The sequence below is a fragment of the Salvia miltiorrhiza genome, chromosome 1 (assembly GCF_028751815.1).
Source record: "Salvia miltiorrhiza cultivar Shanhuang (shh) chromosome 1, IMPLAD_Smil_shh, whole genome shotgun sequence".
NCBI lineage: Eukaryota > Viridiplantae > Streptophyta > Magnoliopsida > Lamiales > Lamiaceae > Salvia > Salvia miltiorrhiza.
The window spans coordinates 16,341,713-16,471,987 of record NC_080387.1 but is presented as its reverse complement, the minus strand read 5'-3'; the positions used below and the strand labels follow the sequence as shown (position 1 = coordinate 16,471,987).

The following is a 130,275-nucleotide window of genomic DNA, read 5'->3' as shown; positions in this document are numbered from 1 at the left end:
TTAAAATAAAATATTTTGAGTTAAACTCTTAATTAAAGAATTCTTTTCAAATGGCTTATTAATATGGTTTATTTGAAAAGGATTAAATTATTTTAAGTATGAGAAAGCATGATCTATGATGATATAATTTGTCTATGTGATACTATATGATTTGTTTTTAAATGACAGAATATTTGACTTGATGGCGTGAGTAGAACGAGTTATGATTGATGCGCATGTTGATGTTCAAATAAATAATTTCGAACCTAAATGTTAGTTATGTGATAAATGTTTTGAGTTTAATGTTTTGAATGAGACATGATTAATATGGATGCTAGAACCCTAAAATCATTAAAGGAGATAGTTTAGTTTAGAGACCTATCTTCCTTTCTTTCACGACTTCTTCTCGAACTTATCGATTCTTCGTCAATAAAGGTCCAGACGGGAAGTGATAGCTAAAGAGGGAAGTAACTCTACGCCCGTTGTGGGAACGAATAAGGTGGGCTTTCTTAAACACGTATAAAGAGATCCCCTGCATGCAGGCCTCTTATACGAAATGAGATGAATGACACGATATAATTGTTAAATTTCGATTTTATGAAAATGATCAAATGATGAATGGTTCTTTATGAAATGAAATGAAATGAAGGGAATTATTATATGAAGGATGTTATATTAAAGTTATTGCATTGCCAAATTTTTTGATGTTTTGGTATGTTATCTATCTGCTTGAGATGAAGAATTCGGTCATATGCTAGTGTAGATACTAGTAAGGATTTGTGTACACTGAGGTGGTCGTGAGTCATCGAGCGGGTTGGCCGATCACAGTGCTGCAGAGGGAGGCCTCCCTGTCAGTACTTGATGTTATAACAGATATGATACATACTTGATGAGAAAAGTCTGCGCAGACAACTTTGAGGAAATGAAAATGAGTTTAGCTAATACAGGGCCTTTCTACAAATTCCTTGTATTATGCTTATGAAATGGCAATGACAATATTTATAGCTTTATAAGAATGGGATGTTTGACATGTGTTCACTGAGTGCTTTTGTACTCAGCCCTGCATATGTTTTCTAAATGTGCAGGTTGAGCCGATGTGGTGATGGTGCTGCAATGAGCGGAGTCTTCAGGGTTGTTAATAAACGAAGTTAACCTGTCTAGAATATGTCTTCATACATATGTCTAGCTACTTTCCGCTGCAAAATAGTTATGATGTTGTAGTATGTTATGTCATACTTTGAGTCTTAAGAGAATGGTTTCATATGATGTACAACTGGATTAATGATATTAATTAAGTTTTTATGTTGTCTTTCATATTAATTAAGTTTTTATGTTGTCTTTCATAGACTGTTTAAGTGAGTATTATTGAGTAAATACGACAAGTTTTCTTAAGTTGAGTAAGATTTACGTTTCCAAATAACGCCCCTTTCTTCTCCTGATTCTTTAACCCCATCCCTAGTCGTAGATCACTCGGCTTAACTATCCTTAGTTAAGGCGGGCTGCGACATTATCATAGCAAAACAAACACTTAGAGGGAATTGCCTTCTCTGAAATGGAACCTACCTAATAGGAAATTTTGAGAAATTAGATGGACTCATCATCATTCTAGCTATAAGAAACTTCTAGCCCACATTTTTTTCTAAAATTTGTTTGTCTTTAATTACGCGTTCCCTAAGTTGAGTTATTATCAGCCTAGTGCTATTGCATAGATAAAAAATACACTTGATCGCTTCTTTATATTGAAATAATATTCATTTAATCAGAATAAAGATAATTTGAATTAATTATGTATGCTAATATAATTTATTAAATTATATATTAAGATTAAGAGTAAAATACATGTAATCTCATATTCTTAGTTAACTTGAGAACTTGACACGTATTCTAAAGTTGAGATGAAATTATGATGGCATACACGATGTAATGCCAACTTCCCTTATGGGTCATAGAGACTACCTGTTCAAACTTCGAAGTCATCTCCTAAAACAACCACCAAACATTCAAAAAGTTTTTTAGTCTTATCGGAAGATCTCATAATATCCTTTAAACTTTTCTTGAGCGCTTCAAAGTAGTATCTGACTATCTGTGAGGACTCCACTTAAATCATTATTTGGGTTGATATATATTCAACTATAAATAAAATCTTTTATCATATAAGGTATCAATATTATATAATTTGTTTAAGTATGCACATTAAGTTGTCTGTAACATATATGATGGAATGAAGTTGGAATTATAGTAATTTAGTTCATTAACAAACTAATGTGTGATATAACTCTAAATTAAATTTTACATGACATGATATCTCACCTTTAAATAATCACACATATAGATATAAATATCAACCGGTCTCTTATTTTATCAAAGATATATAGTTACTTTTTTTTAAAAAAAAAATTGTTACAACCAAAAAAATGAAAAAACTCACTCACACTCTAGCTCCTAAGGTGACTAAAGATATATAGTTACTATATATATAGATATTTGAAAGCTTGAAAATTAAAATTAATTATACACCTTTTTATAGATGAAATATAAGAATACTTTATTTGTTAAAGAACGTATGTTAAATAGAATTTTAATTAAATTTTATTTGTGAGATATAATAGTTTTTAGATATGGAAATTGATAATAGTAGATATAAATTCATCTTTATTATGTGATTTTTTTTAGTTATATTTTTTTACTATGCAATATTAGATTAAGTGATCGGTCATAATATAAGTTCATTTAAAAAAAAAAATTAAAGAACCCTGTTGGTGATTCATTAGTGACCTCTATTCCCTCCGTTGGGATAGAGGCCGATTTTCGCAAAATTGGATTACGGATTTTGTGAAGAACGCTTTACATAATATAAGTCTCTATATAGCCATATTTATTTATTTTTAGAGTTATGTTTTAGATATAAAAATAGATTAAATTTTAGAAAAAAAAAATAAGAATGATGAGAATTGAGAAAAAATTAAAATGGAGTAATTATACGACGCCACGTATGATAATAATATAAATAATCAATGTGTTAAAAAATTCCAAAGTTTTACTTTTATCTTTGATGCATTTATTTACCCACCAAATCTTTAAATTTACATCCATTCTGTTTATCTCTAATCAAATGACAATAACACCTTTTGAATTGCAGAGATGCATTTGGTTTCCATGAAATACGATATTTATTTCTTAAAAACCACAGAATATCAGACTCTAGCAACAGGGGAAAGAGGAGGATTTGAGGCATATTTTGCAGTAACCTCCACCTGAGCTCTGTTGATGATTTTCGACACGCTGTTTTCGGTTTCTCCAACCACTCTTGACGATAACAACACCGATCTGCCGCTGTGCGCAACTGCTATGGCAATGGAGAATGCTTGTATCATTTTGAGCGATGAATCAAACTCGATTGAGAAGATCCCTTCCTCAAATGGCGACAAGACGAACATTGGCCGTTCACCTACTTCCTGTGTAGAGCCAACAATGTTAACATCAGATGACCAAAAGAACTTTTACTTGAAATTGAATCACAAGTAAATACAATTGGGCATGCAGATTTACCTGAGAGAAAAGCTTCACAGCAGTTGACTGGTGGGATTTGATTGAGTTGAATCTCTGATTGCTGCCAGCAAGAACTGTTAACTGACAGCCCAAATCCCAGCCTCCGCAGTCGCATGATCCACCCGATTTCCATCTTTTGATCAGCGGTGAAGGTTCTCCTTTGCTAGGCACCCCGTGATGACCACCGGGAAGGATAACTGTTGTGCTAAAAGGGCCATCACTTCCAGATTCATTCCCTTCGTCATCTCGTGAACTTGAACGTTCTATGCCTCGTTGAAATGGCTCTTTCAAGCCTCTCGTTGATTGGTTTAACTGTCCACAAGCCCTTTCTGGATACTTTACCACAACAGCAGCAAGCTCATCGCATGGCAAACAGTCTGCTGTCCGATCTGCCTCTCGTGACCCCACAGCCGACAAAACAAACTCCCTTCCACTAGATTTATCATGTCTTTTCCCAGTTGAATCAGTGTCCACAATGTCAGAGACCTTCATCTGTGCGACAATGTTTGATACAATACTTTGGTTATTGTCTTTGCTTCCTTGGTTGATCCACTGAGCATGTTTTTTCTTAGTGTCACTGAAAGAGAAAAATGTATAGATCCATCCGCGCATATGCTCCTTCGAACTTAATTCTTTAACCGTTGCTGCTAAAATATCACGGCAATTATCAACTGTAAATTTGAATAGCGGAAGACCATTCGTTGTTACAGCTATTTGCAGGAGAGCTTGCATTGATGATGTTCCATTCTTCTGCGTATGATGTGATCTACCAATATGATCCTTTCTGAAGCACTTTAAATCAACTGTACTTTTAACAGAAAGCAAAGCTCGAGATTCTGTTGTTTGGCCACTGGACGACTTCAAGCTCCTCTCTCTTGCTGATGGATTTCTCTCGGATGATCGAGCAAACTCGCGAGATTCGACACCCTTTGGCTTCAATAATGGGTCAAGTAGCCTTCTCAGGGGACTAGATCTGGCTCTGCTAGTAGCATTTGATTTGCCACCAGCTGAATAATTTGAGCAAGCTGAAGTAGAAGTTGCCTTTGAATCAGGTAGGATATCCAAAACTTGTGTCGGTATATCTGACGAGTTTGAGTTGGAACTCTTGCCAAAGGTGAATCTTCGAGTTGGTGACGGATTCCTGACCTTGGTCGATTCCAAGCCATCCACTTTCATCTGGATAATTTCGTCTTGAGCTAAGTTTCTTGGCTTTGAGACCGAGTTCTTCTTTTCCAGATTCCTCCTTCTAGCAGGACTAATTGACACACTTTGAGTAAACGGGATTGTATGTTCTTCACCAGACTGGGAGTCGAGACGCCTTACTTCTTTGAAAGATTTCTCAACTTGTGAGTCCCTTGTCTTGCCATGTTCATTGAACATGGAGTAGAAATGGTTATCATCAGATCTTAAATTATTATGAGAGACCTTCGCATCAGGTCCTCCATCAAAGTGATTTTCTTCAAGCAATCGGCTTTTGTCGCTTTCAGATGAATCAGATTGATGGCATGCAGCAAAATGTCCATGTCCTGGATCATTTGTTGACTTGGGGACTCTTGTTTTGCATCTTTCAGAGGAATCAAGAGCGTTAATGCCAGAACTGCGAACCTGCTCTTTGGCTTTCGAAGCTTCGCCTTTGCGAAGGGTTCCATTCCCTTTAAAACCAGATACGATGCTATCAGTTTCAGAAGGCCGCGACCTTAGCTTAGTAACTTTCTGCAGGGACGGGTCTAGGCGTCTGCTATCTTTTTGCCAGTTCGCCCTGTCCAGATTAGAAGACTGAGTTGCTTGCAACAAATCCTGCTGCACCCTTAAGAGATTATTTGAGTCATTCCTGTGCTTGGGGAGTGTTTCTCCACCCCCAGCAAGAAGTTCCAAGGCACTTGAACGGCATCCAGTTGAAGTTGAGGGACGATTTAGTTTCCGATGATGATGAGACATAGTGTTCTTGCTGCTAGGACGGGATGATGACGCTTTGGAGGAGACAAATGATGAAGAGGTACTACTGGAAGGTGAAGGCTCGACATTTATACCCAAGATATCAGCATTGCTATGTTGCCACTTCTCTAGTTGGCCCCAATCAAGGACCCCAATGTTGAAAAGTTTCTCCGGATTTTCTCCTCTCTCCAAATAACTAGGTAAACATGACATGTACCTAACAACTTCTTCACTTTTGCACAACTTTCTTTCGTCGTGTTGCTTCTGATGAAACCCTTTAGATTTTTCTGCATCCTTCACAGCTCGTGGATGTAAATCATTCTCATATTCCTCCAAGTTCAAAATGGACCCCAGTTTCTTCCTCTGTTTCGGTTGGGTTGACAAACCGATATTTAATTTACTCGCTTTTGTGTCATATGACTCCTCACCACCATTTGAATGAAACCCCATCTTGCTAGTAACATGCATTAATGCATATGTTTTTGGAGACTTATGGACGCCATAAACTTGGTTGAACCAATTTCATCATCTGTCGAGAAAAAGTAAACCCCTAAATTATTTATTGAAGAAAAAATTAAACAAAAATAGCCAGAAATGACCGTAAGCACATCCACTCCAGCAGTAAATCTATATAAAGAATGGACACATACCTATAACGTACAGTGCATTGGTATTTTATCAGATAAATATCGTAAATAGAAGTTAGTCTCTGAGGTTAAAATGCCAAATTAACTTATTGGTAAGTTTCTGCACAAATTTAAATATTACTAGTCACAAATTAAAGAACCATGACTCCTTTATTTCGCAAACCCTAACTCTTCAACATTCATGGTATTTGGAGATGAGGAATGGAAGTTGAAGTGAAAATCAACTGACAAATGTTACTCAGCACATCATTAAAAACCATGAATGCATATGCATTATCAACGCGCATAAAACAACTATGCTTACAGGTGCGAGCATTTGGAGCACCTTCGAGCTCCAAAGCTCGCCACATTGCCTGTGGCGTCAACAGGGATCAACATGATCAATGGGACAACTCGACTTTCCCAATGAACGATAACAGTTTTTTTTTTCCTTTTCAGTTATGTTTACAGCACATAATTTGGAAATAATTGAATTCCACGAACCAGATTCTTTGCATACAATGAAAAAACTACTGGTAAACAGGGGCATACCTCTCTCAGCAACGCGATAGCATCCATTCCTTAGCCTAGTGAAGCACTGTCAACAAGCAGCTACACCAAACTTCTCTTCCACAGACCAAACTGATCTGTGACGATTTCCTTACAGTTTGGCAGAGGGGAGAGACGCCACAGCTCCAAATGACTGTTGGGATCAGAGCCCCTTCTTCTGACCATGAGCAGACCCTATCGACCTACACGAACCATAGAGATCATACAAATCATAAACAAGAGATGGGCCAGTTCCGTTCGTTTCAAAAACCAACATCAAGCAACGATTAACTAGTTAACTCTAAATTTGCACATCTTGCCAAATCATTTTACATATAAAACAGCGAGAAGACAGCTCAGGCACGTAGAAAAGGGTTTTAAAGAAGAAAGAATCCAAAATGATGACTGAAAGTGGTCCTAAGTACTCACAAAGTCACAAGACTGACGAACACTGAGGATAAGGGTAAACTGTCTCGCTCCTTCAAGTATTAGATTTACATTTTTTTTTCAAATCCAGAAAATCCACAATTCCCAATTTCAAAAAAAATTGACAGTCGTGTTGACATTGGTTGAGATAAAAGTAAAATCAGAGAGGGCTAAAAGCGCTAAAAAAAGCTCTTTTTTTTTTTTTTTTTGCTTTAATCCGCTCCAGACCACCCCCCTTTAATTTTTTTTTATCCCTACCAACTGGCCAACCCACACAGGCACAAATTCAAATAAATTAAACAAGAGAGATCACACCTTCTGCATCTACACGTAATTGGAGGGTGGGTTCAAAAACCACATCAGTGAACTAGATTTGCTTGACAAACAGAAATCAAATTTCTTAACGTAGCGCCAAATGAACAGGAAATGCCACCGAACAGAAATAATAAACAAACGGCGATAATCACAATGTGTTTAACTGGCCACATTCTCCAAAATTAAACAAAATTCGCAATCATAGTTGATCCTTTTCGGAAAAGTAAAGGTGGCATACCCGAGTTTGCAACAAAAGTAGAAGCTGTCGGTGGGAAAAGGAGCGCAGCAAATCAGAGATGGAAAAGGGCGGAATCCGATGATCCAAAGACGGAACTGATAGCGGCTTTTCCAAGTGAATAATGCAGAATCAAAGAGAGAAAACAATGAACAAGTTGGATTCACATTCGGATTCGAAAAGAATGTGGTGGTTTTTCTAGGTCTGGAGATGGATGAGATCGGACGGCTGAGAATGGAGGAGTAAAACGCGGGAGGTCACATCCGGCGGGGTCCGCACCTCTCAGAGTAGCTTTCTGCAAATGTTACTTTATTATTGCAATTATTATTACTATTATTATACCAATATTGCAAAAGCAGACTCACCGCTTTCATAATCATCTCACTCATTCTATTCTTATTATTTTGCACCAAAATCCAGATTTTCACTTGCTTTTACAAAAAAATATTGATTTAAAAAATCAAACATTTTCTATTCTTATTATTTTGCACCAAACTCCAGATTTTCACTTGCTTTTACAAAAAAAAATATTGATTTAAAAAATCAAACATGTTCACTTGGAGACTCTTCTTGCGGCGGTCAACATGATATGTATATAATTATTTGAATTCTTTCCAACAACCCCAATTTTATGTGATGAATGATTTCATACTCTTTAGCTAGCTTTTGGAGCATACCTCTATTTGGGTCGAGAAGTGAACGTCGTAGCTTTTAACTGTTACTCGTATTTCTAGTATTATTCCATTTAATTAATATATAATCATTTACTGCCTAAAAGAAAATGTGATGAATGATTTCATACCTTAGAATTATATACAAATATATTTTTATTTTTTGATAATATAATTTAAATAGATGCAATTTGTATACTGCAGTGGAAATACTAAAAATAAAATAAAACACCATTTAAGAAAAACATTTCGTATTTTCCATAAACTAAAGAGTGGATTTTGAAAATAGCCACTTTAGAATTATAAATTTAAAAATTAGCCACTAAAAAAAAAAAAAAAAAAATTATCCGCAAATTCACAACCAGTCGAATTCACAAATAATATTAATTTTAGTTGTGACTTCAAGGTTTTAAACTCGAATTCACAACTGAATAGCTAGTGTTGGTTGTAAATTCGAGTTTTAAAGTTTGAATTCACAACTAGAAATAGTGTTAGTCGTGAATTCAAGTTTTAAAGTTTGAATTCACAACTAGAAATATTGTTAGTCGTGAATTCAAGGTTTTAAAACTCGAATTCACAACTAACACTAATAATTCAATTGTGAATTCATCAAACTGGTTGTGAATTCTAGTTTTAGAACTCGAATTCACAACCAACACAATTTATTGTGAACCAACACTAACTATTCAATTATGAATTCATCGAGTTGGTTGTAAATTCTAGTTTTAGTTGTGAATTCAAAAACATTAACATCATAAAACCCCTCATTCAAACAAAAACGATTTCCCAGGGCTAGGTCTTAAAATTACAATCTTGGTCGGTGCAAATACTATCTGATTTTCGATCAGAACTAATCAAATGAAAGGGAAGAATTTTTGACATCTATTTATTATATGAAAACACAATTTGTGGCAAAATTGTAATTAAAGAATCAATCAAATGGTATTTATAAAATTCAACAAATCCCATATATTTTCTCTCTCCTCTCTCCTCTCTTTCATCATACACATTCTTCAATTTTCTATACTCCCCCCCCCCCTCTCATGTTCTCTTTTTCATATTTTTATGATTTTTTTTTAAAATCAAATTTTATTTATAAAAAATATTCTATATATATCTTAAATTAAAGACAAATGCAAGATCTTTGATTTGGTATCAAATAATTATTCAACTCTTTTATTAGCATTCTAATAAATTCTAATACTCCCTCCGTCCACGAAATGAGTACCCATATTTCCTTTTTCGTCCGTCCACAAAATGAGTACCCATTTCCCTTTTTGGCAAGTGTACCCCACACATCTCTTTAATTAATACACTCAAAAAGTGGGACCCTTAAACTATTTACACTACACTCCATACATTTCTTAAAACTCGTGCCGTCCACAAATGTGTACTCATTTCGTGGACGGAGGGAGTAATATAATTTACTTTCCTACTTATCAATTGAAGCTTTTATAATAAGATGACATAGGTAATGAGCTAACTTAGAAAAAATAATTTTATGCATGATTAGCTTATGTTTTAAAAATATATATTGTGATGTGAAAATTCTTTTTTTATTATTTATTCATTTATTGTAATTTGAATTATGTGTTTATTTTATAATTTTAGGGAAGAAAATAAAGTTTTCCATCAAATAGATGGAAAATTAAAAACGATACTTTTCAAAATTATAAAATAAAATTAAGGAACTTTACTGAGTAATTGATGTAGATTATTTTAGTTTTTAAGAAAAAATAATTTTACATTTACTTATATTCTAACTATATTTAATATTTATTTTTTATTTATTTGATACATCATTTAATTTATTTATTTTTGATAAATTAACATGATTAAATAAAGAAATTTAAAGGCCGCGCCACAGTGAGCTCGAACCCAAGACTTTCGGTTTTAGACATTAACCCCTAATCGTTTAACCGATACATACACTATATTAGAAAGAATACAAAGATTCCTTCATCCCATCTAAAAAATACTAGTACCTTTTCTTTCCACAATTACGAGATGCAGACTCACAAACAGATCCTTTGGTTCCATTAGATTGTCAAAGGATTCTATTCTCTTAGAATAATCATAACAGAACTTCGTCTCTTCGTTGAGTTCATTTCTGGAAGAAGAAGAGCTCAGTCATCGATTCACCTCCGGAAGAAGAGGAAGACGTCGGCCGCGGAAGCCCGAAAGCTCATCATCTGAAGCCTCCAACAAGTAATTTTGAAACACTAGAAATCCCTTTTCATTATTTTTGATATCGCATGGTGGATCATTTTCTCCACTCCCAGTATAATTAATTATCATAATTAATGCTAATTTTTAGAAAATAATTTATTCTTCACTCACAATATAATAATTATATTTATTAAAACTCGTATCATCCCTTTTTAGGATTATTTTTTGTGGACGTAGACTAGGTCGCATGGCACAAAGGATATTCATACTATTAAACTTGTACTATACATATATACATACAAGTATTCAACTTTTTTAGTTTTTCATTTTTTAGAGTAAGCAAAGATTCTTATAAATGAAGTACAGATAAATAAAATTGAAACCTATAGTTGCTCAAGTAATTCCTTTGGTCTGGATAGTCGCGGAAAGGAGCGGAATCTTTTTGAGTTCATTTTCTTTTCAGATTTTGAGAGAGATTAGATGAATGGGTTTGGGATTAGGTAGTGTAGTTGTCTAATTTATTGTCTTTATATTATGTTTTTGCGTATATGGACTAAATTTAAAAATATATAGTACGTTTCTGGTTCACAAAACCCAAATAACTAAACCCAAATCGATGCATCTTTTTAATCTTTTTTTATTGAAACCACGTAAGATGTTAATGCCTCTTATAATTTTATGCAAAAAAGTTAATGAACTAAAAGTAATACTCGTAAAAGATAGTGTACAATATTATAACCGATAGTTCCGTTGGATTTGGAGTCCGACAACGACGGGAATTTGACTTTCTTGCCGACGACAACGACGGGAATTTGAATTAATATAAGTAGTATTATTTGAGTTGAATACGAATTTTCAATTTGGGTTATGGCTGTAGGGCTGGATTTGTCAAATTTATTGTCTTTATTTGATATTTAGTTTTCCTTTAGTCCAAGCTAATCCAAAACAAAGGTATAGGTGCATTTGTACGCGTTTGTTTGTAAGCTAACAAGAGTTGGGGATAGTAAATGGTTTGGTTCGATTAAAATCAAATTGAATTTTTCGTTAACACCAATTGAAATATTTCAAACTAAATCATACTATAATTCTTCTATTTTTAAATATAAGATATATGAATTGAATATATTACAAAATCTTCTCAATAATTTGCAAACTAACAACTAATATAAAATGAATCAAATCCAAATAAAATAAAATTGCAATCCACATCTAGATGACATTTGAATTTAAAATCTCTTTATTAAGAATGATCTTTTAGAAACTCAACTTTGTCACTTGAAAAAAAAATCATCGGTTCAAATTCATGTGCTCATAACAACATTACCTCTTCTTCTATATGTATATGAATTCCGTTATAAAAAATGATAAGTTTCATTTATGAATACTTTCACTCCAATTTATGTCTTTCTTCTTTTTATTGGTTTTGGTTTAATGAGGTAATAAACGAATATTTATTTGAGGTCGTATGGGAATGTTACACGAATTTGAAACTTCAATTATATTCTTACATTCTCAATTTAAATATGGGCAAATTGCATGAAAATACTTCACTTTATACCAAAATCTGATTTTTTGACAATTTTTTTAATTGTGGCAAAATTTTCAACGAGCTTGCAATTTGTTGCAATGTTCGTTCGGAGAAATTTTTCGGCCAAATCAAATCTGAGTTGGCAGCCGAAATGCCAACATGGCATTAGAAATGCCAAATCACACCCATACACCCCCTCCCACGTCACCCTCCCCTTCCCACGTCACTATTCTCTCTTCCCCTTCCCCCTCCCCCTCTTCCCCTTTCTCCAGATCTGCTCTGCCCAGACCCACCCTCCCCCCTCCCTCTTCCCGTCGCCTCTCCCTCTTTCTCCAGATCCGCCCAGAGCCACCCTCCCCCTCCCCCTCCCCCTCTTCTCGTCGCCTTACCTCTTTCTCCAGATCTGCCCAGACCCACCCTCCCCCCCTCTTCTCGTCGCCTTACCCATTTTCTCCAGATCCGCCCAGACCCACCCTCCCCATATTCTCGTCGCCTTACCCCCTTTCTCCAAATCCGTCCAGACCCACCCTCCCCCTCCAGCTGTCCGCCCACTGAAGGAACGCCGCTGGTCTCTCTCTCTCTTGTTGACAGCACACACACACATCACCCACTGAAGGAACGCCGCCGTCGACAGCAGTAGCTTCGTCAGCCGCCGCCACCGCCGTCTGAATCCGCTGCTGCCGCTTCATGTCGACGGGTCGGCCTCCCCACTGAAGGAGCACCGCCGCCGTCCACAACAGGAGCTTCGGCAGCCACTGCCTCCCTGAAACCACCTATCTCCTCCCTCTGCTCTTAAATTCCGGCGATGCAACCTATACTTCGATACTCACAAAAGTAAGGACCCACAAGTTCATAGCAAAATCGTAGTTCAAAATTCAGTTTCTGTATGTAATAGGATTTCATTTGTTCATGAGTTTTCTTTTGTATGAAAGCATAGCACAAGTTATAATATTTGTTCTTAGTTCTCTGTGTATATCTAACATGGTGTTCTTAGTTCTTAGTTCTTAGTTTTCTTTTGTGTTCTTGCAATCTTTCTGAAGCTTTTGATGGGAAGAGGGGGAGGGAGGGTGGGTCTGGGCGGATCTGGAGAAAAGGGGAGAGGCGACGGGAGAGGGAGAGGGGGAGGATGGGTCTGGGCAGATCTGGAGAAAGGGGGAGGTGGAGGGGGAAGAGTGACGTAGAAGGGGGAGGGTGAAGTGGGAGGGGGTGTATGGGTGTGATTTGGCATTTTTAATGCCATGTTGGCATTTCGGCTGCCAACTAGATTTGATTTGGCCGGAAAATTTCTCCGGACGGACACTGCAACAAATTGCAAGCTCGTTGAAAATTTTGCCACAATTAAAAAGATTGTCAAAAAATCAGATTTTGGTTTAAAATGAGGTATTTTCATACAATTTGCCCTTTAAATAAAGATTGTTATCCCTTTCTAATGTATTTATAATACTCTCTGAGATCCTCAAATTAGTATTTGTTTGAGAATGACAGGAATTCTAATAAAGTAGTTAAGTGTGTTTTGAGTGTAATAAAAATTTCATTTTTATGAGTGTTAAAAGTAATCAAAATGGAATAATTAAGGACCTCATATTTTATAGGATTGTGTGAAGTATTTTTATTAAATATAAAAAGAACTAGTATTAAATTGGGAAACACGTTAAAACAAAATATAAATACTAAAGAGGTGGACTTACGTGAGCGCATTCTTGGGCGCGCATTCTGTGAGCGCGGATTACATTATATGCAACGTGAATGAAAACAATACAATTAGTGTTCCTAGCTTAGTTGGTTAGGCACTTATTCATTGATTGATAGGTCCTATGTTCGAAACTCACTGGGAGCATTTCCATTATTTTGCTTCTCCTTTTTACCAAAACTCTTCTAATCACATCAAAAAGTATAATTTTTACATATTAATGGTGTCATTTACCAAGAAAAATAGTATCATTTAGATATATTAAAAGTGTCCTTTAGATATAAATATAGTGTCTTCTTCTTTTTTCATTTTCGTTTCAATTTTTTAATTATTATTTTTTTATTTTATTTCTATAGTTTCTTTCTTTTAAGTATATAGTTTCTTTCTTTTCACTTGTAGTTTCTTTCTTTTATAAGTTTCTATAGTTTCTTTCTTTTAAGTATGTAGTTTCTTTCTTCATTTAACATTTTTCTCACTTTTTTGACATATATATACGTATTTTTTCTCTTTCTTTTTGTTTTTTCAATTTTAAATTTTATATATATATATATATATATATAGGGTGCGGTTATAGTGAGAACCACAATTATCGTGAGAACATAAGAACCAATAAAATTACTGCATCTACTATACAAATTAATGCATCCGCTATTAAATTTAATGCATCCGAAAAAAATAATTTTTTTGCTCCCTTCAGGATTCGAACCCAGCACCTGCATCCATCCACCAAGATGATGCATCCACCGTAGATCTTGATGATCGAATGGCTTAAAATGGTTCTCCATTCTTATTTTATTAGTGGTTCTTATTTGAACCTCTCCCTATATATATATATATATATATATATATATAGTTTTTAACTTTTTTCTCAGTTTTTCATTTTATTTCTATAATTTCTTTATTTTATCATTTCATTTCTATAGTTTCTTTATTTTTTTTCTATAGTTTCTTTCTTTTAAATATATAGTTTCTTTCTTTTTACTTGTAGTTTCTTTCTTCTATATAAGTTTCTATAGTTTCTTTCTTTTAAGTATGTAGTTTTTTTTTTCTTTTAATACTTGTAGTTTCTTTCTTTTAAGTATATAGTATATAAATGACACTACAAGATTTCAAATGACACTACGACATTTCAAATGACACTACGACCTTTTAAATGACACTACAAGATTTCAAATGACACTATGATATTTCAAATGATACTATGACATTTCAAATGACACTATGATATTTCAAATGACACTATAACATTTCAAATGACACTATGACATTTAAATGACACTACGATATTTCAAATGACACTGTGACCTTTTAAATGACACTACAAGATTTCAAAATGACATTTCAAAAGACACTACGAGATTTCAAATGACACTATGACATTCCGAATGACATTACAAACTTTCAAATGACACTACGATATTTCAAATGACACTATGACCTTTTAAATGATACTACAAGATTTCAAATGACACTATGATATTTCAAATGACACTACAAGATTTTAAATGACACTATGACATTTTAAATGACATTATGACAATTCAAATGACACTACGAGATTTCAAATGACACTACGAGATTTCAAATGACACTATGACATTTCAAATGACACTACGAGATTTCAAATGACATTTCAAAAGACACTACGAGATTTCAAATGACACTGTGACATTCCGAATGACATTACAAACTTTCAAATGACACTACGATATTTCAAATGACACTATGACCTTTTAAATGATACTACAATATTTCAAATGACACTATGATATTTCAAATGACACTACAAGATTTTAAATGACACTATGACATTTTAAATGACATTATGACAATTCAAATGACACTACGAGATTTCAAATGACACTACGAGATTTCAAATGACACTATGACATTTCAAATGACACTACGAGATTTCAAATGACATTTCAAAAGACACTACGAGATTTCAAATGACACTATGACATTCCGAATGACATTACAAACTTTCAAATGACACTACGATATTTCAAATGACACTATGACCTTTTAAATGATACTACAAGATTTCAAATGACACTATGATATTTCAAATGACACTACAAGATTTCAAATGACACTATGACATTTTAAATGACATTATGACAATTCAAATGACACTACGAGATTTCAAATGACACTATGGCATTTCAAATGACACTACGAGATTTCAAATGACATTTCAAAAGACACTACGAGATTTTAAATGACACTATGATATTCCGAATGACATTACAAACTTTCGAATGACACTACGATATTTCAAATGACACTATGATATTTCAAATGACACTACAAGATTTCAAATGACACTATGACATTTCAAATGAAACTTCAACAATTGAAATGACAGTACAAGACTTCAAATGACACTATAACAATTCAAAATGAGATTACAAGATTTCAAAACGACACTATGTGTCATTCTAAATCTTAAAGTGTCATTTCAAATATCATTTAAAATGTTATAGTGTCAATTTCAAAATCACATAGTGTCAATTCAATGTATTAATATTGTGACTTGACAAGTAGTGTCATTTATATTTATGAATAGTGTCAATTATATAAAGTGTCATTTACAATATTATAATGTCAATTATTATAAGTAGTTTCATTTGTATATCCGAATAGTTTCAACTATTAAATGTATCATTTACAAGGTTATAATGTCAATTATTACAAGTAGTGTCATTTATATTTTCGAATAGTATAAATTATAGGAATTGTCATTTGCAAAGTTATAGTGTTGATTCGATATATTAATAGTGTCACTTAACAAGTAACATAGTTTCATTTTGAATAAATGATTGTGTCATTCTTACAAGTAGTGTCATTTAAAAAGCACATAATGTTAATTCGATGTATTAATAGTGTAATTCATAAGTAGTGTTATCCATTTATCCAAACAATGTCATTTATGAAATAGATAGTATCTTTTACTAAGAAAAATTGTGTCATTTAAATATATTAAAAATGTCATTTACTAAGAAAAGTAGTGTCTATGTATAGAATTTCTCAAACAGTCTCAAAAAAAGTTGAGTTTTACAACAAATTCTACAGCAGCAGCCTCAAATTGATCAAGTCAAATAATTTCCTACAAGACTCATATCAAGATCCTCAGTTTGATGGTCTCTGGCATGCAGCAAACAACTGCCAGCTAATGAAAGCCATCACCACTGAAGTGAACAGCTCGAAACCTACCACCTTTGGGAAGTGCCACCCCAAGCCAAGTTTCAGATAACTGCAACAAACCATTTGAATTACTCAAAAAACGTCAACACTGGATCACACATTAAATGATGCGTTTTCTGGAATAGACAACACGAAAAACATATCTTGAAGTGCAGTAACACACCTTGTAATTGATGGCATTGTCGCCACTATTCCTGCGCAAGCATATATTATAGGATTCAACGTCTTGGGCTTGTTTTTCCTGAGCCACATTAGAGAGCCTAATGCAGCTAGTGATATACTCAGCACCTGAAACACAACCACCCAAATAGTTTCTTTTACTAAAAAAAGTAGTGTCATTTGTAATATAAATATATAGTATCATTTATTAGTGTAGATAGTTTCTTTTACTAAAAAAAGTAGTGTCATTTGTAATATAAATATATAGTATCATTTATTAGTGTAGATAGTTTCTTTTACTAAAAAAAATAGTGTGCATGTGTGCAATCGAGAGAGAGAGCTGGGGAAAAGGATGACAACTTGTCAGGACTCAGCGGCAGGTGTGGTGGTGGTGAGTAGCGACGACGACTTACAGGAATTGGGGGGAGGATTTAGGGATTTCATTTTAGAAATTGGAGATTATTTTGGGTTCAGTAGAATCAAAATCTTCAGAGGAGACGGAAAGATACCCGGTTCACTTTGTTCAACCCGACCCAGACCCGCGCGCATTCTGTGAGCGCACGGTTTGAACGGCGCGTATATAAGTTTTTGTGAATACTAAATCATGGGATGATGGGAGTATATTTAATAACTACGAAACTTTAAAATGCAAAGGTAGTTTATCCAACTTTTCTCAGACATAATTTTGAAGTACACAAAAATAATCTTAGGCTCTGGTTCGAAATATTCGTGGGCACCTCAGTTAATAAAACACATAACTTTGAAACTAACTTTTTTGATATGGTTTAAAAGTGGAATTATGAGGTTTAGATACATGTACAACATAAAGAGAAAACTATCATAGTAACATATATGCAAATATAAATTCAAGTGTAAAATTATGAATATATCGACTGTGATCCATGATTCCATATCAACGAGGATCATCACCACTGCACATGAACACAACAATACATATATTGATAAATAAAGCTCTTGGCACTCATCTAATTATTCTTCCATACATATAGTTTTAAAATAAAGCTGCGTGGAACAAGATATCGATGAAATACCATAGTAAAAATAAATAAAAATTAGGGACAAAATGATATAAGGGTGGGATTTTAAAGTACCCACTTTGATAATATGTCTATGGAAACTACCCACCCATTTAATATGTCTATGGAAAATACCCAAAGTACAATTGATGTTGATAGGTAGGCATTGAATTTTGCAAAAGTTCTTACACCTTTCTTACACAAGTACAATTATGTAAGATAGGTAGTTAAGAATTGTTCAAAATCTGAGAAAATGACATTAATTGCTAACTCATGTCACTTTCATGTACTGTAGGTTTGAAAAATTTGACAAAATAGGCTACGTTTGTGCGTTATAAAATATCAATACGCAGGAAAAAAGTTTCAAATTTAGGTATATTGTGAACAAAAAATATTCTAAAGCCAATGGAGTAAAAAGCCTCCCATAAACCCTTGCCGCCTGCATAAGCCGCGAGGTATTTTCACGCGCGGCTTTTGCAGGAGGCTAGGGTTTATGGGAGGCTTTTTTTTTGTTCACAATATACATAAATATTATTTTTTTTGCCTTCGTATTGATATTTTATAACATATGTATCGTTATTTTTATAAATTTTAAGTTTCATTTTTTTATAGTACACATAGATGTGAAGCATGAGAGAGAGTGAATCTGCCAAAATTTGTATTATAGTGGGGGTAATAATACTCAATTTATCTATGATTTGATTGCACATAAAATAATTGAATTACACATAAAATTATAGAATTGCACATAAAATAATAGGAAATTATCAATTAAAAATATCCAACCTCATATATTCTGAACCAATATAATGTTATCTAGCTAAAAATGTAATAAGCCTCCCAAAAACTATTAGCCGGCGTCACTAGCCTCGTGTAAATTCACCGGAGGCTAGTGATTCCGGCGAACGATTTTTGGGAGGCTTGTTGGTCTGCTAGGTAGGAAATATTTTTTAGTTTCACAATATATATTATTTTGTAATTTTTCGCATTGTCACGAATGTTTCATCGTAACATACATATCCTTATTTTGTATTTGTATTTTTTTTTTGTTAATTTTTCAGGAAAATAGTACATGTTGACATGAAATGTAAGAGAATGTGACTCTGCAAAAGGTTGGATGGTAGTGAGGCTTTAATGCTCACTTTATGCATGCATTCCATTACACATGAAATAATAGGTTGAATTGTACTAAATGAACAATACATTTCACGTGAATTTGTACTAAGGAATCTAATATTAGTCCTTATAAAGGCTGCATGTGTGAATGAGAAAACATAAATTCAAATACTCATAGATTTTCGTGAGTTTAGAGAAGAAATTGAAGAATAGATCCCTAAAGATTTGAGAAGTGGTTTTTTGCGAGAGGTGGTGCAATTTGTGTTGAATTTCTGCCTCAAAAGGTGATTATCTCATATTTTTCGTATAAATTATCGTTTTCATGTTTGATTGTATGTTGGTTTTAATGAAAATAGCATGTTTTACATTATATTCATGGTGATTATCTCATATTCTTCCTATTTATGTATATTGTGAAAAAAAAATATTCTAAAGCCAAATGAGTAACAAGCCTCCCATAAACCCTAGCCTCCTGCATAAGCCGCGGGTTATTTTTACGTGCGGCTTTTGCAAGAGGCTAGGGTTCATGGGAGGCTTGTTACTCTGTTGTCTTTGTAATTTTATTTTTGTTCACAATATACATAAATATTTTTTTTTTGCCTTCGTATTGATATTTTATAACATATGTATCGTTATTTTTACATTATATTTATGAAATAAGTTATTATTTTAATAATAAAAGTATTTTATGAAGATATTAAACAAGTCTAGTCACACACGTAGAGCATGCAAGGGTACGGTTGGCGATGAGTAGATGAATTTCCTATTGTATTTAGTTTATGTTGATGTTATTAAGTACGATAAATGTTATTCATTTGGATTAAAAATACCTTATTACACCTTTATTATGTGTAAGACATGGAATTAATATGAATTAACCAACAAGCCTCCCAAAAATGATAGTACTTAAGAACAAGCCTTTGTCTTTTTTGGTTCACGGCTTGTGCCGAAGGACCTTCATTTATGGGAGGCTTGTTGGTTAATTCATATTAATTACATGTTTTATATAGGATTCAATCGATACCGAAGTGAAAAATAATATTACAGATATTCACACTTATTGGATTAATTGATATGTTCATAAAGGATAATAATAAATGGTTTTCTTTTGGATCAGCAATTGCAACATATGTAAGGGAACATAAAAACTCTAAAACTTGAACAAGCCTCCCAAAAAGTTGAGTGCACGAGCAAAAGCCGTTCATAATTTTACGGGCGGCTAGTGATCGCGAACACAAATGTTTGGGAGGCTTGTTGGAGTTTTGGAGTTTTTATGATGTTTTAGAAGTTTTTCAACTCTCAGATTTTACAAATTGCAAATAGAAATTAGACTTCTATAGTTATGACCACCATTGACATGTCATGACAACTATGAGTTGTAATTATGACTGAGAAATTTGACAAACATATAATGTTTAGTACAAAAGTTGAGTACATGACATAATATAACTTAAGAAGCCTTTGTCATGCATAAAACTGAAAAATAAGCTGAAAAAACCCACAAGCCTCCCAACAATGATATGCCGGCGCTAAAAGCCTTTGACGTTTTGGTCAACGGCTTATGCCTCCGGACCTTCATTTTTGGGAGGCTTGTTGGTGTTTTGAGCTTATTTTTCAGTTTTATGTAAGATGCAATTGATAAAAAAAGTGAAATGAAATATTGAATTACAGATATTCAAATATCATGCAACTAGGATTGTTTTTTCATAAAATAGTCATAAAAATGTCAAAACTACATAATCAACTATCTAATGGTACGCAAAACTCGTAGATGCTACTGCCTATCTTGCGCCTATAGTCAGTGGCATGTTGATCGCCCCACGTAATGCTCGGCGACCCTGAAATCAAATGCTCCACAGACATGCACGCATAGACACCAGAGCTGCACTGGTCAGGCTGGTGAAACACTTCAGTCATATCGGCGTAGCGGATGTTCAATTTACGCCAGCTGAGGTTCTCTATTGGGTTATGGACAATCCTCGTCCTCTCAAACCAGTAAGCCACGTCAAGCAGCCTACTAAAAAGGCATTGCAGCGGCTTCAGTTGGATCAGCTGGGTCCGGCGCGGTTGCGCCAACGTTTTGAACCACTGAGCGTCGAAGACGTCACAGTTACCCGTGAGCATATCCACTCTACAGGTAATGAAACGATCGTCTATCAATATAGGCATAATGACATGCACATGCAAATACAATTGGTTAACACTTCATTGATCAACAGCTTCGAAAGCATTTATAATGTAGGCATATATGAGTACCTGTGTGGCATCCATCCAATCATTTTGAGTCGACGAGGTTCGTTGGCCATACACTGCATACAAGCGGTTGGGGTGCGGGAGCCAGTTACGATAAGGCATGTCACTTTCCAAAATCCTTGTTTCTTTCTTATCGGGGAACATTGCACGAGCAGCATCCATGAGGATCTTGAATTCCTTTTTCAAATATATCTGTTTTAAAAAAAAAACCATTATATTAATGGAATATTTGATTGTAAGCGCAGAATAATTAATGCTTACGAAGAATTCTGTATCCAATATGACAGTGGTCCTGTCATCAATCCCATCTATCAAGTCAGCATGCGCCATCAACCTATGCCTCAACGTCATCATGTACATATCAACAACCTGCACATATTTTAATATTAGTATTAAGTAAAAAAAATGATTAAATGTAAAAACTGCTTCAGAAAATAACCAACCTCAGTCGTGAGGTCAATCGTCGGGTTTTGCATCCTGTGGGCGTGAGATTCTTCTTTCAAAACCCGTGAATTACAAAAGCCGTGAATTCCTCTTGTACTCATTAGGTCAAATTCTTGTTTGCAAAACCCGTGAGCTTGAGCCGTCCAATCTATCTCAAAAGGCGTACATTTATCTTTTTTTGGTTCCAATGTGGATTACTACAAATCAATGTGGATTCCTCTTGTTTATTTGTTGTGAATTATTTCCAGTATATATATCCGTGAATTATTTTGGGTCATTTTAATTATTTATATAAATATCATCATTTTGGGTCTTTCATATGTATTTTTTCAGAAAATATATATATAAAATAAATAAATACGAAATGAGGGCACGTTTGTGGGTTATAAAACATTAATAAAAATGCTAAAAAATTCAAATTTAGGTATATTGTGAACAAATTGTTTTTTCTAAAGCCAATGGAGTAACAAGCCTCCCATAAACCCTAGCCGCCTGCATAAGCCGCGGGGTATTTTAACGCACGGCTTTTGCAGGCGGCTTGGGTTTATGGGAGGCTTGTTACTCCGTTGGCTTTAGAATATTTTTTTGTTCACAATATACCTAAATTTGAATTTTTTTAGTATTTGTATTAATGTTTTATAACCCACAAACGTGCCCTAATTTCGTATTTGTTATATATATATATAGGGTGTGGTTCTAGAGAGAACTACATTATTTGTGAGAACGGGAGAACCATCAAATCTAATGCATCCACTGTAAAAATTAATGCATTCGCTGTTAAAATTAATGCACTAAAAAAAAAAATGCTCCCTTCAGGATTCGAACCCAGGATCTGCATTCATCCAACAAGATGATGCATCCACCGTAGATCTTGATGATCGAATGGCTGAAAATGGTTCTCCGGTCTTCTTTTATTTATGGTTCTTTCTTGAACCTCTCCCCTATATATATATATATTCGATTATATCTATTTAATTATTTATATAAATATCATCATTTTGGATCACTCATATGTATTTTTTTAGAAAATATATATATATAAAAAATAAATACGAAATGAGGGCACGTTTGTGGGTTATAAAACATTAATAAAAATTCTAAAAAATTCAAATTTAGGTATATTGTCAACTAAAAAAATATTCTAAAGTCAATGGAGTAACAAGCCTCCCATAAACCCTAGCCTCCTACAAAAGCCGCGCGTGAAAATACCCCGAGGCTTATGCAGGCGGCTAGGGTTTATGGGAGGCTTGTTACTCCATTGACTTTAAAATATTTTTTGTTCACAATATACATAAATAGGAAATTTTTTGCCTGCTTATTGATATTTTATAACGCACAAACGTAGCCTATTTTTTCAAATTTTTCAAACCTACAGTGCATGAAAGTGACGTGAGTTAGCAATTAATGTCATTTTCTCAGATTTTGAACAATTCTTAACTACCTATCTTACACATTTTCTTACACAATTGTACTTGTGTAAGAAAGGTGTAAGAACTTTTGCAAAATTCAATGCCTACCTATCAACATCAATTGTACTTTGAGTATTTTCCATAGACATATTATATGGGTGGGTAGTTTCCATAGACATATTATCAAAGTGGGTAGATTCATATATTTAGACATGATATAAAGGTGATCTCCTGTACACTCTGGTTGCACCTTGATCCATTTTTTCTTGAAATGACATTAACACTATTTTGTTTTACAAATAACATTATTTCAAAAATAACACTAACACTATTTTATTTTACAAATGACACTATTTCGAAACTGACACTAACACTATATTGAAATGACACTAACACTATATCGAAATGACATTAACACTTGACAATCGGGTAGGATAGTCCAGTTAGGTTAGATTTGGGTCATGATCTGGATCGGGTATGACCCGGGTGTACCGTATACCCAAGTGTACAGGAGATTTTGTGAATGATATATACCCATTCTAAAAGATAAAATTTTTTAAAAAAATACACATTTTTTTACGAAATATATAAAGTATACTTATTTAAGTTTTTTTCACTCTTATGTTGAACATTAATGTATTTTGCACTGATGCTCGACTCGCAATCGACAAATGTCTAGCATTAATTAGTTTATTTTTTAAAAATACTTGACTACACATGCTCGATTGCTCGACTCGCAATAATTGAGCATGTCTAGCATTGGTGTGTTTACAACTAATGCCCGACTCACATAGATCGAACATTAATGTATTTATTAAAAATACACTAATGTTCAATACACTCGACTCGCAATGATCAAGCATGTCAGCATATGCATTTACCACTTATTCTCGACATGCATTGATTGAACATGTCAAGTAAAGTTTGTGATTTCAACAAATTTTGTGATTTAAATAAGGATAATTTTATTCTTCATAATTTAATTTCTTTTATAATAAATATTTTTTTTAACCATTAATCCTAAAAATCACCTTTTGTCTATTATTAAGGCATCCGCTATGAAAGAAGTAAATCGTGGAATATTCAAGACATATTAAATGGGTGAAACCCTCATAATGTGGCCCCTACTAACGTAAACATGGAAGGACAACTCCCTCTTTAATGAAAGTATTAAATGTTGCTATTTCATCTTAGAATCTAATACGTATATAACTTTATTGAAATCCAGAAAAAATAAAATAAATTTTGTGATCCACATTTATACACGAGATTCTAACGTGTTGAATCAGAACTTGATACTGAAATTTTGGTTTAAGAGAATTTTCAAAAATAGTTGAAAGGCCAATATAGTTTTTTCACATGCCAAATCATTTTCAGGAGCATCAAAAATTCAGCATAAGTTGATAATTAATAATATTTTATTATTCAATAATTAATGTAGAGAACAATGTTATTTGGGAGTGTAGAAAATAAATGACGATAAATGGAAAAAGATGCAGAACCGATGCGAGATTAAATCTCTCTCCGTAAGGCAAAATTACTTTCGCTCTGTGCTCGCGGATCTACAGTAATTGCCCCCATGATACAACGGTTTGGGGATGATAGATGAGTCCTTAGCACTAGGAGATCGCTATCCGGTCGAACGACTTGATACTCGGAACTAAGTATGTAAACTAATCTAATATGACAAGTTGATTATCTGAATTCGTTGGTGTGTTTAATCTCATTCTGGAGGGCCCTATTTATAGTGTTCCAGGGGTTTCCTTGAACGGACGTGACTTTTCAGTCCAAAGAGGTGCACCCTTCTTGTTCAAAGAGATGTGTCTCTTCTGTTCGAAGGGGTGTACTGTGTGGGCAAACATGTGGTCCGAACCAGCGTGCCTCTTCGGTCCTTAACCGCTGCTACGTAGGTTTGGGCAAACAGGTGGTCCGAACCATCGTGTCTCTTCGGTTCTTAACCGCCGCCACGTGCACTGTTTCGGCAAACAGGTGGTCCGAACAGTGGCTATCTTTGGGTATTAATTACTCATTCAATTCTTTTTAGATTTGAACAAGTAAATATACCAAATTAATCTACTCAACATGTTGATTCCAAAAATACTTTTTAATTCCATTAATTACAAAGTAATTATGACATTAAATAAGCTATTTATTCCAACAAACAAAACATATATCATTTTCTCTGCAAAGAATCACCTGTTAAATATTTCACATTAATAAAGATACTACGAAATTATTGAAGTTGATGTGAAAAACAATTAACTGAAGTTGATGTGCAAAAACAATGAATGTACATAGCATAAGGATTTTTTTCCAATATTAAGGCCTTCAACCCATTGAACTCACCTCTCATATTTGAAGTTCCATCATATCCTTGACCCCTCAGTTTTGATAGTGATAAACCATGTTTCACAAATAAAGCACTAAGAGCATCTTTAAGAGAATGTGAACAAGTGTCAACAACATGCACAATGCCAATAAATCTTTCAATTACACATCCTTTATCATTCACATATCTTAAAACTACCCTCATTTGCTCTTTCAATGATACATCCCGAGCCTCATCAACCAATATAGTAAACACTTTGTCCCCAATATCATTAATTATAGCAAGTGTAACCTCTGAAGCACAAGCACGTGCTAAATCTTTCTGAATTTTTGGGGAAGTCATTTGACAATTACCAGGAGCATTTGAACCCAAAACTTTGGAAACAACATCATTATGATCACTATACCAATGAAGCAACTCAAGAAAATTACCTCGATTTGAAGCAACTAAAATCACTACATCAGAATTTCAATTTTTATATTTCTATCTAGTATCTACCTCTCTCGGTGTCTCTGATACAAATTCAGGGGATGTGGCGCGACGGCCGACGGTGATGGACCCGGTGGTGCGATGGCCGACGGTGGTGGCGCGAGCGGCAGGTGGTGGTGGCGCAAGGCTGGCGCCGCGGCACCTGTTTCAGCACAGGCAGAGGCTTCGTATGATAGAAAGGGTTTGGGGGTTTATTCTAAATTTCGTTTGGGGGTTTATTCTAATTTTCGTTTATATATATATATATATATATATATATATATATATATAAATTCAAAATTCGGGGGGGGGGGGGCTCTAGCCCCCCTGGCTCCGTCCCTGGATGTGGCGCGACGGTCGACGGTGATGGACCCGGTGGTGCGACGGCCGACGGTGGTGGCGCGAGCGGCAGGTGGTGGTGGCGCAAGGCTGGCGCCGCGGCACCTGTTTCAGCACAGGCAGAGGCTTCGTATGATAGAAAGGGTTTGGGGGTTTATTCTAAATTTCGTTTGGGGGTTTATTCTAATTTTCGTTTATATATATATATATATATATATATATATATATATATATAGGGAACGGTTATTTAATAAACCACCCTTATTTTAAGAATTACGAACCAGTAAAAATGCATGAATTTTATGTATAACACGCATGAATAAACTGTATAAAGGTACGAATTGCGAAAAATAATTTTTTGCTACCTTTGGGATTCGAACTCAGGACCATGAATTTATCCAACAAGGTGATGAATCAACCGTAGATCTTGATGATCTAAGGGCTGAAAATGGTTCCTAATTTATATTTTAAGAAGCGTTCTTATTTTAGTCTTCCCCTATATATATATATATATATATATATATATATATATATATATATATTCAAAATTTGGGGGGGGGGCTCTAGCCCCCCCTAGCCCCCCTGGTTCCGTCCCTGCTTTTCCAATGTTTATATTGCATACATGATGTTGTTGACTATATTGATTACACATAGTTTTAGTTAAATGATGTTTTTTAAAATTATATTTATGTTCTACCATATCTTAAGAAATGTTAAATGGATTATCAATTTTATACATTGAAAATGAGGTATTTGAAAAACGAGTAAAAAATGGCCCTTATAGTAATGTTAAAGGAACTACAGTTAATATTAAAGTTGTGCAGTTTAATCGCAAGTATGAAAGATCATCATGTGCAACCAGTAAAAAGGGGCCCTTTTTTCTTTTCACCCAGGGCCCTCGTAATGTCAGGGCCAGCCCTGCTGCCAAGTTCCAGATTTCCTGTGATATACCGCCCCTTTGCTTTCTATTAATCATAGTGGGAGCACTGGGTGCAGCCGAGCTTCATGAGGGAGTATACCCTAGCCTTGGATCCGAATTTCCCAATCATTTTCTGCATCATAAATACAGAATGACTACAAGAGGCTGTCCACACCGAGGGAGGGAAGGAAGGGAGAACACAATTTAAAATAGAAAGATAGCACTTGTTCTTTTTCCTTGGGGATTCCGTATGGCCTTGCCACTGGATTGATGATTTTGATTTTGGATCCTCCTAATAGTTGTGGTGACACCATTCCATTCCAGATGTGCCCGGACTTGTTCCGACGGAAAAAATTCATTCAAACATCGGTAAATATCACACTGAATATCATATACAATCTTTTTTGTTTCAAATTTTTCATTTTCTAAAATCAATTTGTTTCGTGCAAACCAAGGATGGTTAACCGTCATTGCCAAAGCAAGGGGTTTCGCTTTTTGATAAATTTTTCTTTTGTGTGAGGTGTTTGATTGCACTCGAGATTGTAGACATTAGTTCTTTGACGTGTAGCCAATCCCTAATGCTATCCATGATCTTTTTTGTACCTGCACATTGAAAGAAAAGGTCATACAAATTGCAGATTACGCAAGGTTTTGGGACTCCATCCAATCTATCTACTGTTTTTAATCTGCCTTGAAGTGCAAGCCATAAGTCATTTTGGATTATGTTTTGTTGTTATTATTATTATTAATAGTAGAATGAGAAAGATACATTTTGGACCTCAGAGACTCTTAAGTCATATTTATACAAAATGTGCTTATCATTCACTTGTATTATAAAAAGAAAACCAACCTATTCTTATCTATCTACAAGTTTAACTGTGCTATCTTTGATAACAAATTGTATAACCTGTTCACCAAGTGTCCATGATGTAATCTTGAGAGTAGTTGTATTTCTGTAACAAACTCTTTTTCACCCTCAAGTGATCCCACGTGATATCAACAACAGCACCTCTCTATGAACCTTTCCATAACCGACTAGAGATATCAAAATTATTGCCATTTCAGTGAAATCCTCCCCACCATCGATTTCGATAGAGCTCCTTCATTGATACTGCAATAGAATATTTTACACATCTATACTATATTAAAACAACAGTTTTCAATTAGAAATTGATTTCAAATCAATTTCAATGGCAATTTTGTGATTTCTTCCAAATATAATGACTTATTGTATATATTCAAAAATTAAGTAACTAACTCAATTGAAATTGCATAACCCATAATTTTTAAAAAAATGCACACCCCACGTTTAAAAAAAAAATTGCATAACCCAGGTTTATAATTCCATAATGAATTATATGTTTATATGTGTATATATACACAATTTATAAGGCATTGGTTATAAATAATTTATAAATTTATATTTATATAATAATTTATAATATATTAAGAAGATCATTTTCAATTTCAAATTGATTTCAAAATTAATAAATGGCACTTTTGTAGTTATAAAAAATTGAAGTTTTATTTGTACAATATAATTTTTTCTTTGTGTTCTTATTTTTTAATATTATTTCTTTCTAAAATTGTGAAATTAAAATTATTTATAAAATATATCAAATTAAATATCATGATAAGAGCATTAATTTGATATATTTTATGTAAATATTTGATTTAAAATGAAGAGTTATATTTATTTAAAGATTGATGATTTTTAAAAATTCTCTCTCATCTCTCCTCTTTTTTTTGAATAAATCTATTTTTTCTATTTTATTCTTTTTACTTATTATTTATGCCTTTTCACAATATCAATTTTTATTATTGTGAATTTTTCTTTATTTTTTTATTTTTTTAATATTCAACTCAAATATATTAAGTGAAAAATATTTTTTTTTCTTATATTTATAAATAGAATAATTGAGTTGGTATCAATTTATATATATAAAAATATAAAAACATTTTCCGTGCATTGCACGGGGTGAAAATGCTAGTAAGACATTAAATATAAGTCGTGAAATAATTAAGTACTGCTCCAATTAAAGCTCAGACTCCATAATTAAGGACAAATGTGGATTCTAACTTGGATAATGCAATCATTTACATAACAAAACCTTAGAAAATGGACTTTCTTGATTGTTTAAAGCATACAATTAAAACTATCTTCAGATTTGATGCATTTTTGAGAATACTAACACTTATATATATATAGAGGAGCGTTCCAATGAGACCCTCTATTTTCGTTGAGACCCGAGATATGATCTTGTGCATTTATTTCATCAATCCTATGACTGATATTGTTCATCAATCCTATGACTGATATTGTATCTAGAGGGAGAATTTTTTTTCTCAGGGTTCGAATCCTGGAGGGAACGAAATATTTAAAATTTCGTTATTCATCAGTATATACTGCATTGTTCATTGGTATATATTGCCTTGTTCATCAGTTTATATGTCTTATTCATTACTAATTTTTTAAATTTTGTTATTAATCAATATATACTACATTGTGGCCCTTGTTCATCAGTATATATATATATATATATATATATATATATATATATATATATATATATAGGGAAGGGCTAAAATAAGAGCATTTCTTAAGATATAAAATAAGAATCATTTTCAGCCCTTAGATTATCAAGATCTACGGTTGATTCGTAATCCTGTTGGATGGATTTATGGTTCTGAGTTCGAATCCCAAAGGTAGCAAAAATTTATTTTTCATAATTTATACCTTTATGCAGCGAATTCATACGTGTTCTACATAAAATTCATACATTAAAAATTGCTCTTATTTCTTATTTTAAGATGTGCTCTCACGGTAGCCCACCCATATATATATATATATATATATATATATATATATATATAGGGGCGCGCTCCAGTGAGACCCCTTATTTTTCGCGAAACACTAGGACAATGAATAAGACACATAATACTAATGAACAAAACGTATTCCTAATGAACAAGATGTATATACTGATGAAAAACAAAATTTTAAAAATTGTTAATGAATAAGACATATATACTGATGAACAAGATAATATATATTGATGAACAATGCAGTATATACAATGAATAACAAAATTTAAAATATTCTGCTCCCTCCAGGATTCGAACCCTGCGAAAAAAATTCTCCCTCCAGATACAATATCAGCCATAGGATTGATAAAATAAACGCACCAGATCGTGCCTTAGATCTCATTAAAATTAGGGGGTCTCATTGGAGCGCCCCCCCTATATATATATATAGGGGGCCGCTCCAATGAGACCCCCTAATTTTAGTGAGATCTAGGGCACGATCTGGTGTGTTTATTTTATCAATCCTATGGTTGATATTGTATCTGGAGGGTGATTTTTTTTCACAGGGTTCGAATCCTGGAGGGAGCAGAATATTTTTAATTTTGTTATTCATCAGTATATACTGCATTGTTCATTAGTATATACGGCCCTGTTCATCAGTATATATGTCTTATTCATTACGAATTTTTTAAATTTTATTTTTCATCAGTATATACATCTTGTTCATTAGATATACGTTTTGTTCATTAGTATTATATGTCTTATTCATTGTACTCATGTTACACGAAAAATAGGGGGTCTCACTGGAGCGCGCCCCTATATATATATATATATATATATATATATATATATATATATAGGGGGTCGCTCCAGTGACACCCCCTAATTTTAGTAAGATATAAGGCACGATCTAGTGCGTTTATTTCATCAATCTTATGGTTGATATTGTATTTGAAAGGTGATTTTTTTTTCGCAGGGTTTGAATCCTGGAGGGAGCAATATATTTTAAATTTTGTTATTCATCAGTATATACTGCATTGTTCATCAGTATATATTGTCTTGTTCATCAGTATATATATCTTATTCATTACCAATTTTTTAAATTTTATTTTTTCATCAGTATATACATCTTGTTCGTTAGATATACGTCTTGTTCATTAGTATTATATGTCTTATTCATTGTCCTCATGTTATATATATATATATATATATATATATATATATATATATATATATATATATATATATATATATGTTGGGGTCTCACTGGAGTGCGCCATATATATAGGGGCGGTTATTCAATAAACCACCCTTATTTTAAGAATTACGAACCAGCAAAAATGCATGAATTTTATGTATAACACGCATGAATAAACTGTATAAAGGCATGAATTGCGAAAAATAATTTTTTTCTACCTTTGGGATTCGAACTCAGGACCATGAATTTATCCAACAAGATGATGAATCAACCGTAGATCTTGATGATCTAAGGGCTGAAAATGGTTCCTAATTTATATTTTAAGAAGCGTTCTTATTTTAGCCTTCCCCTATATATATATATGTTGGGGTCCCGGAGGGTTGACTGACAGGTGTAGGGGGGAGTGGGGAGAAATACACCTGTAGGCTATTTTTCGTTAATCAAAACAAACTCAACCAGATTTCTCTTGGAAATAAGTTGTAGACTGATACTGAAAAGTCTTCAGTAATTTGACATCGGTCAAGCACTGGGCTTAACTGATATTCACGTAAAACTTCATGCTATAGTTTGTAAAATATAGTAGAGTTATTAGTCACTCTGACTATCAGTTGAGTCGTCAGTATGATTAATAACTCAGCAGCGGAAATTAAGCTTAATGCGAATAGCCGTTAGAAAAGGTTTGTCACTTGTAAAATCCTTAGTTACACTTTTCAGTTAGTCCCGTTCAGTTGAAAACAATTTAAGCACAAATAAGGGAATAACTGAAAGCAGATAAAGAACACAAGGATTTTTACGTGGTTCGAAAACAACTTTCCTACATTCACGGCCAGATGATTAGTCTGACAAACACTCTGGGCTAATGCTTAAAGGTGCACATCAAACCCACCAATCCACTCTGAATTTGATTTTTCACTTAGCATGCCCTGACACTCTCATGTCCAATCAGCGTCTTGCTAAGGACTTTGGAGACAGAACCCTTGATCTGAACTCCCTATTGGCTTTCTAGGTGCCAAGGTAACCGAACTGTTAAGTTTTCTGGTACTAATTGATGAATAAATATGAAAGTAACGCATATTTAAGTTCTGACAAAACATGCACTTTAGATGAAATTTATAATGTTCTAAACGATGTACACACACCTGAATTTTTGAATAGTTTGAAACGTTTAGGAATGCCCAATCACGATATAAATGTGAAGGTCGGAACATCGGTCATGCTATTAAGGAACATTGACCATTTTCAAGAATTGTGCAATGGAACAAATTTGGTGATTACAAGACTTGGTAACCACGTATTGGAGGCTAAAATATTGACCGGTACTAAATCTAGTAAAAAAATGTTGATTTTTAGAATGTATCTGAGTCCATCAGATCCACGACTTCCATTCAAGTTTGAACGGAAATAATTTCCCCTTATTGTTACGTATGCCATGACAATCAACAAGAGTCAAGGACAATCTCTGTTATACGTGAGACTTTTCCTCAAAAAAATTAGTATTCCTTCATAGTCAACTTTACGTTGATGTTTCAAGAGTAAGAAGTCGGTGGAATGGCTTGAATATTTTAGCATGTGATAATATAACAATAACATATTAAGTACAATGAATGTTGTCTACAACGAAGTTTTTCTTTTTTTGAGGAAAACATAAATTTTTTTCACAACTTATAGATCTACTAATTTATATTATCATGCTTTATTTAATTTTAAAATTGTCAACTTTACATTATGATTATTATTATTATTATTATTATTATTATTATTATTATTATTATTATTATTATTATTATTATTATTATTATTATTGCACCCCTATTTCCAATAGTACTTAAAAAAATTAATTCCTTTAGTTCATTAAAGATTATGTGTTTTTTTTCAATGTAACACAATAACTTTTATTTATTATTTTAATACAATACAGTGTTAATAATTATATAATGAATTAACGTTATAAAAAAACTACAACAATTTATCCCCGTGCGTATGCACTGGTGGAATACTAGTCACCAATAAAAAGGGCTACCTCTTCAAAAAAAAAAAGGTCACAAATAACATACATCTCATTCGAGCAGCAAATAAAATATTTTCTTTAGAAGGCAGTCGAACACTTCAAATAAACTTATAGTAAATTCTAAACAGAGATTATTGTCGAAAAATACCTATAATTTACCAATTTTCTAGTTTATAACATATCCCCGTCGGACGAAGACGGCGAAGTATCATCGAACCATTTCGCTATTTTTTGGTGGTGGAGAAAGAAATGAAGAAGAAATAGAGAGAAAGAGTGAAAAGGGTGAATGAAATGGGAGAAATGGGGGGAGGGGGGTTTATATAGGAACAAAAAGGGAAGATTTTTTTTTTCAAAAAAAATGGTCAAAAAAGCTGTTGGAAAAAGGAAAGAAAGAAAGAAAAAATCCGACTGGAAAGAATAGTTAGTTTCAAATTTTTTTAATTAGGCGCGTGCATTGCCATTTATTTCGGCCTTCGCGTCTTACTCAAAAGAACGAGTAAGACTCGAGTCTCCTCCTCCTCACATCGGCTTACTCGATGATCCCCTTACTTGAGTAAGCCCCATCGAGTAAGGGGAAGTGGATGCTCTAATGAACATTTTATATATTAGTTATTCCAAAATAGTGCAGCCAACCCGCCACAGTTGCTTCAATTTCCACCGTATTAGTGAGGACTTAAGAAAAGAAATCTTGAGCGAAGCCCATGAGAAACCCTATATAGCCCATCCAGGAAGCACTAAGATGTATAGAGATCTAATTTTTTTTTTTGGTGGGAAGGTATGAAGAAAGACATCGCCTTGTTCGTTGAACTATGTTTAGCGTGTCAACAAGTGAAAGTGGGAGCATATCAATTATCAACCCTTACCTATACTCGACCATCAAGTATGTTGCAACCCTTACCTATACCCGAGTGAAAGTGGGAGCATATCATGATGAATTTCGTAATAGAATTACCAAAAATTATTCAAGAGAATACTGCAATATGAGTTAGGGGGTTTTGAGTGAAGAGGTGGAAAGCGATGGAAATAATGACCACGACAGTGGTGGTCGACCGGCGCTGCATGTGGAGCGGGGTCGTGCGCAGAGAATAGAGGAGAGTGAAAGAGGGTTGAGCGAGATGGAGTGCACAAAATTGATTTTTTTTTTAAAATATATATGTTGGACTCGGATCCGGGTTTGAGGATCCGAGCCTACCATGCGATCAGTGTTTGTACAAAAAGATTTTGTGGCATCTATATCTATATTCTACAAAAACTAACCAACCTATATAACCCACACCGCAAGTTTTGAGTAATGCGGTCCAATATATTTCATGGATTTATATTCTGGAATGAGAAATGTTTTTCCTCCATCTAAGAAGAAAAAATTTACGCATAAATCATGGATTTATCCTTTGAATAGACACACATCAATGATTTACCTTGGAACTGTTGGAATGATAATGCTCAATATACCCAAATCCACAATACGTAGAGAATCCAACAGTGATTAAAAAGAACAGAAAAGAGTACCAAACGAAGAGGAAAGCAATCTATTCACCAACCACTTTGATAATTAAATTTATGGGGTAACTAGTTGAGAACAATATGCAGTTGCACTTATGCTAGCAAGAATGTGCAAATCGCATCATATGATAGAAAAACCAGAATGATCACTAACACCACCAAAACAGGATTGGACGCTAGATATCAACGCGGTCGATGATCAAAAAACTAGATTGACTGCCATTGATCTTCAATACAGAATCTAACATAATGCTATATAACTATCAAAAGTCGACGAGAACTAAGTTTACTACACTTGCACCTGGGATAAACCGGCCTTATGAGTTGCTTCTACATCTTCTCATGGCAAGATTACTCACGCAAACTGGTTCCAACAAACAAATTGAAAATGGTCACGCAGTTTCCATTTCTTGATTTGGGACGCTTGCTTCCTGTTTTGGCGCACTTTCTTCTATTCTTTTTGACATGGGGATATATCTCCAACAGCGCTTGTGGACACCGCTAATTTTCTTCGGGGCATCTGCAGCTGGCGTGCCTGCAATAGTCAAACCTATTTAGATTTGTCAACATACAGATGTTCATTCTATGTAAGAGCTGTAGCATAGAACAATAAAAGAAACATCAAGACGGATAGCATTGCCACTTAGTTTACTGCTAAAAAGTAATTATTTTAGGTACCACACATCTAGTCATCTACATTCTTGAATTCTTGAATATCAATCTGGATGACTGGGTAATCCTTTGGACACACTCGTTACTAGAAAATCAGATTTAATGCCTAAGGCAATTTTGGGCCAGTTGGCCTGTCTATACTTTAGCAGGTTGATGCTTCCAGCCCGGACTCTGACAAGTATTTACAGACACCTGCAGAGATACTTGATTTTGCTAGCGTAGTTGATGACTTAAAAATACAGGTTGATGCAGCCCAAACCAATAGGCAATAGCTCAAAGGAGGACTTTTTCTGGTGGACTGGAAGTGAAAATTCAATTCCTTTATGTGGATTTAATCCATTCATCTCATATAAAATCCCTCAATCCAAGGACAACCCCTAGAATATTTATGCTACACCAAGGATAGAGTTTTGGTGTTGAACATTTCTGTTGCAGGATTCTAAAGGTAAATATGTTTCTCCTGTCCAAATAGAGAAGATAACTCTTGTTCAAATGCTCCATATAATTCATCCGAATATCAATGGATGCTCACGAAATCAAAAGACCCCTATCTAAAGAAAAATACAAAATGCAATATGTTCAATTAGGCAGTAAGATTGGTTCATACATTTATAAAATCCTATACAAAATTAACAGTACATCTCCGGACCAAATTTGACATCTTCTGTAAAAAAAAAAAAAAAAAAAGAAGAGCTTCTCTCTCTCGTCACCTAAAGGTTGCAACTACAGTCCAATACATTTATCATACACAATGTGAATGAATGAAAATTCAACAACTGGAAAAAGCTAAATCAAATCTACAACACCATCCAAACAAACGTAAAGCATACACATATTGTCCCAATTATTTATATAGAAAACAATTACCATTTTTGTGAGCAATCCCCCAAGCTTTCCCATGCCTTCCATCCTGCAAAATTCATCAGTGAAAGCAAATCCTCACAAACATACTCCAAAAACTTCACACAACAGTAGAATGAGCTAAAGGTAGGAGGAGGAGAAATCGGTAAGAAGTAAGCAGTGATTACTTTGTATAGATTGATTTTGGTAATCTCGTAAGAGACCTCGGCCCAGTGAGTTTTAGCCATGTGATAGCCAATGCCCCAATTGGGCAGAAACTGGGCCACCTCAAATAGGTTCTTCTTCTTCTTACGCTTCGGCTTCTTGGGTCCGTCGCCCGCCGCCGTGTCCGCGGCGGAGCTGGTGGTGGCGCTAAGACCGCGCAAGAAGGCGAATGATGTTCTGAAGAGGTCAGAAGATTTTCCTATGGTAATGGTGGCCCGTTTAGCAATGAGAGAAGTCGCCATTTTCGCGCTTTGCTGCTTCTCCTTTCTCACTAACCCTATCAATTTTGCTCTCTCGCGCAGATCACTCCTCTTCTCTTTAACAATTTTTATACTATCAGTTAGTAAATCACTAATCCTTTTCACACTTCGTGACTATAATCTATAATATATATATTAAAAATATAATTTATAATTTAAAATCAATTTCAAACAAATTTTGAAATTAAATGATAATTTTTATGGTTATAATAAAATTAAAGAATTATTTATGACATATATCTATTCTTTTTATTTTCTTTTTCTTTATACTCTTATTTTTTATTTTATTCTTTTTAAAATTGGTGAAATTCACCTAAATATAAAATATTTAATATGCATATCAAATTAAAGATCACGATAAGAGCTCAAATTTGATATATTTTAGAGTCAATGTTTGAAAATATTCACTTTATTATAGTAAAAATAAAAATTTATCTACTCAAATAAAAAACTTAAAAATTAGCTACTCCCTCCGTCCTATTATTCATTACACGTATTCCATTTTGAGTTGTCCCAACCTACATGACATGTTCCTATTTTGGAAAATAATAAGGGGTTACTTAAAGCTTAATTAATTCCTAATTAACTGCCTAAATAAAATAAACCTTAACTATTTTGCATCTCTTTCTCTCTCTCGATACTTCCATCTCTCCATCTTTGAATTTCCTTCTTCTTCATCCCTCTATCTCTAAACCCTAGCGCCGCCTACCGTCGGCTCAACGGCCTCTCTTCTTGCCCACCATCCGCCTCCCTTCTCTCTTCAAAGTTCTCACCCACCATCCGCGTCGCCTGCTCCACCTATGTTGTCGCCTCCACTGCCCTCACCACCCACGTCGTCGTCGGCTCCACCCACGCCATCGAAACCCTTGAGTTTAGCGCAGGTCTCTAGAACGGCGGTGCGATTCCTGCCTCTACCGCCTCTGAGTTTAGCGCCGCCGTCCGCTCCACCTCCACCGTCACCAACTTCACCGTCTCCTAGGGCTCGTACCAACGGCGCGGCAGCTCCACAGACTTCATCCTACATTAGATTTGATTTTTTTGTTCATGGATTTAGGGATTTGTGGATTTGGTGATTTGGGATGTCTTTGAAATCAATTTTCCTGGTGATTTGATTTTCTGGTTTTCTAGTTCATGTCTAAGGCTGGGAATCGGGTCGAGATCGGGTACCCTACCCGAAAAAAATCGGGTACCCGATCCCGAATAAGGCCAAAACCCTATACCCGATCTCGAACCCGAAAAAAAATCGGGTACCCTAATACCCGAGTCGGGTATTCGGGTACTAAATTACCCGGTCAAAATTGCATCTTTCAAGCCAAACTGTGAAAATCAGGTATTTTCGGGTATTAGGGTACCCGAATTACCCGATTTGGCTTAATCGGGTAATAGGGTATCCTAATACCCGAAAATACCCTATTTTTTTAATAAAAAAATTTGAAAATAATTTTAAAATATATATTATTAAAATTTCGGGCAGGACTATTGGACTAGGGTTTGAAAACTTGAAAGTTGTGATTCAAACTTAATTTCAACTTTTATTTTTAATTAAATTAATTAAATAATTTTAAAATACATATATTAAAATTGCGGGTATTCGGGTATACCCGATACCCAATTTTTTGCACCCTAAACTACCCGATCCAGAATCCGACCCTGAATTTTTCGGGTATAGGGTACCCGATACCCGATTTTTTCGGGTCGCATAATCGGGTACCCTATACCCGAACCCTATCTTCCCATCCCTATTCATGTCTTCAAAATTAGTTTTGCAGAATTGATTTTGCTGGTGAATTGGTTCTGGTATGTCTACAAAATCGATTTTGTAGAATTGATTTTGCTGGTGAATTGGTTTTGGGATATCTTCAAAATCAATTTTGCTGGTGAATCGATTTTGCATAAATCGATTTCATTTTCCAAACGAGAGTCGGAGAGAGAGATGGATAGAGGGAAGAGGGAAGGGAGAGAGAGGACAGGGGGAACAGAGAGGGGCCAACGAGGCGGCGCTCGCCGTTGGCGACGCTGCCGTGTACCGGTCCGGCGAGAAAGAGGCCGAGAGAAAGGGAGTGTGTGTGAGTGTGTGACTGCATGTGTGTTAATTAAAATAACACTAAATATCTAATTCCCTTAATTTTACTCTTCTTAATCTCCGTGCCGAACAGTAACGTCCCATAAATAATGGGACGGAGATAGTATTTTTTTGTGCAAAAATATAAATTTATTCCTAACATTAATCCATTTCTTTCTTTCTCGCACTTCTCTATCTTCAATCATGTCGAGTCAAATTCGCAAATTCAAATTCTATGATGTAAGATTCTCTCACGTTGTTTGCTCCCTCGCCAAATACATTCTTCAACAACTCAACCAACTTTAATCACCAGCTCCAAATGCCTTAGAATCGAGCTCAAAAGATCCAATCCGAAGTCATTCAATTTGTCGCGGTTTATGCGTTATTAATTAACTCATATCAATGCAGAGTGAATATATCACGCAGAAGTTATCACAGAGATTAAGAGACGAGAAGGCCTTTTCAAATAAGAAGTTATCACGCAAAATGGATTATTGTTATAGAATTGTGTTAGAGAAGGATCAAGTTTTATCAGCGATTTAGAGAATTTTTTAGATGAGAATTGCAAATTTGAGTAATTTTTTAATTAGAGCAAAAAATGAGATGAGTTTGTGTTGTTAATATTCTTGAATTCACAACTGAATTGGGAATCTTGTGGAATATCCTAATCCTTGTTTTGATGATACCAAAATTCATAGGTCGTATTTGTAATAGACTAGAATTGTTTTGAACTCAAGTGTTAGAGTTCGGTTCTAGTTTAGCTTGCGGTGTCGAAGACTGAAGACTGAAGACTGAAGACTGAAGACTGCAGATACCAACTGAAGTATCAGTTGAAGAATCAGTTAGGAACTGATTACTTAATGCGCGCAATAGACTGATACTAAAGTCAAGTATCAGTTGAACATTCCTCCTAGGACTGATCTTCCAACGTTCAGAGGAAGCCACGTACTCACAAAGTACAGCCGCATTAAATGCAGAGATCTTAGGATCTTATCTCTGCAGAGGTCATTCCTATCTGGTGGTTACTTTTCAGAGACGTCACATCTCCTGTCCATCAAGAGAGCCGTTTCCACCCAGACAAGGAACCTCGAAGATTGAAGCCTCAGCCTAAATTCGAATTGCTCTCCAATGGAAGAAATCTTGATGACGTTCTACGCCAACGGATCTATTCAAGAGTTCTCCTACAAATAGCGCTCGAGGATCATTTCAACCTTTACCGATTCAACGACATAAGCTGAAGCTCTGCCGAAATTGCTACTCAGCCTAAAGCTTAACCGCCCCAAAGCTTGAATCGAAGAAGAGAATTCCAAAGCCAAAATCAGTCACTGCTGATTACATATATTCTCTTAGACCTTAGGCGAACCCCTGTTTACCCAGAAGCCAAAGGTCAAACTTGCTTCAAAGAACTTGTTCTTTGTAGCATAGTTGGCACTCGTTCAAACCTCCCCCCAAAAAAGTGTTTGAGTGATTCGGAGTTCAAGAAGGTACTCTGACTCTGAGTGAGAAGTCTTAGCACGGGTTGTGCTGAGCAGAGAAATCCGACGCGAGTGAAGCGTGGGTACTGAAGAAGGGTTTTCTTCAGTGGTACGGTTGTGTGCACCCGGCAAGCACACGATTTAGTTTGCAGTGCACCTTGTGGAGGATGAATCCAACAATCACGGAAATGACGTCAGTCACGTCAGGATCGACGGGCACTAGCAACCTGAGACCACAAATAACGTTAGAGCCCTCCGAAGAGCACCGGTGGGGGTGTCGATGGAAGGGCCTCCGACGCTCAAGTCAGTAAATAATAATAATAAAAATCGTATCGAAAGTAATGGAAAGTAAATGAAATAGGGAATCGGATCGATTTGGTAGATGGAGGTGAAGGTGATTGAGCAATTAGCGAGGGCCGTTGGGTCGTCCCGGTTGATCTGATCACCGGAGAACCTAAGACTGGGAGCGTGGAGGCAGAAGAGTGCTAGAGAATGTGTTGGAATGGGAATGATCGTAAGTATCAGTCTGAGTGTTAATGACGGCCTCCCTTTATTGTGTTAATGAAGTAGTATATATAGGTATGGGCCTGACGGCTAGGGTTTTGCTGGCACGTCCCCTTAAACCCTGGTCGTTCCGATATTTGGGGGATCGTATCCCTGACCTCGTTCCTTTCTTTCTCTCCAAGTCGCTGCCCTTCTAGGGTTTGTTGGAATGTTCTTTGAAACCCTAGCGGCTCCGAATTTTTAGGAAATGATCTTCCGCGACTTTCGTTTGACCTAGTCACCTACGTTTGACTAGGTTTTCGTAAGCGTATATTCAGTTTGTTTGTTTTCGTGTTGAGACGTTTACTATGGTGCCGCTGCCAGGGCAGAGGGGTCACGCCTTTGCCCGAGCAGAGAGATCATGCCGCTGTCAGAGCAGAGGGATCGCTCCTCTGCCAGAGCAGAGGAATCGCTGATTCCTCTGGCGAGGACTTCGCTGATTTCTCTGGCGAGGCGCCAGAGGAATCGCGGCGAGCAGGGAAGTCGCCCCGAGCAGAGGAATCACGGCGAGCAGGGAAGTCGCCCCGAGCAGAGGAATCGCGGCGAGCAGGAAAGTCGCCCCGAGCAGAGGAGTCGCGGCGAGCAGGGAGGTCGCCCCGAGCAGAGAATTCGCTGATCCCTCTGGCGAGGGTTTCGCTGACTCCTCTGGCGAGGACTTCGCTGATTCCTTTGGCGAGGCGCCAGAGGAATCGCGGCAAGCAGGGAGGTCGCCCCGAGCAGAGGAATCGCGGCGAGCAGGGAAGTCGCCCCGAGCAGAGAATTCGCTAGTCCCTCTAGCGAGGGTTCCGCTGACTTCTGGTCAGTCGGATTTTATCCACTACAGTTTGTCCCCCACTCCATAGTTGGAATTTTTTAACTATGGAGTGCAATTTAACTTGTATAGAGTACGCATAGTGAGCAGGGCGTTGCCCTTTTCTTTGATTCCCGGCAGTTCGCATGAAATAGATGAGCCGGAAAAATGTGGTATTAAATGGTCGGGGTGACATAACACTGGGCGTCCTAGAACCGCGACACTTTTCAAGGCCCAAAATGTATCCAATGGCGCTGGATGTTACGGTGGCGATGAATCATAAATGAATAGATATAAAAATAAATCGGTGAATTGTTGTTGAACCGCGAATTGTACCTAGTGTTTGATTGGAAAGGTGATAGAGGGTAATTGGATTGTTGAGAGCACGAGAGTAAATTGCTGTAGTGTTGCAAGCAAAGATAGTGTAGGTTTCAGATTACGCGTTCATGGCTATTTATAAACCCATGCTGGTTTTGAGATAGTAAATTCGTTGCTAAAACATGCGCCTCGCATGATCGAAGGCATAAGAGTAAATTTTCCCCTAGGCAGGAGATTTCCCCGCTCTTTTGGTGATTTTTCCGGCGAAGGCCGTTTCTCTGACACGAGCCATTCTTATGGCAAGTGCGATTTCTCTGGCGAGAGTCATTTCTCTGGCGAAGTCATTTCTCTGGCGAAGCCATTTCTCTGGCGAAGGCCATTTCTCTGGCAAGAGCCATTTCTCTGGCGAGTGTGATTTCTCTGGCAAAGCGAAAATTTTTCAATTTGGGAGAGGCGCACTTTGCGCTGACGGACACGATGGGTTTTTACCTTAGGTTCGAAAAACGGGCTTGTGCCTTGTATAAGTAAGTTCTTCCCCCCATTTAGACTTAGTTGTTGAAACTTAAGTCTAAATTCAGGACGTTCGGGGTGGGACAGGCTTGCGTCTTTTAGATGAAGTTTTCTTACGGGCTTGCGTCTTTTAAATGAAGTTTTCTTCCGGGCTTGCGTCTTTTAAATGAAGTTTTCTTCCGGGCTTGCGTCTTTTAAATGAAGTTTTCTTCCCCCCATTTAGACTTAGTTGTTGAAACTTAAGTCTAAATTCAAGAAGTTCGGAGTGAGATGGGCGTGAGCCTTTGACATAAAATTTTATCCCCCCCATTTAGACTTAGTTGATAAACTTAAGGCTAAATCCAAGGTGGTCGGGGCGAGATGGGGCTTGCGCCTTATATGTGAAAATTGTTCCCCCCTGGGTGTTTAGGGGAGGTGGGGGGGGGAGGGGGAGGCTGCGCTCCTTAGAGCTGCCTACATACCCAATTAAGGGATCAAGCCCGAATGTAGTTCTGACCTGCATGCAAAGGTCAGTAATTGTAGTAGATGATATGGGTCTCGGAAGACCTTATTGAAATAAAGTAAAATTTGTAGAGTTTAGGATCAAGCGTGGTATTGCTTGAGATGTAGGGCGTTCCAACTGTTGTTGATTTCACGTCCGTCTGTCGATCGTAACTTGTATGCTCCACGTCCAACCACTTTGGTGATCAGATACGGTCCTTCCCAATTCGGGGCTAATTTACCCGCACTTGTTTCCTTGGTGTTCTGGAACACTTTTCGCAACACCCAATCGCCCGGCTTAAATGTACGAGTGCGGATATATTTGTTGTAGTGTCTGGCGATGCTTTGTTGGTAGGAAGCTAGTCTGATGTTTGCTTTGTTCCGTTTCTCGTCGAGGAGATCTAATTCGTGGCACATGGCCTCTTGATTCCCGTCGTCTGTCGTGAGATCATGTCTAGCGGTGGGTACTTCGCTTTCTGTTGGGATTACTGCCTCCATCCCATAGGCGAGGGAGAATGGTGTTTCCCCTGTTGCTGTTCTTGTAGTTGTTTGGTAGGACCATAGCACGCCTGGTAACTCATCTGCCCACCTTCCCTTGGCCTTCTCTAGTCGTTTCTTCAAGGTGTTCATGATGGTTTTGTTGGAGGATTCCGCTTGCCCGTTGGCTTGGGGGTACCTTGGCGTTGAGAAGCTTAGCTTGATGTTCCAAAACTTGCAAAAATCTTGAAAGTCTGCGCTTATGAATTGGGACCCGTTGTCCGTGACGATCTCCTTGGGCACCCCATACCGGCAGATCACGTTCTTCCATATGAACCCCTTGACTTCTTTGTCACGAACTTGGTGGAAAGATTCTGCTTCTATCCATTTGCTGAAATAATCGGTCACTGCCAACATGTATACCTTCTGCCCGGGTGCGGTTGGCAGTTTGCCTACAATATCCATCCCCCATTTCATGAATGGCCATGGTGAAGTGATAGCGGTCAGGGGCTCCGGGGGCAGGTGTGATACTTGGGCAAATCGTTGACATTTGTCGCACTTTCTAGCATAATCAGCTGCGTCAGTTTTCATGGTGGGCCAATAGTAACCGCTGGTTAAAGCGCGGTGTGCGAGGCTTCTTCCTCCTGAGTGATTGCTACATTCACCTTCATGTAGCTCGGACAAGACGTATCTTGCTTCTACAGGGTTAATGCATTTCAAGTATGGACCGGTAAATGAACGTTTATACAGTTTACCTCGGATGATGCAGAACCGTGCGGCCTGAGCTTTAATTCGACGTGCGTCATTCCGATCATCTGGGAGTATTTCTCTTTCGAGATATTCCATTATTGGGGTCATCCACGTTTGTCCGACTGATATTGCAGTCACGTGTTCCTCGGCCTCGTCTCTTTATATTGCTGGATATTGAAGGCAAGTGATCGTTATTGTTTTAGGTTGTGCGATCTGAATTGCTGACCCCAGATTGGCCAAGGCATCAGCGTGGCCATTTTCCACCCTCGGCACTTGATTGATGGTAAACTCTTCAAAGCCCGATTGGAGTTCTTTCGTCTTGCCCAAGTAAGCCGTCATTTTCGCATCTTTGGCTTGAAATATACCCTGCATCTGGTTAACTACAAGTTGAGAATCACTAAATACGTTAATGCGTTTTACCCCAATTTCTTTAGCTAGTCCGAGTCCAGCTATCATGGCTTCATATTCAGCCTCATTGTTGGTGGTTTTGAAATCACATCGGATTGACCGCTCAATGTTGTCTCCTCGTGGTGATGAGAGCACGATTCCAAGTCCGCTCCCTCGTACGTTGCTGGATCCATCAACATATAGTTTCCAAGTTCCCGTTTGGTCTGGTTCTTCCGTCAGACAGCATAACTCTTTGTCGTCCTGTATAGTAAGGTTAGGTGCAAAGTCGACAACAAAATTGGCTAATACCTGAGATTTAAGTGCGGTCCGTGGTTTATATGTGATGTCGTATTCGCTCAATTCCACTGCCCATTTTGTCAGTCGGCCGGATAGTTCCGGCTTATGGAGTATGGCCTTTAAGGGGTAAGTCGTGGCGACTACGACCGGATGGCATTGGAAGTATGGACGTAACTTTCTCGCTGCATGGACCAGTGCGAGGGCCAGCTTCTCTAGCTGGCTGTATCGGGTCTCTGCATCAAGTAGTGACTTGCTCACGTAGTAGATTGGTGGCTGCTTTTCCTCTTCCTCTCTGACCAACACGGCGCTGACAGCTGTATCAGAGACGGACAGATAGACCAACAAGGTCTCGTGGTCTTTCGGTTTTGCGAGTAAGGGTGGGCTAGTCAAGTATTGCTTGAGCTGCTTTAGCGCTTTCTCACATTCTTCTGTCCACTCAAATCTTCTTGACTTCCTCAAGGTGTTGAAGAAGAGGTGGCATTTTTCGGATGATCTTGAGATAAAGCGGCTTAATGCGGCTATCCTTCCTGTCAATTTCTGAACGTCCTTCACGCACGTGGGAGAGGGGATTCCCTGGATTGACTCAATCTGAGCCGGGTTTGCCTCTATTCCTCGCTGAGTAACCATGTAACCTAAGAATTTCCCTGCATTGACACCAAAGGAGCATTTAGTAGGATTTAGCTTCATATTGTATTTTCTAAGAATTTCAAACGTCTCCCTCAAGTGATCAATGTGGTCCTTCGCGTGGATGGACTTGACCAACATGTCGTCGATGTAGACTTCCATTGTCTGCCCCAACAAACTTGCAAACATCCGATTGACCAGGCGCTGATAGGTTGCTCCCGCGTTCTTCAACCTGAATGGCATATACTTGTAGCAAGATAATGCTACGTTGGTCATGAAGGCCGTCTTCTCCTCGTCGTCAGGGTGCATCCGTATCTGATGATATCCCGAATATGCGTCCATGAAACTCATCAGTTCATGGCCTGCTGTCGCATCCACTAGCATGTCGATGTGTGGCAGTGGGAACGAGTCTTTCGGGCACGCCTTGTTGAGGTCAGTGAAGTCGATGCAGACCCGCCATTTGTCGTTCTTTTTCTTAACCACCACCACATTTGCGAGCCATTCGGGATAGTGGACCTCTCGAATGAGTCCATTCTTGAGGAGCTTCGTGACTTCATCATTAACTACTTGGTTCCTCTCTGGTGCAAACTTTCTACGTTTCTGTTTCCTCGGTGGGTAGCCCGGGGTGACCTGTAACCTGTGAACAATAATATTAGGGTCAATCCCTGTCATGTCCTCGTGGGACCAAGCGAAACAGTCGTAGTAATCAGATAGGAAATTGATAAGTTTATCTCTGAGCTCTGGTTCGAGTTGTGCTCCAATCCGAACTTTGTGGTCCGGAAAGCTCGCATTAATTCGAATTTCATCTATCTCCACCATCTCCTCCTCGATCAGGCTGCGTGGTCTCTTCGATCGATTTCTCTGCTCTACAGACTCTGACTTCTCTGCTCTGCAGATTTCGATTTCTCTGCTCTGGCACCTCACTAATTTAGACTTTCTCTCTGGCACCTCGGTGACTTCGCTGCGCTGGCCTTTGATGATTTCGATGCTCTGGCTGCTTCGACTCATCTGCTCTGGCAGCTCGCCGACTTCGCTGCTCTGGCCGTTGTCGACTTCGCTGCTCTGGCTTTTGTCGATTTCGCTGCTCTGGCAGCTTCGACTTCTCTGCTCTGGCAGCTCGCCGACTTCGCTGCTCTGGCCGTTGTCGACTTCGCTGCTCTGGCCTTTGTCGATTCCGCTGCTCTGGCAGCTTCGACTTCTCTGCAGCTCCGTGTGCTGACTTATGTCTTGAGTGCACCGCAAGGTATGATGTGGGTGTTCCAGTTCTCTGATAACACTCATGTTTCCATGGTTTTAGTGTTCATATGATGTCAATTTTATAGGAAACTGAGTGTTGGATGATTGTTTTATGCTTAATTTGCTTTATCTTTTGAAACATGATTCTTACTCGAACTTTGAAGGAAATTTCAGGTTTATTGAGTTCGAATTTAGAAAACTTATCTGAAATAGAAGTTATAGATCGTCTCGATACACGTTCGCGAGCGCAAACGGATCATAAATCGGAGTTCGGACGAGAAAGTTATGAGCAAAACAAGAAAGTCGCGCGCAGCAGCGAAACAGCGGCGACCCCGCGGCGACCGGGCGGCGACCGCCGCCCGAAGAAGGATTTTTGGGAAGGAGCCGGCGACCGGGCGGCGACTGCCGGGCAGCCCGCCGAGTTTTCGGCGCCAGCGGCGTCCGCGCGGTGAGCGCCGTCCGATCGCCGCCAGACCGTCGCGCCTCCGTATTTTTGCGTTTTTTATGCGTTTTTCAAGTCCTTTTCGAGCTCAAACTCTGTATTTTACCCTGGTACTATAAATAGGTCTTCTTTTGACCTATTTTGGGTTCCCTTTTCAATCCCAATCTTTAGTTTTTCAGTTTTATAGCTTTAGATTTTTATTGCTTTCTAGTTTTTATTGCTTGGATTGGATTTCCACAAGATTGAAGATTCAAGCTGCTACAATCGTTCTACTTTCGGTTTTATATAATTTAGTTTTTATAATTGCATTCTTCTTAATTATGTTTATGCTTTCTTTTGCTATGTCTGGCTAGTTTCCTTTAGCTGATTCTAGGGTTTGTAAATAGTTGATTGAATTTATGTGATTTATTTGTTAGTACCTATTTACCTTCCAGTTTATGATTCATAATTCCTGGTGCTTAATTTCTTGTGAATTATCTGATCAATAGTTTGCATGTTTAGCTATTCGGTTTGAGACCTAGCGGAGATAACTGTTTAGCGGATTCAGGAATGTATGATATGATTTTAACCTTGAGACCTAGCGGAGATAGGTGGATCATAGGGAGCTATTCTTAGGAGCTATTGGGAGTTAGTAGATTTTCTTGAGACCTAACGGAGATAGATAATTTACTAATCTACGATCGTTGCTGCTCTAGCGAGAGTGATTGATTAATTAAGTGATCTCTCATCATAGCTGGATTAAACTGGTACATAGGATTAATAGATTAATTGCATAGATTTAGTTAATTAATTTACTACCCTAGGATCAGTTGTCTTTTAATATTCGAATTTTCCTACGTGTTTTTAATTATTGTTAATTGCGTTTTAGTATAAGTTAATTAAACCTTCCTGCTTTCGTTTACCTGCATACTGTGAGAGTCTGTTTAGGAAATAGCTAAAGTAGTTTCGTTGTGTCAGTCCCTGTGGATACGATACTTGGTTACCAATTTGTGCTACAATTGCACCGTGTTAGTTGCGGTAATTTGTTGCTAATAAAATAGTGATCATTCTCCCATGTGCTTTGAATGGGGCGGGGCTTCTTGCTGTAATTGCTTAAGGATGGGTTTTTCGCCTTCATAGTGGTTTGGTAGCACGCCCTGGAGTCCTTCTGCTCTCCCTTGATCTCCTTAACTCCCCACTTGGTTGGGAATCGTATGACTTGATGATAGGTAGATGGTACTGCTTCCATTTCGTGGATCCATGGACGGCCTAGGATGACGTTGTATGCTGACGGGGCGTCTACCACGAGAAACCTAGTGGAAAGGTTGACTCCCTCTGCGTAAATGGGAAGATCGATCTCCCCTACAGTAGGCCACTGAAGCCAACGAGTACGGCCGCTTTCTTGATTAGTTTGGACTCGTCCAAACCCATCTCCCTGTATGCATTGAAAAAAAAAATATTGGCAGAGCTACCATTGTCTATTAGCACACGCTTTGTTAAACAGTTAGCAATATAAATGGAAATAACTAAAGCATCATGATGAGGGTGTAGAAGCTTGTCTGATTCGGATGTTGCAAAGCTGATTGTTAAGGTTGGATCCGTTGGTCCAGCTTTGCCGGAAGGCGGAGCCACTGTTTTGCTTGATCTAGCCTGTCTGACGTGTCTCTTGGCGGCTGAGTGGGTGATTCCGCTGACTTTGGAGCCTTCGGATATCACATTCACAGTTCTCTCATGATGTGGCGGGTCTGGTGGGCTGTCGTCTCTGTGTTTCTCTTGTCTTTCCCTTCCTTGTTGTAGGGTAAGCTTGTCCTTTTCGGTTAGGTAATCGGTGAGGTGGCCTTGATTTAGTAGGTGGGCCACTTCCAATCTGAGGGCGATGCAATCCTCTGTCCGATGCCCATGGTCTGCATGGAACTCACACCACTTGGACCTGTCCCTCTGGTCAGCTGGGGCCATCATCCTTTCTGGCCATTTGACTTTGTTGCCTAAATTTTTTAGAGCTAAGACCGCCTCGGCTGGCGAGATAGATAAGTTGTACTACGGTATCTTGGCCCTTTCACGTGGTCGCGTTTCGTAAGGCTGGTCATACTGTCTCCTTCTGTATTCTTGTCGTGGAGATGGGTAAGGCTCAGACCGCCTATCATTTGTCCTCCTATCAACCCTGGAGTCTCTTCTAGAGTTTCTGCTTGGTGAAGATCGGTGGTGGCTGTATTGATCTTCCTCCCATTTGATTTGTGCCCATGCCTTGGCAAGGACGTCCTCCATGGTTCTACAAGGGTATTTGGTGAGGTCTTTGTAGAGGTCTGAGTCGGGTAGAAGACCCTTTCGGAAGGCGGTGACCGTTGTTTGGATGTTACAATTGGTGATGGACACCTTTTCTTTGTTGAATCGGCTGATATAGCCTCGAAGAGACTCGCCACGCTGTTGCACCACGACGTAAAGATCCTCCGAAATCTTCTCAAGTTTCCTGCTACTAGCATATTGCTGCACAAATATATTTGTTAGTTGAGCAAAACTTGAAATAGAATAATTTGGAAGGTTAGTGTACCACTGGAGGGCCGGTGCTGTCAGACTAGAACCGAACCCCTTACACATGCAGGCCTGCCTCAATTCTCGAGGAATTGCGGCAGTGAACATCCTTTGTTTGTACTGAGCGATGTGGTCGGTTGGATCCGTCGTGCCGTCGAACATTTGCATGCTCGGAAAGCTAAACTTGATGGGCATTTCCACCAAGACAATTTCATCCACAAATGGTGAGTCGGCATAGCAGTTCTCTGAACTTTTGTGGATGGGTGCCGGGATACCGGGAATTCGCTGGATCAAGGCCTCCATTTCCGCCAGCTTTCTCGCCAATTCTCCATCTTTGATTGCGTATGGGCCGGTTGTGGCTGGTTGAGTGAATTCATTGGTGAACAGCTGGTCTTGGGTGAACTCCCTTGGACCGTGTCCGTCAGGCTGTTGGTTAACCTGGGTTGGCGGCGCGGCTGTTTGATTTGGCCCTAGTATGGTAGGTTATGCGCCTCCAACGGCGGCATTGCTCATTGTTACGCCCGGTGTGGTGAAGATGGTTCGAGCATGTTGTCCTCCGGTGATGGTCGTTCCATCTTGTCGAGGAGTTCCTGACGTTCTGGCGTCCGGGTTGGGTTGCCCATGTTCGCGCATTTGCTCCAACGCGGATGTTGTCATGTTAATACCTGCATTCAAAGTCACACGACCAGTGTCAGTCTGGTTACCAACCACATTACGGTTTCTTACCGAAGATGACGGATCCGTCCCGAGGTGGTTGGATCCGTCCCTGCCAGTGATCGGTGTATCTCCCAGAGGCTGCATGGAAGATACTTGGGCTCGGAAGCCAAGAGGTTCGATGATTTCGATAGGCTCCATAGCCTCGAGACGGTCGTACAAGTTGGCATTCTCCCTTTCCAACTTTTTGTACCTCTTCCGCTCCTGATTCATCTGTTCAGTCAGGGCGGCGATCTGGGCGGCTAGGTCAGCCTGAGCATTCCCGTAGGGAGCGTCGGGAGTTTCAGATCCGTCACGATCGTCAGACATGATCGATGCTCGTAGAAATTTGTGGAAAGTGCGTTGATTCGCTTGATTGCTAGGGCCCCACGGTGGGCGCCAAATTGTGGAGGATGAATCCAACAATCACGGAAATGACGTCAGTCACGTCAGGATCGACGGGCACTAGCAACTTGAGACCACAAATAACGTTAGAGCCCTCCGAAGAGCACCGGTGGGGGTGTCGATGGAAGGGCCTCCGACGCTCAAGTCAGTAAATAATAATAATAAAAATTGTATCGAAAGTAATGGAAAGTAAATGAAATAGGGAATCAGATCGATTTGGTAGATGGAGGTGAAGGTGATTGAGCAATTAGCGAGGGCCGTTGGGTCGTCCCGGTTGATCTGATCACCGGAGAACCTAAGGCTGGGAGCGTGGAGGCAGAAGAGTGCTAGAGAATGTGTTGGAATGGGAATGATCGTAAGTATCAGTCTGAGTGTTAATGACGGCCTCCCTTTATTGTGTTAATGAAGTAGTATATATAGGTATGGGCCTGACGGCTAGGGTTTTGCTGGCACGTCTCCTTAAACCCTGATCGTTCCGATATTTGGGAGATCGTATCCCTGACCTCGTTCCTTTCTTTCTCTCCAAGTCGTTGCCCTTCTAGGGTTTGTTGGAATGTTCTTTGAAACCCTAGCGGCTCCAAATTTTTAGGAAATGATCTTCCGCGACTTTCGTTTGACCTAGTCACCCACGTTTGACTAGGTTTTCGTAAGCGTATAATTCAGTTTGTTTCATTTCGTGTTGAGATGTTTACTATGGTGCCGCTGCCAGGGCAGAGGGGTCACACCTTTGCCCGAGTAGAGAAATCATGCCGCTGTCAGAGCAGAGGGATCGCTCCTCTGCCAGAGCAGAGGAATCACTGATTCCTCTGGCGAGGACTTCGCTGATTCCTCTGGCGAGGCGCCAGAGGAATCGCAGTGAGCAGGGAAGTCGCCCCGAGCAGAGGAATCGCGGCGAGCAGGGAAGTCGCCCCGAGCAGAGAATTCGCTAGTCCCTCTAGCGAGGGTTCCGCTGACTTCTGGTCAGTCGGATTTTATCCACTACACACCTGTTAAGCACTTGCGGAGTGGATTGTTGGTCTGATCAACTGACCGTTGATGTAGGAAAGGGTTTTTCCGAACCACGTAAAAGTCTCTGTGTTATTTACAGCTTTCAGTTTTACTTTCTTACTTGTGTTATTTCAATTGATAAACTGAACATTGATTAACTGCAAAGAGAAACCTAAAGACCAACAACGTGCTCTACTGAGGCTATTACGAAACTAAGTTTAATTTCCGCTGCGTATGATATTAGTCTGACTGATCTATCTTGTGATAATCAGGAAGTGTGTTATCATCTCTGTTTTAGCAAACCCGACTGAAGCCTTTTATTTGCATCAGTTAAGTTCCAGTAACTTAACTGATAACTCTTTACTGAAGAGCTTTCAGTATCAGTCGTCAACCCTGTTTGGTCAAAACTGTTTTCAGTAAAACAGGAGTCTGTGTTTGCATGTAAAGTTTCGTTTTGATCTCTGACTGAGATCCCTCTGATTGAGGAAGTTGTAAAAATAGCCCATAGGTGTATTCCCCCCATACACCTATTCGAGACCCTCATGACCTAACAATTGGTATCAGAGCAGGTTGTTCGCAAGAACACTCTGTGTCTGACTAGGTTCTAATTGAACTAGATCATTTTTCTTAAAGGTCTCAAAAAAGTTCTCTTTTTGTTTTGTGCCTGCTATCTGTTCTATCTGTTTTTATCTGTTCTCTCTTTTTTTATAGAGACTAACCACATCAGATTATCTTCTCTACCTATGTTTAGTATTGAAAAATACGACATATGGAAGTTTCGGCTTGAAAGCTTCCTCACCGCCCAACATTGCTGAATGTGGGAAGTCATCACCAGCGGACCAATCATCATCACCGAAACCATCAAACGGATTCCTGTTGATCCACAACAAGATCCTTACGATGAGGTCCAGCACAAGCAAAAGGCAGACTTCACCACCGAAGAAAGGAAGCAAGATGAGCTTGACAACCTCGCCAAAAGCATCATCTCCGGCACAGTTCCCGACAAGCATGTCATGAAGATCATCAAGTGCGGAACTGCAAAGGAGATGTGGGACATTCTGGAAAGAATGTGCGTAGGTTCCGAGGAAATCAAGGAGAATAAGCTATCCATAGCTTGCCAGAAGTTCGACTCCTTCCTCATGCTCAAGAATGAATATGTCGAGGAAATGGAACTTAGATTCAATCAAATCTTGAATGAAGTTCAATCCATTTCTAAAGACAAATACACTCAACGAGAAATCAACCTGAAGATTCTTCGAGTACTGCCACGAGGAGAATGGCAGATCTACTCAGTCGCTCATCAGCATAAGCCAGGATTCAGTCAGCTCCCGACAAACAAGCTTTTCTCTGATCTCATGGCAAATGAGTTCGACCTTCTAAGAAATCTTGGAAACAAGAAGGCTGGAGGATCAGACGAAAATGGTCCATCAACCTCGAGAGGAGTTGCACTGAAAGCCTCAACAAGAGAAGGCAAGAAGCAGATCAAGGAACCAACGAAACTCAACCCTGAGGACTTCTTCAGTCAATATGCTTTGTTGACTGAAAGATTCAACAAAATGGAGTCCAAGTTCCGGAAGTACAGAAGGTTCTACAAGCAGCGCTACAAAGGAAAAGAAACAGAAAGCAACTCCAGACATTCCACAGATCGAAGCGGAGAAAGGAAGTCAGCCGCTTACGACATCAAAGACATGGAATGCTTTGGATGTAGAAAGAAAAGGCACTTTTGAAATGAATGCCCTGATCTGACTCAAGCTGAGCGCAGAGAGCTGAGAGCTAAGAAAGATCGTAGCTTTTCAAAGAAGAAAGCGATGGTTGCTGATGATGCTGATTCTTCCAAAGACACATCAGAATCATCCGACTTCGATAGTTCCAGCTCAGAAGATGAGAGCCGAGCCCTGATGGCCAATGAATCTGAAAGCGTGGCTGACAACAGCTACGACAATGGAATGAATGGCTCAGAGGTAATCTCTCACTCAAAAACTCCTTATACTGATAACTTCCTGATGCTTTCAGGAGACCACTCAGAATCTGGAGAAAGCTCATCCGATGAAACTGACGAGTTTGATCAACTCATGACTGATCACTGTCAGTTGAGGAAAATGTTCGAAGATCTCCTCAAGCAGAATCAGAAAATGGACAAGGAGATCAATGATGAACGAGCTAGGAATCAGACAATCATCTACTTTCCGGATGAAATTTGTCTTGATCAGCTAATCATGGAGAACAGCCGACTGGAAGAAAAGCTCAGAATCTCCAACTCAAAATGTGAGAGGGCATCTCATGAGATCAAGAGGCTCAATCATAAGCTGGAAGAAACAGTCAAGAACTGCATGATGCAGTCTCCCATGATGAGCAACTTTCCATCGAAAGGTCTTGTTAAAAGCATTGGAGGAAAGGTTGCAGCTGACAAAGGAAAGAAGATCATGATCATTACAAAGGACGATCCTTCTGAAATCACAACATCAGAAGAATCAAGAGATCATGATATGGATGAAGTTCGCAAACGCAAACTGATGGCAAGATCAAATGTTCCACCTCCACGGAGCTACAGACGAGCAAAGGAGGTCCCTAACCAGATCATCCTACTGAGAAGACTGGAAAGCAGATTTCAGTCAAAGATCGGGGAAGGAACATCAGGAATCAAGAAGAATCTTCCTCACCAGTCCAGAAGGAAGAAAGCCATATCAGTCAGAGACTGACATCAGTTCAGTTTCAGAAGGAACAACATCCATGGAGACCAAACAATGATGAGTCCAGTCGAGCCAAGCGACATCCACGACGACAAGCAACTGGACATCAAATGACTCATGTCACACGACATCAGTCAAGTCTCCATCAGTCTACAAAGACTTGAGTATCTCAAGGAAGATACTTCGCCGAACAAAGAAGACCCAACCACTCATCAGACAGAATTGCTACAAGAGTGAGGCCTTCAAAGGAAATTCTCAACAGAAGAATGCTCGTGTGCCAACTGAAGTGCCAACTGAAGCGCCAACAACGTCAATCAGAAGATCAACAAAGCGCAAGAGATCAACCAGACCAATTCTGAAACAGATATGGGTTCCAAAGGGAACTCGAGCTAACATCGAAGGACCCAAATCTTGATTGGGTGCCTGAAGCAATTCTTCCTTGCAGGTCAATGTCAGGAAATACAAAAAGAAGGAAGAAGTTAAAGCTTCAATCAGAATATGGTATCTGGATAGTGGCTGCTCGAAGTACATGACGGGCTACAAAGAATATCTATCTCAGTATGTTGAGAAAGCTGGATCCAAAGTTGCATTCGGAGACAACTCAATCGGAGAAACAAAAGGATACGGTGTGCTCAACATGGGTAACGCCAGTATCAGTAATGTTAGCTTTGTTTCTGGTCTTAAGCATAATCTGTTGTCTGTGAGTCAATTTTGTGACAGCGGTTTCACAGTGAAGATCAAGAAGGATGAATTCACTGTTAGAAACAATCAAAAGAAGGTGGTTCTGAAAGGATTCAGACAAGGAAGTCTCTAAGTCGTTTCATGGGAAGACAGCCCACCAGAAACATGCCTCATCAGCAAAAGCAGCTCGGAGCTCAACTGGCTGTGGTACAAGAGACTCAACCATCTCAACTTCAAGACGATCAACATGCTTGCTAAACATCAACTCGTAGAAGGTCTGCCTTCTATTGTGTTCCAGAAGAAGCAAGAATGTGAAGCATGCCAAAGAGAAAAGTAGACGCGAATGTCATTCAAGTCAAAGTCAGGACACTCCTCTGAAAGAATTCTGCATCTGCTTCACATGGATCTATTTGACCCTATCTCTCCAAGAAGCTACAACGGTAGGAAGTACACCTTAGTAGTTGTGGATGATTATTCACGATATACTTGGGTTATCTTTCTCTTCAAGAAGAATGAGACGCTGGAGGAACTGCCAAAGCTGCTGAGAAGACTGAGCGTTGAAAAAGAAGTCAGCATCATCAGCATCAGATCAGATCGTGGGACTGAGTTCCTCAATACTGTCATTGGTGAGTATTGTGATGAACAAGGAATCAGTCATCAAACTTCTGCAGCAAGAACTCCACAGCAGAACGGAGTTGCAGAAAGAAGAAATCGGTCTTTGAAGGAAGCAGTAAGGACGATGCTAGCCGAGTCAAAACTCCTCTTGAAGTTTTGGACCGAAGCAGTCAACAACGTATGCTACACGCAGAATCGCTCCTCCCTCACTCAGAGACATGGAAAAACTCCATACAAACTATGGAAGAACTGAAAGCCATCGATTGCCTACTTTCATGCTTTCGGTTCTAAGTGTTTCATCCACAACAATGAAAATAAGAGGTTAAATACTTTTGATAGCAAGGCTGATCCAGGAGTATTTCTTGGATATTTTGGAACAGAACGATCAAGCAAAGCCTATCGAGTGTTTAATTCTCAAACTCTTTGTGTTGAAGAAACACCTCATGTGGTCTTTGATGAGTCTACAGATGATTTCAGGGAACAAGAAGCTGAAAAGTGTGTCCAGAACACTAAAGGTTCCAAAGCTGAAATCCACAACACCGAGCCCTCTACTGTCTTGGTGTGGGGACCAGGCAAAGATGAAGATACTGAGAAGCTTCAGTATCAAAAGATCAGCCAAAGGTCTGAAGTTCAGACTGTAGCCAATGCAGACGGCATTAGTCAAGGGGGAACTCCAATTGCTCAAGATCGAGTTAAACGTGCAGAAGCAGCTCCAGCTCAACTCTCCCCTGCTCCAGAAGGTGCTCAACACTTCAGAACCATTCTAACCGAAGAAGCCCCACCATCTCCAGAAGAGATCAAGAAGTATCGAAGATGGTTTGAACTCCACTCAAAGGAGAACATCATTGGAGAACCATCAGATGGCGTCAAGACTCGAAGATCAATGTGTAACCTCGTCTTTGACATCAATCAGAACTGCATCAACGAAGATAAGATTTTCAGCTATTTCTTATCATCTACAGAGCCCAAGGATGTTGAAGAAGCTCTGAAGTCTACTCAATGGGTCATCGCAATGCAAGAAGAACTCAATGAATTCAACCGGAATTCAGTTTGGGAGCTTGTGGATCGACCAGACGATGCAAAGGTGATTGGTTTGAAATGGATTTTCAAAAATAAGAAAGACGAAGAAGGAAACGTTGTGAGAAACAAAGCAAGGCTTGTAGCAAAAGGATACAGTCAAGAAGAAGGAATCGACTACGACGAGACGTTCGCTCCAGTTGCCAGATTGGAAGCAGTCAGACTCTTCTTAGCCTTCGCAGCTCACAAAGGTTTCAAGGTAAACCAAATGGATGTCAAGTGTGCATTTCTCAATGGAGTGCTCACAGATGAAGTCTATGTGGAACAACCTCCAGGCTTTGAGGTTGCAGGACTAGAAAAGGTGTACAAGCTGAAGAAAGCGCTCTATGGATTGAAGCAAGCACCAAGAGCGTGGAATGATACTCTCTCGGAGTATCTTGTTGAACAAGGTTTCAAGAAAGGATCTGTGGACAGAACTCTGTTCACTCTCAAAGAAGGAGAAGATCTCTTGCTTGTTCAGATTTATGTCGATGATATAATTTTTGAATCCAAATCCGAACACATGTGCAAGAAGTTTGCTGACATCATGACCAACAAGTTCCAAATGTCCATGATGGGAGAAATGAATTTCTTTCTCGGATTGCAAGTCAAGCAGACCAACGAAGGAATACTGATCAGTCAGTCCAAGTATGCCAAGGAACTGATAGCCAAGTTCGGTATTCAGCACATGAAATCAGTCAAGATCCCAATGAACACAAACTGGAAAGTTGATCCAGGTTCAGAAGGAAAATCTGTCTCTTCGACGAAGTACAGAGAAATAATTGGATCTTTGCTGTATTTGACTGCGAGCAGACCAGACATCTCATTTGCAGTCGGGGTATGTGCAAGATATCAATCAGATCCAAATGAAGCTCATTTGGATGCAGCAAAGCGTATACTTCGATATCTCAAAGGCACACCCAATTTAGGATTGTGGTATCCAGCAGACGACGACATCAAGCTCACCGGATACTCAGACTCAGACTTTGGTGGATGCAAGCTTGATCGCAAATCAACCTCTGGAACATGTCAATTCCTAGGCAACAAGCTCATCTCATGGTTTTCAAAGAAGCAGACTTCAGTCGCCACCTCTACAACTGAAGCTGAATATGTTGCTGCCGGTAGCTGCTGCTCACAAATCCTGTGGTTAGTCCATCAGTTGAAGGACTATGGGATCGACGAAAAGGAAGTCCTAATCTATTGCGACAGCTCCAGTGCTATTGCAATCTCCCAGAAACCAGTTCATCACACCAGAGTCAAGCATATTGCTATTCGACATCACTTCATCCGTGATCATGTCGAAAAGAAGAATATCTCTGTGGAATGGATTCCCACTGCTGTTCAGAGAGCAGACCTGCTGACCAAGGCTCTTCCAGAAGAAAGGTTCAACGATCTGTGTGGAAAGATCAGCCTCATCAACCCTGAAGAGTGAAGCTGTGCGTGAAGACTCTCTCAAATAGTCATGCTGACTGGTGGTCAACTAACTGCTGAGTCTACGATCGCCGATGAAGAAAGCAATGAAGTCAGAACGCTCATCTGAAGAAGAAGCTATCCTGATGATTCAACCAGGAACAAGTGGTATCGACTGGCTGCAATGTTCAGTCGATCAGTAAGTATTTTATAAGCTTACTTTTAAAATCAGTTATTTCAGTTCAGAGTTTTGAGTTTCAGTTCAAAATCTTTCTCTAACTGATCAGTTTCTTTCAAAAACTTTAACTGATTGTTGGAAAATGAAATATCCGAGAAGGACAAGTATTTTAAAGGGAAAATCTGTTTTGATTAAACTTGACCTGATCTTTTGCCAAAAAATTTTCCAACTCCTTTTGCCTCTGTGATAAAATTTCTTGAGAACCTTATTGACATGACAGAATGCAATGATGCCTCTCACCTTTTTGAAGTCTCAGTCCCCTGCAGTGACGGCGGACGTGAAAATTTCCTTCAAAAACATTTTAGGCACAGTCTTCTAAAAACTTTTCATCTTCTTACGTGGTACACTTTTTGTCTATTTATACCATGTTGTCTTCACTATTTTTCTGCATCAACTAACAAATCTCCACAGCCTTCACTGTGAGAAAATCTTTCAATATTTCCAAAGCTGCAGAGAAAAATTGTTCCGACTAAAGGAGAAATCTATGACTGCAAAGTCATGGAGTGGGAGAATGACGCTCACATACCTGGTCTTCACCGGACCCTTCCACTGGATCTCAACGTCTCTCTGACGTCAAAGTTTGCTCTATCTTCACTTGTATCCAGCGAAGCGAGTGTCTTCCATCCTCATGCCTGGCGCCAAGAAGCTTTACAGTTTCTGGAGGAGATTTTCCTTATCGCAGATATTGCACTCCTCCCTGGCTTGCAACAAACAACGAGACTCCTCTCGCTGTTGGTCGGCATCTTCAGCCGCACCAGGTCTATTCTTCAAAGACCCTGTGCCGGCGAATCGACGGTGTTAGTCTTCTCAGCCTGCCACCGGTTCGATTCTTCCTTCTCACGTCCATCTTTTCTTCTCTATTTCTTTCCAATTCACCAACTCTTCTTTCTCCTCATAAGGCGGCCCTCTCCTCTTTCCAAGGCAGCCTTCTTCTATCTTCCATAATCTACGTTCTCTTGTCCTTCTCCACTGCTCCGTCTCTCTCATCTCCTCACCTCATCACTGGCGTTCTCCTCTTCTGTATTTCTGGACTCACCCTATTCTTGAATCTTCTCAAGAGCTTCTGAGACTAGGAGTTGGGTACCGTCTGATCATTGTCTTCATCATCAACTCTCTTTTTGATGTTGCCAAAAAGGGGGAAAAAGTTGGAAGACAGAGAAAAACCTTCTCAAAGGTTTTTCCTCATCTTCCTTCTTGACTGAAGATGAGACTACAAAGGATCACCAGAAGTTGTAAGGACAACGTTCCAGTGAAGACCTCAAATCAACGGAAAACAAGTGAGAGTGGAACAAGCTTAGGAACATGAAGACACGAAGACAGAAGATGAAGATCAAGAAGTTCAAGGCGCAGCCAAGCAGACTGCTGGAGTCCATGGGTTTCCCATGTTGTTTTTGTTTTTCTTTTTTTACTCCAATGTAAGTCTTGCTCTGTACCTCGACTGATGGCCTATCAGTCTTTTATTAATGAAAAGAACTTCTTTTTTATCTCAACCTGAAGACAATGACTCTTTGTCCAGGCTCTGATTATGTTTTACTATCTTCTCCTTGTTCTGTTTTAGAAATGTTTTTGTTCTTAACTCTAAGTACAAGTTTTTAGGTTCTATTGTTAAGGGGGAACTGTTTTCACCCCAGTTTTAGAACTTGTACTGTTAGTTCAGTCTTTTTGTTGTCTAGAACTGCTGTGTGGTTTTGGCATCATCAAAAAGGGGGAAATTGTTGGGAATCTTGTGGAATATCCTAATCCTTGTTTTGATGATACCAAAATTCATAGGTCGTATTTGTAATAGACTAGAATTGTTTTGAACTCAAGTGTTAGAGTTCGGTTCTAGTTTAGCTTTCGGTGTCGAAGACTGAAGACTGGAGACTGAAGAACGAAGGACTGAAGACTGAAGACTGCAGATACCAACTGAAGTATCAGTTGAAGAATCAGTTAGGAACTGATTACTTAATGCGCGCAATAGACTGATACTAAAGTCAAGTATCAGTTGAACATTCCTCCTAGGACTGATCTTCCAATGTTCAGAGGAAGCCACGTACTCACAAAGTACAGCCGCATTAAATGCAGAGATCTTAGGATCTTATCTCTGCAGAGGTCATTCCTATCTGGTGGTTACTTTTCAGAGATGTCACATCTCCTGTCCATCAAGAGAGCCGTTTCCACCCAGACAAGGAACCTCGAAGATTGAAGCCTCAGCCCAAATTCGAATTGCTCTCCAACGGAAGAAATCTTGATGACGTTCTACGCCAACAGATCTATTCAAGAGTTCTCCTACAAATAGCGCTCGAGGATCACTTCAACCTTCACCGATTCAACGACATAAGCTGAAGCTCTGCCAAAATTACTACTTAGCCTAAAGCTTAACCGCCCCAAAGCTTGAATCGAAGAAGAGAATTCCAAAGCTAAAATCAGTCACTGCTGATTACATATATTCTCTTAGACCTTAGGCGAACCCCTATTTACCCAGAAGCCAAAGGTCAAACTTGCTTCAAAGAACTTGTTCTTTGTAGCATAGTTGGCACTCGTTCAAACCTCCCCCAAAAGAGTGTTTGAGTGATTCGGAGTTCAGGAAGGTACTCTGACTCTGAGTGAGAAGTCTTAGCACGGGTTGTGCTGAGTAGAGAAATCCGACGTGAGTGAAGCGTGGGTACTAAAGAAGGGTTTTCTTCAGTGGTACGGTTGTGTGCACCCGGCAAGCACACGGTTTGGTTTGCAGTGCACCTATTAAGCACTTGCGGAGTGGATTGTTGGTCTGATCAACCGACCGTGGATGTAGGAAAGGGTTTTTCCGAACCACGTAAAAGTCTCTATGTTATTTACAGCTTTCAGTTTTACTTTCTTACTTGTGTTATTTCAATTGATAAACTGAACACTGATTAACTGTAAAGAGAAACCTAAAGACCAACAACGTGCTCTACTGAGGCTATTGCGAAACTAAGTTTAATTTCCGCTGCGTATGATATCAGTCTGACTGATCTATCTTGTGATAGTCAGGAAGAGTGGTATCATCTCTGTTTTAGCAAACCCGACTGAAGCCTTTTATTTGCATCAGTTAAGTTCCAGTAACTTAACTGATAACTCTTTACTGAAGAGCTTTCAGTATCAGTCGTCAACCCTGTTTGGTCAAAACTGTTTTCAGTAAAAAAGGAGTATGTGTTTGCATGTAAAGTTACGTTTTGATCTCTGACTGAGATCCCTCTGATTGAGGAAGTTGTAAAAATAGCCCATAGGTGTATTCCCCCCCATACACCTATTCGAGACCCTCAGGACCTAACAGTATTAGTTATAAATGTTATCTTAATTCGTGTAAAAGCGCATTTAATCAAAGGAGAAGCTCGCGTTTTAATTCACGATGGACTGATTTGCAATTATCGAAAGGCGGAGGGATTTAGTTGTGCAATATCCTGTTATATCACATCCGTTAGATCTAATCGAGCGGTTGAGATTGGAGTAGGTTTTCAGCGTTGGTTATAACTAACCTACGCAACTCATCTTCTTCCCAGAGCTAATTTTTGCAGAACAATTTGAGTGCAGAAAAACAGAGAAAGAAACACTTGTTGTTCAAAGATTGTGTGAGACGAGTGATTTCTGTAATTTTGAGAGTTATATCTCTTATATTCGAAGTTTGAACGATAAATAAAAAGCGATACTAGTTTCTTGGCCCGTGGATGTAGGTTGAATAAACCGAACCACGTAAATTCTTTTTTTGTGTCCTTAATTTCTTCGCATTTCTCATCGTTTGCCTTACAAGTGGCACCGTCTGTGGGAAGGGAGACCACGATCGACGACAAGATGTCAATACCAAAGATTGAATCGGAAAAGTTCACTGGGAAGAACGATTTTGGATTATGGCGGATAAAGATACGCGCACTTCTCACACAGCAGGGTTTGGCATCAGCTTTGAAAGAAAATGATGCAAAACCCTCATCACTTTTGAAAGATACTGATTCGAAGGAAAGGATGACAGCTGCTGCAGATGCAGATCTGAAATGGGCATAAATTCGTGAAAAGGCACATAGCCTAATCATATTATGCCTTGAAGATAAATTGTCGCGGGAGGTGGCAAGGGAGCAATCTGCAGCAGCTGTTTGGGCAAAGTTAGAGTCAATTTACATGATAAAATCTTTGGCCAATCGACTCTATTTAAAACAAAGATTGTATTCTTTCAAGGTTCTTGATAACAAACCCTTAGAAGATCAGCTTGAAATCTTTAATAAGATCATAGATGATCTTGAGAATGTGGATGTAAAGATTGTGGATGAGGATCAAGCAATCATACTATTGAATGCTTTGCCTCCTTCATATGATCATCTCAAGGATGCTATGTTATTCGGTAGGGAAAATGGCATATCTGTGAAAAAGTGCAGGCAGCTTTGAAAGCAAAGGAGCTCCAGAAAGCATCTATTTCATCATCATCAAAGGGAAAGGAGGCCATAGGTGAAGGCTTATCTGTAAAGCAAAAAGGTGGCAAGTTCAAAAAGGCCAAGAAGGATCCCAAGAAAGGGAAATCTGACAAAGAAAGGAAACCTTCAGATGATGATACTCAAAATTGCTATCACTGCAAGAAGCCTGGGCATTGGAAGAGAGATTGCTTGATATGGAAAAGAAGCCAAAAGCAATCAAACTGCAGTGAGAAAAAGGAACCCAAGGAAGATGAAATCTGTGATGCAGCAGAGGCCCTGAATGTGATGGATAATCATATAGATCATCATTGGGTTTTAGATTCAGGTTGTTCTTTCCACATGTGCCCAAATGAAGAATGGTTTTCTGAGCTTGAGCATCATGGAGCAGGGTCAGTTCTATTAGGAAATGACCAATCATGTGCTGTAAAATGTGTGGGCAACATAAAGTTTAAACTCCTTGATGGGAGTACCAGAACACTGTAGGAAGTTAGATATGTTCCAAGCTTGAAGATAAATCCCATCTCTCTTGGAACATTGGAGAAAACGGGGTATCAGTGGAATTCAACAAAAGGTGGCCTAGTTGTATGCAAGGATGGGAAGGTCATTCTGAAAGGTGAAAGAAGAAACGGTCTGTACTATCTAGCAGTTGAAACATTGATTGGAGACAACAATTTGGTGAAAAATGATATATTAGCACTATGGCATAGAAGACTTGGGCATCTTAGTGAGAATGGTCTCAATCAACTTTCAAAATAAGGTCTGATTACAACTGTCTCTGATTTTCAATTGAAGAAATGTGAGCAGTGTGTTTTGGGCAAGAGTAAGAAATTGAGTTTTGAAACTGGAAAGCATACATCACAAGCACCTTTGGAATACATTTATTCAGATCTATGAGGGCCAACAAAAACATAAAGCTTAAGCAAGGGAAGAAACTTTATGTCCATTATGGATGATTACTCAAGGAAGCTATGGGTAATCATCCTAAAGGATAAGACAGAAGCATTAGAGAAATTCAAAATCTGGTGCAAAGAGGTTGAAAATGAAAAGGGTGTAAAGATCAAATGTTTGAGGACTGATAATGGATTAGAATTTGTATCCAAAGAGTTAAGTGACTTCTGCTCAGAAAATGGCATTAGGAGACACAGAACAGTGCCAAATAACCCTCAGCAAAATGGGGTTATTGAAAGAATGAATCGTACCATTCTTGAAAGGGTGAGATGTATGTTGTTTGAAGCCGGCATGCCTAAGAGATTCTGGGCTGAAGCAGCAACAATTGTTTGTTATCTGATAAACAAATTGCCATCTGCTGCTATTGAGTTTAAAAGTCTAGATGAAATGTGGTATGGATCCATATCCACATACTCACATTTAAGAGTTTTTGGATGTAGAGCATACGTGCATATAAAGCAGGACAAGTTGGAACCTAGAGCTGTAAAATGCATCATGTTGGGATATCCAAAGGGAGTAAAAGGATACAAATTATGGTGCACTGAACCAGGAATGGGAAATGTGATAATCAGCAGAGATGTTATGTTCAATGAAGAAGAGATGCTATATTTACATACTGCAGAAAGCTCAAAGGGAGATCAAAGCTCAAAAGATGAAGCTGAGACAATCCAACTTGATCACATTAGTAATCAATGGTCCAGATTTCAAGGATCTGGTGGAGGAGATGAAGAGATACAACAGCAACACGATGAGCAGTATACTGAAGTTGATAATAATCTTAGGGATTATCAACTTGCAAGGGACAGAACTAGAAGAAACATCACTCCACCTCAGAGATTTGGCCATGCTGAGATGGTTGCTTTTGCTTTGAGTGTTGTTGAAGAACTTGAATACCAAGAGCCTAGAAATTACCATGAAGCCATGAAGAGTAACGAAAGAGAACAATGGATCTTAGCCATGAGAGAGGAGATGAATTCTCTACAGAAGAATGGAACATGTATTCTTGTTACAAAGCCTATTAATAAGAAGTTTGTAAGTTTCAAATGGATTTTCAAAAGAAAAGTTGAAGTCATTGGAAAAGAGCAGATTAGATACAAAGCTAGACTTGTGGCAAGGGGTTTTACACAGAAAGAAGGGATAGATTACAATGAAATCTTCTCTCCTGTGGTAAAGCATACCTCTATAAGAATATTACTTGTTGTTGTAGCTCAGTATGACTTAGAGCTTGAACAAATGGATGTTAAGACAACTTTCTTACATGGAGAACTTGAGGAAAAGGTCCATATGGCACCACGAGAGGGTTTTGTTCAACCAGGATCAGAGAATAAAGTTTTTTTGCTGCAAAAGAGCCTATATGGCTTGAAACAAAGTTCAAGGCAATGGTACATCAAGTTTGATGAACATATGAAGGTTCTAGGATTTATCAAATCCAACTGTGATAATTATGTTTACATTAAAAGTAGAAATAATGTTGCAGTGGCATATCTACTCTTGTATGTAGATGATATGCTTATAGCTAGCAAGGAGAAATCAGAGATAAGAATAGTCAAGGAGGGTCTCAGAAATGCCTTTGAGATGAAGGATCTTGGTGAAGCTAAGAGAATCCTAGGCATGGATATTGTCAGAGACAGGAAATCAGGGAGATTGTGGCTTCACCAACAGGATTATGTGTTGAAGATGTTAAAGAAATTTAACATGCATGAATCAAAGGCCATTACAACACCTTTGGCTGTTCATTTAAAGTTGTCAGACAATGACAAACCAAAGTCAGAGGCAGAAAGAAAGGAAATGAGCAATATCCCTTATTCAAATCTGGTAGGCAGTCTTATGTACACCATGGTGTGTACAAGACCAGATATTGCTCATGCAATAAGTGTTGTGAGCAGGTATATGGTGGATCCTGGTAAAGGGCACTGGGAAACATTGAAGAAAATATTGAGGTACTTGAAAGGAAGTTCGAACAAAGGTATTTTGTTTGAGAAAAGATCTATATCAGATAAGCCAGTTTTGATGGGATATATAGACTCAGACTATGCAGCCAATTTGGATAATAGGAAATCACAATCTGGATACATATTTTCATTATTTGGTGTAGCTGTGAGCTGAAAATCTTCACTTCAATCTGTTGTTGCTCTGTCCACTACGGAGGCTGAATATATGGCAGCAACAGAGGCAATTAAGGAAGCAATTTGGTTGCAAGGTATGGTTTCTAAATTTGGTATTGAGCATAGTTCAGTGAGTTTATTTTGTGATAGTCAAAGTGCTTTATACCTTATGAAACATCAAACTTTTCATGAAAGGTCTAAACACATTGACATTAGATTACATTTCATCTGTGATGTCATTGAGAAAGGTATTGTAACTATGCATAAGGTGCTCATTGATGAAAATGCTGCTGATGGTTTAACAAAAGCTTTGCCAACTGTGAAGTTTGTGCATTGTTGGGATTTGGTGAATCTGTTACCAAGAGTTTGAAGGAGCTTTTAGCTCAGATTAGTTTAGTTTAGTTTTTTAAGTTTATCTTTGGAGTTTGATGATCGGAGTTTGAAGCTAGGTTGCTGTTTGGTTTTGGATTAGATGGTGTTGCACGAATTAGGTGGAGGATTGTTATCTTAATTCGTGTAAAAGTGCATTTAATCAAAGGAGAAGCTCGCGTTTTAATTCACGAGGGACTGATTTGCAATTATCGAAAGGCGGAGGGATTTAGTTGTGCAATATCCCATTATATCACATCCGTTAGATCTAATCGAGCGGCTGAGATTGGAGAAGGTTTTCAGCGTTAGTTATAACTAACCTACGCAGCTCATCTTCTTCCCTGAGCTAATTTTTGCAGAACAGTTTGAGTGCAGAAAAACAGAGAGAGAAACACTTGTTGTTCAAAGATTGTGTGAGACGAGTGATTTCTATAATTTTGAGAGTTATATCTCTTGTATTCGAAGATTGATCGATCAATAAACAGCGATACTAGTTTCTTGGCCCGTGGATGTAGGTTGAATAAACCAAACCACGTAAATCCTTTTTTTTGTGTCCTTAATTTCTTCGCATTTCTCGTTGTTTGCCTTACAATAAATTCGAATATTAAAACTTGAATTCACAACCGACACTATTGCTAGTTGTGATCTGAATTTTTAAAACTCGAATTCACAACTAGCAATAATGTTGGTTGTGAGGAGAGTTTGTTTTATCAATGTTCTTGATTTCACAACTACAATTAGCTGTCTAGTTGTGAAATCAAGCTTTAAAACTCGAATTCACAATTGAATAACTAATGTTGATTGTGAATTCAAGTTTTTTAAAGCTTGAATTCACAACTAGAAATAATGTTAGATCGTTAATTCAAGGTTTAAAGCTTGAATTCACAACTAGAAATAGTGCTAGTTGTGAATTCATGTTTTAAACCTTGAATTAACGATCTAACATTATTTCTAGTTGTGAATTCAAGCTTCAAAATTCGAATTCACGACTAACACTATTTTTAATTGTTAATTCAAGCTTTAAAACTCAAATTCATAACCAACACTAGTTATTCAGTTATGAATTCGAGTTTTAAAGCTTGAATTCACAACTAGAAATAGTGTTAGTTGTGAATTTGAGATTCACAACAAACACTATCTATTCAGTTGTGAATTCAAGTTTTAAAGATTGAATTCACAACTAAAATTAGTCTTAGTTGTGAATTCGAGTTCTAAAGCTAGAATTCACAATTGAAAGGGTTAATAGCCGAAAAATACACGAACTATCATCGGATTTGTATTTTGCACATGACCTTAAAAAATAGCTCCACAATACACCGCCTTTTGATTTAATTGCAATTTGCACATGCATTGACCATCACTTAAATTCTAGATGACGTGTCTCCCGGAATTTGCAGATGTGGACGCACCGGCGATCAAGTAAAACGACGTCGTTTTGTCAAGCTTTTTTCAATTAAAAAAAAATTAAAGAAAAGGTCAAATTTGGCCCATCCCTCTCCCCCTGACCCCTTTCTTTCTCGGCCAAACGCAAGCGCCGAAGGCGCCCCCTCTGCACCGCCACGAACGGCCCATGTTGACGCATTCAACAGCGTCGGCGGCACCTTGTTCGGCCTCACGAATTCCAGCACCACCTTCTTCCTCAGCTCGATCAACCCGTTCGAGATGGTCGTCCCCACCATCCCCACCAAGAACCCGGCCCCACCGAAGAAAGCAGCGAGATTTCCCCCCTCTTCATCTCCATAACGATGAGATTGATTATAGCACACCAAAATCTTAATGGCTGATGAATAAAAACAAAACTCTCATTGCTACTTAAACAATCGCACCTTATATTTATTCCAATATTTCTTCATTTTCTCTCTCATCACTACTCTTCTCTCTCTCTACATGGCCTGAACTTCCATGTGCACGGTGGTGGAACCAAGCTTTACTTATTCATATCGATGTCAGCGATGAGCTCCGCCTTGGACGATGGCCGCAGACAGGATCTGAAGTCAGCGGCGACGACAATGTTGTTGGTAACGGATTCATGCTTTCCAGAGTGAGAATCATGAAGGAGGATAGTTCAGGAAGAGTGTGAGCATCAATAATTTGGAGAGAGAAAGAGAGAAGTCAATGATGCTACGAGGGAGAGAAGAAAGTGATCATTTTTTTTTAATTTTTTTATAGGGTTAATGGCATGTAAATTACTAAACTATATGCCAATTCTGGTTTAAATACCGAACTTCAAAGTGTATTAAGGAAATTCCAAAACAATTGATTTGATCTGATTTGGTAAGTCCGGCCATATTCCGGCAAGGGTATTTTTGGTAATGTACATACGTGGCTTATTTTTGTTGCGCTGGCACCTTGTTGGCCGCCAAGTGTGATCTGTCTGGATATAGCAAATTAATAAATGACGTCGTTTATTAATTTTAGGGGGAAACAACCGAAAAGTCGCGCCCTATTTTTTCTCATTCCTTTCGTTTTCATTCTTTCTGCTCTTCTCCCGATAGTTGAAGACGAAGATTCTTCCCCTTTTTCATTTCTTCACCAAAGTTGTCGTCTTTTGGAGAGCACACTAGGTCCCAGTAGTTTATTATGTTTTATCGTTGTCTCTGATCTTTGAAATCGAGAACGTGGGCATCTGTGGCCTTGTGGTCCCATTCAGTAATGGCGAAAAGGTAACTCAATAACCAATTTATTATGCTTTCATGAACTTTTGTTTAACGTTTTTGAGGAAGAAGTGTAGTGTATTCTTTGTTTATACTGACAAAAGCAGTAGTTGTCGCATTTTGTAGTATTTGGGTTAAAAAATTGTCTCTTGGTTGCCTATAGGTGGGAAATTGTTAGTTGTTGTCATTTTGTGCATTAATGTTTGGATATAACGGTTTTAGGGTTTTGCATGTTAAAGTTTCGCGCATTTTTCAATTGTTGTTGCTTTGAATCTGTAAAATCTGTCTGTGTGGCTTGTCTAAATTTTTAATTTATTTTGTTCCATTTTATGTCTGTAGTGACGATGAATTTGGTTTACATATTTGCCATGGAGGTAGGTTCATTAACTATGAAGCTAAACAACATTATATAGGTGGGGTTTATGACAATAAGATTGGCTTAGATCCTGATAGGTTTGGGTACTTTGATCTTGTTGATTATGTGAAAGAATTAGGTTATGTGGCCTGGTCTGGATTGTATTACAGAATACCTACTACTCAAACACACAAGCTAATAACAAATGATGAAAGTGTAATGGAAATGTTGAGATGTAAGGGTAGGCACCCAATAGTTACTGTATGTGTGGATGGGGGTAAGATTGGTACAGATCTTGGTGAAAAGGGGGGCAAAGTTTCTGAGGTGAGTGTTCCTGAAGTACAGACTGACTGTACTGATAAATATGTTAGTGAAGCTGATGGTGAGAGTGGGTGTGGGGGAGATGACGATAGTGTGGTTGCTGGTGAGGGTGAAAGGGGTTCATATGATGATGGTGATTGGGGAGCTCTAGCTAATGCTACATATTCCGAGGTTGATGATTTTATCAATATGGAATGTTTTGATGATAGTAGTGAGGAAGAAGATTATGTACCTAGTGAGAGTGAGTTGTCAGATGTTAGCTTAGGAGACCTAGAGTATATATCTGATGAAGAAAACTTTAAAATGAGAAAGAAACTAAAAACGACTGATAGTGTTTTTAAGTTGATTAATGAAAAAGATGGCTTTGAAGCTGAAGTGGAACACACATACCATTCTGATTATGAAAATGATGAAAAGGAATTTGCCTCCGATGAAACAGATTCTGACTTCGAACATTCGTTGAGGGTAAAGAAAGTTGTTTATGATCCTAGCTGTGACCATAGCAAAATGCATCCTGTCATTGGCATGTATTTCCAGGATAGGATTCAATGTAGGACGGCTTTGACAACATGGGCCATTGAAAATGGTAGATATGTTCGGTTTAAGGCAGTTTCTAAGAAGAAATTGTTGGCCAAATGTACTCCACCCTGCCCTTGAAACCTTTATGCTAGTTCTCTCCGGGCTAATGGCACTTTCATGATTAAGTCGGGTGCTTGGGATCACACATGTGCTAAGGCCATGAGTAATAAGCTTTTGAGTTCTCAATGGATAGCTAGCAGGTACTTGAATGTGTATAGGGTTAGATACAATCTTTCAGTTAAAGATCTAGGTGCTGATATACTTGAAAGGTTTAAAGTTAGAGTACCTAAGGACAGACTATACAAGGCCAGGAGAATGGCTCAAGAGATGGTGAGAGGTTCCGTTCACCAACACTACACAATGATCAAGAATTATGTTGCTGAGTTAAGGAAAGTTGATCCTGAAGGGAGGTTTGAGCTTCTTTTAGAAGCCGATAATACTTTCAAAGCACTTTACATTGGTTTGAGTGCTCTGAGGAAGGGTTTCAAGGTCAGCTGCAGACCGGTAATAGGTATCGATGGTTGCTTTCTGAAAACATACTTGGGGGGACATCTTCTTTGTGCCACAGGGAAAGGTATATACTTATTTGATTAGTTATTATACATTTGTCAAGCATAGATGAATGATTACAAATTTTGCTTCATTTAAATGTGGCCTAGAGGAGGAGAGGAAGACCTTCGAAAGAAGGAGGAGCAGAAAAGAATGACAAAGGCAAAAAGAAGGACAAGGCTGATAAAAACAAGAAAGGGAAGTCAAGCCAATTCCAAGGCAGAGGGACTGCCCTACGGGGTATTGGTGTTTACGTGAATGAAAAAACTGGAAACTCCTTCTACCATGTATGTTGATCTCTCCCAGGATACTGCTTACTAATCTTGTTATGTGTGTCCTAAGATACTTGTTAATAAATCAACTTCCATGCAGGCTTCGAGTTCGAGCAAAAAGACAACTCAATTGCACAAGTACAAGAAACCAAGACAAATTGAAATGGGTGGATCATCTGCAATCAAGGATAGCAGTGGTGTGAGTGCTGTTACAACAACTCAAGAAAGCATGCAGGATAGAGGGCCTACACCAAATCTATGAACTTTGTTGTTATATGTGAATGTAATAGTGGTTTTTGGAAACTGATTTTGGAGATACTTGCTCAATGGCTATGACCTTTTTCAAAAACTCGAATGCTAGGGTCTGATTAAGTTTGCTTGTATGTATATTTTGTGGATGACAGTTAATCAAACTTGGTGATATCTATTTCAGCTATGTTGGACTTAATTGAGATATCCCTTTGCTTTTGTGAATCTTCTATCTTTACCAATTCCTCTTTCTTTTTCAATGAAGATGTACTCAAACTTAGGAAATTGAAGTTTAGATTACTAAATTCATATTGCGGATAGTTGATTTACAGATAAGGCTATCTATTACAAAAGGAAGACAACCTAAGTCATCTTCAACCTATCTACAACCTTAACCAAATCCTAGATTACTTGCTAATCCAAAGCACAGCAAACACGCAAACAACCCATTTAGTAGTGCGAAGACCAACTGTCCACGAACGATGCCTTCAAGGGCGTCGTTCTTGGCCTTCAATAAATCCAGCTCCATAGCCACTGAATTGGTTTCACGCACTCTCGCATCCAACCTTTCAAGGCTCAAAGTAGCGGCCATTTTGGCTTCTTCACGCTCCTCGTCAGCCCTAACAACTTGTAGCCTGAGTTTTGTAATGCAGTCCTTGTAGTGGTCATTCAATTCCGGGTCAAGCCATTCCCAAAACCCACAATCTGCGCTTGTCTACTCCAACACAAATCAAGTCTTATTTACAGATCTATATGATGCAAACAACAAATTTAACAAATTTGAAAATTAACTTACCCCTCGACGGTTGCAGCATTGGAAGCGCCGCAATGGATTCACGGGGGTGTGCGAAGTCCTCACACACGCCAGACCATGTTTGCAGTTTCTTGGCCCTACCGCCCAATTAGCAAAACGCGGGCTGTTGGGTGTGTTATACCCTAGGTCAGACGAGCTCGAGCTCGAAAACGATTCTCCAGTCTCACTGTTCCAATACTTGCTCATTGAGATGGATTGGAATGATATGCAAACGAAATGAAAGAAAATTGTGAATTTAGGGTTAAGTCGACTCATTTATTGAAGAAGTTCAGTTAAAACGAATCCAAACGACGACGTCTTTAAAACACAAAACGACTGTGTTTCGATTTAATCCCGGCGTGACCACGTAGGATTTTCCGGAGGTCCATGTCATCATTTAGTCACCGGAATATGGCCAGAGTTACCAAATCAGATCAAATCAATTGTTTAGGAATTTCCTTAATACACTTTGAAGTTCGGTATTTAAACCAGAATTGGCATATAGTTTAGTAATTTACATGCCATTAACCCTTTATTATATTAGGGGTAATTTTATATTTTTGCACAAAAACTGGTCGATTTTTAAAAAAATTATTTGATATGCTAATTTTTAAATTTACTATCGAAAGTGGGCCAATTCAATACATTACCCCTAAATAAAACTAGTTTGTACCCTATTGAATTTTGATGGAATATCATTTTATGTTATAATTTATAAGCAAAAAACATTATAAAAATAATTTTATATTTATGTAAAATTTTATCATCTAGAAACGTTAATTCTAATCGGACATGACGTAAACCTAGATGATAAATCCAAAATCTTCCAAACGTCTACTGCATTACTCGGGGTAGCTTTGGAAAATAACAGAACATCATCCGTATAAAAGAAGGTGAGTCAGAAACTTCTTAGTTTTGTTCATCTTCATCGGCACCAAATGCCTAGAGCCTACATTGTTCTGAAAGAGATGCACTACAAGAATCTGGCCGATTACCGACGGAAAAATTCCGTCGTTAAAGTCAAAAATTCCGTCGGTAAAGCCATAGACCGACGGATCATCGACGGACGTCGTGTGTCGCTGTGAAAGTGATCGGTAAAAAATTTACCGACGAAATTTTGCCTCCGTCGCTAAATACCGACGGAAAAGACGACGGACCGTCCGTAGGCGAGGAGGCGACGACGCCGGCGTCGTTTGAAATCAGCGACGGAAATAGCGACGGAAATGACCGTCAGTATCAGTGACGGAATTTATTTGCGTCGCTAATTTTTTATATATATATATATATATATATATATATATATATATATATATAGGGGAGGGCTAAAATAAAAACACTTCTTAAAATATAAAATATAAACAATTTTCAGCCCTTAGATCATCAAGATCTACGGTTGATTCGTAACCTTGTTGGATGAATTCGTGGTCCTGGGTTCGAATCCCAAAGGTATCAAACAATTATTTTTCACAATTCGTAATCATGTTTAATGAATTCATAACCCTGTTGGATAAAATTCGTACATTAAAAAACGTTTATATTTATATTTTAAGAAGTGTTTTTACCGTAGCCCTCCCCTATATATATATATATATATATATATATATATATGGGGTAATTGCCCCTAAATACATCATCTTTCCCCATTTTCTGGAATTGCATATCACCTTTAAAATCCGCCTCATAATACATAGCCTTTCTTTTTCTTATGGAGTTGCACATGGTTAGCCAACCACCAATCAAAAAAATGACATGGATGCCGGAAACGCCACATATACACGCCGAAAAAAAATTAATTGATGTAGCAGTCATGTAGAAAATTATAATTTTATTTTTTTGCTATTAAATTCGAATTTCCAAAATATAGAATTAAGGCATTAATTTCTCAAATCCTCTATTTTCCCCTAAATCCACATCAATTAAATTTTTTTTTTCGGCGTGTATATGTGGCGTTTTCGTCATTCACGTCATTTTTTCGGTTGGTGGTTGGTTGACCATGTGCAATTCCAAAAGAAAAAGAAAGGTTATGTATTATGAGGCGGATTTTAAAGGTGATGTGCAATTCCAGAAAATGGGAAAAGATAATGTATTTAGGGGAAATTTCCCCTATATGTATATATATTAATCAATCTATATTTATTCCCCACAAGTATTTTGGTATTTATAATGTATTTTGAACTTAATTGCATACGTTAAGACGAACTTCCCAGTGGGTCACCCATCTTAGTTGTGCTCACGCTTAACCTTGAAGTTCATTTCGAGTGGTCATCAGTACAAAGCATGCGTATTATTGATATAACTAGCACCTGTTAATTCATTTAAACTCTATTTTAATATACAATATCATTTATTCATAACCTTAGAATATGTCGAGATGATATCTAAGACTTGTGGTGCCGACGAAAGAATGACGAAAAATATACGATCGAATTTAAAAATACTTATATCAATGTGTATTTTCTTATTTCACAATTATTTTGCACTATCATTTTAATTTGACCAATTAATTAATTAGTTGCTCAAATAAATATTTATAGTTTTGTTGATAAATTATTAGCTAGTAATTAAGTTTGTCAAATAATATTACGAAAAAAGAAAAGTTTATCAAATAATATTGAGTCCATATGTTGTGTATCTTATTTTCCTCACATCAAGTTTGAGATTTTAGAAAAATGTGAAAAAAAAAATAATAATTTACATAACTGTATATAAGAGAGAATTAATGTGAGTGTAGGAACCTTTTATTATACTATATAATGATGATTGGTGGCCTAATTAATAGACCAACAATTTTCTTAATTTTCATAACTAAAAAGTTACGAGTTTCAATTCTAAAAAATACCTTATAGGTGGGAAGCCATAGCACATGACATAACATATTAACAATATCGCATATAATACACATATACAAACAAGAACTACGCAACATAACAACACAACTAGTGTTTTACCCGTGCGATGCACGGGATTACATATGTTGTTAAAATTTGATTTTGCTTAACTAATTTTTTAAAAGAAATATGAATATATTTTTATTGAAAGTTATTAAAATTAAAATAAAGATATAAAATAATAAAAAATATCATAACTTATTTTAAAATTCATCCATTTACGTAAAAGTTCATAGGATGTCTATACCTGATTAAGTAAGACATCGAACAATATAAGCATTTTACTGTAACATTCTGAAAGACACTTTTGTATAATCTCTAAAATAAATGATTTTAAAATATTTTATTATACAATTGTTATACCAACTATGTTACTGCTAAAATATATTTAAGACTAACATTTTAAATTACTTAAAAATAAAGGTGAAAATAATAATACATGAAAAGACAATTGCAAACTTGTCATCTTATTATTATAAAATTTGGAACACTTCTTTATAATTTATATACAACATTTGTAGAATTAATAATATACTTTGTCTTCATTACATATCAAGATTTTCAGACTCCTTCGACTTGTAACTCTAGAAATAGTTACATAAAACTGACTGTGACTAAAAACATGCCTATTAAAAAATAAACCCACATGAGAGAGTGATTGACCTTGACTTTTGTTTATAGTCATTGCATAAGAAACAATAATAGGGAACTGCTGCCGTTGAAACTTGAGCGGTAGTCTTGGATCAACTGGTATCAGTGTCATCCTTGGTATCAATACTTGATGTCCTGCATTATGGTCTGTGAGAACTTTCCCTTCCAAAATAAAATAGCCTCATATTTAATTCATTGCAGATCTGCCATTATTTGGTTGCAATTTTTTTACTAAAGACCACATATATGGTCGGCATGTTTGTGATTAGAGAAATGATGAATATCAAAAGAAGAAGTGAGTATAAGTAAAAATTTCACACCAAAAGTTAGTTTATATAGGCCACGGGGATACACATTTGATGAGAGATATATATGAAACTAATATATTTAATATATTATATTGAATGAGATGCTTTGATAATGGAGTTGATTTTGGTTTGACGATAATAAAAAGTTGTTACATTTTTTGGAGATATATATGGAATGTTGTCAAATTACACATTTCACACTATCACCTCTCTCTCTTAGATCTGACGTCATGCATGCCTGAGATAGGGCTTCTTCTTCGTCTCCTTTGTTTAGCTGTAAAGATGATACAAAAATCCCATTAGTCATGCATACCAATCAATACCTTACTCTACTTAATATGTATTTCATAATTTCGTTGATAGTTGATAGTTGATTGGTATATTGGTATTTTGATTTGTTAGACAAAACATAGAAACATAATCAATGTGGGTCATGATTTATGGAGATATGATTGGATGATCTATTGTGTCGTGTTTAGCATTAATAAGAATATTATTATTATTATTATTATTATTATTATTATTATTATTATTATTATTATTATTATTGTTGTTGTTGTTGTTGTTGTTGTTGTTGTTGTTGTTGTTGTTGTTTGTCATACTTTGCAAAAATCACAACAAAAAATTAACAGCAACCTTATATAGCCCTTCTTTTGTTTATCTCCAAAAGATTTAATTGAAAATAATTAGAAGTCAATCTATGAGATAGCGTGTAAATCAAAAATAATTTATATGAGATATTGCTACGAGTTCGTAAATAATTTTTTATTTTCTTGAATTCAAAAACAATCTATAGTCTAAAATTGCGTGTAAATCAAAAAGAATATTCACTTTTGCAAATGACTACAAGATCCCATGCAATTTATATGTATTTATATTTTGAATTTTATTTATTGGATGAATATTTCTCACAAAAGACTTAATTGAAATTAGTGATCTACAAATTTTTACATATAAATTTCATATATAGATGATGGGAATAAATGTCGTTCAATTAAATGTAGATTTAATTACATTTAATTAAATATATAAATATATATATATATATATATATATATACATATATATATATATATCATCCTATAAATTAGTCAACTTTTCAAATATAGATCAACTTTCCAAAAATAAATTGAGTAAAAGGGCGAGAAATTTTTTTGGCTAGATGGATCAGCTTTTATATATGTATAGATATGACTCGCTTAAAGCGGTGACATTTGAATTTGAGATATTTAATCTTAAAATTGTTAATTTTCTTATTAGATAATTTATTGGTGAAAATTAAAATGTTTAAATTAAAATAGGAAAAATAAAAGTATTCATTAATATTGAAAAAAAAAACAAGAAAATAATCACACTTAGTATTTCACCATGCAATTCACAATCAAGTTGATTGAATCAATCTATGATTTTATTATGAATTCTAGCTTTAAAACTCAAATTCACAATCACGATTATTTCTAATTGTGAATTATAACTTTAAAACTCGAATTCACGATCAATCTATATCCGGGTTGTGAATCCAACTTTAAAACTCGAATTCACAACCAAAATTATTACTAATTGTGGATTCTAACTTTAAAACTCAAATTTACAACCAACATACATCGAGTTGTGAATTATAGCTTTAAAACTCGAATTCATAATTTATCTAGTTGTGAGTTCATCATGCTAGTTGTGAATTTAAGAACAATAGCAATATAAACTCGATGAAATCATTTAATTACAAAAATAAAGTTGCTTTATATGTTAAATTCATATATCGAATAATAAACGATAACAAAACAATACTTAATATACAAAAATCACATAATTTGCTACATCGACACTCAAATTCCATATTTCTTTATTGGGACATTCTGCCAAACAGGTGGCAGACTTCTTATTCTTGCATTTGAACAAAATTTTGACAAAATAATAATAAAACAAAAATAATGATGTAATCTTACACAAAAATTAATTATTTTTTAAAAAATTTATCTTAATGAATATTTTTTTTTGTTGTTATATGAAAATGAATAATTTCATGTATTGACTCATTTATATTTATATATCGAAAATGATTTAATAACAAAGCAGATGTTTTTGAAATTAAACCTCAAACTCAAATGTCACGTTGTAACTAACATGCTCAAAAGAACTTCAATATTCTTACCTGTAGCAGTACCACTACCACATTGAATTAATATACAACACTCATATTTATCGATAAAATAATACTCTCTCCATCCACAAAAAATAAAAATAGAACACTTCCATGTTGTTGGACGTTTGTAGAAGGATTGAGGGATAAAAAACAAGACATAATCATTGACGAAACAATTTTGCCGTAAATATATTCCCTAATGTACATAAAGAAGCAATGTATATCACCTACTGTTTTGGCTCGACAACAAAATTCGAAAACTCTGAAAACCTACTTAGCATCTAAAACGTATTTCTACCTAAATCAACTTTCATAAAAGAAGGCTTCATCTCACAATAACTTAGCATTTCTAGTGTACAACAAGTCTGGTTAAAATCAGTAGGATCCTTCATTCGACCAATGCGTCGGCCAATTAGACCCCAGTGATGTACAAGCTTGCAGCAAACACAATATCCCTCTTTATCGCATTCGAAGCAGTTTCCATTTTCTTGTGAAGTGCAGAATTACCCATAATCGCTGCTGCATTTCTAAACTCGCGGCATGTTTCATCCAACCTCACTATCGTCCTAACAATCATGCCCTCAGGAACATCAGTGAGTTCACAGATGTCGGCAAATGGGGTACCCTGTCGATTCAGCAAGCCAGTATTAGACAAATCGGCATGATAAGGCGAATGAAAATATAGAAATCCAGGTTAGGTTCCCAACAGTTTATCTGCATGGACATGCTCTGGTGAATTTGGCAACAAATAGGAAGCTGAGCTTGACTTTGACGTTTGTCCTTCGAGCTTGAATTTACAAAATTAGATTTGATGAGCATGCAAATATACATTTTTACTTGGCTCCACTTTTCCAAAACCTTTACACACCAATATTTTCCCCTCAGTTCCCATCCTAAGGATATTGTCTTATTTATCAATGATTCTTCCATCCGAAACAGTTGCACATAATGGCGTTTCTAAAAATCAAGAGCCCAAGAGATATAGGTCCAGGGTTTTTGTGGATTTAAAACCTAATTAAAATGGCAAGTGGAGTTAAAAAATGGCAAGGGAAACAGGTAGGATCACAGGCGGTGGGGTAGGTCTGGATTAAGGGAAGAGAGGATACCTTTGCCCATTCATACACAACTTCAACTAGACCAAATTTTAGATTCTCCCTGGCATATTCCTCAGGATCAACCTGTACTTTGAATTCTGCCTGAAGCTTTCCGAGTCTTATTGCTGTATCACACAATCTGACACACATGAAACAGATTAGTATTGAATGACCAAGAAATGACTCCTCTCTCTCATAGATATAACTCGTGAGCTTAACCTTGGCTAGGCACCTTTTAAGGGAACTTTGTAAGATAAATGTAAGAAAAACTAATAGTTAAAAACTTAAAAAAGTTGGATACCTATTTTTAGCTTGAGCAAGCCTTGGTGTTAGAGAAGGTTCAGAAGTGTTCCTCTGCTGAAAGACGAAGGCAGACATAATTGCCACAGCTTCTTCTGGCTCCAGGTCATTCAGTTGATTGTCAAATAAGCATTCCGTACATATCAACTCCTCTCCAGAATTCATTTCACAGGCAACCCTACCTTTAAGTTGTACTACAAGATCAGCATCTATGCATCCAATTTCTTTCAAAACATCAATCTGCAGGAACAAAACTTGCATGTTAAATAAATTATTTAAACTTGCTATTTTTTAAGAGGTTTCTGATTGTGCACAGAATAGGCCACATACCCGGCCCTGAAAGTCAGGCATCTGCTGAAGTGCTTCATCGGACATTTGATATTCAAGAATTTTTACTTCATCTTTGTGTCGTTTCAGTTCCCGAGCTAACTTAATGTTCTCTTCCAGTTTGACGCAACCGTGGCACTTACTTTCTGACATCTTCTGCAATAAGTTAGTCCATTTATAGTAAGCTTCGACAACATCCGGACTTTTCAGCTTCAAATCTAGCACAGGATATCATCGCCGAGGTTAGTTATGTCACACAAACAGACAATAAGATGAAGACACATGAGAAGAACAAAATGTTGCAGTCCAAGGACAGCCAATAAAGATAAAAGCGTATGAAACATGCATCCAGCGACTTCTCTGGGATAGGTAATTCCTGAGTATTGGTAGCTCAATATGGAAGGGTCTGCCAAATTGTCAATTGTGCTTGCTGCTTAGATCTTAGGATCAAGCAATAAGCATGCATCCATAACTGACTCATCTAATCCTAAAAGATACTCCCTACGTCCATGAAACATCTTCCTACTTTCCTTTTTCATCCGTCCACTAAAACATTTCCTACTCCTCCACTAACTATCATCCTTAAATTCCCACATGTTTACAGTTTACATATATTGCCACTAGTGGAGCCCCTTCTCCACTCACCAAATACACAACTAAGTTTCTTTAAAACCCATGCCGAGATATTGAAGATGTTTCATGGACGGAGGGAATATTACTTTTGAATCTCACACCTCGGAACCTTGTACTTAATTTAGTGCACTTTATACCTCTTTCCAACAACCTCATTTACTCTCACAAACTTATGGTTACTTTCTCACTGATAGTGACTTCAAATAAAAAGAGTATTTTCTTTTTAACAAAAAATGAAATAAATATGTTACAATCCCACATCGAATCCATAACCAATTGCGGTGGGTACTTAAGTGGGAGTTAGGGCTTCTATTCTTGAATGCTTAATAGAATACATACTCCAACTGGTAATTGAAAATCCATTTTGCTCAATGGTTTGGTTTCCAATTATGAGAACATTTTGCAAAAACTGTTTCAAGATGCTTCAACCATAAGGTCACAAGAATAAAGACAATTCTCTAGAGTTCTTGCAAATATATTGAATACAATATGGGGCTCAAAGAAAATGAAGGACTACTATCTGACAGAAAAAGAATGCAAAGCAGTCTGCTTACATACCTTTCACCGGATCCAAAGCTGGGGGGTACTTGTTTCCATCAGATTTCAGAGACAACAGCTGCTGTACTGTAGATGAAAAGGCACCAGCACTACCATCTTCAAGGAGTCGAACTTGGTCAATCTTAATTTTCTTATTGCGTATGGATAAAAACTCATTATTCATCACCTCTCTAACCTCATAACTGACTCCAGCAGCAAAACCACGGTAAGGTAGTTTTATGTTGACGGTTCCTGATCCTTTACGTGACGTAACTGAAGAACAATATTCGTCTTCCAGGCCACGTTTTGATTTTGGAACCAAAACTTGGAAATTAACATCTTTTTTATCTCTACTATCTGTTTGACTCGTCAAGATTGAAGGCAATTCAGGAGTCAGCACTAGAACCAAGTATTGCTTGTAATTAGCTGAAGGGGTTTTCACAATAGCACCAAGCAGGTGATCTTGGGCCTGCAATTTACAGAAGAGAAAAAGTGTTTTATCCTTCCATGTGTGAATATACATGTCAACCTATTGATGAATATGATGAGATCTATTATCAACTGAACTGAACCCAACAAAACCTCAAACCATATGGATTTTGATTTTTCATTATTGATATATATTTGATCAGAAAAAAGCAACTAGAAAACATATATCTAATTGACAACAAAAGGTTACAATTACTGAATTACATAAGAGAAAAAGATCCCCATATCCAAGAAAACTGTGAGTATTTAAATCAAAATACTTTAGCAGTTGCTTCATCTTTTCTTCAGTATTCCTTTCCTTCAATAATATTCAAGGCCTCACATTTCCAACGTCAACTAGCATCTGGAACTCATTCATACACATATTTTTATAGAAAATAGAAATGTAGTAATATTGTAGACTCACCAATTGTGATTTCACAATTACCACCCTTCCCGGAGAGAGATATTGTTGGGAAGCTGGAGAGAGCATAACTGCCTCTATTATTTTATTTCTGTAACTTTCAGCTTCTGAGTACATCACATAATAGTCCTCTATAGCTGGTTCGCCTTTAATGCACCTGCAACCACGTCACTGTCTTATTGGAACTTCATGAAATACATGGTATTGCAAAAATATCATACTGACACTAGATTATCTAAAAAGATGACCAGTAGGTTGTGGCACTTTAGGTAGTATTTTAGCTCAGGGACAGGATAAGCAAGACGGTGACCCATAATAAACTGTAACGAAAAGGTTTGTCAAGGATATCTGAGGTTATGCTAGGTTTGGTCATTTAGAGAGCTTAGTTCAAGCAATCTAAGCTCAACATGCTGCTATGATAGACGTCACAATCCATACATTTAACAAACAGAGATGACATAGCAAAGATTTCACATATAATGTAATACCTGAATGTAAACAATAACATTGCACCATTCATACACCAAAAGATTTTCTTGATTGTATTTATCTCTCATTGGAATATCTATAGCAACTAGATGGTATTTAAGAAGAAAAATATAAGATTGCGAGTTTTAGAGCAGATTTAATAACAGTCACGCTGCTTAGATACAATTTCATGGCTCTTTTGAGTACGTCATGCATCGGTAAAGCTTAATGTTCAACACCAGCTACGGGAGAGACATGTCAAAATAGTTAGCACTCAAGCTGCTACAAGTATGTTCTTCATGCTTACTCGACAATTTTTTTAGGTTGGGCAAGCTTTCGCATTAGAAGTTGTTGCTGCTCTGGAAGTTTCTTCTGAGCATGAAATTCAGCAAAACTTCTTTTCAGCATGTCTTCCACCTACAGTGACATTCCCAACAAGACCAGCAATATGAACAATTGATTTATGCAAGCTCAATGCATCAGCAAATATAATGTCAAAACTAACAAATAGGGCACACTCGGTATCTACCTCACATCAAGACCAGATCACTAAACACAAATTCCCAAACTTGCTTTCATCGGACTGATGGTATTTATAGTAGAAAAAGAAGCTAAGCTCATTCCTATAGTAGAAGCACATTCTATATTAATAGTCCAGAAATAAGCCACTGAATTTTATCTAACAGTTTAGATGAATAGATGGAATAAGCGGATTATTGGCCAATTATAGTGGGTAACAGGTATCCTGGAGTCGCTATGTGATGTGAATATGAAACTAGTTTTCAAATGCACAAATGATCTGTATGGTATATAGGCTAACTATTGTATACTGTGATTCAAAGACTATCAAAAAAGATTTATTAACTGTTCAAGTGCATTCTCCAGTCAATCTTCATAAATGCATACCATTGAAAACACAAGCTTTTTTAAAGTTGATATAGAAAAAAACATTAGCAGCTATAGATAAAAAGTTTCTTATAAGATATCCACTAATCTTTAGAACACTTTACGTTGTTGCTCAACCTGCAACTGGAAAATACTGATACAAAGACCAGAGGAAAGATGTGAACTCAACATCATTGTGGAAAAAGCTGAAATCTATTCATGAAAAAGCAATCACTGCTGCTCGAAATTTAGAAAGTTTGAACAAAGTATTAAAATTGGCATACATGGGTGTATCAGGTTCCTACCTTCAATTCTTCAACCCGAAGAAGGTGCAAGATCATGATATAAGTGAGTCGAAACTGAGACTCTAGCCTAGTTGCGCTGCCAACTATAACATGTCTCAAATCCTTCTCTTCAGGAATCTCATCACGGCACAGCACAACTACAGTACCAATTTTATCAAGTCCTCTCCTGCCTGCACGACCAGCCATCTGTGTGTATTCTCCGGGAAGTAATTGTCGAAATTCCTTGCCATCAAATTTCGTTAAAGAATCAAAGACAACCTACCAAAGACAAGTGAGAGTTTTAAATAAGATTAGGTGATAGAGAGTTCTTCAACATCATAAACATATTACTAAAATAACTGTGAACCAACAAAAGTGAGATCTAGGTAATTGCAAGACTGCAACCAAAAATGTCACTGGAAGTAAATTGACAAGCATGAAAAAGACAAAAGAAGAAAATAAATTGCATGACGCAATCACTTGAAGTAAGAAATTACCAATGATGGTAGTAAACATGAGATTGTAGCAGCATGGAGGAAAACAAATAGTTATTTTCACCATGTATAAAGAGACACACATAGGAGAAGCTGAAATCACACATCAAAGCATGACAATGGATTTAAAAACCTATATCTCAATCATAGGAAAGACGAGACAATCTCATAGGGGATTGGCTCACTAGATTCAACTTGACTGTAGAAAATAAGATGTACTGTCTGAGGGACATGCTTCTCATGCCGCTTTCCTAAAACAGTCAACAGACCCAAAGATTTGGCAGTGGATGTGGAAGATGAGGGGCATATACTACAAGGCATTCTCACAATCAGTCAGAATGACATTTTGCCAATGCAAAGCACACGATTTTGGTCCAACGGGGAAGGAAAGTTAAAGGACGCCACTTGGCTTGACCATTCAGACTTAAGAGGTCAATTCCAGCCTCGTGAACAAGGCTAATTTTTATTGGGTGGCGATGATAGAGAAGAGATGATTGCAGACCATGGATAGTATATTCAGGAGAAAAAGCAATAAGTGGAACCACATCGGCATTGAAAGGGAAAATAGTTGGAGTACATTAATTGGGTTGAAATTGCGGTCCCATGAGCAACTTCATTATTGCTCTACGTTAGCAGAAATTAGCTACTTACTTATTTTACCTTCACGTATTCACCAATAAATAAAACATTCATCTATGTAAGAAAGTGAGAAATTTTGAATAGCTATCAATGTAAACCTCGGGCAAGATTTTTCTCTGTTCTTATGTTGATTCACTGTCATACATAGAAGTGCTGTTTTCTTCATTCTTTGAACCTTAACTTCATTGCACTAACTGTAGAGCTGAAGACCAACCGGCTACACTTTTCAGCTTAGAGAAGAAATACCAAAATCCAAAGACATTGTTTCCCTGGCTTCCTAAATTAGAAGTGAAATTGTGGTTGCAGACCTATAAACATTCCTTTCCAGAAAGGAGTAGAAGTAAAAAGCCCTTAAAAATGACTTCCCAATTGGTCAAACAACAACTAGTAGGACACAATATCTCTCATTAAAATAGATATTGCCTATAGTGACATGCCAACTACTCAGTTTCATGTAATTTTCCGTAGAGCAGCAAAAATAAACAGGTAATCATGCACCATAGCATTTCAAGCAGCCCCAGGCAAGGAGGTTCGGCCAAAAATAAGTAAAACCCAAGATATAAAAGGGTTTGTAAATGCAGAGTCCGTGGGTACTAACAAATTAAATGCATTAGACAACAAGCAAAAAGACAAGTCATATTACTCGTGCTATGTTCTTCTACGCCTGCTTTTAGTCTCAGCAGGAAAGATCTAAGCCAGGTTCTTCTACGCCTGCTTTATTATATATTGAATTGGATGCATAATAGCATTGTTATAGCTGTCTTCATACAATATTTAGTACTTTAATCAGAGTCGTTTTTCTAAATTTATTCACCAACACCAGTATCCAAGTATCCACACAAGCACCTAGAAATAAGTTAATTACAATCAAGTGACAGAACATAGCGCAATTATGAAATAGATCATTTCAATATAAAACCAAAGTATTTAGGTCAGTTTTCTTTATCTTTATATAATCAAACATTTCTAGCCAAGGAACACTGCATCCAAAAGAAACTGAGGGTCATGGTGATTAACAATTAACTTTCTGTCAGGCAAAGTTTAGTCAAGTAACTTGTTCTGCAAAAACTTCAATTTCTAATGTTTATCAGAATTATATGAGCAACATATGAATCTAGATAATGCTGTTACTTAACCAAACTCCTTCTCGACCTACTAAAGGCAAACTAAGAGAATATTAATAAACATTAAACTAGAGAAGAGTGTGTCCAAGGAAGATGAAAATCATCTCTAGACATCTTCATAGCAACTTACCGTCCTTGCTGGGGCGTTGACTCCCATTGCAAATGTCTCCGTTGAAAATAGGATCTACAAACAAAGACGTACTACAAACATCAGACAAACCAGAGAGAAAAACTTCTGTATACAAAAATTGATTTGAATAAAAATTATTTCCTAACATAAATATAATGTTGAAAAGAGTATATATAGGGATGTATTATAGTTAGATTACACAAGAACAAACATCTAAAATTCATGAACTAGAGATGAACAAGTCAATGTTACACATGAACAACCACATTCAACTAATGTGGTTGTTCATGTGTTACATTGATTTGATCATCTCGGGTTCATGGATTTTAGGTCTTTGTTCATGTATTCTCATTTATATAAGGAGAGGTTCAAGTAAGAATCACTAAGTAAAATAAGAACGAAAAAAACAAGTCATTCGATCATCAAGATCTACAGTAGATGCATCATCTTGGTGGATGAATGCATCATTAGAATTTGAATCCTGGAAAGGGCGAAAATTTTATTTTTTCGAGTGCAGTAAATTTAGCAGCAGAAAGTTCTATACCAGATACGGTAATTTTAATGGTTCTCAAGTTCTTACAAAAGTTGTAATTCTCACTAGAACCACACCCTATATATATATATATATATATATATAGAGAGAGAGAGAGAGAGAGAGAGAGAAAGAGAGAAAGGATTCAGTATGAGAATGAATATGGAATGTGAGATATTTAAATCTTATGGCTGATATTTATTCAAATTAATTGTGTTAAATGAGAATAACGAATAAATCAATGTAACGCACAAATAGCGAAAATTTCACCACATTAACTAAATATGAATACGGCTATTCATGCATTACATTGATTTATTCGTAAATTTTATTGATTTATTCGTTAATTTCATTTCTCACGAAAGATAATATTTTCACAACAAAGTTATTGTGAGAAATGAGAACTAAATTTCGTAAATGCACAATAACATAATTCTTGTTGCATTTCACAACACTTGTATTTACATTTTTATATTTTTCACACTACTAAAAGTTCGCACTATGTGCGATCCCACTTTTCTTATTTGGAACGTCCAAAGAAAAACTTCATACCTATTTTAAGACTATACCCCACCACTTATAAATATCTCATTTACCCTTACTTTTCACCTTTTCACCTTTTCACCACTCTTAATGCTAATTAAAACACTTTTTCACCATTCTCAATACACTCAATAACCTTTTCTCCACTCTTAATACACTCAACAAATTTTTTCTTAAAACCAGTCACTCCCTCCTAGGAAGTTCTTTCATGGACGAAGGGAGTATTATATAAGATGGGAAATATAAGAATGCAAATACAATTTTTATAAAATGTAACAAATTATATTACTGTGCATTTACAAAACTTGGTTCTCATTTCTTACAATACTTTGGTTTTTATTAGAACTCATAAAAACACATTTTATTGTATAAAATAGGAACCATTCAAGATCTAATGTTGATTCATCACCTTGTTGGATGAATTCATGGTCCTAAGATTGAATCTCATAGGTAGCAAAAAAGTTATTTTTGGCAATTCATACCTTTATGCAGTGAATTCATACGTGTTCTACATAAAATTCATACATTTTTGTTGATTTGTAGTTTTTATTTTAAGAGTTGTTTTTATTGTAGCCCTCCCTATATATATATATATATATATATATTCAAACCACATCTTTTAATGAGATCTGTGAACCATAAACAAATACATAAAAGACATGACCAATTATAATACATAAAATACATGAACTGAACAAAAGATGGTCAAATCTTGTATACATGTTATATTAATTGATCACGGTCTAATTATATGTTGTTCATATATATTATGCGTTTGTTCATGGTTCTCTATTCTAACGAAAAAATGTGGTTCTCACATGATATATATCAACTTATTCATCAAAATTATTATGTGTTTATTCATGGTGTGGTTCTATTAGAATGCTAAATGTGTTGAGAATAATAATGAATATATCAATAATGCTTCAAATAAACCAATAAAATTGATGTACAAGCCTATTTATTTAATATGGTGAAAAACTGGCCCCCTTCAGGATTCGAACTCATACCAAAATGCTTGTTTATAAAAATTATTGACTTATTCATCAAAATTATTAACTTGTTCGAGAGAGTTCAGACTGCATTCTGAATTCTCAACACATTTAACATTCTCAACTAACATTTCTCTCTCTCTCTCTCTCTCTCTCTCTCTCTCTCTCTCTCTCTATATATATATATATATATATATATATATATATATAGGAGAATATATCTTCTTTCTAAACTATCGCAATATAGAAGTACACTAAGAATTTTGTACACAACTACAGGCAGCACATCGTGGTCTGTGTATTACTGATTGAAGCATTAAAAGTTCAAAAGGGAAAGGGAAGAGAGACACAAAAATAGGGAAGTTCAGTATGCTGGTACCGTGGTACGGACTCAGAAATGACTTATGATATTTCACCAACTTGGTTCCAGAAGTAACTTAAGCATAGTTATTAATCTTGCATCGCGCACTATCGCGCAAAGCTATCCTAGTGCTATTGCGCATCGCAACGCGCGCTATTTGAATATATCGCGTAGAAGCATATAAAAACATATACTCCCTCTGTCCCAATAATAACATCCCCAAAAAAATGGGGCACACAAACTAAAAAAAACGTAGATAAAATAAATGAAGATAAAGTAAATGAGGAGAGAGATAGAGTGACTAGATAAAGTAAATTATTTACTTTTTTGGGTTGAGACATTATAAATGGGACACCAAAAAGGAAATTAGGGACGTTATTATTGGGACAGGGGAGTATATCATAATCATAAGAAAAAAATATGCATAATATGTCTAGTTAATAAAGTGGGACCCTTACTCCCTCCTACCAGTATGCTTCTATATGGCTGTCACTTATTTTTGGTAAGTTTTTCACTCACAATAAAGTGGGATCCTTACTCCACTCACAACACATTCAACTACTTTATTAAAACCCGTACTTTTTATAAGGACGGAGGGAGTATCTAATTATATTAAATCCTCTAATCATCAGTTGGACGATCAGACTTAATATATATGTTATCTATAACTTTAAACCCTATTTAAATCTTAAGAGCCCAAGCCCATGCAGTAATTAATAGCCCATGCAGAAAATATATCAATAGAGCACTATAATGCCCTATGCACGATCAGTAAATAGCACAAATAGCGCTCGCTATTGAACATTAAGCACTGAATCGCAATGCGGTGTGATTTTACGCGATGCGCTATTTGCGCGATTAATAACTGTGAACTTAAGATAAACTATATTCAAAGATCACAAATAGCCACTTTTTTAAGTTGTGTTCTCAATTTAGCCCTTATCTTCTATTAGATTTACAAACTCTCGAGCTTTTTGTCATCTCTAGACACAACTAAATGCCCACGGAATCAACATAACTATAAGCACCTTTAACTTTAGCCTATAAAGCAAAATTGATAATTTGCAAAGTTTAGTAATTTGAATTTTCATATATTTGTTCGGATAGTTACACGCGGATACACACACAGACACACGTGCAAATGGAAATTTTTTCCACATAAACATGTATTTATGTACTTAAGTACTGAAACACACGTGTGCGAGTCCACTTTGGTATATCTATCTGTGGCCATATATAGACCATATAATCACATTTTTACACTGTTATGTCAGTGTTGCCAAGCCCATTTTCTTGAATATAAGTGAGAAAAAAATGAATTTTTTTCTGAATCCTGATTCTGATAACTGTAACTATATCTTCAGCCAACAGTATAATTTCCACAAGGAAAGGCTATAACCAAGCTGGGCAGCATTAAAGGAAGCTAATTCCTTTGATATTGAACCTATACATAATTCCATTGAACCAGTGAAAAAGCTTTAACTCCTAAGAGAAATGTAAATTAGTATGTTACCTTGACAACCCCACGACAAAACAGCATTTCAACAACTTCCTTGACTATTGGAAGCAAGCCTGCATGGTGTACTCCAATGCCCCTCCTGAGAAGACCTTGGACTCTAACAACCTATGGAGTACATGCATATCAAGCCCAACATACACAACTTGTTGCAATCAATTCAGTTCAAATACCAAACCTGTGGCAGATTTCTGTCTGATCCTTTGAGCCTTGAGAATGCTTTATCACAAAAGACCCTGATTTCACTTTTTTCTGAGCTATTTGTCAGGTCTGTTCCAGTCAAGTTGTCTGCGGATTTATCACAGCGATTCTTGGAGAAGCAGAAAATAACCACCTGTGTATACGCATCAACCAGTTGAGTAAAGGTTCTTTCTTCTCAACAGGAAATGCATCCATATCATAGTGTTAGGTCTAAATCTCTATTTGGATTGACGGATACAAAAAGTACTTATTGCATAATAACAACTCTGTTTAGCGTGTTTAAATGTTTTAACATCATAATGGATTTCAGCTTTGCAACTCCAACTTTAAACTATGATTTCAGTCGCTGAAGTGAACTTGAAAGCCAGAAGTCACTTTAAATCATTTTCCCAACTCTTCCCTTCAAATAGAATTATCTATGGCACACCACCAGAATCTCTTAAATCTGATTTCCAGGGACTAGATAATTGAAAACTTGAAAGACCTTAATCAGAAGGTATAACTCAGACTTCAGAAGTATCAAAATAAAATAGAACTATTTTTCAGGGGACCAAAGTAAAATATGAAGCGTATAACTTTTCAAGCATACAGGTAGGAGGGCCTTCTTTGAAAGCTTGTTGATAAGTGACAGCCATATAGAAGCTTCTGATCTCCTCGAAGTCCAATTGTTACTTGTACTGCTTTGAGTACCTCGGTTAGCTCCAGAGAAGTTCACTGCATTCTGTGATGCAGCATGCTTATTCTGTTTAACATGAGAAGAACTTTCATGCCTCTTGGCGCTTTCATTGGCCATTGAAGACCCAGAGTAAGATCCTGCACCACTAACTGTAGCTGAGTTCTTCTTTTTGTAAACATCTTTGGCAGCTTTTAACCCCTGAGAGATGAACTCATTTTCACAGATTTTATAAAGCTCTCCAGAATAGAAAAGACAATGCTCCAGTGGGACTGGTCTTTTCGTGGTCCTAAACAAGTTTCAAAATAATAAATTAAAGAATTGAAGATAGAAAAAAAAAAAGCAATATGACAGAGAAAGAGCTAAGATATCACACCCTCAGAGGAGGTGAGGGATAGAGTTTTTAAGTTGCTAGGTGGTACTCCAAATACCTTGAATTGATTTTTGTATTTCAGATTTTGCAAGAGATTGGAGTGCAAGTGGTTAGGATTACGTCACTTATTTAGGGATCAATGGAGAAGATATTAGAACATCGTAGTTTATTTTGTGTTATTCTAGGAGATTTAACACAGCTTTATATTTTCTGTATGTTTTTTTGCTTATCTGTTTCTTTTTTCATATTCCTATTTTAGGGAAGTAGGTATTTATTCTCTTTGTATGTATAGAACTGAGTATCCTATTCTTCAATCAATGAAACAGCACATTCACATGTTTTGCTTTACTGCAGCTTTCAGCATGTTTTCTGTTTATTTGTTTCCTTTTCCTATTCCTTTGTTTAGGGAAGTAGGACTGTGTATCCTACCCTTCAATCAATCGAACAGCATATTCACATTCTTTGCTTTAGTGTTTCTCTTATCTGTAACTTAAGTTTTTGATTACTCATACCACTCTGATGATTTACCTCATCCAATAAAACTACTGTTTCTTAATCCCTTAAAAGAGTACAGTTTTGTGCATAAAAACAGCAGGCAGTCTGACTCATAAAAATGCAAATGGACATATCAAGAACACGACACTAACCCAGTGACTCGAATTTCCTTTTTCTTTGTCCTCCCAATCCAGTCAGCAAATTCAATTGTGTTTGGTACCTACAATACTGAAAATATCATTCTACACGCTACCAGGATAGATAACTGATTCTAGATACATAAAAATAACACATTTTGCAGCTTACACAATAGATGGCACTTGGCAAAATTAACAGATTCAAACAATAGTCATATGCATGATGACACACAAACATATACTCCAGTAATTTTCAACCTAATAGCATGTCCATTTACGAATTCTCCAAAAAAATTCGAAGTGACAATTCATATAGATGCCACAAAACAAAATGAAGGATCAACTTCACATTTTAAGGTTCTAGGACGACTGTTTGAAATGGAGAAGAATAGTGAAAAAGTGTAACGTGAAAAAAATTGCAGATGCAGCAATATTCCTCTGGGGAGCGGGCAGGCCGTACATCTCTTATCCCTGGGGTGTCTTCTTCTGGTAGAAGGAATTTTCAGAACAATCCAATTAAAAGATGGAATATCCAAGCAGGAGAGGGAAATAGCTTGGGTCAATTGATTTATTTGACACGTAATTTTTACAACCTTTTGAATATGATACATGAGTCAAACAGTATGATCAAATCAAAATGCATATGCATGTACTACTGATAGCAATGAACTTACTAGAACCATCCTGCAACGAGAGAAAATTCAGAGTGCAGTAAGAGAAATTCAACCAAGAAGAATGTAATATTATCATCAATTTCCTATCAGTAATAAACAATATAAATAGGATCAAGTACGTACCGTCGCTGAAAGTAGCACAAAGTTGATATGCCTAGGAAGCATGATGATAACTTCTTCCCAAACCACCCCTCTTTCAACATCATTAACATAATGTACTTCGTCAAATATAACCTATCTTTCCAAACACAAAGTAAACAAACAGCAAGAGTCTCAGAAGTAAACAATAAGGCAAAAGGGATAAATAACTAAGCATAAATTGATGGGTCATGTAAGATCCAATATAGAGACAGAGAACACGAAGTCGAAAAGAAATATCACCCATTCTATGTCACGTATGATATCAGCACCCTTATAGAGCATTGATCTTAATATCTCCGTAGTCATGATCAGACAAGAGGCCTCAGGCCTCAAGCTAACATCCCCTGTTAGGAGTCCAACATCAAATTTTCCACAAAAATCTCTGTACTTCTGATTGCTGATGGTCTTAATTGGAGCTGTATATACAGCTCTTGTACAGTGCTGCAAGTTTAAAACAGTATTTTGATAAATTATCATTCAAAATTTCTACAGACCACAAAAACAGTATTTTCAATCTCAAAAAGATCACAAAAAAAGGCCCTTAATTGGGGCAAATCAAAGGAAGGGTAGGAAGCACAACAGGTATTAAAGGGAAATCATATGATCGAATTACTCAACAAGCACAGACATGAAACGGAAGACTTACTTTTGAAGCCAGAGCGAATGCATATTCTGCAACAACTGTTTTTCCGGCTGATGTATGAGCAGCCACAAAAACAGATTTCCCTCTTTCAAGGTAAAATATGGCCTGAGATGTATACAAAGAAAACTACTTCATCAACATAATTAAGTAGTCAACCCAAAAAACTCCAGTGTTTCCAGCATCAAAATAAATGGGTGCCACTAAAAAGATCTTGCATGGGCTTCCAACACTACCTTCAATTATATGATTGGATGTTAGCTGACAAAGTAATTGGATGGACAAGTTATTAGTGCAAAAATGCATGTTAAGTGACATAAACACCCATCAAATTCTTGGGTGTAATTGCACCATTAATTTGGGGGTTTGGACGTTTTTGCACCACGACATACTTTAGGGGGGAATTTGTGAATCACCATAAATATTAGGAGGTGTTAAGCACCTTTTCCCTGGAAAATATCATTCAATTCATACTTATTTTAGTCTTTCATATCAATCACCTTCTTAAAATCTTAGAGGTCGATTATGGGACATTAATCTTCCCAATTTCTTCCTGTACATCAACCAAGGAATCTGCTATATCTTTAAAAATGCGTTTATCTCATTCCAACCAACCAAACCAAAAGACCGTATGAGTGATACTCTACCATAAAGTCTGTCCTCTCCATCAGATGCATCCCATAAGTCCAAAAAAATAGAGAGTTCTACATGTTCCAGGTATGACCTATATTGAATGTTAAGCTTCTTCATAATTTGAATGCAGAATTAGTAAGTAGAAGAACAAAGCAAGAGAATATGATTTTGGTCTTCATTAACATTCTTCATTCTTGCAAAGACAACACCAAAAAGGGTAGTAGAACAAAGAATTATCTTCTTCGAACAAGATCACATGTAGGTAGTTTTCATATAAAGCAACAACCCAATAAGATCAGCCCCACCATTTTACCAGCAGAAATAGCACTAGGCCACCATTCAAGACATGTACCACAATTCCTTGTGAAACTATCATAATTCTAACCTACAGGTGATTATCAATTTTCAATTATTTTTCTACAGATGGAATTTCTCAACACTAACTTAGCAATGAAAATTACCTCCTTTTGGAAAGGATCAAGTTCAAATGGAAAATCAAGTGCCATATCAGGAACAAGTTCATGAAACCTTTCTACAATTTCTTCAGTACTGCCAGTAACTGCCCAAACCTAAAGATAAATAACCAATTAAAACTGACCAATCAGGATTATTCGAATTAGAACGCTGCAAAAAATAATATGTACTTCAGAAACCATTACCTCTTTATGCTGTCGTTCCCCAGCATTTGTATCTCCTTCTGATCTTGATGTTGATTCCGCTGATTTAACAGTCAAAATTTCATCTAGAATAGAAGGTTCTGTCTTGAAAGCATCACCAACTGCAAGTAACTCTTCTTCAGTATCTGTTTGGACAGATTCATTGGGCAACTCCATCTGATTTTCCACTTCTAACATATTACCTGAATAACAGCTCCGACATTAGGTTAAAAAGGCCACATATGTCTAGACTTATAATATCTGTCTGTTCTTATCATCCGAAACTTGTCACATGTGTAACAGCCATAGTTTTCATTTGATCAATCACTGTAACAATTTCTCAACATGAGAATTGAGAGTCATTCCAGTTATACTGCAGCTGTAGTTTTCATTTGATCAACCACCATCACAGATTTAAGGAAAGAGGAAGAAACCATGATTCAACCCAAAAACCATTGAAATTAATGAAACAAATATAAAATAGAGGTTCCACTTCCACAAAATAATCATGGATGCAATCCACATATGACTACAATAACTGCCAAAATAACTGCCAGATTCCATCAGATAAAGCAGAAAGACAATCTAAGTCAGCTCAATACAAAACATACACCGATAAATAAGCCTTTGTTAAATGTAAATAGGAACACAACATGTACAAAGGAGGACAGACCATCTTCCTCGGATATCTTGACATCATCTTCCCAAGCTTTCTTGAACAAGTCATCAAACTGCACTGATAGCTCATTCTGCTCTTAACATAAACAAAGAAACCATCAAAATAAAAGAACAATGATAGACTGCTTCTGCTGTTCAGTGACACAGACAAGGAATGAGTAATTTATTTAGAAAAATAATGTGCCTCAATCAATATAGTATCAATGAAGTATTGAAACTTACCAGCCTTGCATCTGGCGTCCTTTTCTCCACAGTTACGTTCTCATAAACTTCCCACCTCAAAGGGTGTGCCTTCAAAAAACATTTGAATATTAAAATATTGAAGTTGTGTGAATATTGTTGATGGATTAAAAGAGCCGAATTTATTGTATTGACAAAAAACTGGGTCCTTGAATGCATTACCTTGAGATCACCTAGATCCAGTCCATCCTTAAAGCCTGGGGGTAGGATTTGTGCAGACTCCCCATGCAGAAGCCCACGTGCCCATTCACCATTGCAAGCACCATCAGGATGAATTTTTCCCAGAGAATCAGTGCTATCAAGTCCTCCAGGTCTAAAAGGACGGTTATTTATACTTCCTCTGACAAAATCCTTTGCAGGTCCAACAATACGTGGCAGAGCCCCTGAATCCTGGGATCCAGTTACCATTTCTGATATATCCACCTGGAAATACCATAAAAATTATCTCTGGGAGAAGAGCATGATTTTGTTGCTAAATTCGACAGGACCATATAAATGAAAGCAATGTGCAAACAAGCCCTCATAGAGAATAAAGATCCAGTATCTACGCTCATCAGTTCTGGACTTTTTCATGAAGTAATGGGTTGCATTGGTGAATATAATAGACTTGACAAATTAAGCACAGCTGATGTAGTTGCCATCATTGTTAACTCCAACGTAGAAGCTTATGACTCAAACAGTAACAAATCAAAACATTATTAGGAATCATTTTGGTGCAAATGGCAATCATATCTATGATTTATATGTCAATCCATGGACCTTGTACTCGTACTATGGATGGAGCCAGTTGAATTAGAGTCCGGTTGTCACAGATGTAACTTGCATCTTCATTTATTTATAGGCCTCAACAACTAAAATCCCAAACAACTTTAAAGGTAATTTAAAACTTGAAAGTCAAGATGAAGATCAGTGAAGCAATTTGAAGAAACTTTACAAGAAGTCAATAACTTCCTATTAATTAGCTTAAGCTTTTATGTCCTCGTTGAAATAGCATTAATTACCACAGAGAACATAATTGGGTGCCGCTCCATCCTTGCAAATGCTATACATAGTCTCTCACCATTATTTTTCAGGTTTCATCATAGTTTCAAATGCCACCCAACAAATCCAGGCCTGCACAAATTTGTACATGATATGGGGTGCTAAATCTTGTTTTCCTAATTAATAGTGGTATGCTTCTTTCTTCTATACTGACGATGCTCCTGCGACTGGCAGATTGGGGGGCTAGCACCTAGGCAGGACCCAGATAAGAATTTGGAAACAAGCATGGGCAGTCAAGGGGTGCATGGGGCTTAAGTGGGGCCTTTAAGAACAATGACAGTATTAAACTGGCACAAGCTATCAATCTGCTTCATTGTTACCTGCATCACGGCACACTCCGGATTATAGGGTGGATCAGATATTCAGAATGACACATTTTCCATTATGCAGTACAAAGGAGGTACCCTCAGCTAGAATGTTAAAATGGGCTGTGGTAGAGTTGTAAAGTACAGTTGGGTTTATTTAAAGAAATGAATGGAAATCAAGGAACATGTGTTCTTAGCAAAAAAATCTATAAATTATGCAAGTTGAGAGTTCTATGTAATCTCACAACCACAAGACTTAAGTGTACATAAATCACAAAACAACAGCTAATATGTATAGTTGGTTGATTTTTAATTCTTTATTTTCCCGTCTTGATTCACAGCCTGCAATCTCAAAGGTTATGACTTAGGAATGATCCCTTCCTTCTGTGCTTGAACTTTATATTCTTTAACAAATTCACTAAACTTGGCTTTTCATTCAGTTATTTATGTGAAAATGTGCTGAACGTCGTTAGATTGATTCAGTATCAGTATTGCAATTACACGAAACCTAGACCAAACTGATTCACCCATATCACTTATCAAGTTGTCTGCTCAATTGATCAGGGTCAGTGTACCCAAAGGACTAACACACTCAAGTCCTGCTCCCATAAGGATCAAACTCAGAAATTACAACCCCAGTTCCAAAACTGCAGATCCCTAGGTTAATGTAGCAGCTTGATAAAATATTAAACAACCATTTACATAAGGGATAAGGAGGAAGAGGGAAGAACCTCTCTCTTCATACCTCTACTGACTGAGGCTCCCACCTCTGCAAGTGTGATTCATTCTTTTTGCGTCTAAAAGGAATTTCCCAGGATGGAACAATCATAGACCGCCGAACTGATGGCTCTGGTTGAATTTCAGCTCTGTCAAACCAGTCAAATTCCCATTGTCTACCAGCATTTTGCGGAGAAAAAACATCTTCATCCAATCTCGGTAATAGGTACTTCTCCTTCACATATTCCTTTATCGTCTCTGGCGTTTCTTCAGGGAATGCTGGTGGCTGCCCACAAATATGCGAATTGAATACAATCAGTGCTTCAAACGACGACACAAATTAATTCCAATTCACAAACTCTTCCATCAAATGGTTCGGTAACATAAATTAACTCAAATTCACAAACTCTAATCGAAGCACATTAAACACGCATATACATACGACAGCTACGTTAGAAATATATACATGCTACGCGTAATAGTATCAGTGAATGCTTCCAAACTAACCCTAAGTTCAACAGCTCTACGGTGCGAACAAAATTCATAATTTTTGCCACAAATTAAACAGTTGTTTGCATAGAAGAAAGGAATACTGACGAGAATGAAGTCGGGAAGATCGTGGAGGCGGTTGGGGCGGTCGACTGGTGGCAGAGGTTCAACAGTGAGGTGGCCACTGTGGCCGGTGAACCCGACCCGGAAAGAGAGGCCGTTAGCAGCGGGGACCCGATCCATTTAAGCAGAGCTCCAACTTTGGCAGTGGTGAATTCAAGTAATGGCGCACAAGGAAGTGCAAAACCCACAACAATAACCCCGGGGCAGATTTGTCAGAATAAATTATTGGAACTGGTGTATGGGAATAATGTACTTTACAATCGGTATATCGTTATACTATGATGTAATTATTCCGGGGTAATAAATAAAATTTAATAAATAATATGGATAAATAAAATTTAATAAATAGAAATATGGATTATTTGAAATTATTATTATTTATATGTATTTGATAAATAATATAAGATATAAATTTAACTTAATAAATAAAAAAGAAAATTAGAAAAAGAAAAAAAAAAGCAGCTTCTGTCTACCCTATTGCCTGACGATGATCGCCATTGTCCAACCCTTATTTTGCTGCGTCGCGAACAAACCCCTCACCATCACCCAGGGCCGGTCCTGACAAAAATAGAGCCCGGGGCGAAGTAGAAAAAATGGAACTTTTATTTATCATAATAAAAATACCATATGACAATTATATATAAATAAAAAAATATTTTTTTAATTATACAAAATAATTTTTTCTAGATTTTTTACCTGCAAAGTCATTTATAATCTCATTTGTTTCTATCATTTCTAGAATATCTTTTTCGGTAAACAAAATTGTTAAACCATTCAATTTTTTTCGCAACATTGACGATCTCAAATATGTCTTCAATAATTTTAACTTCTAGAAACTCTGGTCAGCTAATGCTACAGCAACTAAATCTGGTATGTGTATATAATTTTTGATGATATTTTATTTATTTTAGAAGAGTATAGATAATTGTGATATTTTGAGCCCTAATTAATTAAATGGATACAATATTTTTAGGCTCAATTAAAAACACATCAATATACAATTATATTTTTCTTTGAATTGGGCCTAAAATATAACATATATATTAAAGGTATATAATTTTTTTGGGGCCCCCAAAATTGATGGGACCTGGGCGGTCGCCTATGATGGCCCATGCCCAGGGCCGGCCCTGCCATCACCCCCAAACTACAAACCCTTTTTCCCCAATCCAAATTTCTTGCTGCCCCCCACAAAAGAGATCACATCCCAGAAGAGATTGTTGCAAACAACCCATACTCCAAATTCGTGCACCGTCGCAGCCCCAAACACCCATTCTCCCTAAATTCTTGCATCGCCGAACCCCCACCACACCCTCCCCCACTCCCCTAAATTCTTGCACCACTGAACCCCCAAAATCTCATAGGATAAGCACATAATTATAAAACCAAATAAATATTTTCTTGATTAGTTTCTTGCAAATCAAATTATAAACTTGAATTCTTTTGTGCATGTTGTGATGGATAGCTCGGAGATGGCCATGAAAGGGATAGATTTCCTGATAATAGACTGGCGATGCAACAACTTGACGAGAATTTTAAGGGCAGTCAGATTAGGGCACAAATGGCCGGTTGTGGAGTGTAAGAACACTAGCTCCGCCGCCGACGAGTTCAGGTGGCAGCAAGGAAAATTGAGAATTGTGAGGGTTCGATTCCATACTTTGAAAAAAGGGGGGAAATGTCTATTGTAAAAATAATGAATGGTATTGTTCAGAGGAGAAAAGCAAACTGAGGCTGAAGGCAAGATAAATTACAAAATGGGAATAATGTTTTTTCTACGTGCTAAGATTATATCACGAGCCTTTTAGTTTATTAATAGGGGATTCCAAACGGCCTGATAAGGCCAGATAAGTTTGCCATCAAGGCATTATTAGGCCTACCAAACAAGACCTTAGTGATTTCTACATCTATATCGTTTCTCTCTTTTGTGAAATTTTATGGGATTTAATTTCTTATTATTTTAAAGTCTTTCATCTCACTTCAATATACATATTAAACTGTTCGGCATCCTGACCTATACATTCATCAGCACAAGCATAAAACTGATTTTCATATTTCATGAGTTGACTGAAGTCACTGATCATAAATGAATACTAATAAGTTGAAAAGTTAATTAAACTTGAAAAGATTTATTAAGCGAGTTAAAACTTATCACCACATTCCGCACATGTCACGACCGGACTTAACTAAGGATATGTAAGTCGGGAAACCGTGACTAGGGAAAGGAAATTAGGAGAGGGGATAGAAAGGGGTGATAAATAATAATAATAAAGGATTTGAACTAAGATTGAGATATAATATGAGAACAAGTCACACACACACACACACACACACATATATATATATATATATATATATATATATATATATATATATATATATATATATATATATAATAGCTAGTAATCGGTCATGAGCATCCGATTTAAGTGTTTATACAATCACGTGAGTTGATAATCCGACATAATAGAATGAATTGCATCATAATTGAGTGTTCGCAGCGGAAATGAGAACATGATACATGTATGAAGACATGTATCGCCAAGAGTTTATTTAGTAAATATGACAAAGCTCCGCACGACACCCAATCATCACCCATCATTGCTCAACCTGCACATTTAGAAATATATGCAGGGTTTAGTACAATGTACTCAGTAGACATATGCCGAAAATCATATAACTGGAAATTGTCATGCCATTTCAAAAGTATAGCCAGGGATTTTTACTTATAAAGGCCCAAGCATACTAAATTCATTTGCGATTCTAAAGTTCGACTGATCAGTCTAAGTTCTTTTGTATTCTATCATATCTGAAGCTATGTGCTGGAGAGGTGGCCACCTCTCACAGACACTTGAGCGGCCAACCGGCTCAATGACTCACGGTCACTGTGTACACTAATCCCGGCAGGATAGCTATCCGCTCAGGATCCGAATTCGATTATGAACAAGCATATAGATATCATACTAAAATCTAAAACATTTATGGTAAGACAATAGTTGAAATAATTTCAATTTAATTGCTTCTGAAAATAATAACTTGCTCAAATGTAAACATTTATTATGCTTGATATATATATATATATATATATATATATATATGGTTGAGTTCAACAGATAATTATCTTTTTATTCATCATGAACAAATCTATATATTTTACGAACAGATCAACATAAATAATGAACAGACGTATTTTGTAAAAATAGAGAAAAACTCGCCACCAACAGGATTCGAACCCGGGGCAAATTGTTGTTCATGCGGTACATTGATTTGTTCAACAAAATTATAGATATGTTCGTTTTTATTTTACGAATTCTCTATTCTCCACAATATTTAGCTTCTCTGTTGAACCCTTCTCTCTCTCTCTCTCTCTCTCTATATATATATATATATATATATGTTCAGCTTCAATGGAGACCACTTCCCTATATAGAGAATAGAGACTGACTCAACTCAAAACACCTATTGAATTGACTCACAATCGTACGAGGTCATCCTAGTACAGTAAGCTAACCCAAGTCGTCTCTCAAGGAAGATTTAACAGGGCATTCAATCACGTCACACACAGAAAGCAATAAAACCTAAACACTCTAATTGATTTGTTTGTTTGTACTAATTTCCTAATGCACTTAATTAAATAACTGAAATAAATCTAATTCTAGCAATGATAAACAAAACTAAATAGAACACTAGTACTGATGCAGAAAATAAATAATAACCCTAGGCAATAATTAAAGAAGAACTATGTAACAACCTACTGAAATAAAGTACTGAAACTTAAACTAATTAATTGAAAATACTGAGCATTAAATCTATTGACTAAATCTACTACTCTAGAATAATATAATTAAATCAATATATTGAAAAATGCAACAAACTTCAATTAAATTCAAATAAGAGGGAAGGATGAAATACCAATAAATGTTGAGAGAATAATATCCACCACTGCTTACAACTTCAAAAGGAAATTGAAATTCAATTCTAAAAATAAATTCTAGCCAGAACAGAATACTTCAAAAACTTCAAAGAAAATAAAACCTAAAAAGTGTTCTTGGTGTCAGTATGTGGGCGGAAGTGATAGGTCAAAAAGAGCAGTCAGCCTCTTTAAATAGTCTTCCCCATAAAACACGTTTCTTCTTCTTTTAACTTAAGTGCCACTCTTGAACAAAAAAAGGCCCAGCGGGCGCTGGGCCCTCAGCTCGACCGCGGAGGAAAATAGGGGCCTTGGGCGAGTGGCTTTTAGGAGCTCGGCCGAGAGTGGAAAAAGGTGGTCCTCGGCCGCTGGCTTTGAACTCGAGAGATGGGATTAAGAGGTGCCTCGACCGCTGAAATGGAGAGCTCGGTCGAGTGGCTTGCAAAGCGGCATTCGGGCAGCTGGCTGTTGGAGCTCAACCGAGGGAGAAGAGCGGCCCTCGGCCGATGGTTTTGAGGCCTCGGGCGATGGAGAAAAGCGGCCCTCGGCCGATGGAGAAAAACGGCCCTCTGCCGATGGGAATAAAGCTCGGGCGATGGCTTCGAGATGAAGCTCGGACGATGGCCTTGAGGCCTCGGCCGCGGGAGTTTTGGAGGAGCCCGACCGCTGGCCTTGAGACCTCAGCGCGACTCTTGTGCATGTGCAATATTTTCTCTTTATTGCTCCCATTTTGCTAAGTATTCAAATTTCCTCCATTTTAAACTCTTCTGCAAAAAGTGAACATTCTTCATCAAATTCACCAACATCAATAACTAAGAAGTCACGTTATCATCAAATAATCCCTCAAAATATGAACAATTAGGCATAAATCAACCCCCCCACACTTAGCTTTTTGCTTGTCCTCAAGCAAAATCAGTATGAATATAATAAAGAGATGGTTCAACAATGCTCATTTCCAACCAAACATTCAACAAACCAATTCAAGAATTTTCCATAAACACATTCTCTCAGATGATGCAAGTAACTTAGAATTTAAGAAGCAACACAACTGTAATGCAAATGATTCGATCAGACCCAATTCTCCGCTAGAAGTGAATTCCCTAATGTGACCGCCTTTATAATCAATATCTCATGTAATCAACAGCTTTCTTTTCACAATATTGTGTTCTCTTTAGAAGTTATTCTTTTATTTTCAACAGTTAAGCCACAATTGAGATAAAACCATTTGGAGGTAATCCAAAGTCTTCTCACGTGGTTTCCCATGCTCATAGAAATACTAGAGGAGCAGAGACTTAGAGCTGTTACTAATTAGAATTGATAGAACTTCACACATACAGATATGATCGTAGGCAATCACAATGACAGCACTCCTTCTAGCATCTATCGGACAAATCACGTCTCACTTGCTTACAAATGTGTTGCAACAAAACTCATCGTTCATTACACCAACAAGAAACATGCATAAATAGAAAAAAAAAAAAAAAACAGAACAACTGCCAATAAGCACTAACCCGAAAATCACATCGAAAATCATCACTTTCATAAATTCATACCAAAATAGCAAGTATCCAAGAATCAAGTCAGGTGTAGAGGGACCAATTGCCTAATCAAAACAAGCAAACACAAGGGACCAGTCGCCCAAAATCAAGAACATAACAAGCATGCCATAAAAATAAGAAAGCCCCATCCCCACCACAAATAAAAGCCATGTCCTCAGGGCAAAAGATAGAGAATGAGAAAAACTTCCCTGAGCAAATCCAAAGATGAACAGAAGCATGGCTCATGCATCTCATCAACATAAATCTGCCACCGCAACACAAAACACTAGAAGATAAGTGAAAACGACCAACCAGAGATAAGCAAATATAAAATCCTAAGAAAGGAAAATATATACAAACAAACCGTCGTGAAAAATCACGAGTCACTCTGGTGGATGTGTAGGTGGTCGGTGAGGTGGTGGTGGTGGGCCTTGGAGTGTCCAAGCATTCCATTGAGCTTGCAGGGCACGTACATGAGCATTAGTGTTGCCAATCTGATTGTGAAGAGAGGTCATATTACCGTCCCATGAAGAAGTATACTCTCATACATCATCAACAGTTTCGTGAATTGTGTTAAGCTGCCCAAACATCTCTTGAAACTGTCCCGAGAGGTGGCGTGACTTACTGCTCAATTCTATCCATGCGCTTTGTCATATTATTCATCTGTGTTTGCATCTCATTAGCCATGCCATAAAAAAACATAACATCCTTAGTGAGCTCGGTCAGACGACTATTGACATCTGCTCTGAACGCCCCCAAGGAAGTATCAAAATGAGCTCTAAAATCCGTCAGCTGCTCACTAAGGCGCTGAAAATATCCATGAGATGGAGGCAGCTGTGATGAGGGGGCATGATAAGCTGAAGAAGATGGATGCTGCTGAGATGGTTGACAAACATGGTTTTCGTACCTCAATATCACATGAATTGTTGTCTTTTTCCCCCTTGAATTGATTGCTAATATGTGTTTGTATCCCAATTTTGAGTTTTGTGAAGTTTTGATCTCTTGGTGTAGTTTTGGAGTGATTTCAGGAAAAATCAAGGATTAATTGGAGGATTTTGAAGACATGAAATTGAAGTACGTCTTGAGAGGAATCCGTGAGCGCAAACGGCGACCAAATCCAAGTTCGGACGAGGGAGAACGGAGCCGAACAAGCGGACTGCGCATAAAGCCCAGGACCCCGCGGTCCGGGCCGCGGCCACGGGCCCGACCGCGGGCCTCTGCTCCAAAATTGCCCAGTAAGCCGCGGCCGCGGGCCCGACCACGGGCCTCTGCTCCAAAGCAGTCCAGAACGTTTTTGGCAATCACCCGCGGTCCGAGCCACGGCCGCGGGCGTCGACCTGCGGTCTCCTCTCCTTCCGGCCGCGTTCTTGACCGAGGTTCATGCCGTGGTCGCGGGAAAAAGGCGGGATTGCTCTCTTTGGTGGGCCCAGATGCGATTTTTGCCCCAAAAACCCCATTTTCCCCCTCTTTTCTCATATCTATCACCACCCACACACATTGAATTCACTTCCTACCTCCATACCCAAACCCTAGCCTCCATTACTACCTCCAACAACCCATTTTGAAGAGCATTGAAGAGAATAAAAGGAAGAAGATTGAAGAAAGTCCATTAATAGGATTTGTCACCTCTTACTCTCTCTTTCATTTATGAATTTCTTTGATTTAGGTATTTTATTTGTGAACATGGTAGGCTAAAACCCCCATTGGTTTGGGGGTCAGGCTAGTAGATTATGTAATGGATTGATTATTGTGCTTAATATATGTCTTGATTATTTCCTTGTTATTATCTTTTCAAGCCCTAGCTTTAATTCTTGTATGGATTGTTGGCCACTTTCTATGCATTTCTAATTTGTGATTTGAATCGGGAGAGGATAATCATGATAGATTAGGAGCTTGAAACATATTGACTCAATAAACCGGGAGGTTGAGAGTTGGGTGAGAGTTTACCGATCCTTTGTGCTTTTGGGAGTTATAGGTTAGAAGTTGACCGGGGACGGCAACTATGACCCGTAATCTACCGTTTTAGTCGTCCGGGAGGGGGCTAGAACTAGTGGGGAGATCACTCTAGATAAATAGGAATATCAAGACTAATATTGAGCTAATTTGAAGTCCATTGCTAATCCATCGATGCCTAATCCCTAAACCACCTTCATCACTTAATTAATCCACTTTGTTTGATTGTTCTTATTTTGTCTTTGAATTGTTTAGACAACCAAACCACTCACCTCATTGTTTAATCTAAATAGCTCTAGCATAATGACTTAAGGTAATCACTAGAATTTGACTACTAATCCTTGTCTTCCCTATATTGCAACTACATCGTACACTTGCGGCGTAGTGAAAATAATTAGTGAACAATGGTTCAGCAGTAATGGTTGATTTATGCTTAATTGTTCTACTTTTAGGAGTGTTTTCCAGAGCGCGCATCCAGCTGGAGAGTTGCCTTATCTTGCACGATTTTTTTGCCTTTAGAGCTCTACTTTGCAAGGCAACTTTCATGGTGATCAAGAAGGATTTGAAGTCTATAAATAGGGCTTAGTTTTTCATTGGAAACAACTAACACCTTTTGCCCTAGTTTTAGACGCCATCTTTGAGATCTGTTGGCATCCGAAATTTAGGATTTATTGCTTTCATAGTTCTTTTTCATAGTCTCGAATTTCCATTGTTCTTAGTTAGTTTTTGATTTAGTTAAGTTTTTAGTTATCTCTTGGCTTGTGATTGCGTGACACGATTACTTGTTCAAGACGTTTACGGTATTTCGTAATTCAATTTTGTTTTGTTTAATTATGTCTACGATTTTGCCTTTATGTTCATGCTTTCTTTTTAATTATGCAATTTAAATTATGCACCTTAGTTTACGCCTAGATTAGAAGTCTTTAAATTTACAAGTATTTAATTTCATAAATAGGTTTAATTTAAGTTATTTAAATTCTTGCCTAGGTTAAGTTTAAGTTTAAGTTCAAGTTAAGTTTGATTTAAGTTTAAGTTTAAATTCAAGTTTTAGTTTAAATCTTCTTTTTATTGTTTTTCCTGCGATACTACTAGAAGCCCTTTAAGACTTTCCTTGTGAGATCGACTTGGGTTAACTTACACGTTACAATAGATCTCGTACTATTACGAGTCAATCTAGAGTAGTGTTTAGGTTGAGTCAAATTTTGGCGCCGTTGCCGGAGAAAGTTTTAGGCGTTTTAGTTGTGTCGTTTTTACTTGCTTTATTTAATTTCCAGCTTTTATCGTTTTTTTTGTTTCTTCCACTCGGTGCGTTTAACCCGTTTGTTTAGTGTTGTGCATGCAGGGACGCCGTAGTCTTAAAGGCAAACTTGTGTCCCCGTTGCATAGTACGAGCGAAGGGATTTTTAGGAAATACAGCTGCAAAGGAGTGTTTGCCGAGGACAGCGCTGCCGGCTCTACCGAGTCCAGCTCTGACTCTGATCCTGACATTCCAGAGCAGACCGTAGTAGAAGAGGAAGCCAGCTCTGACCATACAGAGCAGATCATAGACACCACAGAACACACTAAGGAGGAAGAGGCTAGCCCTGCCGAGTTGAGCGCTGTCAGCCCTACTAAGTCCAGCGCAGCCCAGGCCAGCTCTGCCAATTCCAGCGCAGACCAGGCCAGCCCTGCCGACTTCTGCACTGAGCAGAACACAAACAAGGAAGAAACCAGCTCTGAACAGGACCAAGCGGAACAGATTATACACGAGGAGAAGAAGGAGATGGCCCAGAACATGGAGTACATGGGAGACTTCACCAGGCCTGTAATTGGAGATACAAACACTTCAGCGATCGTACTCCCCACCGCAGTGAGAAACTATAATCTCAAACCCAATGACTCGAGTTTATTGCCGGTGTTCCACGGGATGCCAAGCGAGGATGCTCTGCAATTCATCCGGGATTTTTGCACCCAAGTGCAAACAATTCCTTTGCTTAGTCTCACGGAGGACCAACTCAAGCTCAAGTGCTTCCCCTATGCACTTAATGATGAGCCCAGGTTTGTGCTCTATTTTTGTGTCTGTTTTAAGTCTAGATCGAGTCTTTTTCATTGTGTTTGTGTCGTTTGGTCGCCTGGGAGAGGCGTAGTTCAATGGCAGGACCAGCTTGTGGGCAAGAGGTGCTCCAGGGGTCGAAAGTGCTGTCACTTCTCGTGAAAGAGGTATGCGCCGGAACCAAAGGGGATTTGGAGGCAAAACCATCCCTTATGCCCATAAGTACCGCACGAGAGTTGGCAGGCAAGAGAAGACGGAGGCACAACAGACGGACAAGGAAGGATTGCAAGTGGGAGTCTGAAAAGGGCGGAAGGCGGCAACTATCCAAAAGAGACCGATAGGGCCAAACCACCGCCTTATCCAAAAGGAAACATATCTTCATGAAGATTAGGTGTGAAAAAAGGATAAGCATCTCCATGCTTGCATGGATCCGGCCGCACGTCATGGGCTGGGCCTTGTTGCCCTAGTTACTCCTATAAATACCCGACGAGCTTCTCAAGCCAAGGGTGCTGAAATTCCGTTCTGTTGTGCATTGTTTAAGAAGTGAAGCTAGCCCAGGTTGTGGGCATAATCTCGTACTTTTCTGTTTATGTTTTGCACGACACTTTCGGCCGTAGGTACTTCTATTTTCATTTAAGTAATTTCAATTTCAGTTATGTTTTCCTTTTCATCTTTTGCTTGTGTTACTTACGTTATGGTTGGCTAAGTTTTATATTCTGATTTGGGCAAGATGATCTAAGCATGAATGAATAAACTCGAGAGGTCTAATTTGGGCATAAAAACTGTATAAGCATATTCCCGATACACTAGGTTTGATTCCAAAAGGCTATAATAACTTGGTTAATTAATTGATCACTAGTTAACTAGGGAGTTTTGGTCACAAGTAATAATTTGGGCATAAGGCGAGTTGCCATCGACCTCCAAAATAGTACAACTGGTGTTGGAGTCGTGACTGCTGTGAAATATCGGTGTAAGAGTCAAGTGGGTCTATTTAGTTCTTAAAGCATTATGGGCAAAGCACAACTAGCGATAGGCCATCGCAGAGAGCGTGGATGTTGCCCGGGGTAGTTGATTTCCATTAGCTGACCCTTCTAAGGAATCATAAATTGAAAGGATAGATTGGGCAAGGGGTTTGTTGTGTGCGTGACAAGTGACAATAGGGACACAGCAATTCTTATGCCTATAACCACTGGTATGCGAGTATAGTGATTTATCTTTGCACCAATGATCGAGTGTAAATTCATGTTTAGTGATTCGAACCCAAGTCAGAATTGTTTTGTTATTTGATTTATCTACCTTTGTTATTTCAGTTTAGTTGGAAACCCCGTTCTGCCCATAAGCACGTTTTGGTCAGAACACTGCAAGATACAAAACCTTTTTAGTGACACCCTTGCAGGAGGAATTACTGCTCAGTTCCCTGTGGATTCGACTCTGGACTTACCACTAGCTAGTCTAGTTGTGGGCACAGGATATTTATTTGCACAAAGCTCAAACGACAGCTTCGTCAAATTGGCGCCATTGCCGGGGAACTGAGAGCGCTAGTAATTTTTTATGTAATTTTTTGTGTGAGTTTTGCATTAACGTTTGTGTATGCGTCGTACTAGGAGTGCAGGTAACGAAGACATTTTGTTCAACGAGGAGATTGAGCGACTTGTCCGACTGAACAACGCTAACAGACGCAGGGCAGAGCAAGAAGCACAGGCAAGAGAAAGGCAGTTAGAAGCAGAGAGAGAGATGGCAGAAAATCCGGAAGGACAGAATGACAACAACAATAGGACCCTTCGAGACATGATGTTCCCAAGCAACCTGAATCTCAGGCCGTCAACAATAGTGTTACCCGAGATCACTGGAAATTGGGAGTTGAAGCATACACTAATCCAAATTTTGCCCAAGTACAGTGATATGCCCGGGAAAGACCCTCAAAGGCATTTACAAGACTTTGAGATGGCGTGTGGAACAGTGCGCACCGCAAGTCAAGCCCTTGGCGAGTACATCTGACTCCTCACTTTTCCGTTCTCTCTATTAGAAGGAGCGAGGGAGTGGTTGTACGATTTGCCCGAAGGAAGCATTCGGACCTGGCAAGAGCTGCAGAGCAAGTTTTTAGAGCGATACTTCCCAGCCACCTGAATCCAGAATTTGAGGACTCGAATAAGTAACATCAAAATGGGGACTGGGAAAAATCCTCTATGAATACTGGGGAAGGTTCAAACAGATGTTGGCCAAATGCCCACAACACCAAATACCGGATCATGATCTTATTCGGTATTTCGTGGGAGGACTCCGAAGGCAAGATAGGCAATGGTTACACGCTGCATGTGGAGGATCAATTCCTAAACAAATCCGCAGCGGAGGCTTTCAAGCTCATAGCCGATATGGCAGAGGAATCAAGAGATGAGGAAGGGACTATAGTCAGAACTACTCATGTGCAATGCTCCTTCTGCCCAAGATGAAAAGTTGGACAAGCTCTGCAACATGTTCGAGAAATTTATGACGAACCAAGGAACACCCAATCAAGGGATTCCCAACATTCGAAAGCCTGTAAAGGCATGCCAGCTTTGCATGGCGAATTCACATGCAACCGATGAATGTCCATAATTTTTCGAAGATGAAGAGCTTAATGCTATTGGGCAACAGCCAGGAGGAAACAACGGAGGGCAAAACCAGAAACCTTTTGAGCCCTACAGGCAGCAGTACAATAATCAAGGATGGAGGCAACATGAGAACCTTAGGTACGGCAACAACTTTTTGGGGCCAAACCAAGGACAGACGAGTAACCCACCACAATACTCGCAACAACCGCAACAGGCAAGAGGATCCTCCCTATCAGAGCTCGTGCATCAAATGGCTCAACAACAAGTGAAGTTCCAGCAAGAGACCGAAAAGTTCATAATGGAGACGAGAGGAGGAATGCAGAATGTGAACTCCCAACTATCACATCTTGCCCAAGCAGTCGCCAGACTTGAAAGCAAACAAGGGGCACTCCCATCCCAAGTAGAGGTGAAGAAAGTGAATGCCATGACGCTCAGATGAGGAAAGGAGTTGCCCGAGGTTGATAAAGAGAAAAACCAAGAAAAGCTGGAGATCAACGAGCAAGTCGGAATGAGATCAGCAGATGAGGAAGAATTTGCCCAAGAGAAAGAGGCAAAGCGAAAGGCGACAGGGAAGGGTAAAGAGAAATCAAGCCAGATTGAGCCCATAATCCCCTTCCCAGGCAGAATGGCCAAGGAACAAGAGAAGGAAGAATTAACCGAACTGGTTAAAATCTTCAAAAAGGTGGAGGTCAATATGCCCCTTTTGGTCGTGCTACGCTCTATGCCCAGATGTACAAAATTTCTCAAAGAACTCTGCACTCGGAAGGTCAAGTACACTGATGATGCGAAATTTCAAGTGGGAGAGTCCGTATCCGCGGTCTTACAACGAGATATGCCAATAAAATGTGGGGACCCTGGCATGTTCTACATTCCTTGTGTAATAGGAACCATGAAGGTGGAGAAGGCGATGCTCGATTTAGGGGCATCCATCAACGTTATGCCCTTATCCATGTACCAGGACCTGGAGATAGGACCGTTGAAGCCTACCCGAGTGGTGATCCAACTGGCAGATAGATCAAATGTCTACCCAGAGGGGATATTGGAAGACGTTCTGGTCAAAGTGGAGGAACTCATCTTTTTAGCGGACTTTTACATTCTAGACATGGGGAAGTCAAAAGCACGAGATCCGGTCATGCTTCTGGGCAGACCATTTCTAAAGACTGCCAGGACTCGCATTGATTGTGATACGGGCAAGCTAACATGTCAGTTTGAAGGGGAAACGGTGACCTTCGACATATACAATGCCATGAAACATCCAGCCGATACAGAGATGGTGAAAAGTGTCGACATGATCGAGAAGGTTGTTGAGGAGGTTTTGCCCAGAACAACATTCAAGGAGCCATATGACACTATAATCCAGAATGGCATAACCGAGGAGGACTTGCAAGAGGAGCATTTGCAAGAGGCGGTGAAGGTACTTAATGCGTGGAGCGAAGAGGTCAACCACACTGAGGCACTGAAAATCCCCACCCTGAAGGAAGAAGACCGACTTGTTCCATCAATCCAAAAGGCGCCCAAGCTCGAACTGAAGTCTTTGCCCAAACACCTCAAGTACATCTTATTGGGCGAAGACGACACTTTGCCCGTAATCATCAATTCAGAGTTGACACTCGAAGACGAGAACAAAGTCAAGATGACTTTGGGGAAGTACAAGGAAGCAATTGGATGGACCCTAGCCGACATTAAGGGCATAGCCCTACTGTATGCATGCACCGCATATTACTAGAGGAAGATGCAGTCCCAGTTCGGGACCCTCAGAGGAAGCTAAACCCAGCCATGAAAGAAGTTGTGATGAAAGAGATACTCAAACTGTTGGATTTGGGCATAATATACCCAGTATCCGATAGCAGATGGGTAAGCCCAGTACACGTTGTGCCCAAGAAGTCGGGCATACAAGTGGTGGAGAATGAATTTCGGGAATTGATTGCTACAAGGTTGCAAACCGGCTGGAGGGTGTGTATTGATTACCGCAAGCTCAACCAGAAGACGAGGAAGGATCACTTCCCTTTGCCCTTCATCGATGAGATGCTGGAAAGACTTGCAGGGAATCAATATTTTTGCTTTCTAGATGGATACTCGAGCTATATGCAGATTTGGGTCGCGGAGGAGGACCAGGGCAAAACGACGTTTACTTGCCCTTTTGGCACGTTTGCCTACTGGAGGATGCCATTTGGGCTATGCAACGCCCCGGGCACATTCCAAAGATGCATGATGAGCATATTCTCGGATCTCCTTGAGAATTGCATCGAAGTCTTCATGGATGACTTCACAGTTTATGGGCAAACCTTCGACTCATGCCTAGCCAATCTGGAAAAGGTGCTGAAAAGGTGCGTTGACAAGAGTTTGGTGTTGAACTATGAGAAGTGCCACTTTATGGTCAAAGAAGGGACTGTGCTCGGACATGTGATCTCAGGCAGAGGAATAGAAGTGGACAAAGCAAAAATTAAAATCATAGCCAAGCTACCATACCCAACGAACATCAAGCAGTTACGAGGATTCCTTGGGCATGCTGGATTCTACAGGAGGTTTGTGAAGGACTTTGCAAAAATTGCTCAACCTATGACAAGGTTGCTACAAAACGAAGTGGAGTGGAACTTTGATGAGGATTGCAGGCTTTCCAGATCTTGAAGAACAATCTGATCTCCGCACCCATAATACAACCCCCTGACTGGGGTATGCCCTTTGAGGTGATGTGCGACGCTAGTGGATATGCCATAGGGGCAGTTCTTGGGCAAAAACGGGGAAATGAGAGTCATGTCATCTATTATGCCTCGAAAACACTGAATGGAGCCCAAATCAATTATTCCACGATTGAAAAAGAGATGTTGGCAGTGGTGTTCGCCTTTGAAAAATTCAAGTCTTACCTGCTTGGAGGAAAGACCACAGTCTACACCGATCATGCAGCCCTGAAGTACCTTCTGGCCAAAAAGGAGTCTAAGCCCAGGCTGATCCGATGGGTTCTACTTCTACAAGAATTCGACGTGGAAATAAAGGACAAGGCTGGAGCACAAAACCAAGTGGCCGATCATCTAAGCAGGATCGTGAGGAAGGAAGAAGGGGAACCAATCAAGGAGGTGTTCCCGGATGAACAACTGTTCTATGCCCAAGGAAGAAGGAAAGATCCATGGTACGCAGATTTGTGCAATTACCTATGTTCTGGATATGTATCCCCTGGATACACTTATGCCCAGAAGAAGAAATTGGCCAAATAAAACAGAGAATATATTTGGGACGAACCGTATATGTGGAAGCAATGCGGGGACCAAGTACTTCGGAGATGTATCCCACAAGATGAGCAAAGAAGCATCCTAGAATTTTGTCATTCAAAGGAGTGTGGGGGACACTTTGGGCACAAGAGAACTGCAGCCAAGGTTCTGGAGTGTGGTTTTTATTGGCCAACAATCTTTAAGGACAGCTACACCATCTGCAAGAATTGCCCACAATGCCAGCGAGAAGGGAACATAACCAGGAGGAATGAAATGCCCATGATGCCCATTATGCCCGTAGAGATTTTTGACATTTGGGGAATGGACTTCATGGGACCCCTTCCCAGTTCAAGAGGAAACTTGTACATCCTACTTTTGGTGGATTATGTCTCCAAGTGGGTGGAGGCAAAAGCATCCCCGACGAATGACTCAAAGGTAGTGGTGAATTTCTTGAAGACTAACATTTTTTGCAGGTTTGGTGTGCCCAGAGCAATCATCAGCGACCAAGGATCCCACTTCTGCAATTTCTCGGTCGAAAACTTGTTCAAAAAGTATGGAGTCCAACATCGGGTCTCGACAGCCTACCACCCACAAGCCAATGGACAGGCTGAACTCTCAAATCGCATCATCAAAAGGATTTTGCGAAAGACTGTTGGCCCCACAGGGAAGGACTGGAGTCTTAAGCTGGAAGATGCCTTATGGGCATATCGGACTGCATACAAAACTCCATTCGGGATGTCACCATATCGAATGGTGTATGGCAAGAGGTGTCATTTACCGGTGGAATTGGAGCACAAGGCTTTCTGGGCAGTGAATAAAGTGAACTATGACTGGGACAAGGTAGGGCAAGCAAGGAAGCTAGAGATCCAAGAGCTCGAAGAAATCAGGAGAGAGGCATACGACAATGTTGTTCTTTACAAGGAAAGGATGAAAAAAAGCCACGATGCCTTGATCACAAACAAGCAATTCAGCTTTGGGCAAGAAGTTCTCCTGTACCAGACACGATTCAAATTTGCACAAGGCAAGCTGAGTACCAAGTGGACCGGCCCATTTGTGGTGAAGACCCAATTCCCAAATGGAGCCGTTGAGATCGGAAATCCAAAATCTGGGAAAGTGTTTAGGGTGAATGGACAAAGGCTGAAAGCCTATTATGGGCATAAACCCGACGCTGGGGGGGAACTGGATCTCGACCCAGCCACAAGCACCGTGGATTAAGTGAAAGGTACCACGTCATGCCCGGGACGATAAATAGGGCACTGGCCAAGAGGTAACCTGGTATTTCCCTGTTTAGTTTTTCTTTTAGTCTGTTTCGTTTTTCTTTTTTTGTTTGCCTAGGAACCCGGTTATGCCCAAAACTGTGGGCGAGTTTGAGTTTCCCGCCTCCGCGGAAGTTTGAATGTGTTTTGCAGATACAGGGGGAGAAGTTATGGGCAAAGAGCAGTCGATTGGAGAAGCATTGATTCCAGGGCAGAAGGGGGCTCTCGGGCAAAACGCGACTGAAACCGCCTGACACACGTCACATCAAGTGACAGTTGTCAGCCCTATACCACCAAAACCCTAAAACCTCTACCCACGACGTCACTACCCTAACTATCCAACTTCCCATAATCACCACCCCCTTTTCTCGGCCTTTCGAATACAAAACCACCACCCAGCCACCATGGTCTCCACCAGACCCAAAAACAAGCTCCGAGGCATACCTCAAGGAACAGAAATTGATCTCACCGGAGAGAGCCCCTCACCGTCAAAACCAAAAACTTCGAAGAAAACCCCAACGAAAGAAACGAACCCTCGGGTTCAGTGCTGTAAGAAGAACAGGGGGAGTCTGGCGAAGAGCAAGAAGAAACTCCGGCGAAGAGGATGAGGAAGGTGTTAGCCCCGACCCCAATCCGAATGATCAAGGGAGAACCGGCACTGCACCGAGGAGCAAGAAGAAGGCGGTGAAAGGGATTGCTGTGCCCAAGATCCCGGACATGGACGCACTGAAGCCTCTGGGCATAGTGGACAAGGTGAAGGAGTATTTCAACAACATCGGATGGAAGGAATTTCTGGATTGGCCAGGGCACGCATACGAGGAGGTGGTGAGAGAAGTGTTCGAGTCTATGCAAGTGGAAATCAACCAAACCTGCGGACCTCTGGGCATGAGTTTCTCCATGAATGGGGAGACCCGAGATATGTCCGTGAATGAGCTCAACCTCAATCTGGGAATGGCGAAGCTTAAAGACCTACAGAAGAAGGAATACAAAGACGCGAAGAGAGAAATCCCCACCTTCACTGCACAAGAGTGGGATGATATGTGGGCAGACATCGGCGATGGAGGATCGTTCAGGACGCAGAAGGTCAAGGGGCATAGGATTCGCGACCCAGCCCTCAGGGTTTGCCACCGCATTCTCTCGTACTCCCTCTTCGGCAAAATTGACAGCGGAAATGCTATGTCCAAGAAGGATCTCTACATCCTTTGGGCAATGCACAGCGGGGTGAAGCTCAACTTTGGAGCTTTTCTGATCGAGCACATCGACTTCATCATCAGCAAGCCTAATCAGAGGCTTTCCTGCATCCAGTTCACCACCGCTTTTGCCAAATTGAATGAGATCGAGATCGAGGAGGGGAACACCAAGATTGAGGCGGAGAAGCTGAACATCGAAGCCCTGATCCGTATGAAGGATGTCAGAATGGATCGGGGTATGCCCAAATTCACTAACCCAGAAGAAATGGAGATTTCAGCGGCCGAAGGCCAAAGCCCTGCTATGGGCAAATGAAAAGAAAAGGTGGAGGAGCTAGAGTCAGAGGAAGAGGGGAGTCAGCTGGACAGAATCGAGACCCTGATTGTGGAGACCCAGGAAGCACTGGCAAGCGACCCAGAAGGCCCTTCTGGCCTTCTTCAAGCACCAAAGGTTCAGGTACCCACCTGCACCTGCCCCTTGAATTTTACCCTCCCTAGGATGTTAGTTTTTAGTTTGTTTTGTTTTGTTGCGTCGTTGTGTTTTTTGTTCTGTTTGTTTGATTTAGTCTGTCTGGCCAAAGCTGCGGTAAGGGGCAACCCTTTTTCCTGCACCGGTGTCTTGCCCAAAAGGCAAGCCACTTGGTGCAGCGCCCAAAACTATGGCCATTTTATGTGTTTTCTGTTGTTTGCTTGTTTAGTTTGTTTTAGTTTGTGTTTTCCTTGACCCCCTCTACACACCCACTTTGCCCAAAGCAAAGTGTGTGTGTGGGGGGGCCAAGACGTCTGTTGTTGCTTTACCGGGTAATCCTTGTTCTCGCACCCTTTGCCTTAGGGCAAAGTGTGTGAGTAGGGAGGGAAGACCCGATATCTTTTTATGTTTTTAAAAGTTTTGTGTCAAGCATGCTGTACAATCGATGTTACTCAGTTTGTGATGATTTAAAAGTGCAATTTTGTGAGTAAGATTATGCAAACTTTGTGCCGTATGTAGTTGATGACGATGGATAGGGATTTGGGCATACCTTGTGAGGATTTGAGCTTTTAAAATTGTTACTTTATGCCAAAAACAATTCTTTCTTTCATTGTGTGAATTTTGACATCTTGATTTAGGGTGATGCTAGAACTTGCCTTGATTCTTAGTCGAACCCTGTGTACATAATCTAGGTGTGTTAAATGATTTAGGCAAATTCTTTCTTTAGCCCACTGAGCCAAACTGACCAACCCTACATCTATCACTTGCAACCCCTTTTGAGCTTAATAATTCTTTTGAATTCACTTATAAATTTGCCTAGATTTGAGCCGTCCCGGTCAAAACTGAACTTAAGGGCAAAAGAAAGGGAGATAGTGTAGTGGATCCTATGGGCAGGACGTGTGCAAAAAAAAAAAAAAAAAAACTGAAAAATGGGACATCTAATCCTAACATAGAGAAAGTCCAGAAAAAGAAAGAGAAATAAAAAAAAGAAAAAAAAAAGAAGAAGAATAAAGGGAAGTATGTGCTTAGGCCCGCAAGAATAGGCAAGGATCTTAAAAATCTGGGAAGTCTGTTGCCCAGAATGAAGTTCAGAATGACCTTAGCCTCATGCCCAAAATTTCCTACCTTGTGCCTTAAGCCACATTACAACCAATGAAAGACCTAATGAGATGCACCTATGGCTTTGACTAAAGGGGAAGACATTAGAAGATAGGCAAGCTTATGGTCAGAACCCAATCAAGATGTCCGGAGTGTAAACACGAGCCTAAACACTTGAGAGAAAGAGTGAAAGGGGAGGAACATCCTTATGCCCAGAACCCGATCTTGACTCGACTGATGGCATTTTTGATTGTTTGATCATGTTGCTATTTGTCTCGTTTGATTTTCATTATCGCTGTTGGACTGAGAATATGTAGCATGCTTTGTGTTTTCGTTTCTTTTATGTTTTGCGTGTCTGTTTCGTCCGTGTCTGTACTTGGGCAAAATTATGCATGCACGCTTGAGGACAATCGTGTTTAAAGTGTGTGCGTGTGATGAGTCCAGGTTTGTGCTCTGTTTTTGTGTCTGTTTTAAGTCTAGATCGAGTCTTTTTCCTTGTGTTTGTGTCGTTTGGTCGCCTGGGAGGGCGTAGTTCAATGGCAGGACCAGCTTGTTGTAGGAATATTAAGTTGAATTAATACTCGATTGCCCGATGATCGTTTCTTGGATTATTATTAATTCATCATACAACGATTAATTCCTAACATGCTCCTATGAATTTAATAGCTGCACACAGGTGTTAGGAAATACTTACTTGAGAATTGGATGCACAGATGATTGATGATCGCGTCGAATGATTCAGACTCCAGCTCTGATCTTCTCGACTGTATCCGCTCCAATTCCCAACGTTGGATGGACAACGAGCTATGAGAACTCCCAAGACAGAAAGCCAATATCACGTTCTGCGCCTCCCTCTGCTCTCAAAACCCTAATTTTTATCAGTGTATTTTCCTGAGAGCTGACAGCTGTATTTAATAGATAATTAAATACGTATGGGGCGCTGCAGATCTTTGTGATAGGCGACTTCTGCCCTACTTGGGCTAGGAGACATTGGGCACAGCCCAGGGACCAGATACAAGGAATAAAGATGGGCCTCAAATAAATTAATTTATCTATGGTCAGCCCCAGACCATAATTAATTATAAATATCAGTTCATTCCACTAGAGAACCGATACTGACTTACCCCTTTATTGCCGGTGATGAGTCGGGGCTTGTATTTAGACTTATTAAATCTCCGTATTTAAAATATCCGACATCCATTAATTAATTAGAGCTCTGACAGCTTAAATTTAATTAATCTTAATAATTCCTTAAGCAGTACCACTCAATCTTTATTATTACGACTGAACTTAATCAACCTGCAGGGTTTAGCGCAATAAACCTTATTGAGCTCCTTAAGGGGATGTCATTAATCCTATACCGGATACGGGTACTAATACAGATAATCAAATATCATATATTATAACCGCTATCACCCAAGATACAGAGTACTCGAGTTAGTATATAACTTTCACCCATAGTAAGTCAAAGTGATATACGAGTTAACATATATATCTGAATACTTATTAGTATTAAGATTTATGAGTCACCGAGATCTTGATTCTTCACTTAAGTCAGATAGAAGAATACATCTCAAACTGTGGTCCTATCAATACGTCTAACTTTCACCCATAGTAAGTCAAAGTGATATACGAGTTAACATATATATCTGAATACTATAGTATTAAGATTTATGAGTCACCGAGATCTTGATTCTTCCACTTAAGTCAGATAGAAGAATACATCTCAAACTGTGGTCCTATCAATACGTAATGACCGTACCAGTATAGACAAGTAGCCAAGACAAACTACTTCCATCTATACTGCAGCCTAAACCAATAACTTGTCCTAGAGTTATTTCGGCTGTGATCATATTATATCTCTTAAGGTTATTCCAATTATATGGTCTTCTGTGATCTACAACACACCATATAATCTACTTATACAGAGATAAAGAACATACATATGCAATCATGAACACAATCAGATAGGAGATAAGAATAGTGAATAACAGGAATCATTGTATACAAGCATAAAGTTCTTGCTTTCAGTATACAAATCCAACACTTGTGGGCAAGAGGTGCTCCAGGGGTCGAAAGTGCTGTCACTTCTCGTGAAAGAGGTATGCGCCGGAAGCAAATGGGATTTGGAGGCAAAACCATCCCTTATGCCCATAAGTACCGCACGAGAGCTGGCAGACAAGAGGAGGAAGGAAGGCAAGAGAAAACGGAGGCACAACAGACGGGTGAGGAAGGATTGCAAGTGGGAGTCCGAAAAGGGCGGAAGGCGGCAACTATCCAAAAGAGACCGATAGGGCCAAACCACCGCCTTATCCAAAAGAAAACATATCTTCATGAAGATTAGGTGTGAAAAAAGGATAAGCATCTCCATGCTTGCATGGATCCGGCCGCACGTCATGGGCTGGGCCTTGTTGCCCTAGTTACTCCTATAAATACCCGACGAGCTTCTCAAGCCAAGGGTGCTGAAATTCCGTTCTGTTGTGCATTGTTTAAGAAGTGAAGCTAGCCCAGGCTGTGGGCATAATCTCGTACTTTTCTGTTTATGTTTTGCACGACACTTTCGGCCGTAGGTAGGGCTGTCTAATTGGTTATCGGGTTTTGGATAATCCGTTAACCGAACCGAAATTTCCGAATTTGGGTATCCAATAACCGAATTTTTTGGGTATCGGTTCGGTTTCGGGTATCATTTTTAGAAATATTTCGGGTATCGGTTAACCCAATAACCGAAACGGGTTAACCGAAATAACCAAAAATTATTTAATAAATTATTTAATATATATATTATATATATTTTAATTATTAATTCATTAATTTATTTATTTTTATTTAAAAATCGTGTTTTAGCTAAAATAAAATTATGTTATGTTGAAAGTTTAAGAATAAGCTTTAGTCTAGTGGATAAGTTGCTTTGTGTATTTTCTAGAGACTAAGGTTCAAATCCTCTATCTAGCAAATTATTTGAGTTTTAATTTTTTTAAATGGGTATTTCGGATACCCAAATAACCGAATCGGGTAACCGAAGCGGTTATTGGGTAACCGAACACCTAAAACGGTTCGGGAACGGTTAGCCGTAGGTACTTCTATTTTCATTTAAGTAATTTCAATTTCAGTTATGTTTTCCTTTTCATCCTTTGCTTGTGTTACTTACGTTATGGTTGGCTAAGTTTTATATTCTGATTTGGGCAAGATGATCTAAGCATGAATGAATAAACTCGAGAGGTCTAATTTGGGCATAAAAACTGTATAAGCATATTCCCGATACACTTGGTTTGATTCCATAAGGCTATAATAACTTGGGCAAGGGGTTTGTTGTGTGCGTGACAAGTGACAATAGGGGCACATCAATTCTTATGCCTATAACCACTGGTATGCGAGTATAGTGATTTATCTTTGCACCAATGATCGAGTGTAAATTCATATTTAGTGATTCGAACCCAAGTCAGAATTGTTTTGTTATTTGATTTATCTACCTTTGTTATTTCAGTTTAGTTGGAAACCCCGTTCTGCCCATAAGCACGTTTTGGTCAGAACACTGCAAGATACAAAACCTTTTTAGTGACACCCTTGCAGGAGGAATTACTGCTCAGTTCCCTGTGGATTCGACTCTGGACTTACCACTAGCTAGTCTAGTTGTGGGCACAGGATATTTATTTGCACAAAGCTCAAACGACAGCTTCGTCAGAGGACGTGGATGCTATCTCTGCCTCCCAACTCTATCACTACGTGGGGAGATGCTTGTGAAAAATTCATGCTGAAATACTACCCAAGCCACAAAACACAGGAGCTGAGAACGAGGATAATGGAGTTCACCCAAGGAGCGGATGAGCCTTTGCATGAAGCTTGGGAGAGATATGAAGAACTCATCCGTCAATGCCCTCAACATCAATTCACTAATGTTATGTTGATGCAGTTCTTCTACGTTGGGTTAGTACAAACTGCCCAATTTATGGTGGATAGCACGGAATGAGGTAATATAGCTCGGAAGACGGCAACAGAGTTAAAAGGAATTTTCAAAACCTTGGCCGAAAGTTCCCAACAAAAGTCAGTCCGTGGACGGAGAATGGAGGCTAGTGTCGTGACAAACCTAGTTCGAGATGCAACAACAATTGGCCTCGATCATGCGGGACAACAGCTTAAGATGGACAAGATGGAAAATTCAGCTCCGGTGCAGAATCCAGCTCTGCCGATGTCAGCTCAGCCGAATCCAGCTCTGCCGATGTCAGCGCTGCCGATGTCAGCTCAGCCGAATCCAGCTCTGCCGATGTCAGCTCAGCCAAATCCAGCTCTGCCGATGACAGCCCCGTCGAACCCAGCCCTGCAGTACGTTGAGCCTTGTGGTATATGTGGAGATTTCAGCCATGGAGCCAATGAGTGCCATAGAATGGGAGAGTTTACTCCGGAAGGACAAGCTGAGGTCTATGCGGCACAAGGATTTCAAAGCTACAATCAAGGGCCAAGCAGACCATATGGGCAGAACATGAATCAAGGTCAACAGAATGTCATTGGAGGATGGAGAAGTCAGCCGAATGCTGGATGGGGAAATCAAAATTTTGGGGGGGATCAATTCCGTCGACCACCCCAAATGGGCTATCAACAACAATCACAATATTTTCCACCACAACAAGGCTCTTCTCAACCGTACACACCACAATACCAACAGCAGCAATCAGCTCCGCAGCAGAGTGCACAGCCCATGCCACCACAGAAAACGTCGCTAGAAGATACTTTGCAAGCTTTCATGGAGATTAGTAAGCAAAATATGGAGATGACTAAGCAGAATATAGAGTCCCAAGCATCTACCATAAAAAGGCTTGAAACAACTGTTGGCCAACTTTTCGGTACTTTGAATCAAATCCAACAACAACAGCGGCCCGGAAAATTCCATGGCCAGCCCTTGCAAACTCATCAAGCTCAAGCTGTCACTGTTCTGCGCAGTGGTAAGATGGTGGATAACAAAGTGGAAGTGCCAGCGCTGCCCAGGCCAGCCCTACCGAGTTCAGTGCTGCCAGCTCTGCCGGATCCAGCTCCGCCGAATTCAGCTATGCAGACTCCAGCCACTTCAGCTCTGCCACATTCAGCTATGACCAATCCAGCTCTGGACAGCTCAGTTCAGTTTAGTCCGTATAGGGGGAGGGAGCCGAGCTCAGCTCTGCCACATTCCGCTATACAAACTCCAGCTCTGCAGAATTTCGTTATGCCAAATTCAGCCTTGAAGGTAGACCAGAGCTGGAATCCAGCCCTGCCGAGCTCAGCTCAGCTCAGACCAGAGCTGCCGAGCTCAGCTCAGCCCAGACCAGCGCTGCCGAGCTCAGCTCAGACCAGACCAGAGCTGCCGAGCTCAGCTCAGCCCAGACCAGCGTTGCAGAGCTCAGCTCTGACCAGCCCCACCGATGGAGAGAAGGCAGAACAGCATAGGCAGCCAAAAGACGGAGAGATGGAGGAAGGAATGGAGGATAAACTTCACAAGTCTACTACACCTTATCGACCTTCGATCCCTTTTCCGAGCAGATTGAGGAATGAAAAGCGGGATAAACAGTTCGCCGACTTCTACAACATGCTTGCCAAGGTGAACGTGAATCTGCCCCTCCTTGATGTGATCAAAAACGTCCCGGCGTATGTGAAGTTTTTCAAGGAGTTTGTCTCAAACAAGCGGAAGTTCGAGGACAATGAGAAGATTCTAGTCTCGGAAATTGCAAACTCTATCATACAGCAACCCTTGCCACCAAAGCAGCGCGATCCAGGTAGCTTTGTGATTAAAATTGCTTTAGGAAATGGTAAGGAAGCCTCTGGTATGTTAGATTTGGGTGCCGGAATTAACTTGATGCCTTACTCTATTTTTAAACAATTAGAGTTAGGTGATTTGAAACCCACCCGCATGTGTTTGTAGCTAGCCGATAGGTCCGTTAGATACCCCCATGGGATAGTAGAGGATGTGTTGGTGAATGTTGGGGGCTTGATTATTCCCGTTGATTTTGTGGTTCTTGAAATTGGGGAGGTGCATGAAAATGGTGTAGAGCACACACTACTGTTAGGAAGACCGTTTATGGCAACCACTAACACCTTGATTGACGTTAAGGATGGAAATATTAAAATGACCGTGTTAGGGGAGTCAGTGTCTTTCTCTATGCATGATAGTCGTGCAATGCCTTCTGCAAATTTTATCAACGAATGCTCATTTATAGATCCTATTGATGGCTTGGTCAAGACGGTATTTGTGCAGGAACAAGAGTGTGTGGATGTTTTTGCAAGATCGGCAGACATGGAAGAACTAGCTCGGGAAGATGAAGAGTTCAGCGCTGCACTTGCCGGTTCTGCACCCTTCAGCCCTGCACTTCTTTTCCCAACCCTGACGAGCCCAGCGCTGCCCATCCATCCTGTTATGATGAGCACTTGCCAGAATTTTACTAAGGAGAAATTGATGAGTAGATGCCCGGAAGAAGGAAAGGAAAAGTCGGTGTTTAGATCGGCAGAGCTGTCTCGAGAGCAAGCAGGTGCGGTGCTAACGGATGTGTTTGACCTTGGTGCAGTCGAGTTGTACATGGAGAATGCGAAGGAGAGTTTCAAAGTCAAAGGTCATCGCATGAAATCCTACTATGGGCGGAGTACTCCGATGGAGGTGGAGTCTCAAGCCATGCACGATCCTCATTGATGAATCAAAACTGAAGTCGGGCTGGTGACTCTAAATCTAGTGCTTGGTGGGAGGCAACCCACCTGTTGGTTTGTTTATGTTTTTCTTGTTCTTTCCTTGTTTTTAGTTGTTTTCTTGTTTTTCCTAAGTTTTGGTTGCTATGTGGATACTTTGATGTTGGTGTTCATGTTTTGACTTCAGCGCTGCAGTTCTAACTCTGCCGCCAGCGCTGCAGAACGCCAGCACTGCCGAATGCCAGCGCTGCCCAGCCCACTTCCAGCACTGCAATAGCTACGATGCCCAGATTCAGCGCTGCCCAGCGCCTTCGCTCCCCAGATTCAGCGCTGCAGAACGCCAGCGCTGCCCAGTTCAGCGCTGCCTATCTCTACTCTGCAAATGGCCGCAAACCTCACTTTTCGTCGCCTCTCACGATGGTTCAGCTTTCCAATGCCGATAATCAGGGACATTTTCTACACTCTTCGTATTTCTTTTCTGCCCTGAGGACATGGCATGCTTTAAGTGTGGGGGGTGTGTTTTGTTGCTTATATTTTCAAAAATTGGGCGAGATCAATCTTTCTATGATTAGCTTATGCTTAGATACTTGCTAATTTTTATGAATTTGTGGAAGAGAACATGGTTTTCGATGTGAATTTCGAGTTTGTGTTTGTTTGGTGGTTATTCTTATTTTACTTTTAATAGGTGTTTCTTGATCGTGCAAAGAATTATGAGTTTTGTTGCAACACGATTCTAAGTAAGTAAAACGTGATTTGTCCGGTAGATGCTAGAAGGAGTGTTGTCATTGTGATTGCCTACGATCGTATCTTATATGTGAAAAACGCTGGAAACCAGCTCTAATTTTGCCAGCTCTGAAACATCTGGCCTGTTCTGAAACGTGACAGCTCTGAGTCTCTGCTCCTCTAGTCTAACTATGAGCATGGAAAACCACGTGAAAAGACTTTGGATTATACCCAAATGGTTTTTATTTCACGAACTACGGCTCAACTGTCGAAAATTGAAGCACACAAAGTGTGAAAATAGTGATATTGATTATAAAGGTGATCACATTAGGGAATTCACTTCTAGCGGAGAATTGGGTATGATCGAATTGCTTACATTACTGTTTTGTTGCTTCTTAAACTTTGAGTTAATTGCATGATCGAGAGATGTGTGTTGATTGTAAAATTTTGAATTGACTTTGTTGAATGTTTGGATGGAAATAAGCATCGTTGAAACCAATTTCTTCCTAAGATTCATATTGATTTTGCTTGAGGACAAGCAAAAGGCTAAGTGTGGGGGGGTTGATTTATGCTTAATTGTTCTACTTTTAGGGGTTTGAATGCGCATATTTTAAGTTAAATCTTCTAGAAATTTGTGTGTTTTATGGTTTGTTTGATGCTTTGTAGGAGATTTAGGTTTTATAGATGGAAGAATGCAATTTTGGAGATTTTTGGGCTAAAAATGGTGTTTTTAGCATAGCTCTGTCGCCAGAGCTGAGCCGACTTGAAAAGCCAGAGCAGACATCTCCAGAGCAGAGCAGACATCTCCAGAGCAGAGCAGACATCTCCAGAGCAGAGCAGAGCTAAGTGCCAGAGTCAACCGACAGAGCTGACTTTTCAGCTCTGTACGCCAGAGTAAAACGCCAGAGTCAACCGACAGAGCTGACTTTTAAGCTCTGTACGCCAGAGTAAAACGTCAGAGTCAACTATGCCAGAGCTGACTTTTCAGCTCTGGACTTTTCAGCGCACGCGACGCCAGAGCTGACTTTTCAGCTCTGCCCATTCTCGCCAGAGCTGACTTTTCAGCTCTGCCCATTCTCGCCAGCTCTGAACTTTTCAGCTCTGCCCATTCTCGCCAGAGCTGACTACCTTTCCCGAGCATAATCATCGGAGTTCGCCTTCCAGAGCTGAGTTACTCTCGCCAGAGCTAATTTCTCGAGCTGACTTTTAGCTCTGCCTTGCCGAGGCAGAGCTGCGAAATTGGCCGGAGTAGGAGTGTTTTCCAGAAGCGCGCATCCAGCTGGAGAGTTGCCTTATCTTGCACGATTTTGTTGCCTTTAGAGCTCTACTTTGCAAGGCAACTTTCATGGTGATCAAGAAGGATTTGAAGTCTATAAATAGGGCTTAGTTTTTCATTGAAAACAACTAACACCTTTTGCCCTAGTTTTAGACGCCATCTTTGAGATCCGTTGGCATCCAAAATTTAGGATTTATTGCTTTCATAGTTCTTTTTCATAGTCTCGAATTTTCATTGTTCTTAGTTAGTTTTTGATTTAGTTAAGTTTTTAGTTATCTCTTGGCTTGTGATTGCGTGACACGATTACTTGTTCAAGACGTTTACGGTATGTCGTAATTCAATTTTGTTTTGTTTAATTATGTCTACGATTTTGCCTTTATGTTCATGCTTTCTTTTTAATTATGCAATTTAAATTATGCACCTTAGTTTACGCCTAGATTAGAAGTCTTTAAATTTACAAGTATTTAATTTCATAAATAGGTTTAATTTAAGTTATTTAAATTATTGCCTAGGTTAAGCTTAAGTTTAAGTTCAAGTTAAGTTTGATTTAAGTTTAAGTTTAAATTCAAGTTTTAGTTTAAATCTTCTTTTTATTGTTTTTCCTGCGATACTAGAAGCCCTTTAAGACTTTCCTTGTGAGATCGACTTGGGTTAACTTACACGTTACAATAGATCTCGTACTATTGCGAGTCAATCTAGAGTAGTGTTTAGGTTGAGTCAATGGTGTCCACGTCCATTGGCCCTGGGCTGGTACTGACAGTTCCTGACGGTGCGCCGCTGCGAGTGCTCAATAATTCGTCCGTCTGAATGTGAAAAAGTCTTATAATCAACAAATGGCATCTTAATACACTCAATCAGGCGAAAGTGAAATGCAAGGCTAATAGCATACTGGAAAAGTGCTGGTCGGGACTTGGGAGCCCTCTGAATTTTTAAAAGACTACGCCATATAAACCAAATAGGACACACTTGGTGTCCTTTCCATGCCGACCACAATAAGAAAACTTCATCTGCATTCACCTTATTAGCTTCTTCATTTCCTGAAATGCTGTAAGCAATAAACTTATGACAAATAGCCAATGCAGGGAGAATGATGAGTCCTGCAGAGACTCATCCAGTAGACCAATTATCAAAACCTGACAACTCAATCCAAGCCCGCCGAACATTAAATTCGCTTGGACGTTCCTTAAGCCCATCAGGGTTTAATGCAAACACTTCAGAAAAAATCTCAGGTGTTACTTTAAACACTTCATCATTTAAACGACACTTCATGACTGCCATATCCACAGTGAAGTCCAAACTCACAAGAAACTCATAGGCAGAGGTTCAAAACCATGATAAGGAAGCATAACAAACCGATTCAATCCGAGAGTTGTCAAGAAGGAAATTACCTCAGACCTTAAACCCATAGCCTCCACTGCATCCCAACCAATAGTACGAGGAGCTGCAAAAGGTTTCTTATTCAATTGTTTAAAGATCTCTCATTCTTCTTCACTGTGAAGTTGGAAAGGAGTTCCCCAAGCTGTAGCGCGTTGTCGGCGTTCCTCCTCATCTTGTGCCATTCTTACTTGGTCTGCTTGCTTAATGTTCTTCGTGCGAGACATGGTGCAGCTACTGCCGAATTATCACTCGCTGGAATGAACTCACCCACTGAAAACTCGTGCTCGCAAGAATGAAAGGCTGGACCGGCTGGATTCACTCGCCCGCTAGAAATAGGCCACGCCCGCTGGAAGCTCAACTCGGGCGCTGAAAGAATCAACTCGGCCGCTGGGTTGAAGGCCCTCGCCCGCTGAAAAATGCACTCGGCCGCGGAAGAAGCTCGCCCGCTGGAAATCTCCCTCGGTCGCTGGATCTGCTCGCCCGCTGGAAAATCTCCCTCGGCCGCTGGAGCTGCCTCGCCCGCTGGAATGTAGGGCTCGACTGTTGGAGATTTTGCTCGCCCGCGGAAGTATCAGGCTCGGCCGCTGTCAATTTCTGGAGTATGCGTGGTGGTGGTTTTAGATGGAGAAGGGAAAGCGGTAGAGAGAGAGTAGTGAAGTGGGTAGATGGAAGAGTAATGAGAGATAAGATGGTGGGAATTAAAGGTGCTCTAATTAAAATAAATTCATCTGCAAAGCACAGCAACTCTGCAATTTCCACCATCTGCGAAATTCAGAATAATTCTCATTAGCTTACTAAAACAAACAGGCACCAAAACATCAAAAAAGAACGGAACGAAAAAGAAATAACATAAAATAAATGTGGGTTGCCTTCCACAAAGCGCTCTAGAGCTCGACAACTGATTCTTTAGCAGTCAGGATTGTGGAGAGCTTGAGACTCCACCACCATTGGAGGGCTATGGTGCTCAAAGTACGGTTTTACTCTATGTCCGTTCATTGTGAAACTTTCATCAGTATTTTCGTTATATAGCTCTACCGCACCATGATCGAAAACTTCCTTAAGCAGGAATGGACCACTCTATCTGGATTTAAGCTTGCCATGGAAAAGCTGTTAAGTTTTTCCACCTCATGTGAAAGCCCACAACTTTTGACAAAAGTTGCGGATGAATAATTTGAAAGTTTGAAGCAGCAAAAGTTTGACAGATTTTTCCAGCAATTGGAAGTCAACAATTTGCGGCCATAAAGTTCAACAATTTGCAGCTCAGATCTCTTATAAATTGAGGCTCATTCTGCCAAATGAAAGTGTGCAGAAGTGCGAGAGGTGTGAGGCAAAACAAGAGAGAGTTTGGTGAGTGTATTTGAGAGAAGAAAATTGTGAGGAAAAATCATAGGATTTTTCATCTCTCTTAAAATAGTAGCTCAGTCCTCTTGTGTTTTTCCAAGTTATTAAACTTGAGATTTGTGTTTCCCCTATTTTGTGTAGGGAGAATTTTGTAAGCCTACTATATACATAGTGGAAGATTTCTAGACTACGGTCTCGTGGTTTTTCCCAATTTGGGTTTTCCACGTAAAAATTCTTGTCTCATATTTTCTTATATTTTGCACCAAATATTTTTTTCTTGGTTTGGATCCCATTTTGTAATCCAGCAAGAGGGAAAAGAATTATCCTGGTTCCGCTGTGCAAGTGTCATTTATTTGGACACTCGTGAATATTTATTCACCACTTTTCCCAACAAGTGGTATCAGAGCCACTTTGGTTCTGAGGCGGATTAAAAATGGAGGAATCGTCGTCGCTTGGTGGTATGTTCAAATTGAACGGATCAAATTACTCAATTTGGAAGCCAAGCATGTTGGATATTCTCTATTGTAAGGATCTCTATTTGCCCTTACATGGAGATGATGTCAAACCAAAGGATATGAGTGATGATGAATGGCTCATCATGCACAGAAAAACAGTTGGTTACGTCCGGCGCTTCATTGAACACAGTATTTTTCATCATTTTGCTAATGAGGAAAAAGCTGACGTTCTTTGGAAGAAAATGGAAGCTATGTTTGAAAGGAAAAATGCTTTAAACAAAGCTTCCATCATCAGAAAAATCGTTCGCTTGCGATATGCGGAGGGTGCCAACATGACGGAGCACCTCAATGCATACCAGGGTCTTATCAACCAATCCACCAACATGAAGATTTCTCTTGATGATGAAGTCGTAGCTTTATTGCTACTCAGTTCGTTGCCGGACAGTTGGGACACTCTTGTAGTGTCAATCAGCAACTCGGCTCCAGGTGGAGCACTGACCACTACAAGAAAGATGACTTTTTGCGACATAAAAAATGTGTCGTAAACTTTAGTTTTTATGTCGCAAAAGCTAATTTGCGACATTTTCTGCGTCACGTCAAATTGTGTCGCAAAAGGTGATGTGGTAAATTTACGACATTATTTTTCGATAATGACGCAAACATGTACGACACTTTGTGCTTCACTTAAATAATTGTCGTATAAAATTTGCGACACATTACGTGTCACTTGTCATAATGACGCGTGCTATTTTGCGTCACATTACACGACATTGATTGAAATGACGCATCCTAATTTGCGACACTAGTTTGTGACACTAAAATAAATGTGACGTGCCATTTTTATGACATTCTGTAATTTGTGTCATAATATATACGACACTTTGTGCATCACAAACTGAAACGATGCATCATTATTTGCGACAGTAGTTTGTGACACTAAAATAAATGTGACGTACCATTTTTATGACATTCTGTAATTTGTGTCATAATATATACGACACTTTGTGCATCACAAACTGAAGTGATGCATCATTATTTGCGACAGTAGTTTGTGACACTAAAATTAATGTGACATGAAATTTCACGACACTTGTAGCATCATATTTAGTGTGTTCGACTAGGACTAGCTGCTGATGGCT

General features: G+C 38.5%; 7 protein-coding genes across 10 annotated transcripts; 1 reads left to right on the top strand and 6 right to left on the bottom strand.

Moving 5' to 3' along the window:
* Nucleotides 1-3,014: 3,014 nt before the first annotated feature.
* LOC131006756 (uncharacterized) lies at nucleotides 3,015-7,928 on the bottom strand. 3 transcript variants are annotated; one of them, XM_057933882.1, is made up of 4 exons: nucleotides 7,618-7,928; nucleotides 6,642-6,841; nucleotides 3,529-5,992; nucleotides 3,015-3,434 (listed from the first exon to the last, which is right to left on the bottom strand). In XM_057933882.1, exons 3-4 carry the CDS (start codon nucleotides 5,929-5,931, stop codon nucleotides 3,174-3,176), a joined length of 2,664 nt encoding a protein of 887 aa, XP_057789865.1. In that variant the 5' UTR covers nucleotides 5,932-5,992; nucleotides 6,642-6,841; nucleotides 7,618-7,928; the 3' UTR covers nucleotides 3,015-3,173. The 3 variants fall into 3 exon arrangements, with proteins under 3 accessions (XP_057789865.1, XP_057789867.1, XP_057789866.1); XM_057933884.1 differs by lacking the exon at nucleotides 7,618-7,928 and adding an exon at nucleotides 7,068-7,372; XM_057933883.1 differs by lacking the exon at nucleotides 7,618-7,928 and having other exon boundaries at nucleotides 6,642-7,588.
* Nucleotides 7,929-35,062: 27,134 nt separating this feature from the next.
* On the bottom strand, nucleotides 35,063-36,960 carry LOC131006755 (uncharacterized). Its single transcript, XM_057933880.1, has 3 exons — nucleotides 36,567-36,960; nucleotides 36,406-36,448; nucleotides 35,063-35,401 (listed from the first exon to the last, which is right to left on the bottom strand). The coding sequence occupies exons 1-3, from the start codon at nucleotides 36,843-36,845 to the stop codon at nucleotides 35,259-35,261; spliced, it is 465 nt and encodes a 154-aa protein (XP_057789863.1). The 5' UTR covers nucleotides 36,846-36,960; the 3' UTR covers nucleotides 35,063-35,258.
* Nucleotides 36,961-48,595: 11,635 nt separating this feature from the next.
* LOC130986495 (uncharacterized) lies at nucleotides 48,596-49,189 on the bottom strand. The gene has a single exon (XM_057909957.1). It carries the CDS (start codon nucleotides 49,187-49,189, stop codon nucleotides 48,596-48,598), a length of 594 nt encoding a protein of 197 aa, XP_057765940.1.
* Nucleotides 49,190-49,270: 81 nt separating this feature from the next.
* Nucleotides 49,271-50,065, bottom strand: LOC130986417 (uncharacterized). Its single transcript, XM_057909853.1, has one exon. The coding sequence runs from the start codon at nucleotides 50,063-50,065 to the stop codon at nucleotides 49,271-49,273; it is 795 nt and encodes a 264-aa protein (XP_057765836.1).
* Nucleotides 50,066-71,729: 21,664 nt separating this feature from the next.
* On the bottom strand, nucleotides 71,730-72,614 carry LOC130986268 (uncharacterized). Its single transcript, XM_057909659.1, has 2 exons — nucleotides 72,135-72,614; nucleotides 71,730-72,053 (listed from the first exon to the last, which is right to left on the bottom strand). Exons 1-2 carry the CDS (start codon nucleotides 72,405-72,407, stop codon nucleotides 71,730-71,732), a joined length of 597 nt encoding a protein of 198 aa, XP_057765642.1. The 5' UTR covers nucleotides 72,408-72,614.
* Nucleotides 72,615-78,265: 5,651 nt separating this feature from the next.
* Nucleotides 78,266-98,324, bottom strand: LOC131006754 (DExH-box ATP-dependent RNA helicase DExH11). 2 transcript variants are annotated; one of them, XM_057933878.1, is made up of 23 exons: nucleotides 98,074-98,324; nucleotides 97,505-97,762; nucleotides 95,576-95,836; nucleotides 95,396-95,464; nucleotides 95,169-95,244; nucleotides 94,499-94,698; nucleotides 94,301-94,408; nucleotides 93,213-93,314; nucleotides 92,807-93,007; nucleotides 92,549-92,659; nucleotides 91,767-91,834; nucleotides 90,663-91,035; nucleotides 90,051-90,206; nucleotides 89,870-89,980; nucleotides 85,929-85,982; nucleotides 83,563-83,820; nucleotides 82,680-82,789; nucleotides 81,908-82,061; nucleotides 81,034-81,481; nucleotides 79,846-80,060; nucleotides 79,517-79,755; nucleotides 79,228-79,354; nucleotides 78,266-78,746 (listed from the first exon to the last, which is right to left on the bottom strand). In XM_057933878.1, the coding sequence occupies exons 1-23, from the start codon at nucleotides 98,206-98,208 to the stop codon at nucleotides 78,534-78,536; spliced, it is 4,047 nt and encodes a 1,348-aa protein (XP_057789861.1). In that variant the 5' UTR covers nucleotides 98,209-98,324; the 3' UTR covers nucleotides 78,266-78,533. The 2 variants fall into 2 exon arrangements, with proteins under 2 accessions (XP_057789861.1, XP_057789862.1); XM_057933879.1 differs by lacking the exons at nucleotides 78,266-78,746; nucleotides 79,228-79,354; nucleotides 79,517-79,755 and having other exon boundaries at nucleotides 79,850-79,998; nucleotides 98,074-98,310.
* Nucleotides 98,325-110,614: 12,290 nt separating this feature from the next.
* Nucleotides 110,615-111,832, top strand: LOC130986188 (uncharacterized). The gene has a single exon (XM_057909540.1). The coding sequence runs from the start codon at nucleotides 110,615-110,617 to the stop codon at nucleotides 111,830-111,832; it is 1,218 nt and encodes a 405-aa protein (XP_057765523.1).
* Nucleotides 111,833-130,275: the final 18,443 nt, after the last annotated feature.

Bases quoted from the DNA above. Each gene is read 5' to 3' on its own strand.
- LOC131006756 (XM_057933882.1), bottom strand. From the start codon at position 5,931: ATGCATGTTACTAGCAAGATGGGGTTTCATTCAAATGGTGGTGAGGAG. The intron at 3,435-3,528 runs GTAAATCTGCAT...GGCTCTACACAG, and splicing joins CTGTGAAGCTTTTCTCTCAG to GAAGTAGGTGAACGGCCAAT.
- LOC131006755 (XM_057933880.1), bottom strand. From the start codon at position 36,845: ATGGCGACTTCTCTCATTGCTAAACGGGCCACCATTACCATAGGAAAA. The intron at 36,449-36,566 runs GTAATCACTGCT...TGAATTTTGCAG, and splicing joins CCAAAATCAATCTATACAAA to GATGGAAGGCATGGGAAAGC. The intron at 35,402-36,405 runs GTAATTGTTTTC...TGACTATTGCAG, and splicing joins GGGGATTGCTCACAAAAATG to GCACGCCAGCTGCAGATGCC.
- LOC130986495 (XM_057909957.1), bottom strand. From the start codon at position 49,189: ATGGCCCCAGCTGACCAGAGGGACAGGTCCAAGTGGTGTGAGTTCCAT.
- LOC130986417 (XM_057909853.1), bottom strand. From the start codon at position 50,065: ATGGAGGCCTTGATCCAGCGAATTCCCGGTATCCCGGCACCCATCCAC.
- LOC130986268 (XM_057909659.1), bottom strand. From the start codon at position 72,407: ATGAGTCGACTTAACCCTAAATTCACAATTTTCTTTCATTTCGTTTGC. The intron at 72,054-72,134 runs GTAAGTTAATTT...GTGTTGGAGTAG, and splicing joins AATGCTGCAACCGTCGAGGG to ACAAGCGCAGATTGTGGGTT.
- LOC131006754 (XM_057933878.1), bottom strand. From the start codon at position 98,208: ATGGATCGGGTCCCCGCTGCTAACGGCCTCTCTTTCCGGGTCGGGTTC. The intron at 95,245-95,395 runs GTAAGTTTCAAT...TGTTAAGAGCAG, and splicing joins GGACGCCAGATGCAAGGCTG to AATGAGCTATCAGTGCAGTT. The intron at 94,699-95,168 runs GTCTGTCCTCCT...GCTGTTATTCAG, and splicing joins CAAGATATCCGAGGAAGATG to GTAATATGTTAGAAGTGGAA.
- LOC130986188 (XM_057909540.1), top strand. From the start codon at position 110,615: ATGAGATCAGCAGATGAGGAAGAATTTGCCCAAGAGAAAGAGGCAAAG.